At 43.6% G+C, this 143083-nt stretch overlaps 5 protein-coding genes across 13 annotated transcripts in view; 1 reads left to right on the top strand and 4 right to left on the bottom strand.

Annotated features, from left to right (window-relative positions):
• Positions 1–12140: 12140 nt before the first annotated feature.
• On the bottom strand, positions 12141–34931 carry wnt6b (wingless-type MMTV integration site family, member 6b). Its single transcript, XM_004566025.3, has 4 exons — positions 34174–34931; positions 24575–24795; positions 15662–15957; positions 12141–14536 (listed from the first exon to the last, which is right to left on the bottom strand). The coding sequence occupies exons 1-4, from the start codon at positions 34251–34253 to the stop codon at positions 14075–14077; spliced, it is 1059 nt and encodes a 352-aa protein (XP_004566082.1). The 5' UTR covers positions 34254–34931; the 3' UTR covers positions 12141–14074.
• A 14175-nt stretch (positions 34932–49106) lies between these two features.
• On the top strand, positions 49107–53091 carry LOC101474447 (FAST kinase domain-containing protein 3, mitochondrial). Its single transcript, XM_004566027.5, has 8 exons — positions 49107–49343; positions 49466–49653; positions 49755–49923; positions 50798–50883; positions 51048–51216; positions 52295–52364; positions 52552–52666; positions 52933–53091. Exons 1-8 carry the CDS (start codon positions 49265–49267, stop codon positions 53080–53082), a joined length of 1026 nt encoding a protein of 341 aa, XP_004566084.2. The 5' UTR covers positions 49107–49264; the 3' UTR covers positions 53083–53091.
• A 542-nt stretch (positions 53092–53633) lies between these two features.
• cfap65 (cilia and flagella associated protein 65) lies at positions 53634–67201 on the bottom strand. 5 transcript variants are annotated; one of them, XM_004566028.5, is made up of 35 exons: positions 67075–67201; positions 66860–66942; positions 65739–65926; positions 65560–65662; positions 65124–65290; positions 64789–64994; positions 64310–64446; positions 64002–64227; positions 63599–63867; positions 63335–63529; positions 63036–63247; positions 62766–62922; positions 62508–62627; positions 62131–62382; positions 61899–62038; positions 61673–61757; positions 61427–61573; positions 61097–61262; positions 60881–61009; positions 60553–60766; positions 60211–60339; positions 59961–60051; positions 59769–59854; positions 59576–59642; positions 59001–59111; positions 58720–58911; positions 57933–58091; positions 57688–57849; positions 55822–55938; positions 55020–55154; positions 54889–54939; positions 54579–54796; positions 54369–54485; positions 53884–54252; positions 53634–53773 (listed from the first exon to the last, which is right to left on the bottom strand). In XM_004566028.5, exons 2-35 carry the CDS (start codon positions 66938–66940, stop codon positions 53725–53727), a joined length of 5247 nt encoding a protein of 1748 aa, XP_004566085.3. In that variant the 5' UTR covers positions 66941–66942; positions 67075–67201; the 3' UTR covers positions 53634–53724. The 5 variants fall into 5 exon arrangements, with proteins under 5 accessions (XP_004566085.3, XP_076731494.1, XP_076731493.1 ...); XM_076875379.1 differs by having other exon boundaries at positions 63036–63244; positions 67152–67200; XM_076875378.1 differs by having other exon boundaries at positions 67152–67200.
• A 1044-nt stretch (positions 67202–68245) lies between these two features.
• LOC101487314 (uncharacterized) lies at positions 68246–70519 on the bottom strand. Its single transcript, XM_004566080.2, has 3 exons — positions 69850–70519; positions 68871–69031; positions 68246–68674 (listed from the first exon to the last, which is right to left on the bottom strand). Exons 1-3 carry the CDS (start codon positions 70313–70315, stop codon positions 68330–68332), a joined length of 972 nt encoding a protein of 323 aa, XP_004566137.2. The 5' UTR covers positions 70316–70519; the 3' UTR covers positions 68246–68329.
• Positions 70520–86697: 16178 nt separating this feature from the next.
• The window catches only part of myo1b (myosin IB), a 63128-nt gene continuing 6742 nt past the window's right edge, over positions 86698–143083 (bottom strand). The window contains exons 2-32 of one of the 5 annotated variants that reach the window (XM_012923231.4): positions 141503–141649; positions 130446–130561; positions 116679–116773; positions 114452–114556; positions 112950–112996; positions 111411–111474; positions 109766–109864; positions 108900–109003; positions 106610–106757; positions 105917–106035; positions 105309–105395; positions 105144–105209; positions 102575–102679; positions 100808–100870; positions 100260–100460; positions 99847–100073; positions 99411–99611; positions 97608–97701; positions 95458–95607; positions 95305–95373; positions 95124–95210; positions 94708–94794; positions 92095–92181; positions 91225–91311; positions 90415–90489; positions 90197–90331; positions 89987–90093; positions 89736–89868; positions 89203–89355; positions 88860–88990; positions 86698–88775 (exon numbers count right to left, since the gene is read on the bottom strand). In XM_012923231.4, coding sequence (XP_012778685.1) covers positions 88643–88775; positions 88860–88990; positions 89203–89355; positions 89736–89868; positions 89987–90093; positions 90197–90331; positions 90415–90489; positions 91225–91311; positions 92095–92181; positions 94708–94794; positions 95124–95210; positions 95305–95373; positions 95458–95607; positions 97608–97701; positions 99411–99611; positions 99847–100073; positions 100260–100460; positions 100808–100870; positions 102575–102679; positions 105144–105209; positions 105309–105395; positions 105917–106035; positions 106610–106757; positions 108900–109003; positions 109766–109864; positions 111411–111474; positions 112950–112996; positions 114452–114556; positions 116679–116773; positions 130446–130561; positions 141503–141628 — 3501 coding nt within the window. In that variant the 5' untranslated portion in view covers positions 141629–141649 and the 3' untranslated portion in view covers positions 86698–88642. The remainder of the gene's footprint in view (positions 88776–88859; positions 88991–89202; positions 89356–89735; positions 89869–89986; positions 90094–90196; positions 90332–90414; positions 90490–91224; positions 91312–92094; positions 92182–94707; positions 94795–95123; positions 95211–95304; positions 95374–95457; positions 95608–97607; positions 97702–99410; positions 99612–99846; positions 100074–100259; positions 100461–100807; positions 100871–102574; positions 102680–105143; positions 105210–105308; positions 105396–105916; positions 106036–106609; positions 106758–108899; positions 109004–109765; positions 109865–111410; positions 111475–112949; positions 112997–114451; positions 114557–116678; positions 116774–130445; positions 130562–141502; positions 141650–143083) is intronic. The other 4 variants (XM_076875385.1, XM_076875384.1, XM_004566030.5 and 1 more) reach the window with 4 other exon arrangements.

Below are 143083 nucleotides of genomic sequence, written 5' to 3' on the forward strand. Positions count from 1 at the left end.
ATAGAGATCCTTCTAGATAAGAAAACCGAAACACTTAGCCCGCGCCCTCTGAGGAGCGGTGCTGAGGATGAGGATGGGGGATGAAGAGGAAAGTCGCGCAAAACCGAAACTTTCTTTTGCGTTTGATTTAGTGGGTTGCTTAGATGATTGTGAAAGACGATGATGAATTTGATTAAGAAGTGGACAAAGAGGAAAAAAGAATGTTAAAGCTGAAGGTGTTTATGAGCTCTAAGGGAATATCCAAACCTCATGAATTATTTTTATTTATTTAAAAAAAACATTATTTATAATGAGATTTATAATCAGTCCCGTAACTTACCACTGACCCACTATTTCAAAAAATTAGTCCATGACTCATTTCAGACTCGTGGTTGAAGGGCTGCTCCACTGAGTCCACGTCCGTGAAATTACGCAGACATATTGAGAAAACAGTCCAACATTAAGGCAATAGTACCTGAGATATATTTAATAATAATAATGGATACTTTATTGATCCCCATGGGGAAATTACTTGTTTTTCTCTGCATTTGACCCATCCACTCAGTGAAGCAGTGGGCAGCCCACTAAGCAGGCGCCCGGGGAGCAGTGTGTAGGGACGGTACCTTGCTCAGGGGTACCTCAGGGTAGCCGTTAAGCGGATTCGAACCGCCGACCTTCCGATCATGGGGCGACCACTTTACCTACTGAGCTATCCCTGCCTAACAACCATGTATTTCCATGTATAAGCGCTGTGGGTAAAGCCCCACAAAGCCTACTGCACTTTCTATAATGCAACCAGCAGCATAATTGTTTCTAGCTATAAACTGAATGCACTTTGCTCCATATACAGGATGGAGGTGGCTTTCAGATCGAAAAGATTGAAGCAAAGCGCCTTAAATCTGCATTTTTCTGTTGACCAACAGGGGGCACCTCTTCTAGTTGCAAAAGGAAGTCGGATTTCTTAAAAGCCCGTGGAAAAACCACCCAGCTGTTCCCCTGATGTGTGGAACAGCTGGTGTAACAGTTACCTGATAGGTTTTAGGGTCTGGTGATGGTGATGGTCAGTGTCACTGTTTAGAACGGGTAGAATCTCGAGGTCAGTTCTTCAAACTCAGAAACCAGTAAAGTCACAACCACTCCTGCTGACGTCATCAGGGCGGACAGTTTTCTCAGAACCGAGGAAGGAGTTTTTTTCACGGACCATCTCAAGCATCCACGTGAAAACAGTCCAAGATGTAAGCTGGATGTTGGTTTGCAAAGTTTGGTAAATCTGAAGGTCCTTATGCATGAAAGCATGAAGAACTGAGGCGTTGTTAAACTTGCTGTCCAAACCTTGCCTGTGTGTCATGGACTTTAATCGTTCTGTTTAAACGACTATAAAGTTTAAGAAAAAGCTCCCTGGTTGATGAACACCACATGATATCGCTCATCTCAGTGCTTTATGAGCAGGCTAGAGTAAAGAATTAGAAACCACAAATAAAAAGGTTTTCCCCACCAGTGCAGTGAAGCAAGCATTCTGCCAGAACGGAGTAACCAAAGTAGTAAAACACTACACAAGTTTAGCGTTCAGACGCAATTAAGTTGCGATACACAAATTTAGAAGCTCAGGGAAACAATCCCACATCAAGTTTTCTTCCAGTGGGATTTATCACAGCACCCTGATCTGCAAGATTTGGCGGGGACGGCAACTTTGTGACTAATTATTTCAAGGCATCTAAGGAAAGCTGGATTGCTAATAGACTTGGTGGTTTTGGGTCTCTGACTTCAGCAGGATGTGTCGCATGCTGTCATCTGGAGCCCTTTGTGTCTCTGGCTCTCGTCATGACTGATAATAAAATTACTTTCTGAATCACAGTTCTTTATAAACATGACTGATACTTTACCCCCCTCTTTCCACTTGGAGAATCAAAAACAGCAGCACAGAGGGCCTCTTTTGTAACGCAGCGAGGCCGTCCTGTACGCCAACCTGCAAAAAGGTGTTTAAAGGGTTTTTCTGTGCTGTAAAACACGAACAGGAAACCAAACAAAAAGAGGAAAACAGAGGGAAAAAGATCACATGACGAAATTAATAAGACAAGAAACCAAAAGACATTAAATCAAAAATTAAATTTGTCAAGTAAATTTTTACTTCTGACTGACTAGAAATATTGAGCTCATTTAAGCTTAATCTCATATTCATGTTCAAACTGAATCTCACTGAAGAAGGACAAACTTTACCACAAATCTCTTTATTTAGAGCTACCGTGCAGAACATTGGCCATCGCATTCTGGCCTTTGCCAAACATTCTCACACAGTGAGACAGAGTCTGTCGACAGTGTGCAAAGTTTGTGTTATATGTAGTGACATGAAGAAGAGTAGCCCCATGGAGGGAGAGTAAGCCACAGCTGCTGAGTTTCTGAAAGAGCCAGTCGAAATGTTTTGATGCTCCAGCAACTTGGAGTTAATGTCATCCTCATGAATGGGCAAACAGCTTTAGTGTGAGGAGGGGCTAAACACACACATGCATGATGCTTTTTTGCTCGTAGACATGGATATTACACGTACTCTACATCAGTGTGGACAAGTGTGTTATTTAGTAACTCATCCAAAAGTGATTGTGTAATTATTCCCATTGTCAGAAGGCGGAGACAAAAACTTCCCACAGCAAATTTCAGCAGTAGTGTTTGTGAAATACGTCGGAGATGATAAGTTGGAGGCTTGTTTTTCAAAATATGGATACGGGTCCCAGCAGGAAACTTTGACACACGCATTGCATATTCATTTTGTGTGCACAAGTCACACGTATGTAAAAATGTACTTCAGACAGCATGCACATGCAGACTGGGCCTGTGCACGCGCACACACACACACACACACACACACACACACACACACACACACACACACACACACACACACACACACACACCTCTGTTTCCCTTTCCTCACCACTGTGAGTGTGTTTCTGCTTGCATTTATTAAAAATTATGTGGGAAACATTACAGAGCTCCTCTCACATTCTCAGACTCTTGTGTCTAGAGACCTAAAGACTTTATTTTTGTCAAGTCCACTTGCCAGCTTCCTAATTTTGTTTCTCAAGGCTTTTGTTTTAACACGATTTTCCCGTTACCCTTATTATTTTTATCTTGCACTGTTCACCCTAACTTGCTAGGCGACATGAAATACAAAACCACTGAAGGTTTAATTCAATAATAAACTAAAACACGGAGTTTTCCCAATAGCGCCTGTGTTCTTGTTGAGCTGCAGTGTCTGGTGCTGTTGAATCTTTATTGTCCTGCAGGGAGAGAAACGACTGAGCTAAGTTTTCCCAGCAGCGAGTGCCGTGTAAACACATAACGTCATATAGCACGTATGAATATGTAGTTTATGGTCTTGTCCAATCAAAAGCATTCATTTAGCACTATATTGAAATATACAGAAACATGAGATTGACATTTTTCCCTTTGTACTCCAGTTTGCGTATTTTAGCTTGATGTGTTGCTTCACACAGTTCAAAACTCAATTTGATGTGTGCCTGTCATTGCAGGCTCAACAGAAAGTATTTCCCTTCCAGAGGTCAGGTCTTCTCTGATTTTTATCTGTAATAAATGTTACATTTTTAAATTTACCCCAGTTGTGAAGTAAGACGTCCCAAACTGTTTTCCATATTCTGAAACGTGTGTGATGGACACAAAGGTTTAGATGGCAGATTTACATTTAAAATGATGATTGTTAGATATGCTGATGATTTGTCTCATTAGGGTTTAATTTAGATCATAATTAAGCTAAAATCACGCACCGACGTGTCAACAACACTCGTCATTATAACATAACTGACTTCAGAGGTTGAAAGTGCAGTTTAAATATGATTAGCAGAAAGGAAATGATCTGGGTTTTATATGCATTTAACTACTGAAAAACCTCTTCATATTATTATTATTCATATTAACAAATATTCTGTATGCTATATTCTTTTAGAGACCAAACTTATACCAGAAGAATCTGCTCAGAGCTCAAACAGGTCCAAGTTGCACAAAATGCTGATTTACTTTAGTTATTTTGCTTTTTATGGCAACATTTCACTCCTTATAACTGGATTTTGCAAAATGATGCAAAACATTGAAGTGCATTTAAATGACACAAAATGTGCTAAAAGCAGCAAACTGCTGATATGCACTTGCCTGATAATCACACGGGCAGGTTTTCTGCTGATTAATCAAAGCAGTAGTGGTGCTGGTGAGAGTTTTTCATGGATAAAGGTGAGCTCTGAAACTGTATCAGGTGGGAGCGGCGGCAATACTCTCACTTAACTCTGGGCAAGAAAGCAAGCAATGAAAAAAAGTGTTGAAGTTGCTGTTTTTATGTGGATAAAAATTTCTTTTCGTTTATCTGCAAAGTTCGTCTGCACCGCTCCCCTCGTGCTTGGTTGAAAACCTCGGTAACTTTGGTCTGATTACGTCTCTGACACTTGTAAAGTCAAAGGTTGAAGCGTTGTGTCTTTACCTCAGAGCCTATCACGCGGTGCAGTGATGGACGTTCCTTAGTTTGAGCTCCCCCGGTGTTGTTTTTTACTGCAGTGACCTTTTGAAGATGAACTTCACCGCTGCAGACATTGCAGAGTGGATGTCCTGGTTACCTTCACTGAGTCAAAAGTCACACACGTGACACAAATAAAATAAAAGGTAGTTTAGCCTGATCTGATTGATGATAGAAGCTCAGGTATAATTACAACATTCAGTAATTTAAAGATAGCTCGTGGCTATTTTGCTAAATCCCTCATCATCTCTCTGCCTCTTGGCTTTTCTGTACCTCACTCTTTACCTCAGCACATGGGGTAATGACACTCTGACTGCACACTGTGCATGTGCAGTTTATTAACCAACATAAGTTATGTTTGTCACACCCTCGCTCTCAGTGTCTCTCTGAGAAGGGAGTTCAGGCAAAGTTCACATTTCTTTGAGAGTTTTGGACCGAATTGACGAAAATGAGCAAAGCAGAGGAGAGCGGCGGAGCAGAGGTTAGTCAATTACAAGGCTCAGCTCTAGTAACAAACTTCTAACAAGCAAATTCTTGGCTCTGCGCTCATGTGTGTGTTTTTGGGTTTTTGTGTTTTTGAAGACGTGCAGGAGACAGAATGAGAGGAGAAAAATAGCGTGGGTACTTGCGAGACTGTCAATAACCAAGAGTTTGTATGTTTTTGCATGCAGGCAGGATTCGACGAATACTGCGAAGAAAGCAGCAACTGTGCAATTACATCAAGCTCGGACAAATGACAGGGCTTCCAATTAAACCATCTGCGTTTGAGATCAATAGCATATGATTCGAGGCATGTTTTGAAAAACAGAAAGCTAAAAATAAGAGGAGTGAAAAAGGACATGTATGCAAGCGTTACTGTGTCCCACTCACGTCTCTTTATTTTTCCCAAACGCCTGGCGCAGTCACAATCACCACTTTCCTACAAAACAAGCAAACATTATCTTATGGTCTCTGTACCTGAGGCCAGCTTCAGCAGTTGGGATTGGACCACTCCTGTGGTGGGTGGATCCAAGTTTCTTGTTTGGACTGAGCTGCCGTGGGCTCTGCCACCTGTTCCCCCAGGTAGTACCCTGGTATTCCTGCCTCAGGTAAGGTTGCTGCATATAGATTTTGGTCTTTGTGAGGCTCATTAGTGTCAAACTTGATCCAGCCTCTCGTGCAGGAGACGTTGTCTCCAACAACAAACCCTTCCTCCAAGATGGTGATCCATGGAGGGGGACAAGGTAGAGAGATTGTGCCTCTCAGAAGGCTTCGGCTGACCTCAGTATCCCCCCTGCCTGGGAAGGGGGATTGTTCCTCCCACGACCCTGATGAGCAGTAGAAATTATTATGTTTGCTTTTTCACGTCATCAGAGCTGAAACAAATGTGTTTTTATTGCTGTAAGGTATTGTAGCTGTGTTGCAATCGCATGCTGAGGCCACAGTGTGATTCCAATCAATAAATCCTTCTTTTCGGAGAACAAAAATATCCTCAGGTAGTGAGAACTGCCGTTATTTTGGATGACCCTAATGACTCGCAGAATGTACAGTGAACACATGCTGCAGAAGAGATAAGTCTTCACTTAGGCTCCTTTAACAAAACAGGCACCAGAGTGAGAGGTTAAACTTGACTTTTTCCCCCCGGTGAAGGAAAAAGAAAATATTTTGGGGGTGTATTTTTTGGGAAATGGAGAGAATGAAAGAGTCATGTTTTCTTTAACTCTTAACACACACTCTTCCCCTTTTGTTTCCACCTTTAAAGCTTTGAGGTTATTCGCAGCTCGACAGTGAAGATTTTTACAAACCTTCATTAAATCTGCATAAAATGTGCGTAAAGGAAACTATTTAAGGTTTTACTATGTTAAACCTTTTTTCGTCATTTGATATCGTTGCTGTTTCGTGTCCTTGCATTTATACCATTATACCCTTTCTCCAGCCAGCATGCAAAAATCGTTTTTTCTTCCATCCTTTTTATGTCTGTTTTATATCTTTGGACTACAATTTAAAACTTGGAAACTCTGAATAAAGTTTCTGGTTAGAATTATCTTGCTCTGTAAATACACTGATCATTTTCTGGAAGTTTTATAAGAATTTTCAGGAAATAGAAAAGTAACAAAAATAATGACAGCATTAGAAAAATGTACACTTTAAACTACAACGGGTATTTTAAAGTTTTCACTGTTTGTCTGTGTTTTGTGAACCAGGATTTAGTGTTCTGTTCAAAACACATTTAACACAAATGCCAGATGTGTCAAATATGATTCAAATTAAAACACGTATATGCAAATGAAGGTCAGAAGGTTCAAAAACACACAAAAAACCAAACAAACAAAAGGATTTTTCTAGCAATAATTTCATGATTCAGGCTTTGAAGGGTTAAATTCTCCAGTGGTCACAATGATGGGTTTGAAACCAGTCCACAATCTCTCTAAAACCTCATTCCTCTTTAACTTTCTCTTTCTTCATCGCAAACAACCCAGTGATGTTCAGAAAGGATGCTTTCATGGAATTTTAGCGACTATCTGAAGCTGAAATCGCTAGCTCTGCAAACCCCTCGAAAAGAACACTCAACGAGAATTTGCCACCATAAAATCAAATTTGAAAATCTGCTTCAGCCAAAGAAAGAACATGTTTTGTTTCTTAGTATGAAACCAAGGAGCTGAGCATGGACAGCAGAGGCAACACACCTACAAATGCTGCAGAGCACATACGCACACAGTCACACACACTCACCAAATCTTTTGTGCTCAGAGAAATCAGACGTGCTTGTTTTGTTTTACTGCCTCGTTTACCCCTGGGTATCCCTAATTTTTCACGTTTGCATGCCATTGTTGTCTCACGACGTTTTTGTCTGTGTGTGTGTGTGTGTCTGTGCTCATGTATGTGCTTTAGTGTGAGTGTATGCAAAGTAGCAGTTGCAACAGGTCCAACAGTATATGCACAAAGTTTCAGAGCTCCAGAGCAAAAATGCAGTATAACTGTCTTCACTTTCTCACACACAATCCAAAACAAATGTCCACACTGAGAGAAATAAGGGGCTGATTGATCTAAACGTGCATGGATTACAAGTTATGGCCATTTATTGTTTTAAACCTTTGCTTTAAATTTGGTGAATCTATGTTGTGCTTGATTATAGTTCCATTTTCACTGTTTTAATTTACTCTATTTTTTAAATTGTTATTATCATTATCATTGCCATCAGTGCTCTGATGACGTCTGTCAAGACAGACGAGATGGAGTGAGCAAGAGGACCAACTTTCCAACGAATCAACTTTCTGCTCCAAGTGCGCCATCTAGTGTTCAAACACCAAAATGAATAAATCCGTTCAGAGTGTTTAGTTTTCCTGATTTCCTCAGTCCTGCTGTGCTGCATGACAGACACACTAAACCTTAGTAAAAGTGCACGATGCTGCACAAACACTAAGCTGGAGACGGCGGATGTCTCGGGACATTGTTGCTCGTTCATCTCCCTCATTAGACAAATGGAAAGGATTCTGTGTATGCTGATCACAATATGCCAATATACATGTCTGAGCACATTGCTAACCTGCTTCCCATCAAGGCATTTCATGACTTTTGTTGTACAAACAGCCGTGTTTATTGTCTCTGTCCTGGGAGAAAGCGTCCTGCCTGGTCTTCACACAGGAACCGACTCTGAGCCAAAGCAGTCGGAGCAGACACCAGGCCCCTTCTGTCTCCCACCAACTTCTGGCAGCCATGTTTTCACAACCCAAGATAACAGAGAAGAAGGAGAAGACACGGGGCAGAGAGACGGTAACAGAGTTTGATAAATGGCACACATGCAAGCAGGAGAGCGAGTGTGTGAGAGATGAAGAGCGAGAGAGACGGAGAGAGGAAGCAACAGAGATGCGGGACAGATGTAGGGAGATTTAGGGGAGTGGGTGGTGAAGGAGCGAGATGAGCAAAAGATACATTGCGAGGTCATCTTAATGTTTATCCACCCACTACAATGATGTGGGTCAATGAGTGTTTCTCAAGAAAGAAAGTGTTGTTTTAGGGTGTTGCAATGATAGCAGGTTCCTTGAGAAAAGCACACATAATTTCTCATATAGTATATTTTTCAAGGAGTATAGGGCCATTTTGCCAAAATACTTTTTTTAAAGAGCGAGAGAGAAACCACTCTAGCAGAGCTTTATCTGCAAAGCAATTTATTTTTAACACAGCACTCCAGTCACTTCACGTTCAGGAACAACCCTGAGCAAGATTACTCACGTCACGCGCTCTCGATGTGTTTAACTGTACGGTAAATGCCGTTGAGGAATCCCCAGGCGAGCTTTACCTAAAAGGTGAGTAAGTGATGTGCACAAAATGGACTATTAAATCTCTGAGCACTGGCAGCCAAGTTGGGTGGGCTGTGGGACTTAGGCATCACCTCCAGGGCCTGCATTAACTCATAAAGATCACTGTCTCTCCCAAACACACCGAGACTGTGTGTGCAGATTTGTGCATTTTGAAAGCACGATGAATGCTGTGCGTATACATACAGGTTTCGTGAGCTCAGTTTGCTTTAAGTATGTTTCTCTGTTTCTCCCACTCCTGTAATTATGGTCGTTGGTATCAGATGAAACCCCACACAGAGCCGATCTCTGGATGTGCCCTTTGCATAAGCAACATCTTGCTGCTAGATTGATGGAGGACCGGAGGAGAGTTCACACAAATGGAGGAGAATTATAGTGTCGAGTTACCTCCAAGTTCTTTTTCTGTGTCGCTTTCTTACTTTTGTTATCTTGTTTCAGTCTCTCCTTTCCCTTCTTTTTTTCCTCTGTTCATTAATTTTCCCTCGCTCATCGCTCATTTCTCTACAGTGGCCCACTCATTTTGCATTTCTATGTAATCTCACGCCTCCAAATATCTGTTTTACTGCAAGTAAACGCTCATTTTGTGCGCTAAATGTACGGCAAATAAGAGCAGCAGACCACCAAGACTCCACTGTAGCAGATAAGCAATGACAGGACACTATTTATCTGAGTGATGTATGGGAATGACTGTCTGCAGAGTAACACTGTCAATCCATGAACAGTGGCAGCCCTTCATTAATGCTTTGTGTGTGTCTGTAAGCACTTAGCATCAACAAAACTCGTTCCCGTGAGGGACGATGTTGCAATCTGAAGGCACTGTTTCATTCAAAGGGTCACATGGAAAAATACACCCGTTCTAACCTGGCTACGCACCCGTGCAGACACGCGCAAATGGACACACGCGCTGACGAAGACAGACGCATGCAGCCACATGCGCACAGATGTCGACAGGCAACTTTATTTATACCAATGCTCCAATAAATCTACCTGCTCATCTGTCTATTTTCTCTGGCTTTGGCTGCTCTGCTCTGAACGCCAGCGCAGGTTTAATGCAGGAGGACGAGAGGGCAGAGCAGTGTGTAGGGGACAGGAGCAGAGACGAGCGCCCCATGGCATTTTCTTCCTCTTGGCTTACCTTTCCATTTCTTAAACGCAACTTCTGGCGCGAGTTTTTTGCACCACCAAATTCCTGGAAAATATGAACTTGTGTCAACTTGTACAGCTCAAACTAATACAGGCCCACTTTTCTTTCTTTCTTTTTTTGGCCTCCTTGTCATCTAATTTCTACAGAATAAATGCCCCCAAATGATATATACCTCCTCTTTATGAGTACCACAGAGAATCCTACACAAAGGGTCAGGTTTAGTGAATCACTGAGGTTAAAACCTAACTTGAACTCATGCTGATGTAAAAACAGAGCTCGTAAAAGTCTGATAAACAAGGTGACAGACACCCAAAGCAGTGACATTAGTGAGTATAAATCCCAGGTTTGTGCTGCTCCTCACAAAATCTAGTGTTCAGAGTGATAGACTGGGTCCAAATAACACACTTACATCACTGTAGAAGTAAAACATCAGTGAAATCTATTTTATTGTGTGGAAATACTGAAACTAAAAAGTATCATCATAGTTTAAATAACAATTTGTCCAACTACATACAAAGTAACTTAATTATCAAAAGGAATGATAATGTATCTGGTTTTGAACGGTGTCTTCGATGTCAGTCACGAGCCACTTGAATCTCTTTAGGCATTTATGTTTAATGAAGCTGCAGTGTAACATCCAAGTATGCAACCATTTCTCCTGAATACAAAGACGAGGAGCAGATGGAAATAAAAAGCAATATCGGACAAAACTCATTTAAATAAATGACCAATGAACGAAGAAGCTTTGCTGGTTAAAGACGGGCTGAATTATGTTACAGTGACATCGCTGAAATGTTTTTAAAGATTTGCGTTCCCACCAAACCTGATTGGAAAGTGTTAAAAAGCTGAAGAAGGGGGAAATTCCAGAGGTGTGGACTCGAGTCACATGACTTGGACTCGAGTCAGACTCGAGTCATTAATTTTATGACTTTAGACTTGACTTGAAAAAATGTTGTAAGACTTGTGACTTGACTTGGACTTTTACACCAATGACTTGGGACTTGAATTGGACTTGAACCGGTTTACTTGAAAAGACTTGATATTTTACCCCAAATATAAAATTTAACATGCATATTATATAGAGATTGAAAATGTGACGTCATTCAGGGGTAAAACCGCAAAGGATTCTGGGAACTCGTGGCAAGAGGTACTAGCGCACGCAGGCTTTCAATTGAAATCACAGCGATAAAAAAGAAACACAAAAATGTCAAGAAGCTGTTGTATTATTAACTGCAATAGCCGGTCGCATGACAGCCACGGAAAGCCGACGGGTAAAGAGATCGGTTGTTATCGGATTACGTCGTTGAAGAGAAATTGTTCGAGCCATGTTTCCGAAGTAACAAAGACGCGACGGGTGGCCTGGATTGCAGCCATTCAAAGACCAAATATAACGTCCCAGAACACTCCAGCTCACAGGTTAGTCTGCTCCAAGCATTTCCACAAAGGCAAATCTTCTGTTGTAGTTAATGCGTCATTTTCATAACATAATTAGTGATATAGGTTACAAGCAAGTCTGGCGCTGAACAGAAATTGTCGCGCTATGCTCCTTTATTTATTGTGCATAAATAGTGAATTGTCCTGACACAATATTGCGTTTCGCTTCTGTTATTATGGTACATTGACAAAAACATATACTTTTATTCACAGGATAAAACAGGGTTTTTGTATCACTAATTGCCCAGTACGATTACAGCATACAGTATTATTGTCACTGCTACATTTCTGTAACGCGTACCAGAAATTATTTCCACTGCTAATTAATTACCGTTGAGCTTAAAGGTCCTATTAATAAACGGTTAACGATTGTGTATTTATGAAGACGATTTGTGAGACTGGTAAACTTATGATACGTACGATGGTCTTTCGTTCTACACGGTGCGTTTCAAGGTCCTGCACCCATCCGTCGGTAAACTGTACCTGGACTTGTTGCAGTGACCTGAAGTTACTATGTCGTGCCAAACTGCATCCAAGAATAACATGCAGCTTATCTCAGAACTGTCGGTGAAAATTATTCTTGGAGCTAGGTTTAATTGAGCTGCATTTTAAAGAGGTGCAATTTCACAATTTGTGTATATTTTCTAAGTTCACTATTTTGTCATGTGTTGAGAAAAACACAGATTTAAAAATTACATGGTCTAATATTTACATTTAGCATAACTGCAACATGCTTTTTTTCGTTTTTTTTTTTTTTTTTTAAAGACTCGAAAGGACTTGAAATTCAAAATTTCAGACTTGTGACTTGACTCGGACTTTTACACCAGTGACTTGAGACTCGACTCTGACTTGCCTGACATTACTTGAGACTTGACTTGAGACTTGAGGATAAAGACTTGAGACTTACTTGAGACTTGCAAAACAATGACTTGGTCCCACCTCTGGGAAATTCTCAAAAAACACCACTAGTGATAAGATGCAGCCTCCTCATCACTGCCGTGCTCTGGCTCCGTTCACACAAAAACACTAAGGACTGCTGTGACAGCTGTTATCATGACCTTAAGTGGTTAACATCAACTACAAAATGGACTTACAGAATAACCATCGGTTAGGTTATAAAAGTCTGTCACACAGCAGACGATAAAAGTGACGAGGAAGCATCCAGATGTGAGCCACGGTGCGCCGCTAAAACCAGCTGACTCTAAATTATAAATGCGTACCTACATGAAACCTCGCGCAAACACAAAAACCTGAACAGCACAAACTGAAGCAATGTTGTGTTATAGTTCAGTATACTTGCTGTGCACTGCCAGATATACAAAAGTGTAAATTAGATGATACAATAAGTTTATGGGTATTTCTGCTGAAGAGGAACAAAGCAACAAAAAAAGACCTCGTCTGTGTCGCTCAGAGACAGACTGTCCAGGAGTGGTGTGCTTTCAGTAAGCAGCATACTGCAGTTTAACAGACAGCAACAAGATATATACACTGAAGGATATGGTGATAACTGGCCAACCTACACAAACACAATAATGCACACCTTCTCTCACACACACGCACGCACACAGGCACTTACAGTATCAAATAAAAGCTAACATCCATAGTGCATCATTATTATTATTATTATTAGCCCTGTATATCATAATATATAAACAAAATGCATCATATACATTTTTTTGATAACAAAAAAATGTCATGAAAAAAAAAGGTTTCTATTTTGGTTCAGGAGAAACAGCCGACTGCAGGTTTGATTGCCAAGCTGATGAGGACGTCCGCGGCAGCTGCTGCATCCAAAGTGCTTCTGAGAGACAGACGGAAGCAAGTAGTCATCATATCTTTATATAAATAAGAGTCTCTGCTGGCAAGCCAAGTCCGCACCTGCAAAGCATGGTGTTAACAGCATCTTTGCAACTATAACAACGGTTTACAGTTTCCCTTTTTTACATTTTTCATGTAGTAGCAGAACAACAGGTCAAGACCAGCATCGTTTTGTTTTCTCACTATGTTGATTCGCTGCAGTTACAATAACTGAGACACAGTTTTTGGTAAATGCAAACTCAAGAATATGATTACACTTGTTAAGACGGAATATATATGAAAGATGGGTGTAGCCACCAAAACCATCCCCATTGGCATGTTCATATGGGGGTGATTTGCCACGTCCTGCTTTACTGTCAGTTTTACCTGAAATGAGCCCATCGTTTACAAACTGGTTGAAGAAGACTTGAAAACAGCAACCGAGGCTATAAAGTCATTACGTATTGGGGAGTTGCTCCCTGCTGGGTTTTGGAATTAAAGCAGGTTTAAGGCACTTTTGCATTTACTTCACTCTTTAGATCCAGAGGCTACGTCCATCTTTTATGTCAAGTCTATGAGCATTACACCGTTAGATAACAGTACGTCTATGAGCACTGGAATGGAATATGGGCCATAGTGAGGTCCTTAATCTTCTTACTACCCTGCAGAATATCGTGGAATAAAAGCAACGTCTCCTATTAAGCAATGTTGTTGAACTGCAGGTGGAAGGAGGATATGGCATTGTTTCCATTGTTTCCATTGTTTCAACTTCTGACTGAGCTTGATAACCATAAACTCGAGATCCTCTGCATCTTTCACGCTATCCAAACTAAAGCAAGAACTTCAAAAAGTAACAAAAGTAGTTGTAATTAACAAAGTAATTTGACTACTTTAAACTTTAGTTCGTCAGTGACAGAGACTAAGCTCTTTTCGAACCATGCACTTTTTGCACTGGACGACACAACACCAGTGGAAACGGCATAAGCAGTTCTCCTCAAACACCACCGTCTCCTCCCGGAAGCCTCGCTCGCAGCACAACAAATCACAGCCGCTAATGTCCATGGCCGTGCTGTTGCATATACGCCCCTTTGTTCCCAGCGAACCTGTTTTTCGATTTGCGAGGCAGAAATCCGGAGACTCGTCCGAGTAGATCAGATCCTGCTTGTCCGGAGGTTTGATGTTCTGGCCCACAGGGATCAGGGTCTTCCCGTCATTGCCGCCCATCACCTTCGAGGCGCCGTTGAATCGCTCCAGCAGGCGGTCGCCCACTTCACGGAAATGCGGCATCTTTTTCCAGCACGTGCGCAGCGTGCACGAGCCTGACAGTCCGTGGCATTTGCACTCAGTCCTCATGTAGAGCTTTACTGCCTAAAGGGGGGAAAAGGGAGGTGAAAGAGGGCAGACAGGTGAAAAAGAGAGGAGAGGGTTTATCAAGCAGAAAGAAGGACAAAAACAGTTAACTTGTACCCTGAAGTGAAGCCGAGCTGCTTATGACAAATGACTAATTCGCCTAAGAAGAATTTATTATTGTGTTTTCATGATATATGACAGACAAAGGCCCTGGATCACACACACACACACACACACACACACACACACACACACACACACACACACACACTGATAGATAGGTAAGATAAAAGCAGACGCTATTCAGAAGGAATTTAACTCCCCAGCCCCCCTCTCCCTCCACGTTGCCTCTGGCCTTCCTACATCTAACAAGCCTTGACAACAGATCATTCACTTATAATGCACATAATTAACCCATCACACACACACACACACACACACACACACACACAAATGTGTATAAAAGTAGACATGCATTCATGCACATAAACAGACATTTGGGCGCATCGCAGCACGCTTATTTCTCAACCTCTGGGAATTTGTGTGCAAGTTTCTTCCTATGTTCAAACAGTTTGTTCACTAATGCTACAATTGGACTGCATCCCAAAAACCCTCCTCTCTTCCTCTCTACCTGCCGCTGACCCCAACTAAAGTGAACTTTATAATTCGGTGTTGCTTGTGCATCTTTTAACAATTCTGCAACGAACTCAAACAGCGACAACGGCGCACAAGGAAATGCGATCCTGAAGATTTGCCAGTGTTCTTCTTATAAACAAACACCAAACTAAACTTGCTCCTTCATCTTCCAGTAGCGCGGTAAGACCATCATGGTGGTAATTCACAACACAGAGGAACTTTTAACTTCTACAGTGGCAGTAGAAAGGCTGCCTCCGAGGCTCAAAAACAAAGCGCCGGGCACGTTCTTGTTTTTTTTGTTTCAGAAACCCGATTCTTGTTAGAATATCAGCTTACGGCACGACACAAATATGGCTGGAGGCCGCGGCTTTCTCTTTTCGCATGTTAGTGGAATGGAAAGAAGCATTCCAATGGACAACCGACACCTTTGTCGAACTTTATCAGCAGGTGAAACATGCATTCTTACTACATTTGAACAGGATACAGAAACTTTGTGAAACTGCTTACCAGTCTGCCAGCTTCATTATTGTGCAGGTCGACGAGCGTCCTGATGTCACTCTTGCCTTTCCTCCTCTTGGCATCCATAAACTGCTTTGACTTTTCATAACCAAACTCCACATCATCTCCGCAGCCCCCCCACTCCCACTTGACCCCGTCCCCAGAGGAGGACGGCTTCGGAGGCGGTCTGTTCCTGGTGGCCTCACAGCCGCACTGCAGGAGGTCTCCCATACTGCAGGCCTGCGTCACAGAGTGGGTCACACCGGCGGCTGTGATGGCATAAACAAAAGCTGTCTCCCGGATATCTACAGGAACAGGTACAAGCAAAAGAGGGGGTTCGGTTACTGAGTCTGCATGCAGCATTACAAAAGTGCTCACAAAGAGTAATTCCACAGATATCTGATGACTTTTACCAGCGTTTGAAGGAATTCATAGTAATGAACTTATACAGCCCCACTGCAAACATGTAAAATACAGGATTGTATAAATATACGCCATACACATTTTCTATTCTAAATCTTCTGGATGTGAGTTTTAGATTTAATACAGGCGACATCGATGTCCTTATAGAACCTTGGCATCAAGCATTACAGCTCCTGCCTCATCATTTTCTACTGCAATGGGACAGTTCTCCTCATCTCCAGTCCCCGTTTCGCGAGATCTTCCCCAGGGGACAATTCTCTGTGCCGTTTCGATCTCATTCACACTACACTGCCAAAAGTATTCTCTCGTCTGCCTTCACACGCATATGAAGCTGAGCGACATCACATTCTTAATCCACAGGGTTTAATGTGATGTCGGCCCACCCTTTGCAGCTATAACAGCGTCAGCTTTTCTGGGAAGGCTTTCCACAATTTAGGAGTGTGTTAATGGGAATTTTTGACCGTCCTTCCAGAAATGCATTCATGTCTTTATGGACTTTGTGCACTGGTGTTCCCACAAAGTTGGGAACACCAAACACCCCCCCACCAAACACAGGGCAGTCAGACAAGTACTGTTCTCCTGGCAATCACCAAACCCACACTCTGCCAGATGCTGATTTGTCACTCCAGAGAACATGTCTCTGCTCCTCTGGAGTCCAGTGGTGGCGTGCTTTCCACCACAGCATATGACGCTTTGCATTGTAAGGTTTGGATGAAGCTTGTGAGCCCGTTCCACGAAGCTTCACCGTTCTCGAGTTAATCTGAAGGCCACGCGAAGTTTGGAGGTCTGTAGCGACTGACTCTGCTGAAAGTTGGTGACCTCTGAATACCGAGTGTTCATATATGGGTGATGCTCCGTAAATACAGAGCTGATTTTGCTGATGGGTCGTAACAAAATCTCAAATCTTATGTCTCTCATGTAAAATGCTGGATGTCATAAAACTTCATCTGGCTCCACAAACCTGACTGGAAACCTGGTGTCCAACTTCTTTGATTCTGATTGTTGCTCAAACCTCAGCTGACAGACTTGCAACAACTGAGACTTCAAAAGCCTTACATACATGTAAAATATGTGCATGAAGCTCTTCTGGTGGGATGAGTTTAGTTTTTAAGTCCAACTGTCCAAAGTTGGGATTCACAACATTTGGACACATATTTTTCATTAAGTGGTCAGTATCGCTCCACAGTCAGCTGCAGGACAATAAAACAACAAGCATCCCTCCACATCTGTCTCTGCATCCCATCAGTCGATATCTCAGCCCCAGGGAACAGGATAAGAGCGCTTCTCTCTCAGTCCTGCTCGATTACGACAACTGAAGCGTCGCTGGCTTTGTGGTGCTGAGGACGGCTATTTCTCTCTCAGGCCAACATAATCGTACACACAAGCTCTCACACGCCACAGCTGCTGGTTTATTTCGAGTGCATGGCTTAACGCTGCTGGTTAAAGCCGTGCTCAACTACAACTGCAAATCGATCGTCTGTCTCCCCGCGGGTGCTTCAGCATTTCTGCCACCCACAGATCAGCGTGTCTTTATCCGGGGTTAGAGCAGCTATTGTCCATCACCTGACAGAAAAAGAGCAGCTATAAAAAATTGCTGAGAGCTAATGCACGTGAACACTGCTCTTATTCTTACTTTAAATTGAACGTTTGTTGCAGAACAAACTGGAATAAAAAAAGATTTGTGTGTTTGCCCTTTTTTTTTATGGCGAGCAATAACAACACACTGATGCTGCTACCATGTGCTGTGCAGCCAAAGCCCATACAGGGCTTGAATGATTGGCCTTCTGAATGTCGATCTTCAGGATAGAAGAACAAAACCAAACATTTACAGTTTAACACGTTAGCAAGTAATATTATCATAAGTTAATAACGACACGCGTGTGTATGTGATATTTACTATTTTAATGTTAACAAATGCTAGCTGATGGGGACTAAACCACAACTGAGCACCTGCTGCTTGAGCAAAGAGGTTTATTTAGACCTCACGAGCTGCATCGCCAAAAACAACGGTGTTGCCCTCTGACCTGAACATAAGTATAAGAAGCACAAGAATGATAAGAAACTTTCTTCAGGTTTAGAATAAGACAGACAAAAGATACTGCTGTACTGTTGTGTGAAAACATCAAAGCTTCCACTCTGTGCAGTCGTGCATGACTCAGTAAGTTGTGGAACCACATTAGTCTCTTTAAGCTGTTTGCAGACATTTGTTTATGCACAGCTCTCTGAAGGATTTCATCACAGCATTTCCATCAGGTCGAGGTCCCGAGTACCAGTATGCCCAGTGTGCCCAGTGCCCGAGCACCTTGCAAATACTGAGTATGAGTTTTTTGCCAGATGTGGTGCTGTGCATTATCTGGCGAAGTCTTGTCGTTTGTTCAGATGCAGTTTTGCAATCCTGCACCGTGCTGCCATGTTCATTTTAGAGAGAAGACGCTTTCTTCTGACTATCCTCCCATGCAAGCCATACTTTTTCATTTTTCCTAAGAGTGCTGTCATGAACTTTAACATTAAACATGCTAAATAAAGCCTGTAGAACCTCTCAGCTGTAGCTCTTGGTTTTCTGCAGTTCTGTGACAGACTGTGACGTTGTTGGGACACACACGTACGAATGCTCCAGATGTACAGAGGTGGCCACACTTGCTGATCATCAAGAGTTAATCAAATTTACATTTAATTAGAAGCACCTGGCTGTACTTACCTTCTCAATTCTTATGGAGGCAGTAAGGTGTTCTTAGTTTATCACAGGACTGCACACATGTGTGTGAGGTTGTTAAGTGTGCAGGGATAAAAAAATATGATAACATTTGTAGGAAGATGTGTTTTAAATAGTGTAAGGCCTGCTGAGGATAAACTAAACGAAAAAACATCTAAAAATAACCTCTGAAGAGAATAAAACACAACAGTTTCACAGGTTTGAGGGAAAAATCTTATTTTAACCACTGTGTGCTGAGTTTACATGAAGCAAAAGCATTTTTATTTCTAGGAGCTGGAAGGCAGCGGCTGTGCAGTCACCACTATCAACACTGCCAGCTCTATATCGCATGATTCACTGAATGGGATTCATTAGGAATGGTAACACACACACACACACACTCTGGTACAAATGCTGCATGTCCCGTCTCACATATCTAATCCTCAGATTTACTGAGCTGGTTCCAACATTTTACACAGCAGCTCTTCACGACACAGAAGACGAGCAGACTATTGTGAAATGTTAAATGCTTCAAACGGCATAAAACAATATTTTTCACACACAAACTTTTACGAGTGTGCCTGCACTGGAGACATCTCTGGGTGTCTTACAGCTGGTATTGATATCAAGGCTCGCTGGGGTGTGCAGGTTTTGTCGCACGCCACCCAGTCTGTTTATATGTGTGTGTGTGTGTGTGTGTGTGTGTGTGTGTGTGTGTGTGTGTGTGTGTGTGTGTTACAACTTAAGCAGACCACACCTTTTTGTTCCTACCATTCGGCAGAAGGTTATAACTGCAAACGTACTCAAATTAAAATGTGTCATCTCCAAAGCATCCCTCCAACTATTTAGAAACACATGTGTGAAACAGCAGCACTTAAATCATTAGTACAATATGGTGATAGCAACATGTGCTGTGTCCAAACAAGCCGAGAGGCCATCCAGATGTCACCAACTGTGCTTGCAAAGCACGACGCTGAGCAGAGGAAATCTCCACGGCAAAAACTGAACATGAAAAGTGTTGTTTGACATGTTTTTCACACATTTCAGTTTTGAGGGCATCAACTAGCACAAGGCAAAAATATCCTCTCTGTAAAAATGGGCCGACAGCATACACGAGGGGGGAAAGCAGAAGGCTTAAAGAAGAGGGAGAAAACGAAGGGAGAGGAGGAAAGAAGCTATCAAAAATTTGATGATTTGAGGCACCCTGATTCACATTTTCCTCGCAGACATGAATTCCAAACAAATTCCCTGCCACGCTGGGTGTCTGGGCCTGTCTACGTCTGCTTCGATTTCAAAAAAGTCCTTCTGCAGGATCTACAACATATTATTTTAATCGCTTTTTCATCTTTTAGAGGTCATCGTCTAAACGTGATCAGGGACGTCAAGCAAAGCTTAAAAAGGATTACGGCACAGAGGATCCACGCTATAGGAAAACGTTTGTTTAGGTGAACTGTGGTCATATCGAGTGAGTTTCAAAATGTAAGATCAAAACTTGCTCATAAAAGAAAATCTCTGTCAGAATTTACCCATGAAGTGATTCATACTTTTTAAAAACAAGGAACACCCAGATGGGACAGTTTGAGGAGAGGTGGGGAACTCCTGATATAATCACATATGCTGTGTGGAAATTAACTGTATCTATAAATCCAAACACATATCAGAAGAGACGGGTTGTATGTTGGGGCTGGACTTCAGCAGTTCTCACTCTCACAGGAGGTCAGAAGGCTACATGCTTGTTTCAGGCCCCTCTTCTGTGGAACCAGATCCCATCCTGGATCCAGGAGACAGACACTATCTCTACTTTTAAGGCTTCAAACTTTCCTTTTTGCTAAAGCGTATAGTTAGAGCTGGATCAGGTGACCCTGAATCCTCCCTTAGCTACACTGTGATAGGTGTAGGCTGCTGGGGGATTCCCATGAGGCACTGGGTGTTTCCTCTTCACTCACCTCTCTGCATTGAATCATTAGTTATTATTAATCTCTGGCTCTCTTCCACAGCGTGTCTTAATATCCACGCCCATGCACACAGTGTCAGTTTAAAGGCTCATTAATGTTAAAAACACTGACAGGAAAATAAAACATCCTGAAACCCGTGTGTCAATCAATCAGCACAGAATCTGAATCATATCTGTGAGTCAGCCTGAGAGCATCATTAGTGAGAAGGTCTCAACGTTTTTGACATGATTGACGATCGGCTTAATTAACGTGAAGCCCCAAAGCAAGAGGCCTTGGTTCGTAACACAGGACAGAATTTCACACACAACTCTGCACACACAATTTGGAATATCTCCTATGTGATTACAGCATCACTGTATGGGGGCTGGCTCGCACTGGGAGCCATGCTGGCTCCATGGTCTGTATGTTTTCGAACACAGAGAGGATAATAAAGACTGATGTCAAGAAAGCAGAAGTCTTTGTTTGGGAGATAAGTGTATGTAAGATGTTTATGGCCCAAGAAGAAAACAATCTGATGCACATGCAAAATGAGCCACTGGGACACATCCACACTGTCAACTATCACGTGCTCAAATTTGGCAACGACTCTCATTTTAACACATTTTACCAGTCCTACCATTGCTCAGTGCTGCTCCAGAATCCCTTTTTTCCCACAGACAGTGTTTGTTGTGCTTCCTTTGTCTGTATTCTGTACAAACCCTGTGAAGCTGAGCGTTAGCAGCAGTCCACAGTCCATGTCCATACTGTGGGGAAATGCAGAGCGATTCCCCACAATTACAGGAGCCGATACCTCACAATTTCTATAAAAATAACTCAAACTAAATCCAGTTTAATCTCCAAGCCTTAAAATGGGCAAAGATCTAGACACAACTTGTGAACCAGTCTGTGGTACTTTCCCAGTTTGTTTGTTTTTGGCAGGGTTTATCTCATGCACCCACAGGTTTCTCAAAGCCCACGTCAAGAACTGCTGACGATGCCAGGACACAATTTCTTTCCGTCTTTTTTAAGACAACGTGCCTCTTGTTGTGTTAAAAGATGGTTTTTGTACCCAAGCAGCAAACAAACATTTACATTTAACGTACGCAGGGAGGTGAGGTAGTAAACGTTGTGTTCACTTGTCTTCCAAACCAGAAAACAGGCCCGTCTTCTAGTCCTGTCTAAATTTAGACACTAAAAGCCTTCTGGTTAGGTTTTGCAACAGGTGTTCTGAGTTAAAATTCAGCGTTTCACAGCATTAACAGCATGCTGCAAGGCAACCTTTTCCCATCTGCAAAAAGCTTTTCCTTCACAGGGACCTGAGACCCCGCAGAGCACATCTGCCTGTGATCGTATGATGCCGATTTCCCATGTTGACTGACTTGTAATGAAATTAATCAGAGCGCCCTGCACGTGATACAAAAAAGGTGGCCAATTTATTAAAATACACAGTTCTTGACCGAGCTTCAGTCTGTGATGAGACGGGAGTGAGGACACGTTGGCCCTTGTGTCAACGTGTTCACTCATTCAGACGTCTCGCACTAAAGTTTTGAAATGGCAGTGTTTCAGTAATGTTGTGAAATCCGCTAAAACCCCTGTTATATAAACACACAAACACACACACACACTAAGTTTTCACCTTCAGCGTTTCTCTTCCATCTGCTGTCTTGACGCAAATCAAAAACTAAACATTTGCACCATGGATCCTTGTATATGCGTTTTCTTTCCATACACCGAGACGAACTGAGTAATAGTTTTCATCATTATATGCACACACACACACACACACACACGCATGTTCTGCACAGTTATTAATACAAAATAATTCAAAGCTCTTATTCCACCGACTGCAGCTACAGTCGTTCCTTGTTTCCTCAGAGAGTCGTGTTGACGTACAGCAGCGATGCAGCTCAAGATAAATCCTTTTCACAAACACAGCAAGAAATACACAAATGCCATCACGCAGGTCTTTAAACTGCTCTTAGGCTGTTTGCTAAACAGGATTCGAAGCCTGTTTAACTCAGTCAGTAAAACACCTTTCCACTGTACACGTGAAAAAGCACACAGATGGATGAAACGTGATTGGTAAGAATCATTAGGATTGGGAGAAAACTCACAGTACTGAACAGTGCCCAGCGAGTCGGCTGCTGGAGTAACCGTAGGTAAAACAAAAGTAGCAAAAATAAGCGAATAAAGCAAATAGAAACACGATGCCTGCGGTGAATCGATGAGTTGGCTGCCACAAACACAGCAGCAGAGAGTGACACAAAATGAGACGAGCAATCAAAGGAGTCGAGGCAGCTTCCCTTTTCAAACCTACGCACGGCGTAGCTGTGCTGCTGTCGCACGTGACCTGACAGAAATCGTGCAAAACGCAGCCTTCGTTTTTCTGCAAATAAAAACTGTCATGAAAGTGTCTCTGTAAGAGTGTGTTGTTGCAGAACTGTAGAGGTCAATGAGGTTAAGCAAACCACTTACAGCCAGAGAACATTAAATATGAAGGCACTTTTATTTTGACATGTAGTGCTACTAGTCTATGATAAACAGCCATTAAGAGCAGATCCAGGTAATTGTGGACAAAGGCTTTAAAGCAGCGGAGCACTTTGGCCTCCCTTATAGACAGCCAGGAATTCATGATTAATTGCTAGTCTGTCTCCTACTGGTAGATTCTTGCCCTTTTCCCTCTTCTCTCCCTTCCTCTCTCCTTCTCTCTTTTTCTCCTTTCTTTCTCTGTCCAACAAGACTGGTGTCATAAATTCATATATGGAAAACAAAATCAGTCTTTGGTCCACCTTCATTACAGAAAAATGGCTTTTCTGATGTCACACTGTTATTGAGCTGTAGAGCTTAACAAGAGAAGGCATTGAGAGCATTATTGCATCTATAATTATAAGTTATTAAAGTTAAAAGAAACATAAACTTCTCCATAAACTTCAGTTTCGCAGGTCTTCTGTGTTGATTGTAGGGGTGAGTAAACATATCTGACACATCTAATGGGTATTTGAAATCTCTCAGCCGCATAATATGTTAGTTATTTTGATTTTGTCTCAGCTGAAAGGAACAAAAATGCCTCCTGATGCAAAAACTTATTGTGTTTACCTTCATTTAGATGGGACGCACTTCTTACTGTCAGGCCACATGAAATCAAAAGTGCTCCAAAAGGGAAACTTATTGGATTTTAATGGCAATCGTGCAGTTCTAGTATGTTACTATCTAGAATTATGACACATCAGAGCCAAACTTCATTTTGCACATCTTCCCCCACTGAGGCAGAAATGAGTTTAATGAAATGTTTGGCACGTTGTGTTTCCTTTGCTGTAAATTAATAATACGTGTGCCTTGTTTGTTAACTAAACACAAAGATAAAGGTCCTCTGTAATGCAAGTCAACGGAGAGACAAGAAACTCTCTATGAATCTAATCAGACAAGAGAAAAAACCAACACAGTAATTGCAGAAGACCCAGCAGTGACCCTGCGTCAGTTATATTACAGACTTCAAAGAGTTGGAGGAAGATGTTAGGAGATCTTAGGAAAGATGTTAAGAGAAAGGGCATTCTTAGCTGATCATTTCAGGCATGCCCAATCTGATGAAGAGGAGAGTCAGTCAAGTGTGAATACGTCTCCTCAGACATACAACAGCTGCCCTTGTTTGTTCGAGTGCCATCAGGCAGGCTTCTGACCTCAACTTGATGCAAGGACAGCGGCTATAATCGTAACCCCGCGAAGACACGACAGCTTCAAATTGAATTTTGGCTTGTAGCGCCAGGTAGACATGAGAATGATTTAAATCTTCTTATTTAACTCGCAGCACTACTTCCAACTATTCCTTCAAGACTGCATGCATTTTACTAAGAAGAGGCAGACGAAGTCACTCACCTTGTTGAAGTATTTTCCCAAAGTATTTGTGGTGGCTGGTGCAGTTCCACCTGCGGTACCTGAACTGGTACTGGCACTCCCGGACGCCCAGCCTGGCTCCTTTGGCCACCTCGTTGATGATCTCGGGCTGAGTCTGGCACAGCTCAGCCTGTTTCCCCGCCAGGCGCTTTGCCTTCCTGCAAATGCTGTTGGGGTCCATGACCAGTGGACTGCCCACCGCCCTGTTTGAACAATGTTAGACAAGAAGAAGAAGAATGGTTTCTAAGCAGCGTTATGACAACAGAGAGTTCACACGGCTTATCTTGTCACTCGGGAAACTCTGCAATCATCAGTCGAAGAAGGTTTTTCTTTGGCTCCTCTACCCACCACATCTCAGCCATGTGACAATGTGCTTCTTGAATCAGCATGTGGGAGACAACAGCATAGTTTCCCAGAGGAATCCTGACTCTGATGTCAGATTGGCAAGTTTAGATTCTGTTATTGGACTGCGCTCGGAGGAACTGTGCGGTCCTCAAAAAGTTGGAAGTCATGTAGTTGGACGGCTTTTTACAGTTGATTTTGATGCTGCTTAAGTTGATTTTGGTAAAGCAGACGGCAGTCTTTCTAGATTTCCTAACGATACAGCCTCTCTGTAGATTTTAGAGACGTTAAGAGCTTTGCTGCTTAAACCACACAGAGTCCTCAAAGCAGCGCTCCTTCAGGGAATCTGCACATATTATATTACAGAAAAGAAGAAGAAAAAATGTTTAAATGTGAGGGAAAATAAATCAAGCTCGCTTCATGAAGTTTAAATATTTAAAACATTAATATGTATATACATATTTCTTGCATTTGATGAATACAACTGTGATCGTCCTGAGCAGCTTTGACAGATTAGTGTATATAACACAGATAAATAGTTTATTCTAACTCTTAATGGGAAAGGGGGAATTGGCTCTGCCACGTGGAATCACTGCCAGCATTTGTGGACACTTCAGTGTCACTACAGGGAAAGTGACTTCATGAGAGGACTTTATTTCCACTCTTTGCTTTTCTCATCTCTGCCTGCTGCCAGTTTATCCTATGTAGAACACCTACTCCATGTCTGCTCTGCATCTTTTTGTCCCTGGATGCCAGCAGATGTGATTCATAAGTTGAGGTTTTACAATTAAATAGGGAGGGAAGGAGAAAGCGAGGGCGAGGAAAAGGCCAACCCATAGTTTTCATTCAGCCTCGTTCCTGTTAATAGCACCTCCTGATATCATTCTTCTGCCTTGAGAGTTTGCTTTAAGAAGCAGAACAAACACTCGCCAATTCTCTCCGCTGGCGGTCTGATACCCAGCACAGGCTCCTGCGGTCGTTCCTGCATGTTTTTGTCTATTTTTAGACTGATATAATAATTTAGATGGCAGGCCAACATGTCAGCGGACGACAGAATTAAGTATCTTTCACACATAAGAAAGCTCGTGTTAGCCTCTTTGCTGAAAGAGGCGATCGTGGCTCAAGAGTTGGGAGTTCGCCTTGTAATTGGAAGGTTGCCGGTTCGAGCCCCGGCTCGGACAGTCTCGGTCTTTGTGTCCTTGGGCAAGACACTTCACCCGTTGCCTACTGGTGGTGGTCAGAGGGCCCGGTGGCGCCAGTGTCCGGCAGCCTCGCCTCTGTCAGTGCTCCCCAGGACGGCTGTGGCTACAATGTAGCTGCCATCACCAGTGTGTGAATGATGACTGGATGTGTAAAGCGCTTTGGGGTCCTTTGGGACTAGTAAGGCACTATACAAACACAGGCCATTTAACCTTTAATATGGTACCACCGGGACTTTGTTATGTTACAATAGCAGAAGAACACATTTGTAAAGCACCTAATCCCGAATAATCATCCATTATACAGAGAGCACAATGGGAAAAAGCCGAATGTCATGTTATATGCTGAAAGTGCACTGGCATCTCCACACACAACTGTGGGACACCCACTCTTCCATTTCTTCTGTGGTTACTTCTGTGTGTTGAAAACACTGCTATGGAAACAATGCTGTATTTTCATTACAGGTGTTCTGTGTAAACAGTGTAGCTGTGAGGCTACAATGAGTGTTTGTGTGGTGATCCCACAGATAATTGAAACATACAGACAGTGTGTAGGTGTTAATTACCAGGTACAGGTAAAATACTTAGCAACATACACTCCCTCCCAAAAACCACTTATTATCTACCCACTGCCACCGGGGAGCATGTGTGAGAGAGCGAGGAAGAGATAAATGTCACATTTATGTCTATGCATGCAGGTGTACGTCTTTGCAGTCTGTCTGGGCTGTGAGAAAGGCAAGACGCTCGTTGGTGCGTATGTCTGCAAGAGGGCTCATCACGTGCACGCGGCCCGCTCTGTCAGCAGCTCGCAAAAACCAGGGTGGCTTTTATAATGGGAGACCCGTAAAACTAGTGAATGCACTCGAGTTTTATTCCGACTTCTGTCCACGGCATTCGAAAAATCCACAGACAGCTGGAGCCTCACAAACAAATATATAGATAGATATCGGGAGAGAGAGCCAGAGAGGCTAAAAAGGAAACTATTAAAGGATAAATTTGGCACCAGGATCCCTTGTTCACTACTACATATTACTCCACCTGACACTACTCCATGCACATGCTGACTTTATGAAATGCAATCATGTTATTTCCTTGCCTCCCTGTTCAAAAGGGCACAACACAGGTTTTTCACTTCACACCTTCTGTGATGCATTCAGAGTTTTGCTCTCGGGATGAACATAGCATTTAAGACATCAGCGTAACTTTGTGCTGAGCATTGGGGGGGGGGGGTCAAGATCTCTGTCTAAATAAATAAATAAATCTCGGTAAATTCCCAGATGATTAAACATGCAACTATTTTGCTGGTAATACCTGAAATGAGTAAAGAAATAATGCAAGATAATTCATCATTTTATTGGCTGGTTGGGTTTGATTATTGGGGGGTCATAACCCCCCTAACTCTCCTGAAAATTACACCCCTGGTTTAAGAAAGCATCTTGTCTTTTGTTCTCTCTTTGTGCTGCTGCTCACAGCGGACCTACACAGATAAGCGGCTTATTCCCACGAGGCAATCTGCTTTGTATTTGTATTTATACTTGTACAGTATACATACAGTGAAAAAGCCCCATTATTCCCGGCTGTCGAAGGCGAGCACACTGTCCCATCTGTCCAGTATCATCTCCGCAGGTTGAATCCTGAGTTTTCTTTGATTAACCACGTTTTTTTAAAAACTGAGATCAATGTCACAGAGACCTGGTTATTGCCAGATCTGTTGCAAAAAAAATCACTTAAATCGAGGCTGTCCAACAAAATGAAGGGGGCCAAAAGATCACAAATAACAGCAAGTAAGTAATGCAAAGTCTAAGCCTTTGGGACTCCAGCGAATCACAGTGAGAGCCAACGTTCACACATGGAGACAACTTGGAACTGTGCTGAAACTTCCCAGGATTACAGTCGAACACGGTGGTGGTTGTGTGATGGTTTGAGGCTCCTTTGCTGCTTCAGGACCTGGACCACATGAATTCTGCTCTCTACCAGAAAATCCTGAAGGAGAATGTCCGACCATCAGTTCATGACATGAAGGTTAAGCGGACTATTGCAGCAAGTCCAAAATGAAGGTTTTCAAAGTGTGGACTTAAATCAGACTTAGTTGACCTTAAACAGGCGCTCGTGCTGGAAAAGCCTCCAATGTGTCTGAATTAAAACTATTCAGTAAAGCAGAGTGGGACAAAGCTCCTCCACAACAGAAAGACTCATCACCAGCACATCACAAACAGCTGGAGATTTTGCTGACAAGGCAAAAGCATTTATTAAGATTAGGAAGCAACTACTGTTTCACACAGAGCGGGTAGGTTTGGACAGGTTCTTTCCCTTAATAAAAACTGTGTTTGCTCTTCTTCTTTTTGCTTAATATAAACATTTATTTAAAGATTCAAAACATGCGACAAATTTGACAAAAAAAGTAGTCAGGAGGCTACATATATGTGTGTGTGTGGCTTTAACACCTGTGAGCTCGGGCTTTGACTGCTCTCTAAATGGTCCGTTTGACATTTTTCTGCTTATGCATCCATTTATCAAAGAGATACGTCACCATGGGCATCTCAGGCAAACAGCTCTGGCTGTGAACCTTCTGTTTGCCAGAGGCAGCCAATCAGAAGAAATTTGCCTTCGAGAGAGGCTGGCCTTAAATGGGAGCGAACAGCTTTTTATAGAGAGCAAATGAACACTGAGTGGCAGCACGAAAGCCCAGTGTGAGATAAATATGGATTATTTTGACAGCAAAGCTCCCAAACGGAGCTGGACATGAGAGATAAAGTTCCCCTTTAAGGTTGTGACACGCAACACAGTGCCGTCTTCAGCTGCATAACAATTGTTATGGTATACGTTAATATAATTATAATAATTAGCTAGCTCTCGACGAGCAGAAACAAGCCCCGGCATGACCTAAATAGAGAGTCATTACAAAGTAAACTTAATTAAACTCAGAGCTTTTGCAAGTTTTAACAATTAGGAGCGATATCGACATAAATGGATACATCAAAGCACGATCGTGCAACGCTGGGACACAGTAGGAAGAAATCATGCCTGAATTTTGGCTGCACATCGGTTGGGTAACGTGGGTTCATCAGACTCAGAAGTTTAGACAAAGGGCACGAGGAGAGTGGGAATGATGGAAGTGAGGTGAACTCAGGTGGAAGAGCACATTGCTGCAGATATACCCAAAAATGGGGTGCATTAATTCAATGATGGGATCAACGTGCTGTAAGTGCCCGGCATTCTTGCCCTTGTTTGGAGACTGAAACATTATAGTGTGCATCAGTGTGAGGAAGGGGAGACTCTGGACTCGCTTTACCGTGGATCCAAAAAGTGCGGATTTCAGGTGCAAAAAAAAAAGCAGGGAAAAAATGTTTGTAATGTCACGAAAAATGCTGATGATCCACGCAGGTGCACTTACAGTGCAGACACAGATAAAAGCTTGCATACACGTCCAAGTAGGAACTTCAAAGCCGGGCAAGTAATCAGATCCTCTTCATGCAAAGTGCCACTGTTCTTCAGTCAGTCATTTATGATACAGCTCCTGAGCAGATAACCCAGTGCAAAACACTGAGAGGGAAGTTCAGTCATTGATCGTATCAGCAGCTTTGAGGAAACACTGTCTCGCATGAACAGTTCTTCTTGAAGATAAAGAGCCGGGCACAGGCAGAGGAACGCGGCAGACGGAGATAAAACAAGGCTGAGAATCACAAGTACTTGAATCAAAGGCACTGATAGGAAAACGATCACTGCTATGACAAATATTCAGCTGCTCCAATCATGAGCTAAACATCTACAGTTTGTCTGCAGATTCTTTCTTTGTACTCTTTATTAAAAAATAGGTGTCAGGCATGATCAAAGGTCTTGGACTGATAGTTTTTCACAATGGCAATAATTATATAATAACCATATTATTTTTAGGTCACAAAGGGATTCAACACTGGCACTCATAGAGACCTCATATCTCATTAAAGATCTCACGCCACCGTGGAGCTGTGGGCCTTTCTCTTTTTTCCACTCCACCCATGAATGAGTGAATTTCATCCCCCTTAATCCCTCAAGTATGCTGCAGATGAATACAGTCACGACAAGCGCTAGTCTGAGACGCCGGAGCAAACGAGACAAAGGGAAAGGGTCGGCAGGAGTGTGAAAATGGAAACAAGATGCTGGGCTTCGTTAGAAAACAAAAAGGAAACCGTTCACATGTGATGTAAATGTGTGCAAATTCAAACATGCTGTTCCCAAACTAAATTTCAAAACGAGCTCCTGGTTCTCGGCTTCGCTGTTTCTCGGTCCTCTCAGCCTGAACGTGTCGATCGCTTTCAAACACGCTCGATCCTGCTGACACGCTGCCGTGAAACGAGCCTGAAACGGTGACATTTGCTGCCATAAAAAGTTTCAGCACTCATAATGGAAGCAAAGGCAATTAAATGTGACCAGCAGGAAACCAACAACGCCGCGCTAATGTCACGAGAAAAACATTATTCTGGTTTAACAACCGTGGCACACCCAGTGACAATTAACAGATACATTTCTGAGTCAAAATATGGACATATTCACATGACTGCATGAAAGAGCTCAACAGCACTCATGGAACATGGAAGGCAGATCCTGTTTGTGTGTCGCAGGCGTGATGACACATAAAATAAAGCTTTAGAGCAACTAAACTGTCTCTTTCCTTTTAAGAATAACGTGCACCACCAAGCTGTGGTTGCCATAGTGACATCTGTCTATAAACTAAGCCAATGTGTGAAGATGTTTCTGCCATTTCAGATTCAGATTTTTAGATCAGATCAGTTATTCACGTCTCAAAGTTTAAGATGAGAGAAACAGCCTCGGCACATACTTCTACCATTTGATTGAAATGCAGGCAGCAGATTAAACGTCTGTAAAAGGTTTCGAAGGGTTTGCACAAGCGGTTTTTAAGAACAGGCTGACGGGAATCGAACCCGCGTTCTTATCCGACACCTAAATGTGAAAGGCATCAAAGTAAATAACAGCGCCTGCTAACATCAGCACGGTATTAGTTGGTATCACTCCTGCACATGTGGCTTTGTGTGCAGGTATCACCTGATTAAATCATCATAGTTGCGCAGATCACACACAAGAATGTTCGCAGATAAAATAGTCCACATTCAGATGGGGTATTGTCATTTCCCGGACTGTTACCCAGGAAACCTGCGTCTGTGTCCCATCTTGGACTACTAGTCTTACTCTTTTCTTTTTGAGTTTTTATTTAGATGTTTGTTTAGGCACTAAAAGTGCTCAGCTTGGTTAATTATGTCGGACGAATCTGTCTGTGAAGGTAGTCTTTCTTCATTTTTGTCTTTGGAGGTGTTGTTTGCCTGATTTGAGCATTAACCAAGGAAGCGATGGCGCGTAATGAGTTCTTCATCTTCAAAGGTATTCTACCTGTTTTTTAAGGAGGTCCTAACATGTGCCACCGAGGCTTAATTCGCTCCTCTTCCTCGATTCTTGGATATTTAGACATTTCTTAGACAGTCGTTCTCCTCTGCTCTGCATTCTTCTGACATTATAATATACCGCTGGCCTGAATGTCTACCAAAATATATGCTGAAACACACTAACACACACATAAACAATTTGATGTCAGTTCTCTGTTGCACATAAAGCCAAACCCACATCGTCATTTAATGTTTATCTTACCCCATCTGCCTGGTGCTGATTACACGTTTAGCTTTCAGCCCAGGACAAGATAAGATCTGTTATAATGAAACTCTCTCGTGCTGATGATGGCAGTGCTCACTATACATTTTGTGCGAGTGTGTGTTTGTTTGCGTGCATATGAGCGCGTATACATATATATATAGTCACCATAATGTGTGACTGAATAAGTGTGTCTGTATATCTTGGAGTGCATGCAGTGCTGACACACACACATGCAGTATGCGTGTGTGTGTGTGCACCTGTGGCACGCTCTGCGCAGGCCGTCCGCCGATTCAGGACTGTGGCGCACAACAAAGCTGGCCCTGCTCAGCACTGCAGTCAAAACTAGCATAAGAGAGCAAAGACATTCCTGACTGGTGTCTGAGTCTCTGAGCTTTGCTCTCTGCTCTCAGGCCAAATGATTAGAGCGCTTTAATCAGCAGAGGCACTGAAAGGACAGCTATCTCCCAGCATTTCATCTCGCTCACTCTTCGTCTCTCACTGCAGCTCTCGCTTTTCCTTCATCAACAACCTATCTGCGTGATAGGCATTTTCCTTCAAAAGACAAGTACGGCAAAAGACATAAGGAGACAGAGACATTCAGAAGGAGACCGAGAAAGAGAGACGTACGATGGTATGAACAGCATCTTTCAACAGAGAGAATCATTGTCCTGGCAGACAGGAGAGCAATCCACAGGTGTGGTTTCACTGCTCCACAGTTGGCCACACTGTGTGCGTTTCTGTGTATGTGCTGGTGCATATATGCCCACTCATTTATGTGTGTGAGCAAGTGTGTAAGTGAGCTAGAGAGCGAGTGAGAGAAGATGACAGCGTATGTCAGTGGGGATAAAAAGGAAGTAGCTGATTTCTTCGCACTGATTCTCTTCTTCTGCAGTCTTATTTAAAACAAATGTCCCACACTGCCAGCCAAACAGTGACATCAACATCACAGATAACAGCACAGCTCTGTGTCAGGAATCTTTCGCTTACTGATTTGCATTGAGATGAGCAGATTTAGCCCAAATAAAGCGATGAATTCACGGCGACGAAACAGACTGCTGACCCTGTACGGACATTGTTTTTCTCTCTTTCCTTCCACAGCTGGGTACCAGCACAGCTCAGCAAAAGATCAGCACTTTTCTGGCTGGCATTCACTTTGCTGGCTAAATAATAAACACTGTGTTTTGGCCCAACAGCAACACTTGGCCTAAAAAAGGACCTCTGTCTCTTATATTAAAGTCTGGTAAAGGAAAACTGTGATGTGGTGGTAATGAAGATGTATACGCATTATTGTTATTAACCTGCATTAATGGCGTGAGCTGATGTCAAATTACTGTTTAACACATTAGTTATTATAGTAAAAAGAAAAACACCTTGTACTGGATGTAAAATACCAGTAACACTTGAACCCATTCTCTCTTCTCCCCCTTATTTTTGCTCACTTTCACAATCTGTAACAGATACAGTGCAGCCTGTGGATAGACAAGCAGAGACTCTTATGTTTTATTAACAAAGAGAACTCGAGTTAATTCAAACTATCGTCACAGATTACCTCCACAAACCTATTTTTCTACAGTAAGATGGAAAAATGGCAAAGTGGAGGAGCTCTATCTACCAGTCATGCAAGGACATAAACTCACACAGCTTCCATGACACTACATCCCACACTGACCTTGACTGGGCTGTGAATGAACAGTGGGAGGATTCAAGTGGAAAAAAATCACAAAGCTGCACATTCAAACACTACAAAAGTGTGTGTGTGTGAGAGAGAGAGACGGAGAGAGAGTTTGATTCCTATTGAAACAGTAAGACAGACCCTCACCAAGAGAAAATATTTTATCAGCTGATCTGCTGTCTGTCTCTCTGTCTGTCTGTCCAACTGTCACACACCTTGTGGAGCTGAGCCTATAGGGATTTTTTTATGATGACATATCCACTGAGCCCAGAGGGCCACCTGACATTCCTCCCTCTGAACTCTCACTCACAGACACACACACACACACACACACACACACACACACACACACACACACACACACACATACCACACACACCATCAACACCACATCCACCGATCTCCCTGTCCTCTCTATCGCTGCAGACAATGAAATGCACACACCTCCCTCACCTCCCTGTCTTCTCTTCAGGTTTAGTCTCTCACTCTGGGAGCACCTTAGATTGTTCTTGAGCATTCTTAGATTCGGGTAGTTTGCTGGGAAATGTGCTAATCATTAATCACTTATTAATGTTATGCTACTGCGCATATATATTTATATATATATGCGTGTTTATTTAGATTTCAAATAAATAGAAAAACCGCGATTACGCAGAAATCACACGAAGCTTTGGGTTGACGGGAGACAGACAGCGAAAAACACGTGGTAGTAAATGCAAACTCACCACCACAGTCCGATGATATTGACCGGACAAAGCGAGATAAAGAACAGAGCCAGCTGGATCCGCGAGAGACGAGCCGTCATGTTGAAATCCTCAAAGAGACTCCCCACCAAAGTTTCGAGTGACGATCTCAGCCAGCACCGAGTTATTTCTTAAATACATAGGAAGTCCCTGCTTGCTGTCTGCGGCTGGAGTCGGTGCAGGCGCGCTTACAGACTGTCAAGAAGAGCGCAAAAATTCAACTGCTCGTCGGCCGTGCGCATCTTAATGCGCAACAAAGTTGGTCAAGAGGCTACTGGAGAGATGTCCGCTTTCAAAGGTGTGGTTAACCTCTGCATTGTCGTTTTGCCCCATCTGTCGCAGCACGTTACATGCTTCCAGGGCGGACCGAGGACGAATCCCGAAAACACTCAAGTCTTATCTGACTGCGAAACAGCGCGTGAAAAAGCTCCACTCGTGAGGATCTTCGGCTCTGACTCATTTTACTTAAAACAAAAAAAAACTGTCATATCAGAGTCAGAGAGGAAGAGGAGCGCTTACACATGTCTAACAGTTCACGTCTTCAGGCGCGGAGCCCCGCTGGCCCCACTCTGCTCGCCCTCAAATGACGCCCGGATGAAGTTTCGGTAATTCTCGGTGCTCACCGGCTGCAGGTAGAGGCGTCTCTGCCGCGACGGCTGTCAGTGTGGGCTCTTTGGATGATGAAGGCAGCAAAAATGCTCTCCCACCTTAGCGTGACGTCGCTCGGGGCGAAGCGAAATCCTCTGTCACTCAGAAAGGAGAGAGAACGAAACTGCAATTAGTTTTAGGAGGAAACGCGCACGCGCACAGAGGGGGGCTGACACGAGCCCGCAGTGTTTACGGTCACCCGAAATCAGAGCTGAGGGGATCACGGGGTGACGTCAGCACAGGTGCGATGGCACTGCTTTGATGCTTGTGCCAAAAGGTTATACGCGTTAAATTCACACTTTCATATTTAAGAATCGTTTAAAGCAAAGACTTTAAAAACGAAACACATGTCGCACGTTGGAAGTTATTTTTAATATTGTGTATATTTGTAGGTACTTGCATGTGTGATCACCTATCTGGCCAAGGGCATATCCATTGAAATTCAACACCACTGTGCTGCCCTCACACCTGACTTTGTTCCACTGCAGTGATGCAATCAGTCACAAGTTAAACACGGACTAAATCAACCTGACACGTACCTCTGTCCTTCCACAGACCATAACCCACACTCTCAATGCCACCACGGACGCTACTCAAGCAGCTGCGCGTTGGATTGTAACAATAACCCAAATTCATATTTTACTCATAATGTTACGACCGCAGTCTGCAAACGAGTCTGGCTCAAAGGGGCAAAAATAGTGGAAACTTTGCAAGTGCTGTAAAGCTTCGACTACAACACACATCAGAACACATCAGTGCATTTCATTTGCGTTTATATTGCACACCGTCCTTTGTGGAATTTATTCCTCATTTTCCTCAAAATTTCAATCTGACGTGATTTTTTCTTCTAAAAAAGGAATAAAAACAGAATGAACGTTCAAATTCATCAGAAGTAATTTTATATGATTTTCCACACAGTCTCAGTGTGCGAACACTGCTGAAAATGTAATCTTAGAGGGACTCATCACCCACATTTGAAGCCGTTTAAACTGCTAAAACTGTGCTGATGTGCAAGTGATGTACAGATGCGGTTTTGCTTTGATATTAAATGTTTTAATGATTACAGGTCCAAATGCAAAAGCCCAGAAACTGCATTTACGCTTTGCTAGAATTTAGTATTCATCTATAAATATGAAAAGCTGCACAAAATCAGAGCCCATCAACACGTTATTAATTAAAAGATCAGATGGATTAACTCACAATAGATAAGTTTCACTGTGACTGTTTTAATATTCTTAATGTTCACACAGCAAACATCTGGAAATGCAGAATGAACATTGCACACATTTGTTCTGCAGCAGTTTTAGTCATGCTCCCTTTCTCTTTGTAGTTATTTAATAATAGTCGGCAATGGAAATAGACATTTAATAACACATTAAGAAATTTGCACTGGCTTCTGTCCGATGAAGAAAATTAAACGAGAAAGTTGTCTAGTAAATACAGCTCCAGTTGATTTTTGACTCATATTGATTGGGTTCAGACGCTGTTGCCGGTTCATACTGTAATCCCATCACTGATGGAGAGAGAGAGAGCAGATGAAGATGGATTCCTCAAAACTGTAGATGCCCAAAGTGGGTCAGAAATGTCTCTCGGGTTCCTTCAGCAGTAGACTGTCCTCCCAATAACTTTGGCTGAGATTGTGCCAAAATCTGTCAGGTGCAATTTAGTGATGGTGAAGATTTTCATGCTTATGGCTTCCAAGTGATGACCTCAAGCTGGTCATTCCCTCTGCCGCTTTATAGTCAGAGTGGGTTATTGATTACGTGCACGATCAGATCAGTGCAACCTGGGTTCAGTTTGCTTCAGCGATGAACCTTTGTGATTCTCCTTTCCAGACAGCGCTGTTATTGTCAGACATGATGCATTGCATCAAAAATTCAGATCTGTGATAACAGCTCTGATATTCTGATAACTCACAGTAAAGCTGCACCAGTATGTTTGCAGGCTACTGGTCTACAACAGTCTGTTTCTCCACGGTGGATCAAACCATCGTGTCTGTGAAGCCATTCTGAGGTAACAGGCAGACACTTCAAACTTATTCCGCTGGGTTGACAGTTCATATGACGTGATAGTGATTTGCAGTGGAAAAAGCAAGTTGGTACAAACAGCAGCGCAGCAAACCAGTGTGAAGAATACCTTAGGGCAATATTAGATTAGCAGGAACTTAGTGTTAATTTGATTCAGCCTTCTTGCACAGCTAATGATGTTTTTCTAACTGTTGAGACAATGTTCAAAACGGACTTTGTTGACTGATCCGTTCAGCTTCTGTCTCACATCCTGGCCTCGCTCGGCCTGATGTTATCCGTGTTTTCTGGCATCCACAACTCCTCAGAAGTGATATGTTGGCACCTCTAACTGTTTAAACTTGTTACTTACACAAAGAAAAGAGTTGAATGCATCTAACCAAAGCAACAGTATTTTTTCATTGCTTTATTGTAACTGAAAGGTGTCTGCGTGACAAACGTATACGGATTGCAGAAAGTTTTGTTTATCATTAGCTGAGCTGTAAGGCTTCGTGTCTCCATTGCCTCGTTCCTCTCGGTTGTGGAGCTCACATAACACATAGTCACGCTGAAGCAGATAATTGGCCTCCAGTGGCAGGAACAGAACATGGTGTGATGTTTTAGCAGACAGAGCTGTGCTGCGTGGAGAGTGCTGCATTGATATGCCGGCTGGAACCAACCACAACAAAATTAGAAAGTTATGAAAATTGAGTTATCTCTCAATGATCTATAAATAACTGCAGCATAGTTGCGAGCATAAGCATGCCAATTGAACTGTGCTTTATACTGGGTGTTATCTCACCCACCTTACACACTCTCTCTGCCCCACTTTCTCTCTCATCTTGCCCCTCGCTCTGCTGGATAAGTGTGTTTTGTTAGGGAGGGCTGATTCTTCATACTTGGCTGAGGCTTTATGGACAATAAAGATCTGATTTCAAAGTCCAGCAGGGTGTTGGGCCTGGGGTCTTGGCTCAGCTTTAGCTGCCTGCTGGGAGGAGACACTGCACAGCCCCCAACCAGATGGCCTTCAGCCCACATACAGTAGATTCATATTGTACATGATGTGTAGCATTGACACGTCTGTCTCTTTTAACCGCTACGGGCTCGGCCAAAGCCCTCTGACCTCCTTGAAGTGACCTCTAGTGACCTTGTTTGAATAATTTGTGGTATTTTGAAGTTCTGTGTTTCACCCCTTACAGATGTGCATATAGAGTTGACATGGAAAACGGGTCATTTCAGCAGAACTACAGTTCAGCGAAACCAATGTTTTAACCTAAAATAGAGTGAAGTCATGTGACTGCCTGCTCAATATTTAATCCGTCCAACAACATGTAAGCTTTGGCAGACACTGGATAACAGGGATTTCTGGTGACTAGGCTACCGATGTTTCTCTTATCTCTGCTTGTTAGTTTTACAGCAAGGGTTCGGCACAAAGACACTTACACAGATGCTCACCAACAGAGTCGACGCTGCTCTCTAGTTTGAGTCGACTCTGCTCTCCGTCTTTCCTCGGGCTGGCATCATCTCAGTAGTTCACTCCCTGTTTCATCTTAATCACATAGCTCAGTATGGAGATATGCGACATGTCCTTCCAGCATGTATTATACATCTGTAGGGACTTAGATCAGTGTTACAATGGAGAACGCCCTGATAGATACAGGAGCTTCACTAAAAGCTGCCAGCAGTGCATTTTTTAGTCATTACATTAAACTTATAACATGAGTTTTGTTGTACAAGATATTTTGCAGTTGGGGAACAACCGAGTGGCAGAGTGGAGGCAGGCATTTACTGGTGACACGATGGGCGTCTGACTCAGCGTCGTAGGCCAAACGTCTTTAGGTGTCCCGATGCTTCCTCTGTTGACCCCAAACTCCAACACTGTGCGTTGTTATTTCACCGCACATCACACTGATACATATGAACAGCTGGAACAAAACTAATCTAATAGGTCTGATCTTTGAATAGCTGTTCAAAGATCAGACCTATTAGATTAGTTTTGTTCAACAGCCGGCTCTGATTCATCTAAATATTCGTTAAATTTACGTTTCATTTCAACGACTCCCTGGAGATTACATGAGAAACAAACAGCAGTTACAACCGTTGTTGCCATAGTAAACTTTGAGGAAGTTCAAGCTACAACTGTTGTCCAGAATGAAAGTTTCCTCCAGTGTACGGCTCGGATGCTCCCACAGCACTATGAGACTGTACTGAGCAAGTATTATCATGCTTACATGCTAACTGGCTTAAACTTTGCAAACATCGTACTTGCTAAACATCACAGCAGCTTTGCCTGCGTGGGTGTTTGACTCGTCTCTGTGCTGGATGCCTCGTGCACGGACTCGTAGATGTTTGTGACTGGGTTGCTGTGTCGTATTATTGTGTCCTACAAGGATCATCAGAACAGAAACAATGCTAAATGGAAAAGTGTGTGCATCGAGCTGTGTTTTCCCCTGTGGTCTGTCATCAATTGAAGTAAAAGAACATTGGTCTCGATTATGAAGTGTTCCCTCCCACCCTTCTCCACCTAGGACAAGCTAACAGGCCTAACCCCTGCCCTGCCACACCTCTCATGCACATGCTACACACACATTCCCCCTCTGACACTGCTTTCATTTGGGCGTGAAATAGATTCCTACTGTCTGCCAGAATGCACCACCTATCTCTGGATGTGATTCTTTTTTTCCTTCCCTTTTTTCCTTTCTGTGTGCCACACGTGTACCCTTTTGTTTTTCCAGAGAAAAATACCTTGCTCACAAAGCTCGTCCCCAGAAACACATTCCCGGGTGATTATGACCGAAAAATGATTTGAAATCCCACAGGGACTAATATTTTATTTGACAACGAGAATTAGGTCTAAATAAGAAACACATGATGGTCCTAACCTTTTTAAAACAAACCACAGTCATCCCTGGAATCCCCAGGAGAAAGGCATGTTCATGAAATTCCTTCATAACTGGCACACACACACACACACACACACACACTGAAAGTGTGAGAGAGATTGTAGTATAAAATATTAATACCTCCTGCTGCCACATGATTTTACATGTCCAGGAGCAGAAAGTCTGTTTTCAGAGAGGAAAGAACTGAAGTTATGCAAAATGTTCTTGTTAGAGCAAGTAATGAAAGTAAACCCTGTCTACGATCAGTCAACAAAAGCTGTATAATTTAGTGTTTGCCAAGTGTCAGCTCCGTAACTCTGTCATAATTTGACACATTATTTGGATCATAACAGTTTGCAGACACTTGGATCTCCCAGCTATCTGGAAGAATCATCTATAAATCTGCAGAACTGATGGTGATGGGTTTGACTTGTGGTTCGAGTAAGCAGGTAATGACCTTTTCTAATCAGACACTAAATCACCTTCAGCCTGCTACTCACAGACATTTCAAAGACGCTAACGAGGCTAAAGCCATCCAGAGCCGGCAGCCTCGGTATGAGCAATCAAAGCAGTTATAGCATTTACAAGTGAAAACAGGGTTGATGTCCTTTTATCTGGTGAAGTTATACAAATACTGGAGAATGATGCCAAGTGGTGGAGGGCTTTCGCTTTGGTGGCCTCAGAATCTCATCTCTGATTTTTGCGGATGATGTGGTTCTGTTGGCTTCATCGGGTGAGGGCCTCCAGCTCGCACTGGAACGGTTCGCAGCCGAGTGTGAAGCAGCGGGAATGAGGATCAGCACCTCCAAATCTGAGGCCATGGTTCTCAGCCGGAAAAGGGTGGAGTGCCCACTCCGGGTCGGGGATGAGTTCCTGCCCCAAGTGGAGGAGTTCAAGTATCTCGGGGTCTTGTTCGCGAGTGATGGGAGAAGGGAGCCGGAGATCGACAGACGGATTGGGGCTGCAGCTGCAGTAATGCGGACGCTGCACCGGTCCGTCGTGGTGAAGAGGGAGCTGAGTGTAAAAGCGAAGCTCTCAATTTACCGGTCGATCTACGTCCCTACCCTCACCTATGGCCACGAGCTGTGGGTAGTGACCGAAAGAACGAGATCGCGGATACAAGCGGCAGAAATGAGCTTCCTCCGAAGGGTGGCTGGCCTCTCCCTTAGAGATAGGGTGAGAAGTTCGGCCATCCGGGAGGGGCTCAGAGTAGAGCAGCTGCTGCTCCACATCGAAAGGAGCCAGCTGAGGTGGTTCGGGCATCTGACAAGGATGCCCCCTGGGCGCCTCCTGGGTGAGGTGTTCCAGGCATGTCCCACCGGGAGGAGGCCCCGGGGCAGACCCAGGACACGCTGGAGAGATTATATCTCTCGGCTGGCCTGGGAACGCCTTGGTGTTCCCCCGGATAAGCTGGAGGAGGTGGCTGGGGAGAGGGAGGTCTGGGCCTCTTTGCTTAGGCTGCTGCCCCCGCGACCCGGCCCCGGACAAAGCGGATGAAAATGGATGGATGGATGGATGGATGGATGGAGAATGATGCAAGTAATTTAAATGACTTTTGTTTAAATAGAAATTGCTGCACCTGCTTTGGTTTGATGATGACACAGTTTTATTCTCTGCTCAGAATAAAACTTGGTTCTATCACAAACTCACTCCACAGGAAGCATCGGGATTCGGTATTTTGCACGTGGGCTGCAGGAATCGAACCACTGACCTTCTGACCAGTAGATGAACACTTGTCCTCCAGATGCCTCCACAGAGTCCTGAGGGAGGAGGACTGCCTCATGATGATGACTTTACTTTGAAAGTCTAAGGAGACTAGATTTTATTTTGGTAGGCTTGTGGCTGAATTAATCCACCTTTAGGAAGCCAGATGTGAGCTTTCGTCATCTGCGGTTCACTATGTTCCTCAGTCGTGCAGGATGACAGCGTTATCCTGCACCTTACCACCCATACAGCGCTGTACACATTCAGACCACCGCACATTGTCAGGATTATGTCACAGCTGCCCTGAACTAACATTTCATTTTCAGTTTCTGTAGGTTTTAATCCACCGGTTTGCTCAACCTTTTTAATCAGTTATTGTTATTAATTTTTAAACAAGCATCTCACAAAAAGCTGAAGAAAAAGTAAAACATGTTTATTTTTAGACTAAGATTACACTTGTTTAATTGACATTTAGTAGCTTGATTGTTTTCAGACTTCTCAACAAAATCCAGGTATAATTAATAAAAATAGACTTTTTATTTTTCCCAAAATACTTTTGTTTTCTTGTTTTTATGGTCTGATAAATTTGTCCAACAGCTAAAGTGATCTTTTTAATCTATTTTTACATCTCAAAGTACTTTAATCCCCAGAAATGGGCCTCTGAATGTATTATAATAAATTCCATGCAGCTGATTATAGATATGAAGAACTACTAAACTTTCCTAATTTGCTGGAGGATAACCATTTGGACTGTGTTCTTTTTAATCCAATAACAGCAGAACTCCGGTAAGACTGGGAGAGAGTATATGCTCTCCAAATGCGTCACATCCATTTGTGAGTAATGATAACATCATTGCTGAACTTTGATTATTAGATTAGATTTGGTCAACACATTGAGGGATTCTATTCCCATACAATGTGCATTTGTGGGTACACGGATGGAGCAGATGAATGTGTGTGGTGGCATGTGGTCCCACTGCGTGAACACGGTTTTAGAAGTTTCCAACACTTTTGGCAGTTTCACTCTGAAGCACAAGGACGTTTCTGTCTCTGAATCTTTAACGCAGTCATTGGTTGTAAGATTGTGGTTTATATGATGAAATGAGTTGGATCACCGGCGTCTCCTCCTCCAGATATTTTGCTGCTGCTGTTGCAAAGACGACCTACAGTTTAGTTTTTTCATCAAGATTTTCATAAGAAATAAAAACTTTTCGAATGTGAATTCAGTCTTTCACTTTTTTACAAAACACGACAAACACAGAGAGTCTCAGTGACTGTTCACTGTGATTCATCAGCATTACTGGCAGAACAGTAACTTTATTATAGCAGATCTTATCTGCTCTGCCCTCCTCACCATTTGAAAGCTCCGGGTCTTCTGGCTCTTTCTTCTTCGTCCAGCTCGTGTCCACAGGGCCTGTGGTATTGCTGCCTGTTTGCAAAGAGATAGAAGGACCAGCCAGATGGGTTTTACTCCCTCTCACACACACACGCACGCACACACGCACACATACACACACATACACACGCATGCGCGCACACATACACACACACACACACACACACACACACACACACACAGATTGCCTTGAAGATAGAGACACAAATGATTTTTTGTTCTGCCTTATTAAACCACTCACAAACTTTTTCTTAAGACGCACATCCTCATGTTGAACTTCTCAAACAGATCAGATGTCAGAAAAAAAAATACACTAACAAGAAAATTAACAACAATTTGTTGCAAATATTATTACAAGTTCAGAAATGCAGAGACTTTCAGTTTAATTCATGCTCTAATTTCTGGCACAGCATATGCTGCTGTGTGACTGAACGAAACTCTCCACACAAACTCAGACTTTGGGGTCCGTTTCTTTGTGCATGGTGCCATCTTGTGGAGACAAGAGTCAGCAGCAGGGTTAATTCGGTCTGTTTGGTCTCATTGTCATCGTTCTGACCCCTCACAGACTCACAGACCGGACAGACAGCGCGCCCCTGATGATGTTTAAAAGTCGTCAAAGCGCAAGTGGAGCTTTTCAGATAAACTGCAAAAATAAATTTCCCTCGTACGGTCCCGGTAATTTTTCTTATAAAGATGATGAAGCCTTATTTCTGTACCATTATTTAATTCCAGAGGGTTTTGAGTTGGGTTTTTGTGCCCTTGTTGACTTGTTTAAATGTGTTAAGGTTTCTTTAAGCAAACAGTATTGTTAAAGTTCTTCATCATGACTGAGCCAAGTGTCCTCTTTTTTGGAAATCAAACTATGGTCACCCTAGTAAAGGCCACTGTTGTAAAAAAAACACCCGGGTATCTGAGCCTAATAACACTTTATTTGTTAAATCTCTCTGGGTAAAATAACAGTAATATTTCCCCAAGATGATCATCAGACAGCTTCCACTGTTTAGCTCTGCATTAGCACGCTACACAGTGCGTGTTATACCTGTGCGTCAGCGAATAGAAACACAACTGTATGAATCGTGCTCCGGGAGAAACTGAACTTATGACGTCATCTTAGACCGACCCACGCATCCTGACCTAAAGCAAACAGCTGACTCTGTTTGCTGGATGATCCAAATCACCTGCAGCAGCCAGAGTCCTCACACCTACACAGACATGTGACCACAGTACTGCAGTAGGGGAGACCGGAGATAGTTGTAACATTTTTGACATTTGTCTGTAGCTTGGAGATCTTTTAAGGTAGTGGATTCAAAATGTAATGCAAAGTATTTACATGTCTCTGCTATTAAATAGTGCAGCTATTTTCTCTGCAGCACAATTACCCATTGCATGGTATGGTCTCAAACACAAAGAGTGAAATGGTACAATTAACCCCATAGTCTGGGTTAGTTGTAACATACCCCGGGGTGAGATGTAACACAATGAAATAAGGGTACTGACAAAATCTTAAGATGTAATCTATTTTATTCAACACCTGAATGCACTTATAAACATTTATGTAGCTATTTGTGTGTTTGTGAGTGTGTGTAGGAGTGTGTGACAGAGTGCAGAAATATAGATTTTGAACATACTGTAACAAAAACTTTTCACCAACTGAATTTTTCAATAATTTTGGTTGGCCTTCATTGAGTCTTCATTGGCTCAGTGGGGATTATAACCGACAACTCTTGCCACATTTGAACATAATAATTAACCTGAAAAAATGTAGCTGTGCACCAGCTTCATCAAATGAACTGTATGTGTTTCTGTCAAGTTTTTAATCACCATCAGAATCACAGTGGTGACAGATGTATGGCTGTCCTGGAGTGCAGGCCTCATGCGCCCACAGTGCACAGGTCAGGCACTTAACCCAAGCTTCTTTTGGCTTTGAGTTATTGAAGTTTTCCATGCACACAATACAGAAATTCTCAGCAGCATCTGAGGAATCTGTGTTGTCCTGTTCAGTGTTATTCATTTTCTGATTTTTCTTTCGTGATGTGGAAAGCTTGGATTGTTTTAGGTTTGTGGGAGTGGATTTGCCTTGTTTCTGGCACAGCCTCTTCTTTGGAAAACTTATTTTCCTGCTTCTCTGGTCTGCTTCAAGGGCCATCTTAACTGGTGTATCAGTGAGTATTGCTGTTTGTTTCCTTTTTCTTCCCGTTGAAGGGGTTTTTCTAGGTCCAGCTTTTGGTAAGGGTCGCACATCTTCTGGGTTAAAGCCCAAGGAGGTCTGTGGGTTTTCATCACAGCCTGATGAGGGAGCAGCTTGGAGGTCAGTTGGGAGACTGGAGATGTGAGCATCTGGAGGAGTGGTCATGTCGTCAGCTGTAGGACTGGTGAGATGAGCAGCAATAGGAGCGGACTGTTGGTCAGCTGGAGAAATGTCCATATGGACTGCTGGAGAAGGACGATCTGTGACCTGTGATGGAGCAAAGTCACTGTCCTCAAATATGTTTGGATTGTATGGCCAAATTCCACAGCACTGGAATCCAGCCTGTATATTCTTTGGTGTAGCTGCTGCTGGAAGTGCCGTCCTGACAAGACCTGGTATTTCATATATTGTTATGGTCTTTCCTGGATTCATTCTCATCCAGGAATCACTTGCACTGTTCACCATCTTTTTCAGTGGGCCATAAACACTCCTGTCAAGTGGTTGGAGTTTGTGACTGCAGTGAGGGGGAAATGTGAGCATCACAATTCCATTGCTCTTGCAGAAGTCAATGGCTGCAATTGACAGGTGTGAACTGTGGTTATCCATGAGAAGAATCACTTTTTTTTCATTGCTGACCTTGGTGTGGTTTGCAAAGTGCTTTAAAAAGATGAGGAACTCTGTTTCTTGCATCCATCCTGACTTATTTCCACTGCCAATACTTCCTACTGGCCCATCTCTGACAAAGTGGTCTGCATAACGTATGCGTGGGAACACAAACATTGGAGGAATTGTGTTGCCAATGGCATTAACTGCACATGCAAGGGTGACCAGTGAACCTCTCTCTGCCGATGTCATTGCACCAACTTGTTTAGTGCCACGTTTTGCAATCACTCTGTCTGGGTTTTGCACAGTTGTTATGCCAGTCTCATCAATATGTCATTTGCTGTTAAGGTGTGTCTCTTTAGCACTTCATCAAATTTTTTGAAAAACATTGCTACATTGTGTTGATTAAAACTGGTGGCCCGTGCCAGACTTGTAGCCTCAGCACTTCTAATGGACAAAGTTGGGTTTCGTTTCATGTAGGCTGAGAACCAGTCTGGTCCAGCCCTTGAGAATTTGTCCCATGACTTTGGATATTTGCATCCATGTTTCACTGCAAGCTGATATGCCAGTTCTTTTACCTGTAATTTTAATCACGAAATATGTTAGTATTTCTGATATACTATATTTTAAATTGCTACCATTACAAATTTCTAACTTTCCCTTGTCTTATCCTTTATTGCTTCCTATCTGCTTACCTCACGTGGACATAGTCCATAAAATGCATCTGCAGCTCTCATCAGGTATTCTGTTAATTCCTTCTCTTGTTCATCAGTGAAGATCTTCTTTCCACTATGGTATCCTACACGTGGGAGTTCCATTGATCCCTGCTCTTCCACCTTCTTCCTCTCTTTACAAAATCGGTGCAAAGTGACATGGCAAATGCCATACAATTTTGCCACAGATCTGGTGGACTTTCCCTGATTTCTAACATCATTTGATGCTCTCTCCAAAATACTGAGAGGCACCCCTCGGTCAGTCTGTCTTTTCCATGACCTAGGCATACTGTAATTCAAAGAAAACAAAAAAATATGAGTTAAAGTAATAGTGGGGTAAGTTGTAACATTTGCATGGTTGTTACAACTAACCCAGGCTGTTGCTGTTACAACTGACCCAGACTCCTATAGCCACGATCTAGCTCGCATTACAGCTAACACCTAAAACATTAGCACTAAAGACATGCACAGAATATATCCCCATAGACATACAAATAACATAATTTAAGTTTGATGAGTTTAACTGCAAAGCAGTTAGTGCTATTAGAAAATGAAATAAAGTCAAAAAACTTACTTTTTGGCATACAAATTAGTTTCTTTCTTCTAAAATTGTCTGTGTTTGTCGAAGGGTGCTGATTTTTCACCAGTGATAGAAGAACTGAATTGCGCATGTACAGAGTGAATCACATGATTTGAAACTTAGCCCTGATTGGAGAAATTAGAAGTGTTACAACTGACCCACGTTACAACCATCCCCGGTCTCCCCTACTGAAGTCACTTCTTTGGCTCCCAGCTCGACGCACAATTACTTTTAAAATCCTTCTGTTAGGTCGTAAAGCTCTAAGTGGTTTGGCTTCCAGCACCTCGCTAACTTGCTCAGTGTCTATAGCCCAGTCACACCTCTCCGGTCATCAGCTGGGGACCTCTTAACTGACCCCAGAATTAGATCTGTGTCCTGGGGGCGCTTTCACCCTGGCCCTGAACGCTGCTCTGACCTGAGGTCATAATTGTGTGTGTGTGTGTGTGTGTGTGTTCCTTTATGCTGACTGTGATAAAATTGCCATAATTTCGAACAATAAGTAACATGTATCAAAGGCTTTGGGCCAAAGTCAGTTATTTTAAGCATTTTCTAAATTAGAAATAATTCAAGATGTCAGAGGAACTAAGAGTCTGAGACCAGAATCTCACATTTTATTCACCCCGTGAATTTAAGTGAATTTGTCATTTTCTTTAAGACTGTGAAGAATTTCAGTCAGTAAGACCTTTTAACGGATCTCAGACTTCAAAAAACGTTTATAGGAAACAACACTAACAAGTGCTTCCAAGCAGACACAGATTTGTTGGTCAGTTGTTAAATATCAGAATAAAATCTTCTGACAGGTTGGGACGTGTCCACGGGTAGACGGCCAGCCACAGCTCATGAATTTCCCGTGGGAGGACGTCCCCCGCCAGATTTCCACTAACCCGGCGATATGAGTATGTACCGTGCAGTCAGCGTGCAGTACATGGTGTGACTACGGTGTGGCAGCACATGCAAAGACATGGCACCTTACACAACCTCATTACCAAACACTGAAGGGGAGTTCTGTAACATGCAGCAGGAGCAGCCTGTGGTCCTGACTGACGGTATGTAATCAGCAATCAGACAGAAAGCAGGAGGGATTTCGTTTCTGTAGCACGTCTCACAGCAGAGTGAACACATTTTATGACTCTTTGAAAACTTTTAACTTTGCTGTTTTTTCTGCAGTCGCTCTGAGAGTTTGCGCTGATGTTTTTCCCGTCAGTAGATTCGCCCGTCAGGTCAATAATGACTTTGTGTTGAGTGTCGAAGTTGTCATCTGTACTGACAGAGGGGTTTCTTTGGTTTTCTGACTCAGGATCTTTCGGGGGGAAATGAAGTCCTTGATGTGCCTCTTGGCCTCTGTCAGGGCGGCCTCACCTTTTCCTCTAAATTGTGGTTCAGTGCGAAAACGCACAAGTGTGGAGTTTGGCAGCAACACAGCGCGATGTCTCCAAATTACGCGCGGCACAGACTTGAAACTGATGAGCGAAGCTGCGGTTCCACTACTGAGGAAAAGAGATACTGGACCGAGCTGGGACCGGACTGGAAGACGCACAGCACCTCAAAAGGCACCAGGAGCAGCCCTCTCTCCGTACATCCCATATACCAAACCACAGAGTAAAGCAGCTGCTCTCTTCGATATTCAGTCTCTGTTTGAAGAGGATGTCATCGCTGAACTGTGCTCCAGGCTGCAAGCTTTCCCCCGCAGTGACAGGGCAGAGGGGCTGGCCTCTTTACTTGGAGCATGTGTTGAGTTTGGCCTGGAAGCCCACAGCCCTCCAGTCCTCACACTGATGAATGAGTGCCTGGAGCTGCTCTCCAACAGGGACATCGGGGTGGCACAACTCTGCCGCCTGGGTGAGGTGGTGTGCGCCCTGGAAGGCCGCCGGTCACGCGTGCTGACAGAGGTGTTGGACTGTGTGTGCGCTGCTGTGGAGGAGGATGTCGTCTCTCCCAGTGAGGCTGTCATGGTCTACTCCCTGCTGACGCGGTTTTGTGAGCCTGCCAGCCAGCAGCAGACCCGAATCCTGTCTGCTTTGCACACAGACACACGAAGGCTGGTCCACCGGCTGAAAGCCGGTCAAGTCAGTGATATTCTGCAGTCCTTGTTGAAGTTACAGCAGACACAGATAGACACAGCAGCAGCATCGTCCTTGATTGTCTTTGATTCGTGATGACAAACCAGCTGTCACTTAAACATCCACAAATTTTAATCTCTGTCATTTAAGAACCACAATAATAATAATAATATTTAATGCTTTTACACGAAGTAACGTGAGAACATATAATACTTGTTTCACAGGCTGTTTCCCTGGTGCTGAGGCTGAGTCACAGGGCATCGCGGGTCTTTAAAGCTTTTCGTGATGATGAAATCATGAAGGTACTCACTGCTTTAATGACTCTGGAACAGCATGATGGAGAGCTCGTGGCGGCTATGGAGAAACACTTGCCAGGTGTGTTTTTTATAGTTTTATTATACACTTAAGTCAGTGCGTCTGTGACTGTTCTGATCAGATTTCACTATTTGTGTATTAAAAAATAAAAGACCAGAAAATAAGTTTTCATTCTGTCTCAGGGAGGCTGGAGAAGTGCGATCCAGAGCTGATCGGTGCCATCGTGGAGTATTGTGTGCAGATGAGGTGCCGTTCTGAGCCACTCTTTGAGGCTGTGGCTGAAAACTTTGTACGCCACGCTGAGAACCACACCACCCTTCAGATAGCCAAACAAATTGTTGCGATGGGGAGGCTCAACTACCTGCCACAGGTGAAGGTTTTCTCATATTCTCAGAGTTTATAAACAGATCATATGTTTTGCATATTTATTACAAATCTGCTGTAATGTGTCACTGCTCTGTTCCTCATCAGTGCTCCAGCCAGATGTTTAAGAAGCTGGAGAGCATCTTGTCAGAGAGGTTTTCACAGTTCCAGCCTCGCTCGCTGGTTGACGTGATGCACGCCTGCATCCACCTGGAACGCTTCCCTCTCAACTACATGACCAAAGTATTCAGCCCACACTTTCTACAGAAGCTGCAAGGTACGCGCCGGGCTTTTATTTCAGACTGTGAAAAGCAGGAGGAGAGGAAAAAGTCTGTCACTGTTCATTTTTGGGTGTTTCCATATTTCCTGTCTGAGAGGGATGATGTCTGTTATTTGCTGCTTAAACACTCTGGCTGAGAAACACTCTTCTGTTTCCTTAATCTAACATTTTCACTTGTTGCTGTCACTTTATTTTAGTGCAGAAGTATCTGTTAGGTGTCAGCTATGGTAAATGGTCTGTATTTGTATAGCGCTTTACTTGGTCCTAAGGACCCCAAAGCTATACACAATCATCCACCCATTCACACACTGGTGATGGCAGCTACAGTGTAGCCACAGCCGGCCTGGGGCGCACTGACAGAGGCGAGGCTGCCGGACACTGGCGCCACCAGTAGGCGGTAGGTGAAGTGTCTTGCCCAAGGACACAACGACCAAGACTGTCGGAGCCGGGGCTCGAACCGGCAACCTTCCGATTACAAGACGAACGCCCAACTCTTGAGCCACGATCGCCCCCAGCACCGTGGTGTGATGGTTACACCGTCAGCTCACAGAGTTTGTATGTTCTCACCGTGTCTGTGGAGTTTCTGCTCTCCGGCTTCCTCCCACAGTCTGAACCACCTGATGCTTGTTAGGTTCATTCTAAATTGGCTGTAGGTGTAAATGGTTCATGCACGCTGGGATAGGCTCCAGCCCAGCTTTGAATCAGACAAGTGGAAGAAAATGGATGGATCTTAGTTTCTCTGCTAGCTGTCAAAAAATAGAAAACAACTTCTTTACAGTACAAGAATATATTGCACATATAACTGCATGGACTTTGTATTTACCCACAAGGCTACGCGGTGTCTCTGATGTAAGCTCTCTGTGTCCTGCAGCACAGGGGGAGCCACTGGACAAAAACACACTGGGGCAGCTGACACAGCTCCACCTCTCCACCATGTTAGAGTGCACATACTACTGGGTAAGAATCTGTGAACAGGGTTATAATTTTTCATACTGTAAACACGAGTTCTGACTGTCAGAGGTGAATTATAACCACAACGCTCTCATTTAACTCGAAAACAAAAAGAAGGCGTTGGCTCCTCGATAACAGGAGTGATTCGTCTTTACTGCTCTCCTCGCCAGGGTCCCAGACTGCCCTTCTTTCTTCACGTGAAGAGGTTTTCCTCAGCAGGCCAGGCCTTTGAGACACCAATGGAACGTCTTTTATACAAACAGGTCAAAGGTCCTCTAGCACAGCTGCTGGGGGGCACATTTTACTCCACCAGAATGATTCATGGTGGATACACTATAGGTAAGCTACAACAGGACACGTGACACATCATCACAGTACCTGCAGCTCAGGTATTTGACTTTCATGCTTATTACACGCTCACTGGACATTTTGTTAGGTACAGTCTGGGTTGGCCCCCTCGTGCTGGAAAGTTTCCTCAGAGATTTTGGTCACCATGTGAGCACCACACAGCTGCTGAACATTTAGCTGCACGTCCTTGATGCCAATCTGCCAATCTGTCACATCCCAAAGGCTCTCTGTGAGACTGGAGGCCTTTTTAGTAAAGTGAACTCATCATCGTGTCTGAGATGATTTGAGCTTTGTATCCTGTATCCTGCTGGAAGCAGCCATGAGGAGATAGTACACTGTGGTCATAAATGGATGGACAAGGTCAGCAACAATGCTCGGCTAAGCTGTGGCATTTAAACGATGTTCAGTTGGTACTTAAACACACCCCACACCACTACACCGCCACCAGCAGGCTGAACAGTTGATAAAAGGCAGGACGGATCTATGCTTTCATGTTCTTTACTCAAATTTCTGGATGTTGTAGCAGAAACTCAACAAACTCAGCCCTGTGTTTCTCACAGGAGAGGCCCTCAGTCTGGTCTCCTGGTGCTGAAGCCCATCAGCTTCCAGGTTTCACAGAGATGATCACCTTGGTTGGAATGAGTGGTTATTTGAGTTAGTTATGCCTTCCTGTAAACCAGGAGCAGTCGTGTTATTCTCCCCTGATATCAATAAAACATATTTACGCAGAGACCTGCTCCGCCCTCCTCCGCCCTCCTCTATTTCAAACCTCCCTCTGTAAACACTAGAGATGAGAAAATGTATAATAGAAAATACTCAGAGCAGCACGTCTGCCCCCAGCAACATAACACCTCCAAAGCTCCTTGGCTCACCTTTCTTTCTCATTCTGATGCTCAGTTTGAACTTCAGCAGTTGTCCGTAAGCCTGAAAGCACTGAGGTGCTACCATGTGATTGGCTGATTAGATATGTGAGATAAGAGCTGTAGCCCGTGAGTGTATTACCTGCGTGCTGGGATAGATCGTGTTGTGACGAGAAGTTCGTTTTTTCCATTTCTTCCTTTTTGTTAAGATGTGGAGATTTGCCTGGATGAGAGTGGATTTGTTCTGCCTCCGTCTCAGTGGGATCACACTTACAAGAGGTAAGAACTGATCTGGCTCTGAGCGTTTCAACAAATTTCCAATAAATTGTAAGAAAATGTGCCTCCAACCTGTGAGGCTTAAACATGCTTTAGATTTTGAATCAGCTGAAAATGTGAAGCCCTGTTTTGTTTAAAACGACAATTAAGTGAGTAATTAAGCTTTTCTTCATGTGTTGTGCGCGTGTAGAGTTGTGTTGTGTTTGGATGATCCAAACCGTTTCTGCACCAACACACGACACCTGCTGGGGAAGGAAGTCACAAAGAGACGACACCTGCAGAGGATGGGCGTGGAGCTGGTGGAGGTAAGTGTGAAAAACCCCAGAAGATACTCGTGAAACTGAACCGGATAGAAAATGTAAGAGTTTTGTTTTGTGGTTAGAAGTTTCTTCTTTGTAAACTGAGAGGACCAACTTAAACTTAATGCTATTGTTGCTCATTGAAATGAACTGTTAAATTCTCTTTTTGGCATGTTAACATCATATCTTTAAAGTTTTATATTTATTGTGTTGGTCAAAAATGTCAAAGCTGATCTGTATTTATTTTCTTCCTCGTCTCGTCGCTCTAACAGATCCCTTACTTTGAGTTTGAGAAACTGCAAACTGAAGAGGAACAGATCCAGTATCTTCACGACAAGATCTTTCCTGCTGTATCCAAGTTTAACAATCAAGCAGCGAACCAGTTAAACCAAAAATCCACAGTGAGACAAACCAGCTTGTAATGTGCTCGGGGTACCAACGATACCAAGAGGCCAAAACCTGAGGATCGTGAACACAACAGCTGAATTTGCTGGCAGTCTGTTTGCAAGGATGGACAGACTGACGGGGAGTACTCTGTAATCTGTTACTCTCATACATCCGGACACGGTGTCAGAATGTTGGATTAGAGGATTTATTCCAAAAATGTTTCTTTACTGTTCTCATATAACAAACTTTTACCTGAACTTAAATTATACACATCCCTTCCATTAAAAGATTTTCTCAAACATTGTTAGAACCTATAAGTAATATTTGAGATGCTGTGGGGCGTCTGCTGCCAGCTGGGGTAGGGTAATAATTCCCTTTATTGCCAGCTTTTCTTGGTAATATGTATATTTAAAGCTATTTTCTATTCTGCTATTAATTTATTGTTGAAAATTATATTTTCTATTTATGTGAGTAATAGTAAGAGAAATATTAAATGGCGCTCGGTACGGCTCTAACCTTCGTCCTTAGCTTCTGTGTGTTATTTTGACTTTTTATAGGGAAGAACAAGAATGCCTCACAGACTGAAGATGATCGAGATTTCAGAATAAAATTCACACGAGATGTAAATAATACACAACTGTTGACGACACATGTAGTTGTTCAGCATCTCATTCGTGTCAGAGGTGAGTTTTCTCCTCCCCGGTCGGGGGTTTGGGCGTCCTCCTCCTAATGGAGCAAACAATGCGTCAAATAATTAGAGTCCATTTCTGACTCGTGCAACAAACTAAAGAAAGAGGAAACGCTGCGAAGGCTAATGTGAGTGTGTCTGTACTCACCTGGTACTAACAGGTGGCAAGATATTAGAGCGGGGGCACGCCGTGAGGACGAGCTCTCCTCTGACAGCTTCCATCATCAGGTTCTGGAGGGTGTTCATCAAAACAAGTTCACTCATGAAAGCAGACACATGTTCGCGTGTGTGGGGCGTGTTTCCTGAGCACCCTGCACTCTCCTCGCTGCCCACTGCCCTGCTCAGAGCCCGAGTCTGCGGCCTGGCGGGGGGAGAAGAGCTGGGACACAAACACTGACAGGAGGAGGATGGAAACGATGATCTGTCAGGAGAGGACGATCCCGCGGGCCGGTAGGTGTCGGGCTTGGAGGCCGAAGAAATCAGACGCTGGATGAAGGCGGAGTCATCGAGTATGTCGCTGAAATACGAAGAACATGCATGATTGATTTTCAGTGTTGTCATCTTAAATATCACCGATCTATAAATTAGAATAAATGCATAAGACAGGCTGTCTACTCTACACGTGGGCGGTACCGTAGCAGACAGCTGAGTATGTGGAAGAGGATCTCTTTGTCGGGGCTGTGTGCTGGAGCAGGAAGCCCAGTAGAGACGGTGGGTTCAGGATGATGCATCTGAACTGACTGAAGGCTTCTAATAACAGCAGGAGAAATGACATGTCATCGCTCCAGCATCTACAGTTAAGCTCAGGGATGAAGGACTGAACATATTCTGTATCTGATTTACCTATAATGCTTATTAAAGTAATCAGGACAGTTCTTTAGGTACTCTATAAGGTCATGGGAGTGTGCTGTGACCCTGAGATACAGCAGAGCAGGTCTGGGGGGGTCGGGGCGCCTCCATACTTTTGCTATCTGTCGCTGTTCCCGCAGCTCGGCCGTTCTTAGCTTAGTGCCTGCACTGGCTGCTTCATACACACCACTGGCACAGATGGGAGGAAGGGTCTAGAGTGGAAAGAGAACGTGAAGTCAGAATAAAAGCTTCATGTTCTTTTATAGTCTCGTAATTATTTTAATAATAAAATCACAGAGACCACCTTATATTTTCTGAGTGGCGGACCTTTTCTTACAGGAACTGCTGGGAGTGTCTGTGACGAGACAAGGAGTGAAATACTTTTGATTTCTACATGATTTTAAAAAATGTAATAATTAGTCTTTGAAGTCAGACCTCGTCGATCAGAACTCTTTGGCTCTCTGTGATGTTTTTGTCCGTGATTATAAATTCGTTTTTTTGTCTTTCTCTTTCTTCTTCCCAGCGCTGCAAAGCATCGTTATACCGAGTACGTTCAGCTTCCAGAGTAACCTAGAGAAGAGAGGAAAAGGACGCAACAATTCAAGGAAATGAGAAAAATAATAACAAAAAACTTGATTTATGACACAAGACAGAAGATGAACAAGGATAAAATGTTTTTAAAACATTTCTTTTAGGTAAAACTGAGCTGCATAAAACAAGACTGGATGTCTGAAGTGAGATGTTTAATCCTGCTGAGGTGCTTTCAAAAAGGACCCTGAGGTTTTTACCATATTAACTTTACAGACAGGAGCTCTGTTGTTGTACTTATTTTAGCTGCAGTAAGTTCTATTCCATCCAGCATCAAAGCAGGCAAAGCTTTGAGTTTACGAATGTCAGTGGGGTTAAAAGAAAATAGAGCTGCGTGTCGTCTGCATAACGTGCCTGCAGGTGACACGTGGCAGGGGTAACATGTATAAAGGAAGGAGGAGAGGTCCAAGCACAGAACCCTGAGAAGATGCATCTGACCCTGCGTGGGTAAGGTGGCCTGTGACTTTCCTAGGGCAACAGTAAGCATTGCTGCAAACAACGATAATGCACCACACCACACTGCAGTTTCTGCACAGAAATGGTTTGTGGAACATGACAAAGACCTCATTGTACTGACTCAGTGGTGTGAACTGGGCCTTTGTGCCACCTGTAACAAAACCTAAACTTTACGATGATGCGTCTGTGTTACCTGACAGACGACATCCAGCTGATGAACTGTGGGGTAATCAGTAGAAGTGAAGGTGAGGACACAAAGGGCACACTCCCCCGGACGAAGACGACCTCGGTCTGGGTGGATCTGCACAACCTGACACAGCACATCAACGCTCATCAACGTGAGAAAGAGAATAAAATAATGGCTTGTACAACAATGAATACAGTGGGGCAAAAAAGTATTTAGTCAGCCACCGATTGTGCAAGTTCCCCCACCTAAAATGATGACAGAGGTCAGTAATTTGCACCAGAGGTACACTTCAACTGTGAGAGACAGAATGTGAAAAAAAATCCATGAATCCACATGGTAGGATTTGTAAAGAATTTATTCGTAAATCAGGGTGGAAAATAAGTATTTGGTCACCTCAAACAAGGAAAATCTCTGGCTCTCACAGACCTGTAACGTCTTCTGTAAGAAGCTTTTCTGTCCCCCACTCGTTACCTGTATGAATGGCACCTGTTTGAACTCATCATCTGTATAAAAGACACCTGTCCACAGCCTCAAACAGTCAGACTCCAAACTCCGCCATGGCCAAGACCAAAGAGCTTTCGAAGGACACCAGGAAAAGTATTGTAGACCTGCACCAGACTGGGAAGAGTGAATCTACAATAGGCAAGCAGCTTGGTGTGAAAAAATCAACTGTGGGAGCAATCATCAGAAAATGGAAGACATACAAGACCACTGATAATCTCCCTCGATCTGGGGCTCCACGCAAGATCTCATCCCGTGGGGTCAAAATGATCATGAGAACGGTGAGCAAAGATCCCAGAACCACACGGGGGGACCTGGTGAATGACCTGCAGAGAGCTGGGACCAAAGTAACAAAGGTCACCATCAGTAACACACTACAACGGCAGGGAATCAAATCCCGCAGTGCCAGACGTGTTCCTGCTGAAGCCAGTGCATGTCCAGGCCCGTCTGAAGTTTGCCAGAGAGCACATGGATGATACAGCAGAGGATTGGGAGAATGTCATGTGGTCAGATGAAACCAAAGTAGAACTTTTTGGTATAAACTCAACTCGTCGTGTTTGGAGGAAGAAGAATACTGAGTTGCATCCCAAGAACACCATACCTACTGTGAAGCATGGGGGTGGAAACATCATGCTATGGGGCTGTTCTTCTGCCAAGGGGACAGGATGACTGATCCGTGTTAAGGACAGAATGAATGGGGCCATGTATCGTGAGATTTTGAGCCAAAACCTCCTTCCATCAGTGAGAACTTTGAAGATGAAACGAGGCTGGGTCTTCCAACATGACAATGATCCAAAACACACCGCCCGGGCAACAAAGGAGTGGCTCCGTAAGAAGCATTTGAAAGTCCTGGAGTGGCCTAGCCAGTCTCCAGACCTCAACCCCATAGAAAATCTGTGGCGGGAGTTGAAAGTCCGTGTTGCTCGGCGACAGCCCCAAAACATCACTGCTCTCGAGAAGATCTGCATGGAGGAATGGGCCAAAATACCAGCTACTGTGTGTGCAAACCTGGTAAAGACCTATAGTAAACGTTTGACCTCTGTTATTGCCAACAAAGGTTATGTTACAAAGTATTGAGTTGTATTTTTGTTATTGACCAAATACTTATTTTCCACCCTGATTTACGAATAAATTCTTTACAAATCCTACCATGTGGATTCATGGATTTTTTTTTCACATTCTGTCTCTCACAGTTGAAGTGTACCTCTGGTGCAAATTACTGACCTCTGTCATCATTTTAGGTGGGGGAACTTGCACAGTCGGTGGCTGACTAAATACTTTTTTGCCCCACTGTACAAGCCGTGTTTGTGTGATCCGTGACAGTCAAACAGAGCCACACAAAGAGGGCGGATCTATGTTCTTTTTGGCTACCTTTGCACCTTCCTCTTCCTGCTGGTTGGTGTGTTGGGGCAGGTCCCATTCATAGTGGGCGGTGTCTGCGCAAGACACGTTGGTGAGGAAGAAGATTCTCGAAGACTGTGAGCACACAGGGATGTCACCTAGAAAGATGCTGTCCTCAGACAGGAACAACACCTGCATAAAGCAAACATGTTAGAATTCAATGAAAATAATATTTGAATGATACACAAAAAAGATTCAAATGAACGTAGTCTCACCTGTCCCGGGAATGGCACCCTCGTAACACTGGGTACAAAAGCTTGACAGTCACTGCTGTTACAGTGGTTTGAGGAGTCTTGTGTAAGGCTGCTAAGCCCACGTCCCTCAAACCTCACGACCGCTGAGTCACTACCTCCGATGTGGATAGGAACATCTACCTGGGGATACAGAAACGACAGAGTGTGTTTATCGTTACTGATCTGTTATCTTTCTAATTCCTCTTGATTTCTAAATGATTATTACCTAAATGATAACAATGCCAGCTGGTGAAGTACAAAACACAATTCAAACCCAGTTCCAAAAAAGACAAAATGTAAATAAAAACAGAATCTCATAAACTCTAAATAAATAAATACATACATGTATATATGCAAACCAATAAATTCTGCTTTTATTTACATTTTTAACCTCCTAGGACCTGTGTCCACATACGTGGACATCACATTTTGGGTTATTTAGACCAAAATACTCAATTCTGCTCTACAAGGGCCTGATATCCACTTACGAGGACATTATACTGCTACTGTTCTATCAAAGTTTTAAACTAATATCCTCATATGTGGCTCTGATTTTTCATAAAAACAAAAATAAGGTAAAAAACATCTGGTAATTCTTTGTTTTTACATTCATCGGGCCCCAATCGCCCCAAATATCAAAGAGAAATTAAAAATGCTGCCGTGGAAGAGTTCGGGTCTTAGGAGGTTAAACAGCATCCCAACTTCTCTGGAATCGGGTTGTGTAAATATCCTGACGACAGGGTAAGATGTGCAGAGTATGATGTCGTACGTGATACGTCTTCGCCTCCAACGGTGAGAAGATCCATTCCAGCTTTGCAGTTTTCCCTGGAGGAATTTCTCCTTGTGGATTGAGGCAGCGCAGCACTGGATGGTCAAAGTTGTCAGCTTGAAGCTGTGACAACACAGCTGTGTCCACTTCATAGCACACTGGCACTGCCCCACCATTGTGTAATTCATACACCTGCGTGGTAAACAAACAATCACAAATCTTTTCGTTCCAAGCGTTGGGCTGTAAACATCCTCTCGCTGCACACACTTGCAGAGACACACCTGCTTTGGAGGACTGCAGTCTCCAATAGTTACGGAGGTGAAGAAGTGTTGGTGGGAGTCAAAGTGGAGATGTGGCTGATCCCTCTCTACCGTCGCCCCCTGAAAGTTCAGCTGCACACAGAATACATGAAATGGACACAAAGACAATGAAAACAATCGAATGCAGCGAATGTGCTGATGTTAAAAGAAAGTACATCATCCCTTAAAATGTGAACTGTCACATGAATAAGTTAAAAATGTTTCTTACAGAATGCCGAGTGCTTGCTCGTAGGGGGTTGTTTGATTGTTGGGTTTTCTCCGTATAACTGTGGGGTCTTTATTTTTCAAAATAAAGTGCCATGAAGCGACTGCTGTTGCAATTTGGTGCTATATAAATAAAACTGGATTCTTTGACTTCATAAATATCTGTTTGTCATGCCCCTCATTCATTAATCTGACATAGCATCACAAAAAAAGGTCAAAAATGTAAAAGGAGCACAAAGCTAGCTTACCTTTGACACTACCAAAACTGTCAGGTGACTTATTTTTACTGCACTGTCAGACCTGCGTAAATATAAAGTTTTTAAAAGCCTCACCAAGATTTCTCTGCCATATGAGAGCTTGAACACAACAGGAAAGTGATCCGTCCCAACAAAGACGTGACTGTGAACGACAACGTTTTGAATGTTTTGGTATCAGTTTATTAGTTCATTGGTTAATAAATTAATTTGCTTCAGATTTTAGTCAGTGTGTAATGATTATGGGACATGTGCAGTCATGATCTCTGACCTGTAGCTGAAGTGTACTGCCCTCTTCTGGCCCGGGAGCAAAGTTCCAGCGCGAGGTGAAACACTGAACAATTGGTTGTCCTGAACCTGTGAAAAACATGAAACATTACTTTTGTTTTTATCTCTGTCTTATCATAATATTGATATTTTTTCTTGCAAAATGGAATAAACAAAAGATACAAAAAAGTAAGACCTTCATTTGGGACAGCTCTGTGTTACTGAACTCTCCCATCACTGCCCAGTACTCCAACTCTATCTGTTGATCCTCTGGAAACAAGAAGGCCCTAATATCAAAGAAGAAGACAACTATCAGCAGATGGTAGAATTTACCTTCAAACCATCACATACGCTCTACTTTCAACAACAAAAATGAAAAATGACAGGGTGCATAGAGCAGACTGGTCTGTAATAATAGTATACTTTATGGCATGATATTTACATACCAGTGTACAGGAATACACCCAGGGTTGTGAAGCATCAACATAAGGTCTGAAGGATCTGAATCAACAGGAGCCGAACCAAAGTTGAAATCCAGCATGGTTTTGGTGAAGATGGAAGGACTTGTGTGCAGTCTAGAGACAGATGGAGACAACAGGGTGGTGCGCACCACACCCAGACACTGCAGGTTTAAAATGACTGTTTGTCGTTCAGGAAATACAAACTGTTCTACAACAAATACAAAATAATTCAAGTACAAAAAATTACCATAAATACCAAAAAACTTTAATTATTCCAGGGTTACGTTTCTGTTTTGTTTAGTTTTTTTGCTTTTTTCAGATGCTGACCTGTGCCTGGTGGGAGTCTGAAAGGTCAGTTCTTCAGAGGACGGGTTGGACAGCAGCTGGTCGTTGAGACAGTCCAGTGAGAAGAGTTTCCATATGTGTGTCTTGCTGAGTCTACCCACACAGCCACAGCTCCACGCATCCATCGCCTGCAGGGTGGGAAACACACCCCTAGCTCGCACTTCACAAAGCGCTTGGGGAGATGACATCACACATCCTGGAGAGAGAGAGAGACAGGGAGAGCAGGATAAAACAGGCAGTGTTGCTTAATAATGACTTGGAGTTAAATTGCAGTAAACATTTAAGCGTATGGAGTGTGTATGTGTTCTACCACTGGCATTCAGAGTTGTATATGTGATGGTCCAGAGGTACTCGGCTTGCCTGTTCGGTCTGATTGTGGATCGGACCACCATGGTGGAGTGAGAGGCAACAGTTCCCCTCTCCAAGTCCAGCTGTAGGGCTAAAAGGACACAGATTCAGTCTCACTAGTAGAATCAAAAAGTACAGAGTGCAGATGAACGTATACGTGTATCACAAAACAAGATACCACTTGGCTGAGCTGCAGAGTCAGAGTGATGTTCATCATCCAGAAGTATCTGCTGCACAGAGAGGCCGAAGGAGACTGGACAGGGGCTCTTGTTTACTACAGGAATCTCAACAGTTCGACAGCTTCCAACCAAAGTCTCTCCCACATCAAGGATGGATTTCTCTGCCTGGGAAGGAAGGCACCTCTAAAGATCTGCTGCTGTTCCAAAGCTACAGGAAATGATTGCTTGAATTTTCTTGCAATATTTGTCTACGGTTATGACTGACTCACAAAAAACAAAAACAAGCATGTGTACATATTGAAATCACTCAAACACATGAATAGTTCCACCTCTATCCAGCCCCTGGATCCCACTCCCTCCACTACAAGGGTGAGGTGTGACTTGATGGATCCATGTGACTGGACAGGCCAGTAGGTTAGAGTAGGTTCTAGTGTGTATGCGTTCTCTGCCAGCGGACTGAAGGTCCACGTCTGCATCTGTAGTAAAAATAAACAAATTAAACAGCTTTTTTTCCACAGTTCCACAGTTACTGTCTACATAAATGTGCAGTGTGCACTCCTCTCTCAGTCTCTCACACAGCACTCATTGGGATGCAGTTCACCAGCATCTGGTTTGACAGAGATAAGCTCCTGGTCTGGCTCTGGAATGCTCCACTGGAATCTATCATGAAAGGAAATCAGAGAAAGCCAGCTGTAGACAAGATGAATGATCCTGAGGTAAGTCCAGACTACAAAAAATACACTGAAAAATGTCGGAAAACACGACCAGAATAAGAGCGCAGAAACAAATCAGGCAGCCAACCTCACTGGCAACAGGCTTCGGTTCCTGATGTGATGGGTGCGCTGGGCCTGCGAGCCCACTGCTGTTGGCTGGAAATATAAAGTGCTGCCTCCTTCCAGAGACACACACAGCTTTTCCACCACACTGACAACTGTCAGTTCCTGAAGAAGAAAGAGACATTAACAGACAGTAAAATAAAAATAACGTAAAAACGTGAGTGACTGTTGACTGACGCTCTCGTGCAGGGCCGCACCTTTGTGAGTTTAGATGCATTGAGCTGCAGGTGTAATTTAAACCCCTGGTCAGAACTATCCTCTGCTGGCACTGCTCTGAGGGACAGGATCTGGTGATCTCCTGGCTGGATCAAACCACAGCTTGGAACTACAAACGCCGATTCTGCCAGGGCAGGGTTTGAGCTGCGCTCCAAACAGAAAGTGAGCGGCCAGTCTCCAACATTGTGAAGCAGGACTGTCCGATAGGAAATGACACTGAGGGCTGGAAACACCTAGTAGAACAAAATCATTCAGCAAGCTCCAGATGTTGTTTCTAAGAAGGAATATTTGATTTATTATCTTAAAGATTTTCCTCATGAGTTGGGATTTGAAGAAAGTGCATCTTTTTTGTTCTTACCACGTGAGGGGGATTTACGGAGCAGCGTGGAGTGAAGTGTTCTTTGCCTGGCTGAAAGGAGTGGCCAATGACTCTGATGGTCACACACCAAGGCGGACACACACCTGTGTCTGGACTGTGCTGCAGAGTCCAAAGACGCATGATTGACAGCATAGGTTTGAAAGCATGTGACTGTTTAAGACCAGGTTATACTAAGTCAAAAAAGCACCGCTGCCTGTTGTAATGCACAGTTTACTGCAGTGTATAAAATAATAATACCTTATCGTATGCAAAGCACTCAAGTTGTGCTCCGTGCAGAGTATTGAGCTGCTTGGGCGCGTACGTCACTCTGAACAAGGTGGACTTAAGTGGAGCCAAGTCACAAGATGATGGAGCGATGGAGAATGGAGACTCTTGGGCGGCAGTCCAAACGAGACTTGAAGGGAAATACATGAAATATAAGCATCAGCGGTCAGAAATTAAAGGTAGATTTCAGACAGAAAAACAAAAACATCAAAAGAAGCCACGCTGCAGGACACGAAGACGTACCTGAGTTTCCTCCTGGTGTGGTTTGTGATAGAGACCGACTGCGTAAAAGCAGATGAAGGAGATGAAGAGGATGTATGCTTGTGATTAAACAGCAGTTCAGTCGGGGCCACAGATACACGTAGCAATGGCAATGAAGATTTCAAACAGAGAGGATCCGTGTGCCCCAAGCAGGCCCGGTAAAAGTCTTCCACGGCGGTGGCTGACATGAACTGCTGTAAATGACACAGACAACGAGTCAGAGAGGCAAGTCTAAGCCTTCGCTGAAATTTAAATACAGAAATGTGAAAATGGAAGCATACCCCCTCCACAGGGGAGTGCAGCCCTTTCTGGTCAGACTCTATTTTATGACCTCCCCGCAGGGCTGCCGGGGCATGTGGTGAATTCTGTCTGCAGTCCTGCTGAAGCGTGTGCAGAACCAAGTGTTCAGGTTTTAGTATGGCAGGTTTCTGGTGCCCTGAGTGGCAGGTACCAATCAGGTCAAGAAACACCGGCTCCTAAAAGAGACATTATGTAAGCACATAGGTAGAAATGCTTGTCTCCGTGCCGTGTTTAACATGTCCTACCCCGTCCAGTACGAGACATGCCACTCTCCTGTAGTGTGCATTAGGCTGTGTGGGCCTGTAGGCTGCCTTCACTCTGGTGTGACTATGTGGGAGAACAGCGCCACTTGCTGGTAGGATACTAAACACACTGTTCCCACTACAGTCAATATCCCACTGGTAGAAAGCCTCAGCAGTGGAAGCATTAACGAGCTCCACCGTCCGTACAACTGATCCTCCTGCTTCAACACATTCAAAATCCACCACAGAGGAAGACAAGGCAACTTTGGGACCTGCAAAAGGAGATTATCTGGGTTATAAACTATCTTCCTTTTATTATTTGAAAATACAACTTTCTTGGGAGTGTACATGTGCTTTACTAAAGCTACAGAGAAACTGAGTTTTCCTTCATGTCTGGGCCTCTTACCAATACAATGCCCAGAGAGTTTGAGCAGACTTTCACTGAGCGTGCCTTTGCAGTTTAGAGACAAGTACTCCACTGAAACAGTATCCACCACAGCAGGGGAGTAAGTGACTGAAACCCGCCGTGATCCACCAGGAGCCACCCTACCACGGGTGGCATCACAGCTGAACTCTGATCCAAACGAGGGCACCCCACCAGGCAGCCGTGACAGAGAAAAAGACGCCGTTACCTGCAGGAAAGGATGCAAAGATGTGTGGGAGAAGGCTTCGAGCGTGAACTTTTGCACTTACGTGTCTATGTGCACCACCCACCGGAGACGGGTTAAAAATGTCAAAGTGTTTCTGCAAACTCTTGCCAACAGCAACAGGACCAAAGTCCACCAGTGGGCCACCATTATCTTCTCCCCCTTTGCTGCTGGGATTTTTCACCAGTAGATGTGGATATTTAGCTTAAAAAAGCAAGATAAAAAGTCGCAGGTAAAACAGATGCTTGAAAGACCGATGTGTCAGCTTTTGACTATTTGAAGTAGATCTAAAAATACCTAGAGTGGAATTTTACAGGGAAAACAGTATTTAGGCTAACTTTCTATTCCTCCTTTTGTATTTTACGTTCATCGTGTGATGTTGCAAACGTTATCTTTATGGGAGTGGGCCAAGCCCATCATTTTATATTTTGGTCATGACGTACAAGTAAACGAGACAGTGAGGAGGCTGACAGTTATGACAGTTTCTCACGCTAACCCTTACCCACTGACACTGTGGTCAGATCTTTGGTTTGCTAGTTACAGTACCTAGTCCCTGTAGGAGGACAGTGCAGCTGCTCTCGAGCTTGCCCTCCTCTCCAAACCTGCAGAGAGCCTGCTGCTGGTACACCAGTGCCTCCTGTGGCCGGAAGACCACTGTGGTGTGACACTCCTGACCGGGTTTCAACAGGCCCTGCTCTGGACGGAGCTGGAATGGTGCAGGACACTCCCACTGGAAGTACGTATGGAGTTTACTACAGGATTAAATAAAAAAGAGGCGATTAAAGTAAAATAAAAGCAAGCGTTCTATTTTCTATTTCCTCCCAACATAGAAAACACACATACAGGTTAAATGAAATACACACAGAGACATAACCGTGTACCTGGCATTTTTTAATGGGAAATCAGTGTGTGTGGAGTGTTCAACAGCACAGAGCGGGAGCATCACAGACTCAGGAACCTCCAGGGTGTGAGAGGGAACGACGGCACGGAGGCATACATGAAAGCTGCCTTCTTTCCCTTGAAATTCAATGCTGTCCTCATACTCACACTGTCTCAGACACACGCAGCAGTACACAAGCAGAAGACTTCAAAGCACAGAGTGAGCTGCTGTATTTAAATAGTTTATCATCTACTCAGGATTTTATTGAAACAGTTAAATTACTTTTATATTTACCTGCTCTCTATACATCAGTTTGTATCATGTAAGGTTACTGACTACAGAGATACTGCTGCATAAGCATGAAAGCACTAGTACATTTCATATTTCAAAATCAGTGAAGATCAAGTAGTATTCTGTCTGATTTTGACATGTGTTACCCTTTGAAGAGGTTTAAAGGTGACTTGTATGGAGAAGGAAGTCCCGGGGCTGATGACAGCTATGTGAGGAGCCAAGGTGGAGAAAATCTTGGACACAGGAGGCCTGTGAAGGGAAGCGAGGGACGTGTTATCTGCAGGGATAAAACAAAGCTTAGCTTTGCACAGAGCAGATTAAACACCTTATGTGTAGCTTCTTTAGTTTGTTGTGGACGTTCTTTAACACTAATGTCTTGGTAAATTCTCTGCCCAGGTCCCAGTCCTCCCAGGCCAGCTCTGGTCTCGTTTCCACTCCAAAGAAGCAGTTTCTTTGGCTTGGTGCTCGTCGCTGACACTTCCCAACCCTCTGCCTGTGGGGAATCCCTGGATCCTGGCAGGTTTGGTGTTACAGGAGATGTGAGTTTTGGAAAAACACAAAAAACAAAACATTTATTCCAAATTCAAAACAATCTTTAACATTTATAGTGGACCTGAAACAGTCATACAGCAATGTCTCTTTGAGAAAAGGCAACTATATCTTCAAAATGATACATTTTTGTACAAACTTTACATTGACCAATAGGAATGGATGAAGTCATTCAGTGAACATTTTTTGCACACAGTATATTTCAATTAAAGATTTGGCTTGATAAGAACAAATTATGATTAATGATGTTAGTTGTAAATGGATTAAATACAAATATAAAGATCCAGATAGATGGTGTTGATACAGAAAAAGACATTATAGATAGTTAGAAAGGACACGTTAAATATATTCTTCCTTCAGTGTCAACAAGCAGCACTAAACAAAGCAGAGCAGGATTTCACATCACTCCATGTTCACCTTATTTAAGCTATTGTTCAAAGGTCTGGGACAATAACAACTTTTGCAACAAACATAAATTTAACCAAAAAGAAGTATAAAGATATGATCTTCATCAGATAGGAGAGGAAGATGTTGAATTTTAGTCAGTGTTTCTGTTTTTAGCTGCTACTTGCTTTGCTGCGTGGAGCACAATTATGGAGTTGTGAAAACAAGATAATACGGGAATAATTTGTATTTTATGTAGCGTACGTATTATGTGTAGTTAGAAATGTGTTCACTGCTGTTATTGCGGTTTAAATCAACAGGGAAGCTGGATAAATAAACACTGATAACTTTGTGACATTGTAGAGTTTTTACTGGATTATTTTCTGTATACTGTTTACATTATTGACATAAAGTAAACTAAACTAAACAAACACAGTTTCGTAAATGTGAGCACAGCACAGGGTTATTCTCACAGATCTCAAACAGGAAAAAAACAATGATGCCAAACTTTACTTTGATATCGTTGCCAGTGACGGAGGCCTCCCGTGGAGCGGCAGACACCAGCGGGTCAGGACCCCGAGTCTCCGCTAACATGGCTGTAAAGGAAGAAGACGCTTAGTCCTCGACACAGAAGGAAACACGGGGAATGGTAACGTAGCTCTTTCCCGTTTAAGACACATTTTACGGTCAGTAACACGAACTGGTTGGTGGCTAAAAAACAACCTCACCTTACCGACACGCGGAGCAAACTCTTCAACTACTTTTTATTTGCCTCAAAATTGAAGACGAAGAAGAAAGAACACACCGGGAACACCGGGAACAGACATGGGTCAGCGTTGTTGCGTTGTCGTTTCCATAGCAACAAGCCTCCAGAAGAAATTACGGCGACTGATAAGGGTCATTTGCAAACTGCTACGTGAGGACGTAACCAGAGTGGTGACGCTGTGACGTAGTTTTACGGTATGTAAATACGCGGATGCAGAGATATGTTAGGTTATAGCAGGTAATCATCCTTTAAATGGTTCAGCCACACTGTGTCTACTTTATTAAATTATAGAACTTTAATTATAATTCATAATCCAAAGTTTCTCATTTTTTTTCAACAAACTTGAAAACACATGAATTTAAGGTAATTTCGAAAATTTTATTAACAAGCAAACAAAAACTCTGACACTGCATTGCAAAAAAAAGAAATATATTAAATTCTATAACTGTTAAATTATATATTTTTTACAGAGTACAAGGGGGATGAGAAGGCAAACTTGAAAAGCAAGGCATGCAGATATTTCACTGAGTCCATGGCTTTAACTAAATACAAGCATTTCCAAGAAACTAAAACAAAGGGAAAGCATTCAATATCATAAAACAAACTAAATTCCTAAAAGGAAATACAGTAGCAACACAACAGTGTGCCTGTTATGTGTTTATAATGCCCTGAAACATCAGCTGAGTTCACGTAAATCATGTATTGTAACGGACCAGGAAACCTGGATAATATTACCATCCACACTGACACCATTAGTTTTATTTTATGTCTGTCTCATTGTCTACTACCTTCTATGAAAGTGCCATTATCACTCATTCATGTAGTTTAATTGCATGCGCGTACAAAGATAAATGTGTTTATTGCAGGTGGCAGGACAGGGAAGTGGGCTTTAAGTCATAAAGATAAATTCAAAAAGTCTGAATTATTTGTTGATTTTAAAGTCATAACTCATGGATGGATAGCTGGCTATTAAAGCATTAAATGTTCAGGTACATAACAATTGAACAGTTCTGATTTCATGTAATATTAATAACAGACTGAGATGTTTGGAGTTGGTTTAGCACTATGATCCAGGCTGTTAAAAAACAAACTAACCAAGCAAAACTTTTAACAAAACGTTGTTTTCATTCCACCGTCTTCGTGCACAGGATTGCAATGGCATTACTATTTTAATAATAATGAGCATAAGAAGACATATAATAAAAACATGGACGAGTTTATGATGGGAAAGCCCCAGTTTTTGTTCCTGGGCCTCCCTCCTCAGTCTCCTCCTCTGAGTAAGAGTTGTAGTTTGCCATTTCTCCTCCTGAATGCCTCGTGAACCCAACAGAGCCAAAGGAACTTTCTCTCAGCTCTTTTATCTGCTCTTTCTCATCCTCGTGTTCCCCTGCTATCTCCTCCTCATCCTCTAGGCTCAAGGTGCGAGAGCCACCGTGACGTTTGATACTCTTCAAATCCATCCCGCTTCTTTCTCTGTCCGCGAGGCTGCTTGGAGTTACTTGTTCCCTAGTTTTGCGACTTCTCTTCCACTTCATCCGCCTGTTCTGGAACCAGATCTTAACCTGGAAATGGCAGGAATCATCACAGTTTGGACTATTTAGTAATGTAGCTGGCTGAACTGAGAATAAATGAAGTTGGTATATGAAATGCTGACAAGAATGTAGTAAAAATCAAACACCAGGGAGCTGTTAATGTTACACACAAAAAATAGCCATTGTTGGCTTATATGGTCATTCACTAACTTTGTCAGCGTCTAACCTGAGTCTCTGTTAGCATGAGCGAGGTGGCCACTTCAAACCGTTTAGGCCTGGATAGGTACTTGTTGAGCTTGAACTGGTTTTCCAGTTCCAGCAGCTGCTGACTGGTGAAAGCTGTTCTGGGCCTCCGACACTTCCCCAACAAACCTGTCTGAGATGGTGCTGAGGAGAAACCAGACAAATTATTTATGACATATCAATGATATTAATTTGTCTCTGCAAGTGGAAATATTTCACTTGTTATGACTGGTAGGCCTGTAAGGAAGCAAATCATATGGCGGCCTACACAAAGGTAATCTATAAATGGGATTAAGGAGGAAAGGAAATATTACAAAATCCCAAATCCTGGTTTCTCATTGCTGCCACGGCCGACCTGTGTCACAGTGTTTCTGTCAGTTAACAGTTATTGCTTTGATGGAGGGTCATGATAACAGGATTGCTGCAGAGGAGTAATAAACCATCACAGGGGTCCATTACCTTAATGAAAACACTATAAGTGTGATCAGTTGACTGAGGTCTGTATCAGGTGTTACCTTTACCATAAACAGTGCATGTTATTTGTATGACATAAATCGTCCTCAAACTACAGCTTCTCAATGTCAAAGCACTTTCAATACGAACACACAGGTAATAGTGATCTTTACAATAAACGATCTCAGAGAAAAACACATGCAGCTGTGCACCAAACAATCAATAACTAAAGAAAAAATATAGAATCAATTTATGAAGTGCTTTATTGTTCTACATAAATTAACACACTGGCCAAATACGTGATCAACAAAGAAACACTGCAACTATTAAATTATTATTTAAATGTTAATACCAAGCAGAAGAATGTTATAACAAGTTTTATTAAATATTCAAAAACTTTGATCCAAAAATTAAGATGTTGAAAAATTCTTACCATGTACGAAAATAACAATGATAAAGTTTATAGGCGAGAAAAATGCAAATCTGTGGAAACAAACACGCAAACTCACCGTTATACTCTCTGAGTCTGGGCATCATTATCCCGGCTCTGATCCAAGGCTCCAGTGGGAGCGTCCCGGTGACCCCCTTCAGCTGCTCCGGATACGGATGGACCAGCTGCGTGAAGCCGGGGTACATGAAGGCGGTGTGCTGGCCTCCGAGGGCCGCCACGGGATACACAGAGCTCGGGTGCATTCCGATGAGACCCACCTGATGCAGGGCAGGGAATGCCGACTGGGACAGGTTGAAGAGATGAGACTTGGAGAGGACTTCAGACTGCGCCGGAGACGAGTTTGAGGAGTTTGGATGAGGGGAGGAGGGCGTCTCTGAGCCGCCGGTCGACAGCGGGCTGTCTCCGGGGCTCCTGCTGTGATACAGCCCGGGGGACGCACTGTCCGTGTCCGTCCTCTGGTCCACGTCGTGCGCCAGCAGCGCATCAATTCGAAAGTTTTTGGATTTCTCCATGTTGGCTGTCATTCTGACTCGAGATGTGTCCTCTGAACAGTTGATGTTATTTCGTGTGAAGCGTTTTTGTTGTTTTTAAAACCCGAACCTAAACTTCAATAATGAAATAAACTCTTCTGATGAACTTTCGATGTTTCCCTAAGGTCTTGATACACGGGTTAAGCTTGTCATTCCCACTCACGGAAGAAATGCCTTTTTTCTGACCCACTGCACGAACTCTGCGTGTAAAAAACACTTCACCGCTCCGACAGTGAGCGCAAAAATTACTCGAACCCAAGCGCACGACAAAGTCTGCTTTGTTGTGATTGGCCAGAGCTCTGCAGAAGCACAGGGGCAGGAACTCACAAACTCTTAATTGATCTCGTCCTTCTTATGCATACAACTAGGTCACAGAAATGGCTTCCTGTAAGCCCCTGTTAGAACCATTTACGCGTCAATAAATCTCAAAGCAGAAAAGATTAACCTGTGTAGGAGAACTTTGTAAAAAGGAAAGAAAGATTAATAATGTGAACAACTTCTTCCTTAAATGTCTGCGTCCTCTATCTTTAACCCTGTTTCAGGTGAAGTCGAGGTGTAGTTTTCTCACACAACCTCTTACACACTCATTATATTACACATCCAACATGTGTGAGGTGCAAACACTCTTGACGACTATATTGCCTTAATTGCTGTAATCTTACTTAGAGTTATGACAAAAATTAATCATTTTACAGCTAACTCTTGATTAAACTTTATAGCCTGCTAAGGTTGACAGAAACCCAACTGTTCTTATCAGCAGCCGCTTCCATGATTATCGTCATCACCACACTACAGAGCACATAAAAGGGCAGTAAACTGAGAGAAAGCAAACTTTTCTTTGTTTTCCCCTCCTGTAGATTAGAACCACACCGGCAAAGTAGACACAGGTGACAAAAAACACGTAGTAGTTGGCATTTATTCTTCAATTATACACACGGTGCATGCAACCAAGATTTGGAAAGGGAAGACAGTTTTCTTCTTCGTCTATTGCATGCAGTAGTATATTTTATATATTAATGTGCACAAAAGAGGACGGCATGTAAGTAGTTATAGTTTTCCAGGAGATCTTCCCTTCAACCTAAACTGATTCCTACGTGTCGCAGACAAACAGACAGACAATATCTTAATTAGAGGCTGAAACTGAGCAATTAAGCGTCGCTTAAAGGGTTCAGCCTTCATCTATATAGACTATTTTCCACAGTCACCAGGTGTGATTTCCTGCTGGACTTTACAGGATTGATAAGAGACAGTCATTGACCTGGGAAAACAAACTGTTCTCATGTCCAAGACAAATACACCAACACCTGCTGAACTGAGCACACAGCATTTAAGAGAAACAGCCTACGTGTTTAAAGTAAAAGTTGCATGTGTGTGCTGGAACGTTACATATGCATATATATATTTGAGTAAATCATCAGCCGCCTCCTTTGACTGGAAGAGCTGTGCGTATAGTAGGAGTTAATGTTGTGTAATTATTATAACTTACATCACTGATCAAATATTAAAGCATGGGCACAGCAAGGTGTCTTATCCATGGCTAATGCACCCATCAGCGTGCTGCACAAAACTGTGCATGAACAGGAAGAGTCCACAAAGCAGCGTACATGTTCATCATATATTCTATAACATTTATTATGTATCCTGTTTTAACAAGAGCAAGCAATTTGATTGCAAATTCTTGGGTATTTGTTATAAAGTAAATGCTTTATGTTATAGCATGGGCGACTCGTTCTCGGTGTCTTTGATGGTCAGATACATCACTGTGATGTTGGACAGATCCAAGGCTGTAAAAACCGACTGTAAAATAATTACCACCCTGTGATCTCTTCTCCGGGCATTAGATAAGGCAGAGCGAGGATATAGCTCACCATTAAATACAGTCTGTCTAACATTTCTTGATGGCCAAGCATAAATATCATAACCTTTGAGATAAGGTTCTGTAGGCTGATGACATTGATATTTAAAATTTAACACCAAATAGAAACAGCGTGTTTGGTAATATATTAGAATTGTGATTTATGGTCATTAGACTGCCATTTTAATCATCCTTAAAAAAGTCTTTGTTTTCATATAACATCTGTGCATAGATGGTTTCTGTTCATTGCACAGCAGAGATGGCCTGTTATAAGATATCGTTCTACATCTGTTTTTGTTAAACGGAGACATTATTCATCAACCACATTCACTCATCTTCAGCTATAACAGCGGAAATCAGGAGTGAGGGTTTTAAGTGGGCTGCAAACTTTTTGTCGTTGTTCAGTTTTCAGATACGTGTTGTTAGAAGACATGACTGAAATTTAAGAGTTAACACAGGACGTCGGTTCAGGGGGGAGAAGAGTTTTTAAGGTGAAAGGCTGTGATGTAGGCTTTTGGGTTGTCTTCATTACATTTAAGGAGGAATGTGTTCTCTCCTGGCAAAAAAGTTGTCCTTCTTGGTCCAATTTAACACAAAAGAAACTGAAGGAAAGAAGCAGAGCAGATGTTTATTCTTTCAGAAGGATGGCTGCTCTTCCATTCATGTTAAAATCCTTGATTTAAATTAAATGATTTACAATTTAATGCATTTTATTTAACCTCCCTTTCTTGTTGTCTTTCTATCATGCACACACACACACTGGTCTGACAAGAGCAACAATGCAGATCACAGAGTTATAATGGATAAGAGCAAGCCACAGAATAGAAAAACAAGCCAGCCCATCGCTCCCCTCTACCCTCAGCTGTAAAAGAAGCGTTTATGTCGCCTCTTTTCATACACAAATGTAAAGAAGGTGGGCGATTCTGTCAGACCTCTATAGTTAAATGGCAAAAAGGTTACCCCATTCTTGAAGTGCAGAGGCAGAGCCGATTTTATTTCACTTATTTTATGCCAAGAACCTGTTTGTTAAACGGGGTCTAGTGCAGCAGTGAACCTCTAATAGAATTTGTGCAATTTAAAAAAATAATAATTTCCACCCACATTTGGCTACAATGTGGGTGGAAATTATGCACATCATCTCGTGACTCTCATGACTTTGCAAAGGACAGACTCTGTGCAGGCTTCTGTGGGTATTTTCCAATAGTTGACACTAATGATTGCTGCAAGGTAGCGCCTGAGAGTTCAGCAGCATGTTCCCATCATCAACACCACGCAACCAAGGAAAGATACGGGCGTCAGACAGGGATTAACACGCCACGCATTTTAGTAAAGTAAGACATGACAGTGTATCCCAGGAGACTTTGGGTTGAGAAGAAAATTCCCCCAAATTCCCAACAGATAGAATATAATAAAGCCTGTTGTTCCCCAGCTGTCTGCGCCCTATTGTGGAATCTAGTCCAAAATCTGCTTTTGGATTCTATTGTATCTTTTGTCGTACCCTCGTTTTGCTCCGATTGGCCTAATGGACCGCAGGGGAATGGAACACTTCCTAGTTGAGCAGCGGTGGGTGTTCGGGGTTGCAAGGTTCAACATTGTTCAAAATGAGTTGATTAATGACAGCCTTCAAAACTCAGACCGGGAGATAATGAGGAGGACAAGAGGGAGGGATGGAGGAGGAGGAGAGGGAAAGGAGGCGAGGCGGAGAGCTGAGATTGGATGATTATTACTTAGCACAGTTAAGGGTGAGATGACAGTACAATGACAATGAGGCTTCAGGGTAGAAGTGGAGGAAGAGAGGAGGCACATAGCTAATTACTCCTAAACAGAGGTCTGTGAATGATAGGAGGAGACAGACACACGTAGAGCTGGTTAGCACACAAAGACAGGGGCAGTGACTGGGCCGCAAAGGAGTGGCTGGAGAGAGTAGTTAAACATCTGTTGCTCTGTGGGACACCCAGTCTGCTCCTCAGAGCGAGGATCTCAAAGCGCTCATCGCACACATGTTCCTCAGCACGACAATGTTCCTCAGCACGACAACCACTCTTATACAAAACTGCTATTTTTGCACCAGTGCTGTCAATATTTGTTCACATAAAGCATTAAGGGAACACCAGAATCATTATAAATCATGCTTTAGGGAACATGAACTTCCAGTTCCTGAGATATTTTAGCCATAAACATAGTGACAGATCAACACAGACATAAAAGTAAACTTTTATCGAATCAAAATAGCAATCTCCTCTTTTATATGTTTGCTTGAATATGACATGAACAGACATCTGCTCTTCTTGTCCGCTCTTACCTGCATTTTTCTATAACTAATAATCGTTCTTTCCACAGCTGAGACAGTTCAATTAGCCTTGTGATCCACAGACACTCCCACCAATCCATGTTTGTGGCATTTAATCAGTGGCATGCGTGTGTGTGTGTGTTAGGGTGAGTGGTAGGTTAAGAAGGAAACACATAATTCTTTGTAGTAACCTTGTGTGACACTGTCACATCAGTTTTATTTTGTTCCCCTTCTCCTCTGGTTGCTTTAGTACCTGACACGCTGAGATGAAACATGCCTTTATTGTTGAGTGAGGCAGATTAAATAAAAAAGGCCAGAGGGAGAAGCTTGTAACTCTGGGAATGAGTTTAGGTTGCAGATTTAGAATATTGCATCGCTGGCTGCTGTGGGGGTGTTGCATTCTTATCAAAGCGCATCCTGAAGTGACCTACATGATGATATATGGGCTGAAAACAATCTGAATAAATGAAGAAACGCTGGAATCTCAGCCTGTTTCATACTGAAGACACGGAGCAGCCTTCATGTTTTTCTATCGCTTTTATTTTGCAAATATTCTGCACACATCCTCCTCTTAATTTAAACCATGGGCTTTAAATGTCTAAATATAAACTCCATAGGGAAATATGAATTTCAGTGTAAAATGATTATTTCATTTATTAATGAGGGAAAAAACAGTTGTCCAAACCTACCTGACCCTGCGTGGAAAAAGTAACTGTCCCATAGACCTAAAAACTGTTACTACTACTCTTAACTAATTTAAGATCCTGCCAATCTGATTTAAGCCACTCCACAGCAATCGCAGACCATCACTCTACCGAGTATTTTCAATCATGCAGTTCTTTAGATGTTGTTTTGGGCTCTTCTGGATGAGTCACTGATGCACTTTTGGAGTAATTGGGATTGTCTGGCCACGCAGGGAAGTGTCACCATCGTTTAAAGTTTCCTCCATGTGTGGATAACGGCTCTCACCGTGGTTCACTGCAGTCCACTTCCAGACTCTTCCAGACACTAAACCAAGGCACAATGTACATTTCAATTCCTTTAATTTTAAATATGTTTATATTGTCTATCCTGTAAAATAGTCAGATATCTATTCATATTAATGTACAGAATTCACCTGCTTGCTGCTACTACTGCACATTCACCCAGTGTATATACTATATATATATATATATATATATATATATATATATATATATATATATATATATATATATATATATAATGTTCTTCCTCTACACCCCCCCCCCAATTTTTGCACATGTCGAGGAGCGTGTCAGGCTACATTTCACTGTGTGTTATACTTGTATAACTATGCATGTGACAAATGATAAAGAACCTTGAACCTTGACCTTGAAGTCCCAAAACCTTAGAAAAGGATTCTTAGCCTTTCCAGACTGATACATGTCAGCAACATGCCTCCAAATTAATTTCTGTCACTACATGCCAGATACATGAGTGCTCTGGGTTTAAACAGCATTAAACAGTATTTTTATAAGCAACTCTTCATCATTGTCTTCTTTGCTCATGATTATTCCATGATGCTCTCGGCATATTTTTCCAAACTCATTCAGTAACAGCTCCACATACATAATGCCAAACGTCTGGCTCTAAAGACACTCGGGAGTATTTAGGAAAATAATGAGATCTGTGTCCCCATCACTTTATTTTATTGATGTTATTTTAGTTTTATCGTGTACTTTAGCTAAACACTCAGTTTATAGCAATGAGACAATGAACAATGATGTGACTGAATCTGCTCAAAAAACATTAATTTAATATACAACCTCTTTACTGAAAGGTGCGATTAAAAATGGCAGCCAGTTCTGGTTTAATAGCAGATGACGCCTGGTTGTCGTGCAGGAATCTCCAGCCTGGGACGGGTTAAAGGATGAAGTTGTGTTTCAGAAGGTTTCCAAGCGTTAAAAAGAGAAAAACCTTTGGTTTAACTGGTCATTTAGGACTGACGGGCTTAGAGGAGGGGCTGCCACTGCTTGATGCATGTCGTGCCACGCTGAGGAAGAGGTCTCATTTTCCTCACTGATCCTTTTGCTTATGTGTTATGTCTTCTGTCATTATTGTTCCCCCCAACCTTCTGCTCCTCACTTTGTCTTCTTTTTCCACACTTTTTGCCAATTTTTGTTCATCTAACGGCAGTCTGAACAAATGCGTTAGTTACAGTAATATGCAATTTAAAAAGCAAGCGTTAAAATCATCAGTACCATTGGGGGCCATAATGTCTTGATTAAGAGTCATTATCCTTCCAATTTTGCTCTAAACAGCTTCTAAGCACCAATCAGGAAACTCAGTTTTAACTGCCTTTTCACCCTCCACGAGACAGTTTATACTATGATTATACTGGTGCAGTGTGTGAATGTGTGCGTGAATGGGTGGATGACTGGATATGTAAAGCGCTTTGGGGTCCTTAGGGACTAGTAAGGCGCTATATAAATACAGGCCATTTACCATTTACCATGAAGAGCAAATATTTCATCGTAGTCCTTGAAGCAGCCTGGGGCCTTTTTGAAATTTAAGGAAAATGTCACAGGATCAACCTGATGTAGTAACCGGACGCAGTAAGCTGCTGGGAAGATGGATAGCTGCCAAAACTGTGCTCTACTGCACTAAAATGTATAAATTCACAGCCTTTGCATGTTACAAATAATTTATATTCACTGAGGCAGATACACTCACATACATGCCTGCTAGTTTCTGAGCTACCTGTCGTCCTGCCTAATGTCTGTAAATGAGCACCTAACGATGTGTGTGAAGCTATTTGCTTATCTATATCATTGTCGCAGCTGCTTGTGTTCACACGCAATCTATGTGAAGATCATTAAAAGACACAGATGCACACACAAACACGCCAACTTTTGCTTGCACAGGGAACAGGATGTGTTATCACTTGCATGAACTTGTAATGCAATGCAAGTAGGGTTGCCAACTCCCTGAAAAATAAATAAGGGACACCTCGTGGCCAGGGCCGGGCGACCCAGTTCACCCTTCCCAGTGTGGTGAATTTTGTAGTTTTTTTTTTTTGTGTGTGAAATTATTTTTTAACCATTTGACTTGAATTTGATTTAAGCAGATGCATATTCTTTGTGATATGACCATATAGGAAACAAATGATCATTTAGCCATTTATTTTTAGCTCAAAATGACAACATTAACACAGTAAAACAGGTCTCTTTCTTAAACAGAAGCCTGTCATGCTTAACTTTTGAGAATATAAGTAAATCTTTCTTTAAAAGAACTCTGTCCTGCTTAACTTAAAATTATATAAATTAATAGAAAACAATAGAAAAATATTTTTGTAACAGTGCACATATAGTGCATTTAGTACAACTGGCTTCAGTTGAGGTATTATTTCAGCTTTTCTAATGCTAATCAACTGCTCCTGTTTGTAAACCCACTTGTTCCCATGATTACGCATCATAACTCATCATCATTATTAAAATATGTATTACTTTTATGTATTAGTGATCTATTTGTTGCAATCATCCATCCTTGCAGTTGTTTATTACACAAAATAAATTTATATTATCACACTTCTGGCCACATAGCGCTGATATTCACTGCACATGTCCACACCGGTGTGTGAATGTGTGCGTGAATGGGTGGATGACTGGATATGTAAAGCGCTTTGGGGTCCTTAAGGACTAGTAAAGCGCTATATAAATACAGGCCAATACAGGCCATATTAACCTTAACCAGAGGGTTTAAAAAAAAACAACCAGTGTTTACATACCATATCTGCTTCTGCCGTGGCCTGGTGGACAAAAAATTGGTTAAGGGTTCCCCGAGCTTTCACGCCCCTCATGTTCTTCATGTGCCCACCATTAGAAGCATGCCTATGGAAAAAGTGCGCCGGCACACAGTGCAGTGCGCTTTATAGGTGTTACCATGCATTTTCCCAGCCAGGTGTTTTCCTTTTCCCATTCCTCCCAGTACTTTTGCAGCCTTTTTTTCTTTCTCTGAAGGGAACAAACATTGCTGCTCTAATGCTGGGCTTACACTGTGCAATTTTTGGCCCATTTTGAGACGATTTTTGAGTCGTGCGACCGATTTGGTGATCGGCCCGATTTTGGCCTTCATCGTGCATCGTTTAGTATACGTGGGGTAACGAGAAGCGGCTGTGGTGACACAGCCGCTCACACTGCTCACGCGCAAACACGTAAACGTCGGTGAAAAAGACGGAGCAGCACGGCTGTGCAGCGTGTGATCTGGACACAAGCGATGGAGGAACAACTTGTAGAACTTTGGAAAGCTCATCCGAGCCTTTTCGATGTGGCATCACAAAATTATCACGACCACAACAACCGTGAAAATAGTTGGATTTACACTGCTGCTCAATCACAGCTGCCTGATCAATGTTTTTCATTAGCAATTTAGCAAAGTTGATGGTGGTGGTGTGTCTGTGTGAGTGAAAGACAGAGAGAGCGAGCGACAGATTTTCTGTTATAACCTTCATTTTATGGAGGCACAGTGTGAGCACTCAGGTCGCATCAGAGCATCGGGCCGTATAGTGTGAGACCTGCATCGTGACCTACCAACTTCTAACCCCTGTGAGTCAATCGTGCAGTTTGAGCAGGAGCTGAATAACGTGACTGAAAAAATCGCACAGTGTCTGCCCAGCTTTAGGTGTACTGTCGTCCGAGACTTGCACCGCAGTGTCGGGGTTTGTTTCCCTGTTGGCCATGCTTCTTGTTGTGGTCATCTGTTGTCTTCCGGTATTTTCTCCGTAAGCGACCTTTCCTCGACCAATGAGATGAGCGGTAATCTGAATTGTCATACTCAAATTGTCATAAGTGTACTGTCAGCTCATTGGTCACAAAGCAGGAGAGGGGCTGGGAATTATGTTTTCAAACAAAGCGTTAATTCCATTAACATTTATAGACTACTTTTGATTCTCACTGTATTACGGGACAAAGTGCGTCCCTTATTAGCTCAATACGGGACGTGTGCTTTTGTTTCTAAATACGGGACGATTCCGTTTTTTAAGGGACGGTTGGCAACCCTAAATGCAAGCGACTCTGTGTGGCAGAAAGTGAGCTCAAGCCCTTTCTCATGCTAAGCTAATGGAGAAGTTATAAGGATATTAAGATTGGTTGGTCAGTCTAGCACTTACATTTTGAAACTATTATTAGCTGGATTGCAGCTGGATTTGTGGTACATTCACATTCACTGCATATCCATCTGGTCTGTAAGTCTGACATCATCAGTCATTTCAGGGTCCAAACGCCGCTTCAGGTCCCAAAGTCAAACGAACACTGTGGCATCATTGAGAGTCACAAACGGTCTAAATTCTTTCATCTGTAATAATGATCAGCATTGCTGCTTTACCAGGTAAACAATAAAGTTTAACATCCATGAAAACAGACTTTATGAAGTTTAACTGAGTTAGAAGTTAGCAGGAAGTTAGCTCGCTAGCTTGATATAGCATGATACCTAAACATGATATAGCATGTTCTGACTGAGAGATTTCTGAAAAATTCAAACGTACAGCTCTGCTATCACTTCCAACATAAATGAAGACAGAAAACTAAACAGCAGTGGCGTTTGTAGGGTTATTGAAGTTGGGCTAGCTGGTATATAATGATGTGCTACGTGATCGCTAGCGACACAGCTATGTTAGCATAGCATAAACAGTGAAGCTGGAGGATGAACGCTAACTTTTTTCCACTCGATAAAAGTTAATGAGAGGGTTCCCGATGGTTAGGCACAAATGCAATCGCATGGCAGGATGCTGTAAACTTCAGTCAGGAGAACAACTGAGATAATCCATCCACAATACGAGGTTAGTCATTCATATACTGCTGCATGGGCTGTAGCTACATCGTAAGGGTTTAAAAACTGAGCTTTAAAATGAACAGTGGTAATAAAAACCCAGACAGGCCGACAGTGATCACTGACTGTTTTTAGGGGCTTGTTCAGATTAAATAGAACAAGATACAAAACATGTTAAAAACACAACAGCCTTGTAGTTTGGAGCAGGAAGCAGGGTTTATCACATCATCATTTAACAACTGGATAGTGTCCGGAGAATTCTACCTTTGATTTTGGGCCACTAGCAGACTGTGAGAATCATTACTTTTCCAATGAAATGAAGTATCTCTACAATATAAATACATTATTTTATGTTAACTTCCCATGTATCACCATTGTTTAAGTCAATTATGACTGATAGGCTGTAGTTCCCAGAGGAAAAAATTCACAAACATTGGCAGGTTAGCCTAGTTATCATTAGCATTTTAGCATGGTGCAGATACAACACAGTTTTAGTTAAAAGCCATGAATATTTGAATAAAGTCAAACTTTTATCAAACAGACACTTTAACTTAGTGGCTGCATTCAGCACATAAATGTGTCATTTTATAATCTGAAAGAAATGATTACTACTCGCGCAGATACCCACAGATGGTGGAGCAGAAGCTAGTTTCCACCCCCGGATCCATTCTTGTCTATAATGGCTACAAATTGATGAAGCCATTGAGTGTGCTGGTGACTCAAGGGTGAGTGGGGACAGAGTCTCCACCACCCAGTAGCACTCATTAATCAGATCTGGTCCATCCCCAGTCCCTCCCTTCAGACTGCCTGACACGCTGCCAGAGGCAGTAATGTGATACTTTGTGTCTGTCCCTGTCGGTGGGTGTCCGTCCTCGTCTGCCTTTAGCACAACCTCATATTCTTGTCACTGGGTCTCTACTTCCTGTTCATGCCACCATCAGCCCCTGCAAAGTAAGTTCATCATACATTGAATTATTCTTTATATTGATGGTTATATGGACGTTATATTGATGGTTATAAAAAGAAAAAGAAGAACATCAGTAAATGAACTCCAAAACTAGCTATCGGACTTAAGGTAAAGAGAAATGACTTTCCCCTGTCTGTTTCTGGTCTTCAGGGCTGCTTTTATTTAAATCACAGTATCGATTTATGCCAAAATAAATCACCAAGCTGGCGACCAATATGTTGACATCTACATCCTAAACTCAATAATGAAATCAGCCTTGACGCGTTGACAACTCAATAGTGTCAATATGGTGAACCAACTTCACACACAGGCTAATTTACGCCCACTGCCTTGAAAAAACAAAAACCCCACAACCAAACAAAATCATAACAATCGTTTAATGGGAAAAACAAACATTTCAATGATGACATTTCTGAAAATTGTAATCATACAAGGTGCTAATCTAATCGTGTTTGATATTATGTCTTTGATGCTATCCTAATTGAGTTACAGCCAGAAGGTCACAATATGACGACAGCTCGTGGTCCTGCGATACAGAACGAGGATTATTTATGACGATTTCATCTCCGATGATATGCTACATTAAATTAATGGATCAACAAAAAGGTTGGAAGAAGGAGGAATGGAGGAGGGGTGTTGCATATTGAACTTAGAAATTCTTTGGATCAACTTTGATCTTATTGGCACTTTGCAGCAGTAAATTTAAGACCTGGTAATTGTTCCAGGAGCATAAAAATGGCTGCCTGGTTGATTTGAGTCTGCTTGGTCGTTCTTTGGCTAAATCTGCAGTCACTGTTTGTAGATCTGAAGGAGTAGTCCAGTGTTTCTCATGGGGAAGCTGGTTAAGCATCCCAGTATGAAAATCTTGTTCAAGGAATGCAAAATGACATATTTTAATTTGTAGTTGTTATTGTTTGGTGATGTCTCACAGTAGAACCTTTTAAAACATCCTAAAATAACTGAATACATAATTGGCTTTATGACGATATTATATGTGAAATATGACTATAAGCGTTTAAATGATGGATAAAGTAGGATGTTAAATAAAGGTAAGTATAAAGTACAGTCACAAATCACATCACATATTACGAGTCCTTATATAATTATTTTACTTACGCTGTCTTTGACTTCCCATGACATTTAACTAATTCCAGTGTTTACATTTTATATTTATATTCAAGAAACTACAAGAGATGGCTGCATGGATAAATGGCTGCATGATGAGGTTATTTCCACCTTTGAAATACTACCTTTATAGTGGGACCTTAGTAAACGGGTTGAATAATAAAATAACAATATACATTACAATATACATTTAATTTTACATTTTCCATGTGAGTCCCCTTGTCCTCAAGACCTGTGCCCCCCAGCTGTGTGGGGTCTTTCATAAACTGTTTATGCTGAGTCTGAGTCTGCAGAGGGTCCCGGTGATGTGGAAGACATCATGCCTCGTCCCTGTACCAAAGACGCCTCGTCCCAGTGGCCCCCAGGATTACAGGCCCGTGGCACTGACCTCCCACATCATGAAGACCCTGGAAAGGCTCATCCTGGACCAGCTGCGACCCATAGTAAGACCACATCTGGATCCCCTTCAGTTCGCTTATCAGCCTCGTCTCGGAACAGAGGACGCCATCATCTACCTGCTCAATCGTGTCTACACCCATCTGGACCAGCCGGCGAGCACTGTGAGGGTCATGTTTTTTGACTTTTCCAGTGCTTTCAACACCATCAGGCCGACCCTCCTGGGTGATAAGTTAGCAGCGATGCAGGTGGATGCTTCTCTGGTGTCCTGGATTGTTGATTACCTGACAGGAAGACCACAATATGTACGTCTCCCACAGTGTGTGTCTGACAAGGTGATCAGCAACACAGGGGCACCACAGGGGACTGTCCTCTCCCCCTTCCTCTTCACCCTCTACACCACAGACTTCAGCCACTGCACAGAGACCTGCCATCTTCAGAAGTTTTCTGATGACTCTGCGGTGGTTGGATGCATCAGCAGGGATGATGAGACAGAGTACCGGGCTGTGGTCGACTCCTTTGTCACGTGGTGTGAGCAGAATCATCTGCAGCTCAACGTGGCAAAGACCAAGGAACTGATCGTGGACTTCAGGAAGACCAGGAAACACTTGACCCCTGTTTCAATCCAGGGGGTCAGTGTTGACATTGTGGAGGACTATAAATACCTTTGAGTACACATTGACAATAAACTGGACTGGGCTAAAAACACCACAGCACTTTACAGGAAGGGCCAGAGTCGTCTCTATTTTTTGAGGCGACTGAGGTCCTTCAACATCTGCCAGAAAATGCTGAGGATTTTCTATGAGTCTGTTGTGGCCAGTGCGATCCTCTATGCTGTTGCATGCTGGGGGAGCAGGCTGAGGGTCGCAGATGCCAACAGACTTAATAAACTGATCCGTAAGGCCAGCAATGTTGTGGGGATGGAGCTGGACTCCCTCAAGGTGGTGTCGGAGAGGCGGATGCTGTCCAAGATAAAGACAATGTTGGATAACACCTCCCACCCACTCCATGACATGCTGGTCAGTCACAGGAGCTCGTTCAGTGAGAGACTGAGATTACCGAAAAGCACCACTGAACGACACAGGAAATCATTCCTGCCTGTGGCTCCCTGTACAACGCATCCACTTAACACACTGTTTGCTGCTACAACTACACATGTTTCTTTTCCAACTATTTATTTATAAGTGACTTATGTATGTATGTATGTATATATATATATGTATATATTGTACTATTCTTAGTTAGTGTATTGTCTGTCTTGTCTTAATGTTGGTTTAAAATGGAGCACTGTAACAAAAAATAATTTCCCCCAGGGATCAATAAAGTATTCTGATTCTGATTCTGATGTATGGAAGGAGAACCGGCCATGCAGGAAACCCTTCACAAAGAAAAATTGATGGCGCTCATTAAACTATGACCTGCATGTTTTATCTGCCTGTAGCTAATAATCTGTGTTTGTGTCGTTAATTCATGTAATAATAATAATAATAATAAAATAAATAAACAGTGAGACAAGTCTCAGTCATAAGAGCTTATATTTTAAGCTAAACCTTTTTGAATACGTTTGGTGCCTCAGCCTAATCAAACATAGAAAATAAAAGCAAAAACAATCAAAGGATAATTATTTGTTCTTTAAAACAAGCATTACACACATCATCTATGAATCATTTACTAATCAGTAAGCATTATTAGTTATGATTTTACTGCTGTGTAACTATTAACTGAAGGTTCATTATCAATTCTCTATTTATTAATTATGGTCATTATGTCGTGTTGCGAGTTACCTCATGTATGAGGTCCACCTTAAATGACATGGTCACTTCAAAAAGTCTCGAAGATTCAAAAACTTTCTTTGCTTTCAACTTGTAAATGTTAAATCGGTAGAAACCAGTGAGAGATCTACAAGAGAGGTTAGCTTTGGCTTCAGTCGGTGGCTTTGACTGCCCCCTAGTGTCTTTACCAAACAGCTGCACAGCTCCAGTTGGAGGCAGAGATGTTTCAGCTGTCAGTGCCAGACTGAGAAGAAGCTGTGAACAAACCAAGCTGATATATTTAAGAGTCAGCTCTCTACACGTGAAAGAAATCTGTGCCACAAATGCAACAGAAAAGAGGACAAGGCATCATCAGCGCCGTCAACATTGTTCAAGGCTCCCGTTTATCTCGACTGCTGCCAGGTGAGCTCTATCTTAGCATCAGGACTCAGACCATGTTTTAGACGCTTTCTCCTCATGCAGTGCAATGAGTGGTTATTCTGTATGAGAGAGCAACACATCTCAGACCAGTACCAGACAAGAAGGACTTCTCCCACAGGACAAGATGTGTGTGTGAGACGAGTATGTACCTTTAAACACATCTGATCATGAGGTGGTTACACTCTTAGCACACTTAGCAAGCATGTAGTGTTGCACACAAAAAGCAGAATGATGATGCAGCAAGAACCTGTGCAGGAGTGAGTCAGGTTTATAACACATTACACTTGCATTTTTTATTTAATGCCAGCAGCATTGCAGCTGCCACTGCAGCTCTTTTTAAGCATGATGTGCCATGTAGATCCCAATGTCAGCATCTTATTTACCCGCTTCCCAGTCAGTGCACAGCATATGACAATGAAGGGTTAAGTGGATGAAAACTGAGATTTGTATTTGATGAATGTAAGCAACATAATAAAACCTTTTCCAACTGTTAATCCAATCAGTGCTGGGAATGTGGTGTACGTCTACCCTTAATCAAATGATGCGAGTCTAATGACTCATGGACCTTTAGCATATTGCCAAGAAACAAAAAACAGGACGTCAGTTTTTGTGTCTGCACAGGTTTATACAGTAGACTTAATTGTGTTATTTACTGCCAGCAGCATTAGAGCTGCCACTGGATCCCTGCCACCGCGATCAGACATCAGGTTTGCTAATGAGTCCTGCACAGTTTGCGTCATTAAAGGTGGATAAAGTAAAGTTATTTAAGTATTTCTCTCCTTTCAGTGAGCAAAACCGAAGCGTTACTCTGTTGATTACAGAGAAGTCTGTGAGGACATCAGCATTTTTTCATAAAAACTTACAAATAAAATCAGACATTCGAATTTATGTTATTATGGATTCATGAATCAGTGAAAATCTATAACTCACCATTCATTTTCTGCCTGCACGTCACAGCTTTCATGGTTATGTCACCTTAGAACCACAGGATGTCGCTAGAGACTATCATAATTTGCTTGTACACACCGATTGCCCCAATATGGTTCCCACCAGTGAACAATTTTGCCTTTATATAAAAATAACGAAGGAGGGTCCCACATTTCCCCACCTGTGCACCGTTTCTGACAAAATCAGCGAACGTACAGAATCCACCGGAGAAACCGGTCAGACCTGCTCAGTGTTCAACAGCTTCAGGTTCTGCAGGAGATGGGATCGTGCACTGGCCAATTCCTCCGAGATCTCACTCAGGGTTGAATATTCAGTGGGAGGCTGGGACTCCGCCTTCGTTTCCCAGCCTGCAGAGTGGTGGGAACCGGGTACTAGGCAGCCCAAAATGGTATGCTATTTTTACCACTGTGTTCAATCTGAGGGCTGCTCTCTAGAGACCTGTTGCCGGCAGTTCTCCCAAAGCCGCGGAATTTAACCCTAGGACAGCTCTCCCCAGATGTGATGGAAAACATCTGGCCAGCTGCTTGACTACAAGGCTTGGCCATCCAGCCTCAGTGCTACTAACCCCCCTAAACACTCGTATACCAAGATAAAGCCCAGTTGATACTGATGATAAACAGCAACCAAGGCCCTTTAAAGGAATGTGAGACTTAATAGTGTGATGTACGGATGACTGAAAGCTGCCTGCACGTGGTACGTTATATATAAAAAAGCCTTTTTTGATTTGAAGTATTAACCATATACTGGTTTCGATAATAAAGGCAAGTATCTTTGAAAATAACTGGATACAGAAATAATGCAAAGAGTGTCCCAGAATAACATTTATTAATTACTGACTTTTATTTAATTTAAAAAAAGATTACTTGTAAATGTTACATTGAGTTCTACTGAAGCATTTCCATGATCTGTCTCTTAGCACAGGTTAACATTAGGCACACAATAATGCAGACATCATTTTGCATTTCTAGCAACTGTTCAAATACAAAACAGCGATTCAGAGAGAGAGAGAGTGGGGAGGAAGAACCCTAAAACTGCACTGAAAGCAGCGTAGCCAGGAAAATACATCAAAACTGGAATTCAGCCCATCTGTTCCCACGTGAGGGTCAACGGCTGATTTCTCAGGTGCCTGTGTCGTGCGTTACATTAAAGAAAACACAAAATCAATTTTCATGTACAGACCACGATACCCTGGATTGCAAAAGCCATCAAGAGCTAATTTATGTCATTCCCTCGCACATTCACCGAAAGTACAAAACGCCCCACCAGAAAAATCAGACAAATAGTCAACGTGCCTGAAAATATAGAGCTCTCGCTTCTTGACACGCAAATGTTCCCCGTGTATAAATGACTGAATACCAGATTTTTTTTAAATAAGACTTCTATAAAGTTGTAAAAAACCCAAATTTGCCCGTTCTTTGATTCATCAAGGATCTGTAGTCACTTAATATTTGGCCTTTCCTAAAAAAAACAACAAAAAAACATATTAGGAGCGAGTGGGCGGAGCACAACACCGACTCAAACTTCAGTGGCAGAAACAGCAATTTTACAAATACAGCAATTAAAATAAAGATACTAAACTGCCCTTTGTCCGAGTCGGGGCCACGGCCTTCAAAGCTTATGTACAGCTTATGGCACAGGAAGGGCAACTGCTATGGGTCCTCACTGCTGTTTTACCAGAGAGGGAATAATTGAGACAAAACGTTTTACTTATTGCACGAAAAATATTCAGTTCAAGGGTTTGCGTCACAGAAAGCTTTGGATGAGGGGAATGAATCCTTTGTCCTTTGGTCGGGCATCTTTCTGTTTTGGTCAGTCCCACATGATGCTCAGGGGGCTTCTTTTAATTTATATATGGAAATCTGTGATATGAGTGCAGGAAGTCTCTACAGAACAAAGCCTGAGAATCAATGCACACTGCAGTGTGTTGAGAAATGGCAAGTTATCACATGTGCAGCCTCATCAAAACATACAGTGGCACTGCAGGTCAACACTGCCCGTTCGGAAAGGTTTTTGACCCTTTGAATTGCTCGACATGAACGGGAACAACGTTTGTGTTTGTACGCCGACACGTGACAAGTCACAGGACCTGTTCAATGGCACATAGAATGGATACGAATGGGGTTTTACAATAAATCAAGCACATTACATTTGACTTTGCAGCTGTCCACCTTTTTTCTGAGAAAGAAAATATAGAAAATAATACAACATACAATCAAATACATTTTCAGGTCATCCTCTTTTTGTTATGCGGAGGTGAAAGCAAGTGCAGTATTCACGTTCATCAGAGAACAAAATCCGACAGGCTGACCCCAAAAGCCATCTTTTTAAAGCTAAAGCTGCTCAAACGCAGACGAGTCGAGATCTGTGGAGCTCGTCACAAACGTCTCTAATTTACCATACAGGCAGAACAATCATTGTCAACGTCACCATTGGTATACAGAAGTCTGTTGTGCACTAACAAGATTTGCACCAGCGTCAACTCTTCGCGTCAGGTTCACAAAACACCAGTGAGACATTTTAATAATTTTCTGTGGCATGCAACCCAGATTAGGGCTTTCTATGCCAAACAAACAATGTGGTTACATCTGTACCTGTGCCTTAGAAACTTTGATAAGAACAAAAAGCCAAATAACTGCACATTTTTGGGCTCAGAGGGGAAACTGGTGTGACGGCTTTTGAGTCCAGAGTTTTGGGGGAGGGTGATGGTTTGATGTTTAGTCGCCGCCAGACTGAGCGCTCAACGACAGCAGTGGAGACTTCACTATGGCGATGTGGGTACCGACACCTCCAGCAGGCGGTTGTTCTTGCGCTTGCAGGATATGCTGTTGCCGTTCTTCGGGCTGCTCTGGATGAACTTCACGCATACTTTGTCCTGCTTAAACTGCACCAGGAACCTGCCACACAGAAAACATGGGCAACGTCACAAAACATCGACGGCGCCGAAGAAATATCACCTTTCTCAGTGCGACTGCTCTTACTCATCCGAGATGTCAACTTTAAGTTTCTCCCGGTCTGCGGCGGTCGCCCCGATGCGATGGAGCTTGGTGATGATTTCAATAAGGTGCTCACTGCTGAGCAAGAAATCTCCTTTGACAGCTGAAGCCGAACCCTGCAGTAGAAGAAAGTCACATATTAAGATCTTTTAATAAACTTTGGTGTCTCGTCTGGCCTTACAGTAATCGTCCGTCACTTGGAGACATTTTTATTCGCTTCCCGCCGAGCTAAATGAGAAGCTCACTCCCTGAATGACTTTGGCTTCAACAAGCCAGAGCACAGCGGCTTCATAATTCTACTCAACTACACAATCGTGTCTCTTCTCACCTCTTTGAGTTTGAGAGCAAAGAAGCCGTCTTTCTGCGTGCTGACCGACACGCTAGTGACGTCTGGCAGAGGAATGCTGGCCTTCACCTGGCCCGTTTTCTGGTCAGCCAGGACAAAGTTCTTCTTGGTCAGCAGGAAGATCCGTGGCGTTCCCTGCAAACGTGCAAGCTAACATTTTAGCCCTCTATCATTCCCCCTCTACATGTTTTCTTTCAATGCATTTTTAAATGCTTGTGAGCTCCAAGCTCTGAGCTACAACATAGCAGACCTGTGCAGAAATGTCTGATGTCTGCTGGAAGAAAAACGCTGTCAGTTGTTATGATGTCAAAAAACATCAGCTCACCGTGTAAAGTGTTGAAATATACATCAAAACAACAAACGGCGGCTCTGCTTCACTGTGGAAAATTGCAGAAAATCTCTAAACACACAAGGTCGCTGTGTAATCACACTTCCTGTTTTAGGTTTTCCAGTTTGCATACAAACTAAATGGACTGTAAATACTGTGGTGTGTGCGCGTGTGTGTGTTTTCTGACCTTGCCATTCGCCCTGTTAATCTTGTTGACCACGTCGGCCAGCAGGACCTTCTCGTCCACAGCACTGTTGAGTTTCTGATATTTGGGGTTCTTGCTGATCTCCAGGTAATCTCCTTTGAAAGGCTGACTCACACTGACACACAATACAGGAAAACAAGACTCCGCTTTACCTTGATCATGTGACTACACGTTGCTTTTATCTTGCTATAAAATAAAATAAAGGGCACTTGATGGCAGTGATGTTCAGCTACCTGTTTGGGTAGAGAGCCTTTTTATCCTTGAAGATCTCACTTGCTTCCAGCTTCTCCTCATACACTGCCTTCTTCTCCTCGGTGAACTGGTCCCTGTATTTCTTGCACTAAACAAGAGACAAATTCATTCAGTTACATTCTGATGTATATGCAGTTATTATAAACATGGTTCTTTAATGTGGCTGAATGTGGTCGGTTTTTGTGACCGACCCTCCAGTGATGGAAGATTTTCCGGAGCTCGGTGTGGACTCCATCCAGGAAGCCGTACGGCCTGGCCGGCCACTTTCTGTCTATGGGGGACATGGAAGGCATGCTGCTCTTCAAGCCCAGGAAGTATTTCTGTATCTGGACACACAGACAAGAAAATCATCTTTGGTTTCTTAATATCATGTTAAACTTGAACATTAAAAACAAAAAGTCCAACTTACAATTCGCTGGATGGTAAAGTCGTAGATCTTTTTGCCGGCATTTGCCCTGAAGAACTTCCTGTACTCTCTGCGGACCTATAACGGCACCAAAAGATCAGATGAAATCAATGAACTCAGTTGGTTCTTAAATCTTATCTGTGTGTGTATTTGGAAAGAGAAGGAGGCACACCGACAGCAGGATGACAGTGCAACACAAACAGCACACTGAAAAAAAACATCTGACGTTTGGTTAGTGACAAACAACTGCAGTCTGCTGGACGTTGACATTTACTTTACTTGAAAGGATGTGATGGTTACAACAAGCAGTCTGACCATAAGTCTACAAACTGAGGTGGAAATGGGTGCACTGTGATGCACGAGGTGATGAAAAATAAAAAAACAATATTAGGACTGCAATAAATGGTGTATGGACAAGTTTACTTCAACAACCAGCAACAGGGACAAGGACACACACCTAGAGAGAAAGAGAGAAACTCTGCTGGATAGAAAAAAAGTGCTCGTTCATGGGTTAGTGTGACAGATGCAGAGAAAAGAAGATACGAGTCAGACGCCGCTGCGTGACATCTGCAACATTAAAAGCCTCAAAGGAGGAAAGAAAGGTCCAATCCTCAATCATCCATTTAAAATGGATTTTTCTTAACTACTTGTCTTATATACATTGCATTTAAAAAAAATTACAAAATGCAAGAAGTGTCACGAGGACAGCGCCTGGATAATGACAGAGAAGATCCCTGAGGAGGATGAGGAAAGTCAGGGGTGTCGAGTAGGTGGCAGACTTGTTGATGGCTGCGCCGTGGGGCTGGGAGGTACCTTGAGTCCCTGCCAGTAGGCCCAAATCAAAGCGACAGCGTGCTTACGCCTGGCCTCTTCCTTCAGTCTCCTGAGCTCCCTGCGAGCCTGTTCGGGGGTGGGAGGGAAGAGACAGAGAGTAGGAACAAATGAAGCAGGAGAAGATGAGAGGGAGAGGAGGTAGACACCGTTTTGCCTGAGGCCAGAAACATCAAATGCGCACACACACACTGCACACAAGCACAGTGTGATCACTGAGAGACTGTAAAATTACAGCTCTGCTTCTCCAGCCTCCAGAAACCAATATGGAAGTGTGGGTCATGGGAGCATTTATCTGGGGAACTTCTGGAAGGCAAACAGAGCTGGTGCTTTGACAACTTTGAGTGCAAAAGGAGAAAACAAAAAGTCACATCTCAGGCGGTCAGAGGATCCAAACTCATCCTTCTAAAAAACAGCACAGCAATGCAAAAACTACACATGCACCAGCTACACAGGAAGTCATGCAGAGGCAGCAGGCAGCATGCGGTGTGAAGCATGGACCTCGGAGGAAGAAGCTGAAAACAATGCCAGGATAGGACATCAGTCCCTGATGTGATGTATGGAGACTGGACGCCTACGTTTCACTGACTAGTACTCACAGTGGAAAAATGACAGCACTGCAAAGGCAGGTTCAGATGAAAATAACCATTCTGGTCACATGGGTGAGACTGCTGTGCTTTAGCAGCCAGCAGTCCACCTCTGAGAGACTCCATAATAAGATGTCTTACATACAACTTAAGTGTTTGGAAAGAGTCGAGCAGATGGACACGTTATGGACGAGGTGGGAGTGGGATTGATGGAGGGCGGCAAGTCAGAGTCACGGCAAATCAAGTCAACAGGCTTCCCAAATACCTTGGTGCCCTGCCAGCCAGCCCAAATGACCGATACGGCATGTTTATTCCTCGCCTCCTCCTTCAGCTGACGCAGCTCTCTCCGGGCCTAATGAGAAGCGGTGGCAGTTGTGGGTGAAGTTAATTTCAGTGGCAATCAAAACACAATTGTCCGAAAACAGGGGACAGCAGAGGCGACACAGCAGGGGCAAAAAGGCGGATAAACAAAGACGAACAACAAGAAAACGTGCGAACGAGGAGACTCTCCCCACAATGAGGCTGTGTGTGGTCAGCTTTAAAAGAATATCGTATGAAATGATGCAAAATAAAGTCCAGCAAGAAAGTTCAATTATCTTCAGCGTCAAAGGTGCAAACTAACAAAGAGCCAGAACCACAGTTTAGATTTAAGACACTAAAGTCTTAATGCTTTGAGCCTGGCTGTAATTTAGTCTAATAACAACCTCCAAGAATATTCGATATAACAGAGATTGTTACATTCTGACAGGATAATGGTTTCCTGCATGCCAGCAGAATCAGGCTGAGCTTTAAGAGCTTCCTGCTGCACATCATCACATCGATTAATAAGAAGCTTCTTGACTTTAACCAGAGTAAAAACCACAATCATAATCAGATGTGTGGCAACATGTACATTTCTTACTTCCAGCATATGTTTGCAGCATATGCTGGAAGTAATTTTAGATCGCAGCAGAGGTGTGGCACACTGGACAGAAAGTGTAAAACACCTGAGCCGCACGTCGCAGCCACGATCGGCACCGTTTACGACGCCGGATTAAGCGTGTTAGTTGGGGAAGTCGAGATAATCCCACATTTAACCCTTGTGTGGTGTTCATATTTTTGTTACTCAGCCAGTGTTCATGGGTCTGCTGGACCCGCTAGAGTTTTGGCTTTCCAAATTAACACTATCAAACAATTTTATGTTAAATTACTCAACAGATGTTTACTTCATCCCAATTACAAACCATATGAACAGTAAACATGGTTAATTTTTTCCCTTTACCTTTGTTAGATCACATTTATGAATGAATGTGCTTCTCGTTTTTTCTTTGTTTTTTTTTTATAAAATGTTATAAAAAAAAAAATAAATCAGTTGTAATCAAGTGGAGTGAGTGTAAAGACACAACACATTTACACGTGAAGCAATATGTTTCACAACTAAATGGGATCAGCTGCTCATCAATGGTGACATTAGGCCCAGGGTTGTAAAACAGGGGGAGGCGGTGCACACACTTATCCCACACTGTCCTTATGGCAGCTAGCTTGTCTCACTGCCGTCGAGCTGGTCTGTCGTCTCGGTTATCAAATCGGATAATCCTGGAAATTTTGTGGAAGTTTTCCAGAGACATTGATGCACGGAAAGGTTCTTGCCGGTTTCTGCATCCCACAGGGATTCTGTCGATTCCCCTTTGGACCTGAAAACTCCTGCAAGGATAAGAACCCCAAAGTAGGCCTTTGGGGTTCTTAGATGAATTTGGTCCATCTCCTTCCACCTCTCTCCAAAAACACACCTTCTAGATTACTGCAATCCAGAATAATTTTCTGGATGGAATCTGGGATGAAAAGCTCAAATGAAGACTTGATGTCCTGCACATGAGTAACTGCCAGCTGTGTTGGCCCTGGCTTATCACAGTAACAGCTCTGCAGGGTGGCTCATTTCTTGGGCAAGAAGACCATTCAATTTCACCAGTTATTGACATCCATATTTCTTCACTTCTGGTGGGCTTGTTCTGGTCCTGGAGCTGGCAGCAGATGGGGTACTCGTCTTCGTTTTGTTACTAAATGGTGCTCAACCTCATCCTCTTCTTCAAAGTCACTGTCAGACTCTGAATTTTCAGAAATGTGAAATATTCTGAAACCTCTTTGTCAACATCATCATCAGAAGCCCCTCTCTCTTCCAAAATCAATCAGATGGCCCTCGCAGCAGATAATCTTTTGCCATCTTGATCAGTTGTGATAAAGAACCACACTGGCAAAGTCTTATTTATAGTATTATGCCCCTAATTTGCAGGTGGGACAGGGTATGAGAAAATAAAATTTGGATCTCTCAAGAAAGAGGGTAAAATGTGTGAGATGTCAGAGCAGACGGTGTTGGTAGTTGAATTTTCAACAATGTTGCAACTTTGTGTGGAGCAGGAGGGGAAGAAAACACCATCAGCAGCACCAGAAAGGAGGAGGACAGAGTGTGGGAACACAGGACCTGCACTTTCAACACTTTTACTAGACCTGGGTCCAGTGGACCCGAACACCTTGTATGTAATGTAAATGCGTGGGGGGAGGTACAGTATGAGGTCACTGAAAATTTGTTCGGATTTATGTTCTTCACAGAAAATAAGCCAAAGCCAATGAATTTCAGGTTGAAAAAATAATTAATTGTTTTTCTTTTGAGAAAAACTGAAAACGGGTCTCACAGACCCGAACACCATACAAGGGTTAAGAGCCACACAACAGAAAACGGGAAGAAATGAACAGTCGGGCTCGTTAATCTGGCCGAGGTTCATTCAGCAGGGCTGCTACTCTATCAGGCAGTTTCGTGGTGAGAATAGCATAGGATGGGACAAGACGTGATGAACAGGGATGGCAGCTGGGACAGCAACACACTATCGCTGGGTGGAAATACCTTGGTTCCCTGCCAGTAAGCCCAAATTACTGTCACAGCATGTTTATTCCGCACTTCCTGTTTCAGACGTCTCAGCTCCAGCCGTGCCTGGTGGATGTGGTGGGCGTTCGGTAAGACAAGTTAAAGATGTGAGGAGGAGAAAAAAAAATCGAGACGGGAAAGTTGAAAAAGGAGCAGGGGAGAAAAGATAAGTGGGAGCTGTGTGATCAGCACAAGAAGCAGGATTAAAGGAAAACAGCAGCAATAACATTAAAGGACAGGTTTGTTAAAGAACAGCCGTCTTGCAATACTGTGGAGCCTTTAGGCAAGAACACAGCGAACAATAAAAAACCAAAGAGTTTGAAGCGTTCAGGAGCAGGCTTCTCCTGCAGAAGCCATCAAGGTACAGCAAACACCTCGCTCTTTGATATCCGTACCTGGGTGCCGTGCCAGAACGCTGCGATGGTGGTCACTGCCTCCTCGCATCTCTTCTGATGTTTCAGCTCTCGCAGAAGTTTGCGGGCCTGGTGGAAACATGCAGACACTTTCATTTTCTTCCACACGACAGCTGATACACTTTTTTCAATGAACAGAGTGAATTCAAAGACAGATGCACACCTGCCAGCCTCTGGTGTACGACTGAACCATGGTGGTAGCACTCTTGATGTTCCGGTACTTCTTTTGTTGCTGTGAGATGGAAAAGTGTCATTATGCATCGGTGAGTATGGTTTTTAATCCGCTTTGTATTTTGGTGTAATTAAAGGGTCTCACAGCGTAGCGGCGGTACCAAGCTGCCACCACTATCTGGCTCTTCTTCATCAACAGGAAGTGCGTGCGGCACTTCCAGCCTCTGTAGATCTTCTGAATGAGTGTGGCAAGGTCCTGGAGACACTGCTTTCTCTTCTCCTCCAAGAAAAAGAGCTGCAGGAAGAGGAGAAAATTAAGAGCTCCAGACAAGAGCACCTGGGAAACTGTGTGAACGCTGGATGTTATCAACATCATCAAATTATCTGCAGGAAGGTAAAATGTCAGGGAAAGTCAGTTTACTCTGAGGGGAAAAGGTTACGAGTTGGACTTTTTTTTGGGGGGGGGGGGGGTTCTAAACTGAGGAAGCACCAATTTCTCAATGACAAGAACAAAGTGCAGGTGGGAGAAAAAGTTTACTGCTCCAGGAAGACAATAAAACGGACCTTTTGATAATCGACTTATTCTCAAGGATGAGACCGCATCAGTTATTGCACTGGTGTGAGGAATAGGGCTGCCACAAACGATTATTTTGATAGTCGGCTAGTCAGCGATTACTTTTGCGATTAGTCGACTAATCAGATCATCATCCATTGGACGTAAACCATACAGCTTATTGCACCAGCAGCATCTGCTCTTATATAACTATCATTAGCTTACAGCTTTAAGTGTTTAAGGTCTGTGCTAACTAAAAATAAAGACAAGATGATAGTTTATTAAATTTTAATGACATTTGGAGATTGTTTCGGTGAAGTTTAATAAACTCCTTGCTATCTAAAATATAACAGGACACCGGAGTAAATTCTGGAGCATCTCACACTTCTGATAATCAGCTGTCTGCTTGAGGTTTATTCAACTGTGTAAAAACTATAACTTTAATCTCAGCCAAACCGATTTACTCAGGAACAAATAAAACACTGAAAAAAGCCAAACAACATTTTTAAGTTATCTAAGTGACTCATATATCATGTTTAACCTGAGTAGTGAAAGACGGCGGTGGGTTTGAAAATGATCTGCCGGGAGTCCGGTGTTCTCACGGCGCTAGTGACCTAGCCCCCGCCTAGCTATCGAGCTAGTGGGTAACAGACGTCTCCGAAAACATCGGAGCGCTTTTGAAAATATGCGGTGTCTTGATAAACTGAGCAGATATTTGAGGTTTACACAGCTACATTCTCGCCTGAAAATATGTTAAACGTTTATTTTGTGACCCAGAAAGAATAATAAGAGTAACATTAAAACTAACTAGCTGCCGCCATTGTTGGAAACGGAGCAGGGCCGCGCTATGAATTCTGGGACACAGTTTCTTCTTCTTCGGGGTTTAACGGCAGCTGGCATCATGAACATGCAGTGCTGCCATCTTCTGTTTCAGTCCGTTATTACACTCTTAAATCCTGCTACTTATTCCTGCGTCTTTTGGGATCTTACAAAGCTTCAAACGACGCGTCGACTATTAAATCAGTCGTCGACGATTTTGATAGTCGACGTAATCGTGACTAGTCGACTAATCGTGGCAGCCCTAGTGAGGAAGTCACTGCTTTACCTTCAGGAACACTGGGCCTGTCGATATAACGCCACATATGGAAGTTTCTGGGTTTGTTCATATATCCACAGAGCTTGACTGATACCTACGTCGCGACTATTCTATTTTCTGTATAGATAAAAAAATGGTGTCAGTTAAGCTAAAGGTGTGACTGCAGTGATTAAGGAGCAGAATAAATATGCTCGAACTCTGTTTCAGTGATTTTGAAGCTGTAGATATGTAAAGCAGATAAGCTGATCAGATAGAAAAAGCAATTATGGAAAAATTCTCCCAGTGTGAGATCATGTTATTCCAGGCTCTGTTTGGCCTTTTGCTGGTGGGGGAGAAAGTCCATCCAAACGCTGCAGGCCCGAGCAGCTGAAGAGTCTGCAAGCGCAGAGGAAAGAAGCCTGTTTCCCATGTTATATGGGACAGCTAAATGAAACCATGTGTTCTCAGAGTGGTGGTTACAAGCTAATTGTTGAAGTGGGGGCTCCAAGCAAAGCCCACCCTGCTTTACAAACATGTAGCTGTGAGAAAGCAAGGCAGCTGAGCACACCGGCTTCAACCATTCGACTCCAAAACAGCCCAATCTGCAGGAATACTGAGCAGCTGTCCAAAAAATAAATGCTTCGCCAGGTTAGAGAGTGGATTTTACCGTTCTTGGGTTTCTGATGAAGATCTTGGAGCGGCCATAAGAGATCTCTTCTGTTGGAATCTGGAGGTCGGCCATCAGCACCTCCACTCCTTCCCTGTGGGAAGTCAGAAAAGTCAAGAGGGTCCTACACTACACGAGCGCAGATATATACAGTTTTCACAGGATTGCAGTGCAGTCCCAACCTTACTGCTTCCATAGGAATTAAGAGGATAAGTCGCAGGCGTGCGCTGCTAATCAAACGCACTTGATTAAAATAACAACTCTTTAAAATCAGGTTGTGTCAGTTCGAGCTTTCAGGTGTGTGTCAACAAAATCTTCCTAGGAGTGGACGTTCCAGCAAGTTCACCCCGGGGTCAGGTTGTGCAATGCTCAGAGAAAAGGCTTTGCAGGCCTCAGCATGCTAACCTGGGAAGTTCATCACAGTACAATTAGAAAGAGACTGAACAAGTATGGCTTGTTTGGAACGACAGCCTCTTCTTTTTTTAAATAAAGAAAAAACAGGGCAGCACAGCTCATGTTTGCAAAGGTTCAACCTGTGCCGTCTGAACAGGGGAGCCGTTTAAAGTCCAGACGTCAACGTGATGGGAGCTGCGCGTGAATAAACACCTGCAAACATCTGTTCCTCAACGTTTTCATTCAGAAGTAAACACGCTTCTTAGATCAGAGGTTAAATGTCTTAAAAAGTTAAGGTGTAGTCGTCTCGTGTTTAGGATCTTAAGACTACTGTGACCTGCACAGACAAAGGTGAGCGGGCCAAAATTACACCACAACAATGTGAGACTGATGAAAACCACACAGAAAACAATTGCACATGATGCTGAATCATGGGGTGTACTTAGTTTTTCACCTGACAGAAACAGCAGAAGGATTCGGATTCATGGAATAACAGAAGAGAGCGCCGAGGATGGAGTTTGAGAAATGATGGAAACCATGATGAAAGCAACAGCCAGAGAAATATGTCAGGAGACTAAGAAGAAAACTAAAACCACACAAAGATGATACAAAGATGCTGAAACATCAGGAGCCAGATGTGTGAGACGGCAGATAGGAATCAGTGACTTCACCAGCAGAGAGGACGAAACCTGCAAGTCTGGCCGAGTCGAGGAGACAGATAAGGAGGGAACGTCTGGGCATGTTGTGGTTCCGAAACATAAGGTTTCATTTCCTTCAAACAAAGCTCGCTGTGACGACACGCACCTAAAACATCTCTGTTGACACACTGCTTTTATATAACATGACCGAACCAGCCAAACCTTTTTACCCTGGAATCACTCACGTCTTTAGTTAACTTGCATGTGAATCCATGCATATGCACACAGTGGGGACAGGAATGCATGAAAACAGCTGGGAAAAAAGGAGGGAACCAGTTTCCTTATCCTTAGATCTACACATACCAAACTCAGCCAAAAGTGTTGCTTTATAGCTCAGAGTTTTAGACCACATATTTAAATATACAGATCATATGGTCTGCTGGGTAAACTGCTGTCAAGCTCCCCTAATTATTTTCCCTTTTGCCTCTTTCTGTGTCATCCGAGTACTTTCTAGCAACGGCTGCTTCGCATTCACACAGCCACACCTGGGAGTGGACCGCTCTAGCCACAGTCTATTAGTGCTGGTCACACACTCTCCACTGGGAGCAGAGTCAAGTTTAGTGCCTTAGCTAAAGACACCTGGGAGCATTTCTCATTTTCCACTGAAAACTTGAAGGGATTTGCTCTGGCAAGCTTCCAGGGCCAAGACCTCTTTTCCCCCCTAATCAACTATTCCCTAATGTCACCACTTCAGGGTATAAACAACAATTACCTTGCAGGCCCCTTCCAATGCGGCCAGGTCCTTTTGCAGAGCATTTTGTAGCGCTCCAAGCAGGGCTCGTAGGGCTGGCGGAAGGCATAGCCTGCTCGTCGCACACGGACGTTCTCCATCAGGCCCAGGTAGCGCACCTGATGGCGGACCAGAGAGTCGGTGAAGATGTGGGATGCCTTCTTATCATTGGGCTTGATGCAGCTGGAAAGCAAAAATTAAGTTGCAGATATTAGGCTGGTGCGTAGAGCCGGCTGCAGTAACAGCAGCAGCTCTTAAGTGCGCTTTTTATAGATTAATAGACCGTGCTAGACGGTGAGAGTAACAGCAGGCCGGCTGTACTCTCTGGACTATTTGAAAATGATTTCAAAGCAAACTTTGAGAGAATCACAAACAGCACAAACTGCTCTTTCTGTGTAATCGATATGATCAGATTTACCGGATGTAGTTTGGGTTCTTGGTCTGCAGGTTCCTCATCAGCGTGCCCACTGAAGCTCTGAACTGGAATCCAGCAGTTAGTGGTCTCTTCAGGTTGACTTTGGCTGGGTTGCCTTCAGGAAACAGCTGTTTGATGAGGCTGTGGTTGGCTTTGTACATGGCCTGTGACAGGTCCCGGTACAGAAGGTCATTGTTCTTATCCACAAAGCCCTCCACACGATACAGCACCTGGATACACAGAGGGAAGTGAGCCATTCACAAAAAGGTATTTTCATACACAAGTTGAACAAAGTGGTTACTTCTTTTTACACTTTGATTTTATCCTATGCAAAAATTCATAATATTATATTATTAATTTGTTAACATGTCTTTTTTAACATATCCGTCAGCTGTTATTGTTGCTGCCTCGGGTACCTTGCCGGCGTAGTGCTGGATGCGGAAGCAGTTGTGCGGCAGGCTGTGGTCGTTGAGGAACTTTGAGTTCTTGTTCAGCCGACTCTCAAAGTGCTGGTGGTCCGCACAGATGGTGTTCAGTTTGTCCAGGAAGGTCTCATCAGTGACCGTCCCCGGCCTCAGACACTCCTCGTCCAGCATGGCCAAGATGCCGTTTTGATTCTGGCACAAACAAAAGGAGGTTTAGGGTCAAACTTCTGAAGGGTTCAATGTAGAAACGTATTATTCTGTCATGGCTCATGTGTTTCACAGTGCTGAACAATCTGTTCACAACAGCTCGGATAATCATCTCATTTTGCTAAGACAACGTCAGACTTAAAATCAGCTTTAATGATGAACTGCTTTTCAATAACAACACCGATCATGAGGTTACACAGGAGGTTTACGCCACCTCTGGAGTCACAGAGCGGGAGAAATCATCCAGATTTAACCAAAATTAGCGTTTCTCAGTTATTCCAGAGAAACAAGTGTGGAGAACATGAAAAGCCAAGAACAGACACAGGACTTACGTTCTCAATCAGGTCACAGATGATGGCATTGTTGAAATATTCAATGTTGGTCCACTCGATGCCCTGTAACAAATGCATAAGCAGAGGTATACAGACATTTGTGTACATTTTAGAGACTGATGTACGCTGCATGTGGGAGAGCTCAGCACAGCACGTGCATTTTCAGCGTGCACCTCATCTATCACCTTTACCAAGTATTCATGTGCTGCAATTACAGAGACACATGTTGCAGCACTTAATATTTACATGGGCGTAATGAGAACAAATGCTCCGGGAAGGAAAAAACAAAGAGACTTGGGTTGGTCACAGATCTTGTTTCTTTCATCTTGAACTCGAGTGCGTTTATTGAAAATGATTTAATCAGGATAAACCGATGCGTTTCCATCAGTTCTGAAGACATAATTGTCCTCGGTGCTTTGATGTTATGTCCTACAGGCTCCGTCTGCCTCACGTCGAGGCCAGAGTCCCTTTGGAGACTCAAAGGAGGAACACTTTCAATCTTGCCCTCTCAGAAAGGTTCACTGGGCCTTGAAAATTTTTTTTAGCAGCCATCAACTTCATAGCTACTAACGGCTTGGTAACCTAGGTCGGGGTAAGCAACTGGACAGATATTTTGGAGGGGGGAGGGGCGGATGCACAGGAGGCATAGCTTAAACTGACGGGTGGCCGGCCGCATTCCTGATTGGTAATCCTCCCTTCTTGCTCCAGCACTGCGGTATTTTCCCATGCAGTATACTGGAGAGAGGCCAGGAGTGGAATATCATTGGTGGTGGTGTTAGTAGGGAAGTGGCGTGGGGGTCACTACTGCTGCACTCATACACAGAGCTCGGAAAACAAACAGAGCCTAAAGGCCCGCAGCGGGGAGTGTTTACTCTCGCCGGAGCGGAAGACCATTTCCGTCCCCAAGAATCCACAGAGGGAAGACGTGAAGGGAATAAATGAAGAGGGTTTTCATGACAGAGACACACGTGAAGTAATAATGCGTCTGGTCAAAGGGCGAGGCTTGTAGAGCTTAAACAGATGAGCGCCGAGCGCCAAGCCGCCAGCGCAACAAAGGTGTGCAGAGCGCCAACACGTAGAGTGATGCAGATTCTGCACAGCTGTAGGCCTGCACAGCACAGCTCGCTCTCGCTCTGCAGGCCTACTTGTTGTTCCTAGAGTATTTAAAAGTAGAATGGGAGGCAGAGCCTTCAGTTTTCAGGCCCCTCTTCTGTGGAACCAGCTTCCAGTTTGGATTCAGGAGACAGACACTATCTCTACTTTCAAGATTAGGCTTCAAACTTTCCTTTTTGCTAAAGCATATAGTTAGGGCTGGACCAGGTGACCCTGAATCCTCCCTTAGTTATGCTGCAATAGACGTAGGCTGCTGGGGATTCCCATGATGCACTGAGGTTTTCCTTTCCAGTCACCTTTCTCTCTCACTATGTGTTCACAGACCTCTCTGCATTTAATTATTTGTTATTAATAATCTTTGGCTGTCTCTCTTTTCTTCTACAGCATGTCTTTATCCTGTCTTCCTTCTCTCACCCCAACCAGTCGCAGCAGATGGCCCCACCCCTCCCTGAGCCTGGTGCTGCTGGAGGTTTCTTCCTGTTAAAAGGGAGTTTTTCCTTCCCACTGTCGCCAAAGTGCTTGCTCATAGGGGGTCATATGATTGTTGGGTTTTTCTCTGTATCTATGAAGCGCCTTGAGGTGACTTTTGTTGTGATTTGGCGCTATATAAATAAAATTGAATTGAATCCCAGAGTTCACCATTCACACGCTCACCTCTCTGACATACTCTTCCTGCTCCTCACGCAGGGTCAGCTCGATGAAGATCTGCTGCAGTTTCTCGTTGCAGTAGTTGATGATGAACTGCTCAAAGCTGTTGTCCTGTGGGTGTAGCACCAGGAGGAGAAAAACAGTCAGACTTCTGTTAATGTGTTGGTTCATCTGCATTTCAGAGAATTCCTGCCACTAACGGTCTGCTGAGTGGCTTAATAACAGGTTAGAAGAAGGTAGGACAGGTGGACCATCGACATATCCGGATATCCAACATCCAGCTGTTTGTAAGTACTACACTTCAGGAATCTACGTCTGAAGGATCATCTCATCTTTCATTGTATTAAAAGCTTATCTGTCAAATCTGCTTCAGCTTCTTCTTCTCTTGGCTAACTGAGACTCATCCTTCATATCCATTTCCACTGGATTTGTCTGTTCAATTCACTTTTCCAAGATAATTTCCTGTTGTGTTTTATTAAAAAGTACGGTTGCACCTGCGCATCCTGAAAGTGAATTCATATCCTCAACAGCTGCACAGCTGCTTTTAGAAAACGAAGAGTAAAGCATGACTGTAACCCAGCATCACTTGATGTCGCTGCACGCACTGACACTTACCGTACCTCTGAAATGACACCAGTGATAATAAGTTTGAACAGCAGCTCGCTCCTTCTGAGGATTTGCTAACTCATTTTCCGACTGAGCACACACCTAATCAATCTGGACGTTGAACAATGGATACCAGGAAGGTTGTAATAATACCAGATAATGACAAATTCTTATCAGAACACGTTCCTGTGAACTGTCTTGGATTAGATTTCATTAAACATTGATGGAGCGTTGACTATATAACAGCCTCGACCACTTTTAATCCCCACAGCATTCACTTATTATTGTCGTCAATCATGACGGTGTTTAGTGGTGAGTCATGCTTCTTGGCACACTGGGTTAGGTTAACATTTATTGCTACGGTTAGAGGTTCAAAGACAGTTTAGTCCAACAGCTCGGAGAAGAGGACAAACCGAGGTTCTCAGTGACCAGGAAATAGGATCCACACGTACAAGTGGAGCAGTTTTTAAAACAATTTCCTTTTACTGAGAAACGAAAAGGTTGTCCACACACACACACACACACACACACACACACACACACACACACGTACGTCGGCTCCAAAGTGGCAGCAGATGCGTGGCTGAAACATGTAAAAGAAACCAAAACTATTTTATCTACAGTCAATGTTTTTATGACAAGTGGTTAATATTCATTCAAGGACATAATAAAAATGCCTTCATGTTCACAGACTTTCATCAATGGTTCCACGTTTGAATAATAAACATTTAGCCAAGATGAACAATGTTCCTCTGAAGCTCAGTAACTGACATGTTGACCATGTTATTTTGTTTAAACTAAAATTTAACACACGATCGTTTTATGATGCTTTTAATATGCTGCGAGCTAAAGTTGGTACGGTCTGTGTCAAATATCAGCATGATATAAATAAAGTAAATACATTTTCATCTCTCCAAAATAACGATCCATTTTTAAACTAATCACTTTCTGTTATCCTGTTTAAAAACTGGAGCCAAATAAAGACTCAGCAATCAGCTTTCAGTCTTATTGAAACACCTGATCGTTCTAAGAAAGCATTTAATTCTACACTCATTAATATTAATAATAGAAACACCTGTTAGTGCAACAAGCAATAAGGCCGAGAGCTTCACATTCTTCACATAACTGTTATACATGTAGGCTTCACTGCAGGCCTGTTGCATTAGAGTGCATTGCTGTTAAGTGTACTGACTGAACTGACTTAAGCAGACTGTGACTTTGGCTTGTCCAGCCTCCTGTCAGCCGCGTGGCTCTGCTGCACACGAGGAGCCCTGAATCGTCCTTAACGGGGAGGTGAATTAAGGAGTTTAGATCACAGCATGCTCGCGGCCACAGCAAACAGGTGCAGGTGTTACTTACTCCATTCTGGTGACCCAGACACAACAACAACGAGAGGAGAGGAAGGACTCGAGAGTGAGTGGGGTGAACGAGCAGGGATAGGAGCAAGACATGATCGGGGGGCATCGTGCATCACAACAAAGAAACTTTTAAAGCCGTCATTCTGTTCAAACTCTGTCACATGTTTACATGCACTGCTGTCTATGTGGCGTTTGGTGCATTACTTTGTATACAGTTAGCATAAATGGAGCCTGTTCTACGTCTCGCTGTAATATGTGATGTTAATGCTGAGAATCAGAATCACCTTTGATTGTGTAACAACAGCATGAATACGACGTGCAGAGTGTGCAAAGGCTATTTTCCTGCTGTGAAATGCAGACTTTGAGAATTGAAACCACTTTTCCACAAAAATAATTTCAACTCCAGGAGCAACAACAAAAACTGAACTAATCTGATCTCAGTGTGGTTTTATCAGCTCTGCCGACAGGCTCCACACAGGTACCAAAACATGCACACAAACAGCCGAGGGCAAAATTCTTTTCCTTGTAATAAAAATGTTTGGATGGTCCGACTGTGTCCTTGTGGCCTGTCAGGATAAAAAAAGGCTGGTCTGAGCTGCTATTTGTCTCACCTCAAATATCTCAAAGCCGTAGATGTCCAGGACGCCCATGACCTTGTGCCGAGCTTTAGTTTGTGCCTGCAGGGACACAATATTGGTACCATTAGGAATAAAGTACAGCAGTGGAGTTTTGTCAGTCTAAATAAATAAATTAAAAAGATGCCTGACATCGCTTACTTGTATGCTTTCATTGATTCTGGTAACCAGCCAGCTAAACAAGCGACTGTAGAGATTTTTGGCAAGGGCATCTCGGGCATAGTAGGCCTGTGAATGAAGACACTGTTAATGATGAAGCGACAATAAAGCGAACCAGCAGAATCGGCAACGATTCATTTTATTACATATCTGCAGAATTTAACTAAACTTGTTCCTTAAAAAAAGCTATCGTGGCTACACTGATTCAAAGGAAACAGAGCAGCGGCCATACATGAGCAGAAATATGAGGATTATAAAGTCAGGCTAATAAACCCTTTCCTCGTCTGTTCTGGGCACACAGGGCCCATGTTTGCAGCATTAATGTTATATGAAGAGTCTGAATGAACCCACTAACCTCGAAAATATGACCTACATTTGAATTTCCAGGAGGAATACTGCACATGTATAATGCAGACGTTGTCATGTAGAAGTGGCACAGAGTCGGCAGCCAGTAAAGCAAGTCAACGGGAAGAAATGGCCCTTTGGTGTGTGTGTGTGTGTGTGTGTGTGTGTGTGTGTGTGTGTGTGTGTGTGTGTGTGCGTGCGTGCGTGTAATAAGCAGGTGAAAGAGATGCCAGTCTGCCTCTGACCTGGGCCACATTCAGCGTCGTGGAGACTTTCTCCATTTTAGCCTCCACTGTGCGGTAGCTGAACGCCCTCTCCAGCACCGACTGCTCGATCCCCAGCAGCTCACACATCTCCTTCAAATCTGCAAAGTAGCCACAGAAAACGGATTAAGACACGCAGAAAATGCTTTTGCAGACATCAGGTCTCATCTTGTGATGGTTCTTATTCTACATTTGATTCGAATCAGAGGGTAACGTCATAAGGAAGCTGTAAGGAGGAAGAATCAACCCTCGTAACCTCCTCAGCGTTTGGGTTTTATTCCCGACAATGAGGTGTTCCCACCGGCAGAGTCGAGGGAAAAGCAAAAACAGAGGACTCATCTGAATAACACGTTGCAGCTGATTATTAACAATGCAGTCTTTGATTCAAATGTGGGAAAAAAAGAGGAAAGCACGGTTGTCCAAGACTCACTGAGGGAAAAATGCAAATGAATGATTTCCCTAAAAACAGCAGCTGTGAGGGTGAAACTCTTGTCACGCAAATCATAACACAAATATTGTTTGAGGACAACAAGCTGCCAACAGGGGACCAGGCCCAGTGAGCAGTGGGTCAAAAGGGTTAAATGAAAGGAGAAAATATTCACAATAACTCCTGTGAATAAAAAAACAAAACAGTGTAAAATATGTCCGATGAAGGCGCAGCAGCACCAAGCCCACCATTTTTGTCTTTGACGCGGCTCTCGTCGGTGCCGTTGCAGCGCGACTCTGGCTTGAACTCTATGTTGCCAAGCTTCAGCACAGCTGCCACCAGCTCCAGCACCGACTGCACCTCGTCCTCCATGAAGCCCACGATCTGCATGGCGTTCTGGAAGAGGGCGAGAAGAGGGAAAAGACAGAAACAACGTCACTAAGGCACCGACGTTCCTGCAACTTGGTGCAGAGGGGAACACCTACAAACATCACACAGAACATCCTGACAGCTGACAGGTAAAGTGAATCGCACTGATTATATCTTCATCATGGCCTCTGTTAGCAGGCGGGAGGTGTCAGAGAGGGGGAACATTTTGTCCTTAAAGTTGATGTTAGAAGCAGGAATCGTTTTCAAGCGTAAGGATTTGGGAGCGTTTGATAGAACTGGGTCAGCTCCTGTGGGGTGTTCCTGATCTGCAGGGGTCAGTGATCCAAGGTAGCTGAACCAGTGATGGGCTCATGGGTGGCCAAGACTCCCTTATGGTCAGCCTTTACTCCCACAGCAGCTCTTCAGTCCAACAGATGAGCTCAAATTGCAGAAAACGTTCGTGCTGGTTCTGATAGAAAGGTGAGAAAACACAGAGCATCACAGGTTGCTGTGTGTGGAGCTGCAGACCTGACAGGGTCTCCATGCTGTCTGCTGCTGAAAGCACCAACACTGGACATGTGGCCATCAGATCTGGACCACAGAGCGATGGAAGAAGGTGGGCTGGTCTGATGAAGCACGTGGATGGCTGGGTGGTTGTTCCCCAGGTAAGTGATGAACATCTGGTACATCAGGATGCATTATGGGAAGAAGGCCAGCCAGCAGGGGCAGTGTAACACTTTGAGCAATGTTCTGCTGGGAAACCTTGTGTCCTGCGTCCATGTGGATGTTACTTTGACACGTACCATCTACCTAAGCATTGTTGCACATCATCTACACCCTTTCGTGGGAACAGTGCTCCCTGATGGCTGTGGCCTCTTCAGCAGGATAATGTGCCACAAGTCAGAAATGGTTCAGGAATGGTTTGAGCACAACAGCCAGTTTGAGGAGTTGACTTGACCTCCAAATTCCCCAGATCTCAATCCAGTCGAGCCATGTGCTGGACCCACACGTGGAGGCCCCACCTCACAGCATACAGGACTTACAGGACCTACATCTGGGTCCAGATACAACACACCTTCAGGGGCGGAGTCCATACTTCGATGAGTCAGGAGGACCAACACAATAGGTGCTGATAATGTTGTGTATATCACTGCTCTGTGATCAGTGCTCTCACAATGAGTTTATTAAAAAGACACATCTAGTCTTCTCACTGGTTTGTGGAATCCACTCAAACTTGTACACACTGTATATATATAAAGCAAAATCCTATCAAACATATCAGCACAAGCTATCATAACACCTGAAATCATGAATTTGAATATTTAAATCTCTTTAACGGAATCCCGGTCCATCATATTACAGTCAACCTTCCTCTTCCTGGATCACAGACACAGAGCAGTGAACGGTGACGACCGATGATGGAGAATTCATGAATCGCAAACATTTAATCAAACATCAACAAATAAACATTTAAGAAAAGAAAGCTCCGTGTGGCGGCGTCATTGTGTGGAGGGAATGTCGTCTCGTGCTTCCTGTGGAGAAACGCAGCTGCAGCAGGAACAGCGTTAAAAACTCTGTGGGAGTCGATGAGAAGCAGGATGTGAGGAGGGGGAATGAGTACAGTAGAGAGTGACAGAGCAGGCTGTAGGGGCTTATACAGTAGCTGAGCAAAGCATGCTGAAACAGGCCTAATGACACAGCACAGGAGATAGCAGAGCGCTTCTCCCAGACACAACATCCTCTGTGTTACCATCAATAAGGCTGAGAAGACGCACAAAGACAAAATAGCACATATTTGTGCAGAGCTTCAATAAGAGGAAACTCTTTTCTCCCGTGGCTTTCTCTGTTTTTGGAGTTTTTCCTGTGTTTAATCAATACAAACCAGTCTTTAATCCACCGTCAAGATCAAAGTTCACCTGGTTTTGCAACAGGTGGGAGGGCCGCTGGCGTGAAGTGTTGACACAGCCAGCAATACTGACGCCAAAGCACGTTTGTTCGTTTGTTCTGCCGTGGAGATAGCAGGGCAATCAGACCGCCTCCTCGCTCTGCCGCGCCACACCGAGTTAACAGAAATCCCGCAGAGAGGAAAGTCTGTGCCAAACGTCACGAGGGTGAGGCGCAGCGTCGGGCTCCACCAGTCATACGGACACACGTATGCGCTCTACTCACTCTGACTGTCCTGAAGTTAGCCGCATCGTCCAGTCCGCTGACCGCAGCAGAGTCCAGGCTCAGGTAGTTGTACTTGCTAAAGTCCCGGTCCAGCTTTAGCTTCCCTGTGACACACAAACCATGTGGTTGTCATTTAGACTCATGCAGCGTAACTACACTCCTGCCAGCTGCCCCATAAAATCCAGCACAGCTCTGTGAGCCGATAGAAGATGCTGAATTCAATTCCCGTTTAAAGAAACACAACTGATGGTGTTGCCTTAGAAATTTTAGAAAAATGTGTCTAAGCCCTGGGGTATTGCCCTCCTTCAGTTCTGACACGGTGTATTCAAACACTGAGCTGCTGCTGTGAACATCATGCTGGAAGATCAGATTGCCCTCTTTAAAGGCCTCCCTGTCATTTAGTAGAGAAATCCTCTTCTGGGTGCATGTGTCAGATTTCATTCATAGCAGTATTAACAACAGCTAGAGCCTCAGTGATGTGTGCGCTCTGGGGTCAATGACCATTATATTGTTCTCCTTTGTGAAGAACATTAAACAATGGCCCCTCGCAGCAGAAACGCAAACAGAGCGAGTGGGTTTCACTCTCTTTGTTCTCGTGGTGTTTATTAGGCAGGAAGGACGACTTATTAATGCGTTAGCCATGTGTTCATGCAGCTGCATGGGGGGATTGGCACATTTAGTATACACACGGTAAACGTAACAGTAAGCAGAACATCAGGCCTATTTTTTTAATTCATACTGCGAGCATCCAGAGACGTGCACATTCTGAGGTCTTTCTCCTGATTCTCAAAGTGGCATTGATCCCGGCAGCTCTACGTTCCTGTCCAGGTCACCATTCGACCAGCTTTTCCAGCAGTTTTACTCACTGAGCGTGTCGTCTGAGGCTCCAGACAGAAGCTGATAAAAGACGTGGAAGTTCCTCTCGCCTCTCGGCTGCTTCACCACACGTGACTTCTCGAGCAGATCTAAAAAAAGAAAGAAAGAAAAAACAAAAGGAAACAATGACACACAAAGACGAACCAGAAGCCTGCACAGGAAATCCTTCTGCTGCCACTCTCAGGTGCCCCCAGCAGTAAATATCGAGCCGAGCCTCAGGAATTAAAGCTGCCCGGTCTGTATTTATAGAGCTCGACTGGGATCCTCGTCCAGCGATGGTTTTTTCAGTCTCCAAGGTGACCAAACCAATATTGGTAATTATCTCTGTGTGCAAACACCACAGGAAGAAACCCCACGAACGATATCAGACGTCAGCCCTTTCTCCGGGGCTGGAACCGAGTGCACCTGATTAAAGAGGGACCATCATCCTCTCACCACATCAGGAGGAGTACGATTTAATTAAAGCCCGACTGTGCTGCTCAGCAACATCACCGGCTGAATAAGCATTCAATTTGTCTATTTTTAAAAAACAGCTTATTTTAGGAAACTTGAAGAGTTGGTGTTGTACTCAAGTGAAGAGTCTGGGGAACAAACTGACCACAGTGACCGGGACCAAAAATCAGAAGGAAATAAAAACGGCTTTTGGCGATTTTCAGCACTTAAGGCTGTTTAAACACCGACTCACAGATCTGTGGTCGTGGCTCCACTGCAAGCACCAAACTAGAGGTCGCTGCAGCCCCGGGGCTGTCGGGGTTAGCAGCGGATTGTGACACCCACCGGCCACGAATCACGTTAGTGGCTCCGTGAGAGCTTGCACATCAATAATACAACATCCACAACTGAGTGGCTGTCAGCAGCAATACAGAGCTGTGATTAAAGATACAGAGAGGACAAGACAAGCCACTGAAAACCAGTTCCTCCATCACAGACAGACACAGGGGCAGGGCAGCGAAGTGACCTGAGCACAGCCATGTCCAGCCACACTCAGTACTCAGCTTTACTTTGAAGAGAAGGAAGGATTCCACTTTCTGCTGCAAAGCCTCCTGAACAGCGTTTATTTAATGTTCCCTCAGCCTCAGATAAGCAAACACACATTCAAGCATCCGTGCGGGAACAATATTGTGTTATGTTGTGACTAAAGGCATGCCAAAAATGTCTCCCCACTATCATTACCAACGCTACTGAGAACTTCTCATAAATCATAACCAGCTATTCTCGGCCGTAGGAAGCAGCGAAGGTTCAGAGGAGGTTCGTCTAAAACATAATGAGCAGACAGGAATCCATCCAGGCCTGGAAGAGCAGCCGTGTAGCTAGCCAGCTCGGTCTGACCAAGTCACATGTCAGCAGCTGCTTCTCACAGACCATCTTTGTGTCTGACTGACTCAGGCGAGCAGACAGAGGTTCATTTGTGCCTCGGCTGTCAGCTTCCGTCTTTGTTTCTGTGACCTCTGCCGGGGAAGCCAGCTCAGACAAAACAATGTGAACAGAGGCGAGATCAAACCAAAACACTGCCAAGGAGCCGAGGGGGGAAAGACGAGGCTGGAATGACGGCGTTTTCGGAGGAATGTGATTTACAAATACTTAAAATATCAATCAGGGAAAAAAAAGAAGCTTTCTTTCCATTTTATTACTCACAGTTACTGATGACTCCGCCCAGGGGATCTCCTTTGAAGTCAAACTCAATGTCCATGTACTTTCCCTGAGGGTCAAAGAGCAGCAGTTAGATTTTATTGCCATTGTCTATTTTTAAAAACGTCGTATAGATTCAGTCGGTCGGAGAAGTGTAAGGACTCCGAGCACCTAAAGATAACAGGGAGGCGTGACCTCTTTTTAAAAAATGACATTCAGGCCTTTTTTCTGACTCTCTCTGAAACCTGGAAGTTGAGACAGAGAGTCCTGTGTTTGGGCTTTTTCCCTCCTCTGATGTATTAATAGCAGACAGCTCCTCTGAACAGGCCAAGCTCTGCTGGTAAATGGGTTTTAGCCAAACTCAATAAGCCTGCTGCACTCAGCAAAATGAAGAGCCAGCTTGACTTATAGTTTTCTGATCAACCGATGGCGCTCTGATGAGCTGATATCTGGTGAGCGGGCCTGAGGTTGCTGCGAAGGTTAGCTAAATATAAACAGATCAGGGTCATAATCCGTTATAACGCTCACCGCTACAACTGCATGTCCGTGCACCGGCACGTGCTGCCATCTAAAAGTAGGCGGATGATTAAAAACCGTGTGCACGGTGACACAAAAACTGGGACACGACAGGTAGGTTGGCAGTTCGCCTGCGAGCTGGCACACGCTGGGAGAATCGTTTTCTTTTACAATAATCGAGCGTCAGGCACAAGAAGGAGAACAAAGTTCAGTCCTGGGGGGCTGGGGTGTTACTGAAATAGACTTTTTTGGGATGGACTGCCAGCTGCTAAGATGAAGTGACTTTTTCTCTTTGAAGAAACTGCAGCTAACTAAACATTCATGTTAGAAACATTTAGAAATGAACAGCGATGGAAATCACAGGAGATCAGACGTCCCCAAAATACTGAACTGGGCAGTTTGAGGAAAACAAAGGCAATGTTACAACTGCAGTTACATTGTTACATTGTAACATTGAAATTGCTGTGTGTGTGTGTGTGTGTGTGTGTGTGTGTGTGTGTGTGTGTGTGTGACCAAAGCAGCTACTTAATCACCCTTATGACGCCAGACCTATGTTAGAGATAGGCATTAAATTTCTCCTGCTTTTCCAACAATCAGATTCAGAGAGATACGAGACGCAGAGGAACGGGCGGCGCAGTGTAGGTGAAAGGCCTCATCCTGCTCGCTTTATGTAAAGAGCATTTCCTGAGGCATGTGCACATGTACTATATCAAATGTGCAAAGCCTGCTCAGACTGAGGGGGCGTGTGGACCCGTCTACTGGGAAGATCCAGGGTCTCAGATTACATGGGAACACAGGGAGGACACCAAGAAATATCACCTGTATTTGAAAAAACATATTCACATGCATGATAGTCAAACTACCTCACATGCATGAAAACACGTTCTGGAGTAATGTTGCCATAAACACAAACAGTATAAGCACACAGGACATGCACACCAAGTATTCAAGAAACAAAAGCTTTCTGAAAAAGAATGTGTGTCACGAGATCATTTTTCCAAACCACAGAAGCTCGTCCTGCATACTTACAAATCTGGAAGAGTTGTCATTTCTTACAGTTTTGGCATTTCCAAAAGCTGAAGAGAGGAAAAAAAGAAAAATCAGACACAAATAATTAAACTAATGGATTCAGAAAGCTTTACAAATAATGCAAAGCTTGTGCAAATAACCTCAGAGTAAAGTTACCGCCGATGCATTGCAGAGAGGCCATTAAGAATATTCAAAACCTTCATAATGATCCCTAACCTCGTGCCCGAGTCCAGCTAGCTGTCAATCATACATGGCCTGGATGTCAAAGCCATTTGTACTGATGAGGCCCCATAATTCTGGGTGGATTAAGCAAAGCACCAGGGCTTTGCAGGCTTAGGGCGGGCTGAACCTTGATGTCACGCCACGTTCAAAAAGTGCTTCAATGCGGGCTCCTGCTTGTAAATAAACGTAACTAAAGGGTTCATTAAATATTCATTTTTGACACAAACAACTTTGTGTTTCGTGCACAATCAGGCCTTTCAGAACATCTCCCTGCTACGACCTTTCCATTGGCTTCACACCACATTTCTACATAAAGATGCCATTAACGTGTCACGCATCACAGCGCTATTAGCATAACTGCTTAATTGCTGATAACAGCTGATTAATGTGCATTTAAGTCGGCGGTTGCTGTGAATGTGTGGGCTGCTAGTCTGGCACAATGGCAGCCAGAGGGAGAGGAGGACGGGGAAGGAGAGGGCTGGAGGAAGATAAAGAGACGTAAATGAAAAGAAACCGAGGGCGACAAAGAACGAAACCAATGCGTATCGTGTCGCAGAGCGCGAGCGTGACGGATCCGTCGTGTTAAGCGTGACTCTGTTCCCTTTCCCCCTTCTCAGTGTTAGGGCAATTAGACTGACGTGAGCTAAACTCTTGCAGATGTGCGGGGTTTTCTGCAGCAACCCGGGCATACAGCTTCATCATTCATGGGCATTTCCTGTCCACTGCCCCCAATTAAAATACAGCTGTTTGTGTGCCAGAACTGAGCTGTGGGAATGAGTGTGTGTGTGTGTAGCGTCCCGTTTAGCTAAGAAAATAAAAAAGTGTATTATACAGTATTTATAAGATCCCTAAAGTTATTTTGCGGATGAGTTAACTTGCCTGTGATTACATTTCCGTGGTTATATAATCATCTGTGTTTACAGATTAGCTAAGCTAGCTAAAAGAAATGTTTTGTAGGTTGTGTGACTAACTGCCAGGAGCTTTGCATTTTTGTTTTGGTGTATTGTGCATTTGGAAATCAAGCCAAAATATCAAAGACCATCATTAAACGCTCTCATGCAGCGGTTTGCAGTGCATTTACAGTCGGGCTGCAAATATCCTGCACAGTCTTCTCGTTTCCTAAACGCCGAGTAAAGAAAGCTGCTTTTCTCAGCTGCACTTTGAAGATCTCTTGAATTAGAGCAGCTCTGGCAACCCCTCAACACACATCCACCCTCCAAACGTGAACTTCAGACAACCCAGCTCCTGAATTGGGACGCAGCTTGGGCATCTTCACTCACCCTCCAGCACGGGATTGGACTGCAGCAGCTGTTCCTTGACCTTATTCACCTCGTGGCCCTTCCCACACACCGCTGCCACATACGACATTACCAGCTTACTGGCCTCTGAAACACACACACAGATAAATATAATGTGATTCACATGACTGAGGGACAAGTGCAGAGATGTCGACCTGTTTCACCATCCCCTATAAAAATCCCCCTTACATCATCCCCCCCGACAGCCATCAGAGCAGGGTGTGGACCGTTCGTTAGGGTGCAGAGCAGAGGAGGAGGTCCCGTTATAAAGACTTGCTTTGTTAAATTACACGGTGACCAGAATTGCATCACATTATCATCATTCATACTATGATTACACTGAAAGCCAGGGGAAAGCACGGGAATAAAACTTTCTGTGGAGCTGAAAGTGATTTAAAAATGCTCCAGCACAGCGTGCTGCAACTAAGACACGTTTCCCCAAAAATAATTCTCTGCTTGGCTCAAAAAGCTACATGTCCTGTCTGAACAAGCGACAAGCCTCGTCGGACGACAGCTGGCATCAGGATCGTCTCTCCTGACCAGAGAGCGGACGGTGACCCAGAACCGGCGATGCGTGCGGCGTGCCAGGCAAGGACAGGAAAGACCTTCAGAGCAGTCGTCGGTACAGATTCCTGATTAGTCTGGCAAACAGCTCGGGACACGTACTTTTATCTAAACGTAGGAAAAAACTTTTCTGAGTTACAAGCTGAGGACTTTAATCCTCACGTTGTTATCTCTCAGGTTAGGAAAGTAAACGTACTCCGTCTGCAGACAATAAAAACTGTTATGTCTCCTGCACACTGAGATGGAATCTGATAATAATTTTGGTCACATCCCCTTTATAGAAGCCACAGTCAGAGAGAGCCTGAAAAAAGAAACCCCTATCACACTTTAATGTCAATGACCCATATCGATAGGGTTGGTTTTGATGGCCTCGTTTCACTGCAGAGCTTCGGGGCTGATGAGATTACCGAAATCCAAATTTATCTCCGACTTGGCTGCAGAAACTGCTCCTCGGAGTCGTTTTTTCTTTTCCCTCCAACAACCAGGAGAGGTTTGGAGTTGGAATAAAGCCTGGTGCATCCTACAGAACAGAACACGGCCGGTCTGACTGCACTGTGCCCCCCGTGGTGGACGCCACTGATGCATCACCGAGAAATAATCCTGGTTATGGATAATATATATTCCTACACAGTGCTGACAAAGGCTGCAGGCAAAGTTCTGCTGGGAAATCGGAGCTCCTGTCAGAGATCAGCATAGCAAGAGTTTGAAAGCAGGTTACACAAAGGAAATGTATTGATATGCTGGAACTTCTTAGCTTTATTAATAATGCAACTTGTTGCTTAAACATGTGGTGTTCAGTGTATTCAGATTTTTAGGGGGTGATGTAGGATGATGGAGAGGTCTGAAAAGCCCTCAAAAAATACGACAAATAAAGTACAGCTTTAGAAAAATGAAAACATAACAGTCTGAGGTCATTAAGGTTGTTTTGCACAGCCTTATAAATGCATGTACAGCTTACTCGGGCTGCTGCCACGTCTCACCGAGCCAGAACGTTCTTCGGGACAACGTTGGCCGTGCGAACAGGTCAGAGTTTGAACTTAAAGTATGAATGAATGTCTGCAGCTGCACTGAGCTGCAGCAGCACTCCCAGAGCCAACACGCAGTCAGATGCATACTGCTGTTACCTGTGACACAGCACAGGAAATACCATCCTCTTGTGTTTCTGTACAGTATGTGAAACTGCTCCAGAACATGGATACACCATCATAAAAACCACACAATATGGAAAAAAGCTTCAGTCTGATGGAAAGTCCAGCCTTTAAGTGTTCATAACAGTGTGAATGTGACTGACTGGCTCTGAATATACATAATTTCACAAATATGAGGAAACCACAGCCGTGTGTTTGCTGCTGTAATATGTCTACCGCCATGACTTTATGTGAGCAGAGTCATTATCTAGTTTCATGTCCCAACACGATGTTCTCAAAACAAAACTGACATCAGCTCCCTTTTATGGAGGATTACATCCCACAGCCCTTATCGGCTTCTTTACAAGTTATGACTACATTTAAAACAAAGAACCGCTGAGCACATGAAGTGTTAGACACTCTGTTAGAGCCTGATTGAAGGTGTTCGTTCAGTGTGGTGAGGTGATCCCGTTACCTGCTCTGAAGTTATGACACAACAAAAAAAACTGAGCATTTACCAGTTTTCCCAGCTCCGCTCTCCCCTGTGATGAGAATGCACTGGTCCTTGTCCTGGTCCCTCAGCGAGCGGTAGGCCTCGTCTGCCAAAGCGTAGCTGCAAAAGCACAAACCCGAAAGCCTCCACGTTACATTTGCACACAGCTAACTGCTGTTCACGTATATTCTCTGACATTTTGTGGGTGAGGGCAGTTAGAGGTCGTTCACACACGCTGCACGCTTATGTGCCAGGCTGCATGGCGTCTACACTAATCACCAGCACGTGGGATCACTGGCTTGGATCGGGACATCTTGGACATGCACAGACGTGCAGTGAGCTGCAGCTTTATTTGGCTGGCCTGTCCTCGGGATTTGGCTCTGACAAAACTTAATTATTAAAATGATGTCACAGCGACTCTGATTTGTTGTATATTTATACACATATTGAAACCTTTACATATAAAATGCATTTTTAGGAATCTGCCTGCTTTAATAAAACCTCGAGAGGTCCCCGAATAATGAAAGCAGTCTACGTGAAACCGACCTGGGTGGATAATTAATGATACAAAGGTTAAAAAAAAAACCTACGTCTTACATTCTGGGACAACAACACAAAGGAAAAGTGAAACTACAGTTTCGCCCCCACTCAGTTCCACAACAATACATTATTTGTTCTCTTAATGCAGGAAATCCCCTGTGATGGTCTGAGATCAGGGTGTGGATGTACGAGGGCCATATCGCAGTGACAGCTTTTTATCTCTTGTGGCAAAATGGTCTATAATTCTGACACGATATTCCCACAAAGACAGAGCGCTAAGGAGACGCCTGCGACAACAACTTTTTACAGCTTCCATTTGGCAAACAGTCGTTCACAGCGCGGCAAGAGCTGCGTCCAACTTTCTCCTCCAACAGGACACGAGACGGCAAATCAGCTGTTCCGGCCCGTACTTTGGCTTGATTCAGGAATTTGGTCCAAAGCAGTGTGTGTCTGTGTGTGTGTGTGTGTCTGTGTGTGTGTGTGTGTGTGCGTGCGTGCAGGAAAAGATAGAGTGGATTTGCAATATCGGATCATCTAAGACCTCCATTATGAGCTCCGGCAGGATTAAGTAAAGGCTGATGTATTGTGGGGGTGTCACTGGAAAGAAACTGGGATAACACAAATTTTGTCTTAAGCTCATTTCAAACAGACGACCTCGCTGCTCACGTGACCCCGAGAGTCCCCAAGATCTCTACAGATACAACAAGACTCTCTTAGTTCTGATAACATTGAAAGCATCAAGGTCTTAATCTCCCAGCTTTTCGAGTATCAAGCAAAGATCAACATCTTTAAGTTTTACATTTCACATTGAGTAAAGGGTAAACATAGCTCTAGGTCATTTTGGAGGAATGCTTCAGAAACAGCCTCTCCCCAGCGTCTAATTTGCTCTTATTCCTGCCTGGAGGGTGGGAACACTCGAAAAGTCCCAGGTCTCGGTAATATCCCAAATCAAGAATTTATATGCACAAAGTGCACCCGACGTGAACGCAGGGAGGAATGTGACATTCACGGATGCTGACACGCAGCACTACCATTGGGCACTGGGTCTGAACTCTGAACACTTGCTGAGGTTACATTTATTTGTAGAGGCAATGCTGTTGTCAGATTCAAGTACTCTGCACATCAAAATGAGCTCCAACCATCTGGCTTTAAAACCAGTTAAATTAGGTTCAAAGCGATTTCTAAAGGAAGTGTCATCATTCGAGTTTGTGCAAAGGCTGTCCGGCATCATTCTGTAATTCCTGCTCCAGCTTTCAGAAATCCACCAAGACGTGGAAAATGAAACTCCTGCCTAAATCTAATTTTGGGTGAAGCAGCGAATGCATTAGTGAGGCCGGGGCTGCACGGAGCCGAACTTTAAAGCGTGCAATCACACACTGAACTAAGACTGACCCCTGATTTGTAAAGAAGTTGATTGCTAGTAGGAAGCCATGACAGAGAGAGTGCCAGAGATAGACAGCCTAGTGAATGTATTCCAGACCACAATATGAAGTTAAAGCTCAGGCGGGCTAATGGAGCTCAAGGTTCTGCACCATCACACATTGATTTGGATCAGACCTCATTCGGCCCTGCTGCCAGGCCTCTCCTTTAACAGCCCCCAGTGCAGGCCCGCAAACAATCCATAAGGTAATGGGCTATACTAGGGCAGCATTTCTCCGACTGACAGGCTGGTGTGAGTAGTAAATATAATTGTGAACTAATATGAAGGAACCCAGAGAAACCATACCACACCAAAGAACAGGATTCCAGTTAAACTCCCATTCAGTCCATTTATTTACCCTGGAGTCCTGTAAATATGGCTAATAAATAATAACCCAGATGTGCTGTAGGCATCCAGGACAACAGTTTGCCAATTCAATTTCATTTATACAGCGTAAAATCACAACAACAGTCGCCTCACAGTGCTTTACTGTAGACCCTACAATAACACATACAGAGAAATACCCAGCACTTTGGCGACAGTGGGAAGGAAAAACTCCCTTTTAACAGGAAGAAACCTCCAGCAGAACCAGGCTCAGGGAGGGGCGGGGCCATCTGCTGCGATTGGTTGGGGAGAGAGAAGGAAGACAGGATAAAGACATGCTGTGGAAGAGAGACAGAGATTAATAACAAAAACACCCAGTGCATCATGGGAGTCCCTCAGCAGCCTACACCTATTGCAGCATAACTAAGGGAGGATTCAGGGTCACCTGGTCCAGCCCTAACTATATGCTTTAGCAAAAAGGAAAGTTTGAAGCCTAATCTTGAAAGTAGAGATAGTGTCTGTCTCCTGAATCCAAACTGGAAGCTGGTTCCACAGAAGAAGGGCCTGAAAACTGAAGGCTCTGCCTCCCATTCTACTTTTAAATACTCTAGGAACAACAAGTAGGCCTGCAGAGCGAGAGCGAAGTGCCATAGGGTGATATGGTACTACAAGGTCATTAAGATAAGATGGGGCCTGATTATTTAAGACCTTGTATGTGAGGAGCAGGATTTTGAATTCTGGATTTAACAGGAAGCCAAAACAGGTTTATAGATATAGTCATATCTGAAGGTTACACTTCGTCGTCCCGTGGATTTATTTCCACGCATCCTCCAGGTCAGAAACACTGAGTGTGAAATTAACCGTGAATGTTACGTTTTTGCAGGGAACTGAAACCAACTTCCAGCTAGCAGCATTATTTTTTTCTGTCCCCAAGTATAAGCCTCTAATTCAATCCCCACCCCCACAAGCTCTGATCACAGCCCACCCCCCTGCCCTCTCCTGTACAACCAATCCAACGGGGTTGCATGGACGAGACCTGCCACAGGACATTACGTCACTGCTGAAAACGGCAGCAGAGCACAGCAGATGTCTGCTTTGTGAAAACACTCCTGTTGCCTGACCTGATCCTGACAATGAGCAAACCATCACACAATTATCCCCCCCAGAGGAAGCCTGTGGGCCCGGGGGAAGGGGCGAGTGTACCAGGAGAGGGCAGGGGGCGTAAAATAGGAGAGTGGGGGTCTTTTGCCACGGACTTGTCCCAGTGAGAGACACACACACACACACACACACACTTGCTATTCATATTCGTAATTATAATATGAATAGAGGTCAGCAGAAACAAGCCACACCCAAACCTTCACAAGATTTGCATCTTAAAATTGAAGAAATAAAACATTTAATCACCAGTAATTTGTCTCAACTTACAGTTTGTGATAATAATTATTCTGTATTTTTATTAAATGGACAAAAAATAAATAAAAATGTGCATATTTACAAATAAGAGAGCAACATAAAGCTGGGAAATGAGTCTAAACAGCAATTAGAGTTGTGAAGTGATGAAGCATCAAGACCTTGAGAGAGAAAACAGAGAGTGAGGACTAAAAACCCCCCAGAGGCCTCCCTGATCAGTGTGTGGAGATGGGGGTTAGGCTGGGATCAGGCCTTGGGCTGTAAGCGCTGCTTGGCACCTCCCCTAGACATCTGCCTGCAGGCTGTAATTTGGACGTGCACGTGGCAGCGGTGAACACAAAGCCACACTGGCATGAGGTAAGCAGCAGAAAATAGTGCCTTCAGTTCTTTTACCACCAGCCTCTGGTAGCACAGGAGGTTGGTGACCTGAATTTCAAGGGTGGAGTACTTTGAGGAGAGACTGAACATACTTTAATGTCAGGATAGATGGTGATGAAGCTGTAATGTATGGCCTGGAGCCCACCCAGCTACTGGAAGATAAAAGGCTGTCCCCAATTAATGATCATCTTACTCAGGGGCTCTTAGCCGTGTCATCGTGCCGCCTTTTGCACATTTGCGAAGTCATTTTCCAAAAAATCGTTTCATATCTTGCCCTGCAGTGGTAGTTATTGTTACTCGTTTCCATGCATAGGAGGGGGCAGCACAGTAGCCTGTGATCTCAGCGTGACCTGGCTCCTCTACAGGAAATCCGCCGCGCTCCAAAGAAGAAGCCAAGGAAACAACTCTTTCCTGACGCTGTACGGCCAGGTGGAAGAGTGGGTGAGTGCTGCAAGAAACACAGGGACGCGCAAATTCAGTGGCACATGCTTGGAGAGTTTAACCTTGTGGTGTGGGTGGGCAAGAGAGCGGATACGCACATGCACACAAAAGATCTTGATCCTAACAGATGTGCACCATCTGCACACCAAGTAAAACAATGCTGTTCTGTAAAACAGGTGGTAAGGAAAAGATCAGCTCACAGGACGAGCATCTAACAAAGAAGAAGAATATGACTACTGTCTCATAATCAAAGGAGGATTCGAAATGTGCAGCGTGCAATAAGGAACACCTATAACTTACTAAATTGAAAGTTCATAGTTAAGCACAGCTGCCACAGCTCTATAATTTATTCAACACTAGGTCGTCTAAGACCTTGGCTAAATTGCTCATTGATACCATCCACCCATACATCAAACTTTGAAAGGATCTACAGCTTTAATTTATTTTACCACACAGCAATTTAGTGTTCCAGAGCCGAGGAAAACACCAGTCCGAGCTGTGTATGCGATCAGTGAGAAAGCAGGAAATCAGCAGGTTGAGCAAGGTAGCAAACATCCTCAAAGACGCATTCAAGCAAAGAATTTTATTAATCTCTGGCATCAGGCTTTTGTGAATATGCTTTAATACATATTTTTCATGCACACACACATATTCAAATCTATAATAAAAGGTTTGAATGGTGTCATGAGAATTTATGCAAAGGAAAATTTTAAGGAAAGCAAAAGAACCTTGAAAGTAACAATTGTGTAAAAGATGGCCACATGTGCCGAGCTGCAGACAGCATGATGGAAACAGCTTTTTATAGCTTCGAAAGCGCCGTCCAGTCAGGTTTGAGGACTTCCTCTCTTCAGGGCTCCTGGTCACTACAGGCTCAGAGGCCTTTAAATGCAAAACAAATCTCAGTATTTAAGTACGTGGCTGCTGGTACTGAGATAAACGTGTTCATTTATTTTGTTTCAGTGGGCGACAGACTAGGACTGCAGGTCGGCCGGTTTATCACAGAGACTCTTGCTACCTGGCCATGCTGTTGTAATAAAGGTAGAATACTAAGATAAGCAAGGCTGCTTTGAAAGCAACATTATCTGGACGGCAGCATATGCTGCAAAACTTGTTTATCATACAGCATATGTGCAAGTCGCTAATGTCGTGCCATCATGGACGCGGGCTTTTGAACCGGGAGCTGACAGCAGGCCAGATGTTCCCTCTCTTCTTCACCCAAAAGCTGCATTGTTGATGGTTTCCCAAAGTCATTTCAAATCTCGATTTGTTGGACACAACACGACAAAATTGCTTCTCTTGAGTCTGTGTGCTCTAATAACACGTCTACTTTGTTACTTGCTATGACGCCTCATTAAACCTTACATAATACACTGGTGTCAATCTCAATAATAAAATGTTCCTATTCATAGTCATTTGCTTAATATGCAACCTTTGTTCTCAATAAATTAATTCCAATGTCCAAGGTCTACAATCCATGCAAAAATCAAGCTTGGCCCTGATAATCATCCCTACATCTCTCCATGTAACGCCATCAGCTCGACCTTTGGGGCCTGGGGTCAGGCTCTTTGGGTCTGTCAAGTGTGACTGGCAGTAATAACTCACAGCTCACAGACAGATTTGGGCCACGTCCACACTAATGCGTTTTCGATTGAAAACTTTTTCTCCCGTCCACGCTGAGACGGCGTTTTCAAAACACTCTCAAAAGCGCATACATACATACATCGCAGTGTGGACAGCAAAAATGGAGACTTTCTAAAATGATGACACATGTTAGTCATGTGATGCAGTCATGTGACTAATTAAACAAATACAGCGGAGGGCGTTACACAGCAGCTGTTTTGTTTGACAGCTCTATTAAAGATTAATATCAGCCTGCACGCACTCCTGAGAGCTTTTCTTCAAATTCTTTAATTCTCACTCGCTTTTGCAACTTTGTACTTTTGTGTTACTCGCAGCAACAACTCCACCTCATTGTGAGTCCATTTAAAAAAACTCGCTGCTTTTCCTCCACATTTTGCTGCAACGTTTCAAAGAGCCGGAAAGTAAATAAGCGGCAGACGGAAATGAGGCAGGTCGAATCTTCTTGCGCTTCACGCATGCGCAGGACTGGAACGTAATGTTTTCAGCCGTTTCAAAGTGGACGCACAACTGTGTGAAAAAGACCGAAAACACTAGTGTGGACGCGGCGCGCTTTCGGAAGGAAACGCCGTTTTCAAATCTGTCCGGGCCTCTGTGGACGTAGCCTTAGAAATACGAGTCTATATAATGATGTACGTCGTTGTTATATCAAAATGTAAATAAATGATCTGCCTCATAATAACACATAAACCAGTTTGTTATTACTCTCAGTCTTAGTGAGATTATTATGTGTGACAGTTAATAAGACATCAGTTTGTGAGAGTTTACTTTGTGTGTTGTTCGGGGCAGATAATACTTACTGAGCACCTGCAAAAAATTAATTAAAGCATGCGGTGTGTGCTCGCTTCTATTGAGGCTCTTCAGCACACAATAATATAAATAAATCTTATTATTGTCGGAGATATAAGGTTGGACGCTGGAACAATATTGCACGCAGCTAATACGAGTCTTATCTATTTGCCTGCGTTTCGGTATGCCTCACATATTTTGTTATGCAAGCTGTGTACACAGATAAAAGCTGCACCCATTGTTCTGACTATGAATAGGCAGAGTTTACAATGGATTTGGACGCTGACACACAGAGCAAATCCATTTAAAAAATATATGCTCGCCGAAGCAATAACTATCAGCCGCAGCAGTGTTTAATCTGTATCGTGTTAAACTATTGGCAGGTAAACGTATCGTCTTTGAAGACGTGGAAAATCTAAAGCTTTCTAAATTAAACACTGACAGCAGGGTTTTTAGTCTCATGGCATCAAAAAGATGAAAACTGCTCATGTAGAATTACAGCACAAATCAAGAGTCAAAACCAGCACGATCATACTTAACACAGACACGTTTTTCATCTCACGGTTTGTACGTTCAGTAACAAGCAACAGGGGCCCAACGTGAGCAAGAAGCAGGATGTAAGGGACTGCTCTCCTCAGGGGCAACGGGAGGTTATTACCGTCATGACGTCCGAAAAATAATTCGTTTATTCTGCATTTATTAGCCATTTTTTCAGTTTCAACCTGATGGGCTGCTTAAGCTCTACAGGCTCCTAATCAGTGCGTGTACACTGTACTGCATTTTTCTAATGATATAAGCAGCCAGAGTACTGCCTGCATGCATGAATGCAGCAACTGATTAGAAATTCTTGCATTATCCAGTTGAACACATTTGCATTTTATTCTTGGGTTGATGAGGTGGGTGGAAAAAGGAACACACACACGTTTTCTATCGTCTCACCATTACGCCAACACACATGCTGGAGAGGACTCACGCTGCCCACCTGAGTCAAAGTGCCATTTCAACAAGTGCCCACTTAAATCCACCTACATGCAGGTTCTGAGGTGCAACTTACCAAGGCGTCCTTGAACACAGTATTATAACACCAGAACAGTCCATGTGACTCGTTTGTTACCCAACAGCTCGAGCTGTGCAAATATTCAATAATATGTACTGTGTCCTTATTTCATATAATTTATAACATGCATAAATCCACATATTGCCTTTTGGTTAGTGTTAGATAGCACAGGTGTGATATCATCCTGCAGTAAATGACTCTGAAGTCCACATCCAGTGAGTAAACTTTATTTTTTCCCAACCATATCTTGTTCAAAATAAATAAAATACTAGCAGAAGCTGAAAATTTCTGGATCAGAGTGAAAAAAGGAAGTGAAAGCTGAAATCTGTGAGAAGGATGAAACAGTTGTAAACTCGTGGAGAAGGGTTAACGCGTTATACGTAGTGTAATTAAACATTACATAGGGTCGCATTGAGAGATCTGATATATGACTGTTATCAGACAGGAAGTACAGTTAGTTTACACGTGATACCCAACCTTTGACCTCGAGAGCACAAGTCTTTCTATTAAAAGTGTAATAACAATGATTTATGTCACCCGTGCTTCTAACAGATGCTGCAGGTCCTTCACATTATGCTTAATATGACTGGACTAGGGCTGGGCCATATTATACCGTTCACGGTAATACCGGTATAATGTTAGGCAACGATAGGAAAATGAAATATCGCGATAGAATGGGAGTAAAACGCGCATGCGCAGTGCCTTTGTTTTCATACGCACATGGCCGATTGTTGAGTGAAACAGATGAACCAGAATTGGTTTGTAAAAATGGTGCAACTTCCGTGATGTGGAACTGGTTTGGTGTTTGTCCGTCAGATACACAACAAAGCACATTTTTTTGCAGAACATGCAAGCGGCCGTCGTTATTGTCATATTTGTCGGACTAAGATGCTCTTAAATCTGGGAGTAATCTGGGTCCTAAACTCCGTATGCTTCTGGTCAAACAACACTGCAGCATCACTGAGAAACTGTCTAAATTATTTCATCTTTAATAAAACGATCAGCATTGCTGCTTTACCAGGTGTAACTATAAAGTTTAACTTCCAGGCATCCATGAAAACAAAAGTTATTACATTTAACGGAGTTAGAAGTTAGCAGGAAGCTAGCGGAAGTTAGCTCGCTAGTTTCGCTAGTTACCTAAGCATGATATTGCATGTTCTGACTGAGAGATTTCTGAAAAAAATCAAACGTACAGCTCTGCTATCACTTCCAACATAAATGAAGACAGGAAACTAAACAGCAGTGACGTTTGTAGGGTTACTGAAGTTGGGCTAGCTGGTATATAATGATGTGCTACGTGATCGCTAGCGACACAGCTATGTTAGCATAACATAAACAGTGAAGCTGGAGGACGAACACTAACACTTTTCCACTTATAAAAGTTAACGTGAAGGTTCCTCATGGTTAGAGACAAATGCAATCGCATGGCAGGATACTGTAAACGGACCAAACTTCAGTCAGGAGAACAACTGAGATAATCCATCCACAATACCAGGTTAGTCATTAATATACTGCAACAACATGGGAATAGAACAGCTGCCAGAGAATTCAACATTAATGAATCAATGGTACAGAAGTGGAGGAAGCAAGAAGAATGAGTTTAATAAAGTTTGATTTATCTGACTGCTTTGTTTCGCTTAATGTGCCTTATAATCCCGTGCGCCTTATGGTCCGAAAAATGCGTACTGCACACTGCAGTTTAATGTTGCAAAGCACCTCTTTTTAACTTCAGTGGATATTATACATGGTTATGCTCAGGATATGTCAGCCCATTTCTACTGGAAATGCCTTTTGGTTAAACTTTCAGCAAGGAATTTGCATTTGCACTGTTACATTTTTATAAAGCTTTAATGTACATAAAAACCAGCTTCTTGTTTAAGTGAAAATAAATGGAAGGTTGTCTTTTTGCGCTAGTAATGTTGTGGAGTTGTATTTTGTCTCGCATCAATTATATCGTCGGTTATATCGTTATCGCAAATTTTCAAATATATATCGTGATAAATATTTTTGGCCATATCGCCCTGCTCTAGACTGGACCAGTGGGAAAATAATAATAATGAAGAGCAAAGCTCAAATCAAACAACTCTACTTGAAGTGTAATTCTATTCCTTTATTGTTTTGATTAACTTTTGAGCGCCTCATGCTGAGACAGATCTTAATACTGACGTCAAGACACAGACGTGACAGCTGGAAGTGCTGATGCACACCATGGTGATGAAGCTCTGTGGTCAGCGCTTCAGTCAAAACTTTATTAAACATTAGGAAAATGTGATCCTTGTCTTGACTGTCAGCACACAGTAATGGTGGCTTCAGAGAGGACACTGACTTTAATGTTAACTCCAAGCTTAAACACAACTGTAACCCGACTACGCTGATCCACGAGGTTTCACCTCATTACGCCCGACCTCGGCGCCCACATGTGGACTTCCGGACACGACAAGAACAGAGTTTGTTCAGTTTCCAAAGAGGTGTGTGCATATACACAGAAACGTATGCACACATGCAAACGCCTCAATCTGTGACTGGCTAAGTGGCAAGGGGCAGACAATACAGGACTGCAGGCCATCTGCATGCTGCTGCGCGTGAAGAAAGGCCACTGATTAGTTCATCTCTAATGGGCTGCCTGTGTTTTGAAAGGAGGAAAACACCTGCCAGTTAATCATTAGGTGCCTCATCTGGGCAGGGAGCATTTTACTTAATTGGACAGCAGACAGAAGAGCGGACAGATTCATGCAGACGGGTGTGGCCGTGCAGCTCCGCAGAACTACGAACGAAATCTCCATCCGGGCTTGCGTTCAGCCATTTTTATGAACAGAGAGGAAAAATGGAAAAAGCAAAAAAGACTTACAGTCCCCTAAACTTCAGTATTAAAAGGTGTTACGAGCCATCATGGGCAGAATTTACAGGCATACATATTCAAAAGCATCTCTGGATATTGTAAAATCTTCCAGAGCAATGTGCAGGTCGTGAATCAGACTGCAGGCTGCTCGATAACTGCTGCGCGGGTTCTCCTAAACTGATCAATATGTACTGCACGGCTCTCTGGCCTGGCATCAGCCACTGTTTATTCGTAATAATTATAATTAAGATGGGAGCTCAACAGTCAATTAGCCTACTTACAACATTACAGATAGGGGACCAGCTGCAGGTCTGCCTCCAGCTGATGTACACACATCACAATTTGTCTGGGGACCAAAGGAGCAGGTGCGAAATACGTTTCCACCTGCACGCCATCGATGTAACTTACTCTTACAGCAAACACACACCCGGTATACACACAGTGAGGCAACAACAACACAACAGCACTAACCAATAGTAACGAGTTTTACAAAATCCGTAATTGTCCTGAATCACCTGAAGTCGCACATCTTCCACCATCGCCCAAACGCACCAGCATCGAGGGAACTGCCATTTATACGCATCATTGTGTAACTGCAACAACTACTTCAGCATCAGCCATCGAGGAGCCAGAAGTGACCACGGCATGATGCCATCCATTTGTGTTTAATGCAGCTTCGTGCTTCTGGATCTTTGGGGCCTCCAAAGAACTGCGACCTTGTCTGCTGCAGCCTGTTCTGAGCTTCTGACTTTATACTGTATCAAGTGTCTAATGAGGATCAGAGATGAGAAGAGGACGATTATACAGCCCCCTGTAGTTAGCTTAATTAAAGCTCAACACTGAAGGACGTCAGACCCGCCCAGTCAGTGTGCTAATATTCCTGCAGAGGCTAAATGAGTTACCAAAAACAGGAACTTGTGTTTTAAAATTGGAAACGCTGCAGAGAACCAAGAGTCATCTTTAATCTAAAAATATTAGCCGGACACTCGGTTCTCTAGAGTCCATAAATATTGTGCATTCGAGAAGGAAAAACGAAACAAAGCAAATTATGATGCACGCTCATACTGGCTGATTTCTCCTGCTCCGCTCTGGCCTCGCCTGCACGGCTACATCACAGCAGAGTCCCGATCGACGCTTAAAAACAATAAATACAAAAACAACCCAGGAGCAGACTGAGTGGACGCGGCGTGCCGAGTGTGTCGTCAGCTCTTTAAAAACAAAAAGGCGACTCCTGTGACTGAGGATGATTTCCTTTGTGTTTGTGAAACACTGCTCTGCTTTGAATACCAGTCAAGTCAAATCTATTCAAATAACAACATTCAAATGAATTTGTAAACCACAGCTATCCAGCTGCAGCGAGCACGTTTTTCATCTTTTCTGTGTGTAAAAGGGGAAAAAACTAATGTCAGTATGGGAAACATTCAGCTGCAAGATGGAAAGAAGTGAACGAAGCCACACGCATCACATGACTCAAACTGACCTCCTGAGGTTTTAGTACATTTACATACATTTTGTAAAATTTCTGTCAAGTGCTGGTCGCCCGGGCGGACGCATGTGACCACACTGAGGGTTTAATATTACAGGAGATCGATGCTGTGCTGCAAAGCCGAGTCCAGATGGTCCGACTCGAGGATTAACATCAATTTATGAAGCATGTTGACATAACCTGCCTTTGAGCTCTTCTTAAAGAGTCTGTCCCATTAAAGAGGCCATGATCTTTAGTGAGCAATTATCCATACGTTGTATTATTCTTGCTCCCTCTGCAGGGATGCACGCTTTGATGCTTTTTGCAGAGCATGAAAAGAAAAGCTTGTAGCAGAGCCTGTTTCTGGGGCTTCTGCCTGCTGCATATCGCACATTTTTTAATTTACCATGAACCTTTTGACCTGTACAGAGTCGCAGGCTTCTATTCATTGTTCCAGTTTTCAAAGTTTCAGGAAGATGAGTTGAAACCATGCATTTTTCTCAAACATGCACGGCTGTCTTTTTACAGCAATGAACCCTTTCAGTTCATATTAGCAGTGCAAACGGTCTGCTGTTCAGCCCTGTGCGACGACCTAAATGATCCAGTGGAAATGCAGTTAAGAGATTATTTTGAAAATCTTGCACGCTGCCAAAAATCAGTGTTGTTGTTTGTAATGCTCTGATAATCATGCTGGCCATTTACATTTCTGGCTACTTTCACAGTTTGACCGTGAGACTCGCGGCTCTGATGATTTCCATCTTTAACATCCTTCAAAATAATGACAGAAGGATTCAGGGGAACGTTTATCATAAAGGGGTTGAACGGCAGTCAAAGTGGAATTCAATGATGAAAATGTTAAAGACAAAAATCGACAGCAGGATTTCTTGAGCCTCTTTGTGTGCGGTGAGAGGAGAGAGACGTGACAGGCACTGACCAGCGAACAGGAGGGGGGAAAGCAGCTTGAAACTGTGTCGTGTCGGCTCCGGCTGTAAAGTAAAGCCAAAGAGTTTGCTTTTGTCTGCAGGGAGTATGTCTGCTCTGGGATGAGAGCACTCTCGCTCCTCCAGTCGGAGTCTCTGAGGGCTTCTGCCGCAGCCCAGAGACACAGCGGGCTAATTGACGAGTGCCGAGCTTTGTTTTGTCTTGGCACAGTCGCAGCAGTGCTGACTTAATGTTGCCAGCGGACAGATGGCATGCCACGGCACTGAATGGCCAACACTCCCCATACACTAGTTAGGGTCCCTCTGATCTCAGCACCCCCACCTCCTCCATCCATCCCAATGCATTAGTCACTGGGTCCAAACCGATAATCTGCAAAGAGCTTCTCAATACCCCATCTTCAAGAGACAGATGACAGTTTCTTCTCACCACATCAAGGCTAACAAAGCCTCAAAAAAGTCCTTTTTCCAAACCAAATCTAACCTCACTCTCTTTAATTTACATTTATACGCTCGCCGGGTGTGAAGAGGACCTTAGAGCTGGACTCACATGTGTGGGCTTAATTCGTAGAAGTTCCTGTTGCGATACTCTTCTACTTTCTCTGGTGTGTAGATGGGCAGGGACCTGTAAGGGTTCATGGAGATCACCACGCTGCCAATGTATGTCTGAAGGGAGAAGGAGAGACAGAAAGCATTAGCACCAATCCACAGGTTACTTTCTCAGTCTGCACAGCTTAACGCCGCCGTGCAGACGGGCAGTCTCTGAATCAAAGGGACGGGAATTCTGCTAATGTCAGCGTTTCTCAGACAGGTATTCTTAATGAAAGCTCGTGATGTGTGAAGTAAAGCTGAAGACGTGTGAAAACAAGGAGAAAAACACGTTTGTGGGCTGAGCAGAGTCATTTAGCTTTAGTGCCCAACGCTGCCATACAAGACAAGCCTGGAACAGCTGCCGGGACAAAGTCCAGATGAGACAAACTTCCTGCTCTGATATTACAAAAACATCAGTCAGCTGATATCAAAGGAAAATGCAAGAACATCCAACCTCAGTCATTTTTATTAAATCAAAGAAAATCAGTGTTTTATATCAAATGGAACAAATTCATGTAACATCCAAACAAGTCCAACAAATCACACTCATCAGAAATGTCTCAAAGCGAACGCAACCGGCTATCATCTCCATCATCATCCTCCTACACGGCAAACAGAACCTTTCAAGCATCAACCTGAAACATTTTCTCTGCTCTCTATGGTAATGGCTGTTGCATAAGCCACTCTGACGAGAGCGGAGCACGGCCTTCCCTGTGGCAGCACCGCAGCCTCCCACTGCCTCTCGTTCAATAACACACCAGAGGCGGCACGAGTGCAGAGGATGTGCACAGAGGCAACGAGAGCTGCAAATGTAAACAAAAAGTCACGTGTTCTGAGCAAAAGCAGAACACGCGCGCACACAAAAAAGAGAAGCATTAAAAACCTGAAACTTTTTCCCCCACTCGGCCTTTTCAAGTCATTAAATAAATCACAACTTGAGAGGAGCTTCATGCTTCCTCGTGGTTCAGCTCACACATCAGAAGATGTACGAAGAGCTTTGAACTGATGGGACTAAAAGTTCCCATCACCCCACAGTGTCTGCTGTTTGTGTCCCGGGATGAACAGCAGGGCATCTGCTCCTACGTAGTTTCCTTTTTATAAATACTAAGACCTCGATGAAGCCAAAGACATTCACGCTCCTCAACATGAAGCTGTTATGGCCCTGTCCATAATCTGTTTTGGTGGCTGTTGTTGTCCGTTCCTTTAAGTCTTTGCAGGTCCCGGAGTGGATGAGCTGACGGCTGCTGATTGGTCCCCTGGCCATGTGATCTTCTTCAAATCCCTCACCAGCAGTTGTCCCGGGGCAGCCACTGACAGCAGCAGCAGACCTGACCCTGGCCTCCAAAACTTGAGACTTTTGTGCTTGTGCGGCTTCTCTGAGTTTTGTATATAGTGTGTATATTAGCTTTCATTGTACATAGCACATTGTAAATAGCACTGCAACAGAAGGGGTGAGCTGCCGTATTGTTTTTCCTTGCACTGTTTTCTCCTGTTTATTTCAGTTAGGGAGTTAGGTGTAGCGCTTGTCTTTTGTTTGATGTTTGATTTCACATAGGGTTTTAGATAGCACCTCCTCCTGACTCAGCTTGTTTTGTTTGTTATTTTGGCCTTTGTTCACCCTGGAGCTTCATTTTTTGCAGTGTAGATAATAAAACACGATTCACTAAGGCATTGGTTTTCCCTTTGTGTATGGTTTTGGGGACCAGGGCGGGGCAGTCTTTTCAAACTTATGTTGCGTTCCTGTTCCCCTAGACTGGGACGTAACATAAAGTGGGGGCTCGTCCTTTTTTTTTTTTTTTCTTTTGCCATCCTTTTTGCTCATTGTATTTTGTGGGTTGTCTGCAGTTTTTGGTTGGCAGTTTTCTTGTAGTGTTGGGGGTGAGTCACAATGACTTTTGATGTGGATGATTTTGCACTACAACCCACCGTGGATAAGTTGGATCGATGCACAAAGGCGGATTTGTTGTTGGTGGCAGATTTGTTTAATGTTAGTGTGCCTTTACATGCTAAAAAGGCAGAAATTAAGCAGTGCCTGACAGCTCAGCTGGTGGATAAGGGGGTATTTGCGGAGTCGAAACCTCGGCCGGTTGAGGCGACTGGAGGTTTGGTGGTGGATGCGGGAGCAGAAGCTGCTGCAACCATCCCAAAAGCTCCCAGTGGACGGGTGTCGCCAGGGGCGGAGGCTCCTGCTGCCATTCAGATCCCAAACGTTAGCCCAGCCGGACAATCAACAGGATTGGTTACGGAGGATCTTGGGCTCGCCCTTCGCCTGAAAGAGGTGGAGCTTGCGACTAAGTCCAAAGAAGTTGAGCTTATGCATCTCCGCATAAGGGCTATGGAGCTGGATCCTTCCCGACAGCGCAATGTTACCTCTACCCCAGTGAGTAAAATTGTGAATAAATCTTCTGATTCGTTCTCCTCTGACCAATTTGATGCAAGCAGGCAAATTGCTTTAGTGCCACCTTTTAGAGAAAGTGAGGTTGACTCTTACTTTAATGCCTTTGAACGCATCGCAACCACTTTGAAATGGCCCAAGGATGTGTGGAGTTTGTTGCTGCAGTGTAAATTGGTGGGGAAAGCACAGGAAGTGTGTGCGAGCTTGTCTATTGATGACAGCCTGGATTATGAAATTGTGAAATCCACTATTTTAAGGGCTTATGAGCTAGTTCCAGAGGCATATCGCCAGAGGTTTCGGTCGTGTGAAAAATCTGCCAACCAAACACATGTAGAGTTTGCCAGGGAGAAGACTCTCTTGTTTGATAAGTGGTTAGCTGCAAGTAAAGTGAAGGACTTTGCTCAGCTAAGAGAATTGGTCCTGCTGGAGGAATTCAAAACGTGTCTTCCAGAGAATGTTGTTGTATATATCAATGAGCAAAAGGTGGATTCGTTGTCTAAAGCTGCTGTTCTCGCAGATGAGTTTGTGTTGACCCATCGCGTTGCGTTTTCAGCTGTGCGCCGTGAATGTGCCCCGTTGTCGAAACCTGCGAGGAGTTTGAGGGTTTCTCCTAAGCGTCAAACGCGCCCTGATCCGGTCCCCATGACTGTCCGAGAATGCTTTTATTGCCATGATACTGGCCATCTCATTGCCAGTTGTCCGTCGCTCCGTCGCAAAGAGCAAACTCACACATGGAAAAAGCCAAAAAGCATTGGTTTTGTTCAATCGGTTGCTACTCCTAATCCCGTCAGTGATGAACCAGGAAATGACAGTCTTGACAGCAGTTACCGACCATTCATTTCACAAGGGTTCGCCTCACTGACTGGAATAGAGGAGGATCGCGTGCCGATTGTAATTTTGCGCGACACTGGGGCTGCCCAGTCTCTCATTTTGGAAAGCGCGTTGCCTTTCTCAAGTAACTCGTTTTGTGGTGCTGATGCTCTCGTGTGGGGAGTGAAAATGAGTGTGTTACGAGCTCCGCTGCACAGAGTCTTCCTACAATCGCCTCTCGTTTCGGGCCCGGTAACAGTTGGGGTGCGCGCTCGCTTGCCCGTGCAGGGGGTCACTATGATTCTGGGGAATGATCTAGCCAATGGGAAAGTTTTCCCGATCCCTGAAGTAATTGAAAACCCCGTCGATGATTTAGATTTTGTTTCCGAGTCTGCTGCTGACAGTCTGCCCTCTGTTTTTCCTGCCTGTGTTGTCACACGCGCCCACAAGCGTAAATATGGTGATGTTGACTTGTCTGACTCTTTTCTATGTTCTGAAGCTGTTCCTGAGAAAGCTGAAAAATGTGTGTCTGATAAACTGCTACCCGCTACACCTGACCTGTCTTTTGAGGTAAACAAAACAGATTTTATTCATGCGCAACAGAATGACCCGACTTTGGCCAAATGTTTACTTGCCGCAAATTCAAGTGATCAGAATCCCCGTGTCTACAGCATTGAAAATGATGTGTTAATGCGCAAATGGCATCCTCCCTCCTCTAGTGATCTTGGCTGGAACGTATTTCAACAAGCAGTTGTACCGCAAAATTTCCGACACCAAGTACTCAGCCTAGCACATGACAGTTTCTCTGGACATTTAGGAATTAGGAAGACCTACCTTCGTATTCTGCGTCACTTTTTCTGGCCAGGTTTGAAGACTGATGTGACCAAATATTGCCGCTCTTGCCACGTTTGCCAGGTCAGCGGAAAACCCAACCAGGTTATTCCTCCTGCTCCATTGCACCCAATCCCAGCCTTAGGCGAACCATTTGAGCACATAATCATCGACTGTGTAGGTCCGCTTCCAAAAACCAAGTCAGGACATCAGTACCTCTTGACTTTAATGTGCGCCGCCACACGCTTCCCCGAGGCTATTCCGTTACGCACTATCAAAGTCAAAGCCATTGTCAGAGCACTAGTAAACTTTTTCTCCCTTTTCGGTTTGCCTAAATCAGTTCAAACAGACCAAGGGTCTAACTTCATGTCCAAGATATTCGCTCAGGTCTTAAAATCGCTATCCATCAAGCATCAAAAATCCAGTGCATATCACCCCGAATCACAGGGTGCGCTTGAGCGTTTCCACCAGACTTTAAAAGCCATGATGAGGAAGTTCTGCCTCGAGTCAGGAAGAGAGTGGGACGAAGGTCTGCCACTTCTCCTTCTAGCGGTGAGGGAGAGTGTGCAGGAGTCCACGGGTTTCAGTCCCGCAGAGCTGGTGTTTGGACACACAGTGCGTGGTCCCCTGCGGCTGCTTAAAGAGAGATATCTGTCCGACACAGCTACCCCCGAGCAGAACGTATTAGATTACGTAAGTTGTTTTAGGGAGCGTCTGCATAAAGCATGCGAAATTGCACGCGAGGCTCTTTCCGCGTCTCAGGAAAAAATGAAAAGGAAATTCGACAAAAAGTCCGTGCAGAGAAAATTTGAAGTGGGTGACAAAGTGTTGACTCTCCTACCCGTTCCTGGATCCTCTCTCCAGGCAAAGTTCTGTGGGCCCTATACTGTCCAAGAGAAACTGAGTGACACAGATTATGTTATAGGTACCCCAGACCGTAGGAGAAAGCGTCGTGTGTGTCATGTTAATCTGATGAAGCCTTATTTTGTTCGTGATGCAGGTGTAAACTCCTCCTCATCCCCCGCTGCGCTGTCTGCCGTGTCGGTAGTTTTGCCAGCATCCCCGTCTCAGTATAGCCCAGAAAGTGATGGTTTAGCTTTCGTTTGTGCTGAGGGTTGCTCCCGACTCAGAAACTCTGAAATATTGGATAATTTGAAATCTCACCTAAAACATTTAGATGAGGCTGCCCAGGCCGATGTGTGTTCTCTGATCAATACTTACCCATCTCTGTTTGCTGACACTCCGTCTCGCACTACTGTCCTCGAACATGACATAGATGTAGGTGACCACCCTCCGATCAAACAACACGCTTATCGTGTGAACCCTACCAAACGTGCACTTTTTCAGCAAGAAGTTTCCTACTTGCTGGAAAATGGTCTTGCTGTCCCTAGTTCGAGTGCCTGGAGTTCCCCATGCCTTCTTGTGCCGAAGGAAGACAAAACTCCACGTTTTTGTAGTGATTTTCGAAAAGTGAACAGTGTGACCAAACCCGACTCCTACCCTCTTCCCCGCATGGAAGATTGTGTTGACAGGGTTGGCTCCGCAAAGTTTGTCACCAAACTGGACTTATTAAAGGGTTATTGGCAAGTTCCCCTCACTCCGCGTGCATCTGAAATTTCTGCTTTTGTCACTCCGGACCACTTCCTCCAATACACCGTCATGCCTTTTGGCCTTCGAAATGCCCCTGCCACATTCCAACGCCTTATGCACATTGTCTTAGGTGGTGTCACAAACTGTGAAGTGTACTTAGACGACATTGTAGCCTATTCAGAGACTTGGTCAGATCACCTTGGAACACTCACGGAGATTTTTGAAAGATTACAAGAGGCATCCCTTACCCTAAATCTTGCCAAATGTGACTTTGGTAAGGCCACTGTGACTTATCTAGGGAAGCAGGTGGGTCAGGGACAGGTGCGCCCCCTGCTGGCTAAAGTCCAGGCTATCCTAGATTTCCCTGTGCCTCGCACTAGACGTGAGCTTCGCCGGTTCCTTGGTATGGCCGGCTATTATCGTGGCTTCTGTAAGAATTTTGCAGATGTAGTTGCACCTCTCACCAGTCTCACAAGTGTGTCAAAACCATTTGTATGGTCCCCCACATGCCAGAATGCTTTTGAGTCTGCCAAAGCTCTCCTCTGCAGCACACCAGTACTTGCCGCTCCTGTTTTTTCACATCCGTTTAAACTTGAGGTGGATGCCAGCGCCAACGGTGCAGGTGCGGTACTGTTGCAGGAGGATAGGCAGGGTGTTGATCACCCAATTGGTTACTTTTCGAAAAAATTCAACTCCCACCAACAGAAATACAGCACCATTGAAAAAGAAGCCCTCTCTCTATTGCTTGCTCTACAGCATTTCGAGGTCTATGTCGGTTCCAGTTCAGCACCTGTCATTGTTTACACAGACCACAACCCCCTCGTGTTTTTGACCCGAATGCGAAATTCTAACCAAAGGCTCATGAGATGGTCCCTCTTAGTACAGGATTTCAATCTGGAGATCCATCACAAGAAAGGGACAGAGAATGTACTGGCAGATGCGCTGTCACGTGGTTTTCGGAACCCCTAAGCGCCAAACATCTTTAGGGGAGATGTTTGGTCTTGGGAAGGGGGGTGTTATGGCCCTGTCCATAATCTGTTTTGGTGGCTGTTGTTGTCCGTTCCTTTAAGTCTTTGCAGGTCCCGGAGTGGATGAGCTGACGGCTGCTGATTGGTCCCCTGGCCATGTGATCTTCTTCAAATCCCTCACCAGCAGTTGTCCCGGGGCAGCCACTGACAGCAGCAGCAGACCTGACCCTGGCCTCCAAAACTTGAGACTTTTGTGCTTGTGCGGCTTCTCTGAGTTTTGTATATAGTGTGTATATTAGCTTTCATTGTACATAGCACATTGTAAATAGCACTGCAACAGAAGGGGTGAGCTGCCGTATTGTTTTTCCTTGCACTGTTTTCTCCTGTTTATTTCAGTTAGGGAGTTAGGTGTAGCGCTTGTCTTTTGTTTGATGTTTGATTTCACATAGGGTTTTAGATAGCACCTCCTCCTGACTCAGCTTGTTTTGTTTGTTATTTTGGCCTTTGTTCACCCTGGAGCTTCATTTTTTGCAGTGTAGATAATAAAACACGATTCACTAAGGCATTGGTTTTCCCTTTGTGTATGGTTTTGGGGACCAGGGCGGGGCAGTCTTTTCAAACTTATGTTGCGTTCCTGTTCCCCTAGACTGGGACGTAACAGAAGCTTTGTTTCATTATTTTGGAAAACCTGAAAACCTTTTTTTGCAGCTGCACTTTGCTGGAGATGCTTTTTTACTTTCAGGCAACAGTTTGTTTCTTTAACGTCGTCACGCTGAAATCCTCAGTCAGCCTTCTGGAGACTGGGAGTCGTCATGTCCCCAACTATATCCCCTTAGCATAACACTCCCTCCTCCATTTCTACAAGTGGGAGTACTGGCCAACATACTGGACCTCCATCTCTTTCACATCTGACTGAACACGGCATGCTGCACATCCGGTTTCTTTTTGTGGGCTTTTGGAAAAGTTTTATCTTGTATGTTTGTGCCAAAGATCAAGCAAGATGTGATTCTTTTATGTTATGCAATGTCCTTCACACTGCATGAGCTGTCACAGAAACCGTGATTTCCTCTAACGACGCCTGTGCCGAGGCGGATTTTCAGAGCTCGATTGTGTGGGTAGCTCACCATCTGTAGCGTCTTTTCAGAAGGATGAAAAATGCAGCTCTGATTAGTGGGACAGCAGTTTGCTCTGTACCTCCTGATTACCGTCGTACCTGAGCCCGTGGTGATTTTCAGTTGGTAGCACATCTTCCTGCATCTTTTGATGTCTCTGACGATCCTTTTCAAAGCCGAGCTGCGATGCAGAAATGCAGAACGACGGAGGCCCGGCGTTCGCAGGTCAGGTTTATAACCACATCGATCCATTACGTAAACTGGAACTCGCAGGCTTTTTCAGATTCGTCTTAACGATCACGGGGTTTCTACTTTCTAGGCGTGGCTGTAGCTCAGGAGGCGATCGGAGGGTTGGTGGTTCGATCCCTGCTCCAATCTGCATGCCTGCATATTTTTTACATTTATATACTTTGGTGTTGTTCATGAGATGAAGAAAGTAGGATGTGTGCACAGTCAAGACACTGTATGAATTTCTTTATCAATAAATCCACACGCAAGGAAAAGACGCCATCACATCTAATCAAGTTATTGTGTATGAAAGTCTTCATGGTTCCTCTGAGCCACACAATAACAGGGACATTTTTCCAGTTACAGACGCATGATGTGCTGTCCCTCTGAAAGACAAAGCCATGTTTCTTCTGCTATGAGCTGTCATATGATAGTTTGGTGTGGGGGATGGGCCCGTTTGTAAGGAATGATGCCACATGAGGGAAAATACATTTGCAAGCAAGGACTGCACACCGCAGATTTATTGGGTAAGTACAGGTTTTAGTGCTTCTCCTGGTCATCGCTCTTGAGGTGCAGCTTTAGCAGATTTAGGGCTATGTGATTTACCTTTCCATAAACAGTCTATTTTTATTTGCATCTAATATTGCATATATGAAGTGGGTTTAACTACTGTAGCCACATCATTTAGGTAAGCACCACCAGTGTTGGTCAAGTTACTTGAAAAAAGTAATCAGTAACTAATTACTGATTACTTTCCCAAAAAAGTAATCCCGTTACTTTACTGATTACTTATTTTCAAAAGTAATTAATTACTTAGTTACTTTTTAAAAACACGATTTACACCCTGAGTAGGTGATAAAGTGATAGATCTTTCAGCCCAATTCTACTTTTTCTGCATAATCCATCATACAAAATGTAATCAAATGGAAAAGTCTCTTTTTAAAACTTGTTTTATTAGTTTTAATCTTTTAACTTTATGCATCAAGCAAACATTTAATTATATGCAACATTCTCTGACTGGAAGAAGTTAGTTTAACATTTAAACCTATTTTCTACACATTCCAGCACATAAAATAAAATATTTTGTGTGTTTACACTCAGTCTTTCAAATAGATGCAAGTAAAACACAGCAGAAAATAAATAAAGTCAAACACTCAGCGGTCCTGTTGCTCTATTTTCACCTGTAAAGCAGGAGTGGGGTAGGCGGAGGTTTACCCTGGTGCAGGTGTGCTGCGGTCAGTGGAAGAATCCGCGAGTTTCTCTGTGAGTTTCCCATTACGTCGTAGCTACTCGGTGCTTGTTGGAAGTTTAGGGGTTTTTTCGCTGTAAAAAGAAGTTTTCTTCCCACGCACAGCGGACACTAATGTTTTTGTCACTTTTTATGGAATCAAACTCAAAGTAAGGTCAGTACTTCCACGCTTTAAACGCTGCACGCTCATACTCTCTCTGCACTCGATATATGATCCATTGTTGATCTGCACACAGCTGTTGTCACGAACGTCGCACTCGCTTACGTCACTGTCATGAGACATTCTCGCAAAAAATCACGGTTTTAGTAACGCAGTAATGCAGCGTTCCTACGGGAAAGTAACGGTAATCTAATTACCGTTTTTGCAATAGTAATCCCTTACTTTACTCGTTACTTTAAAAAGTAATCAGATTACAGTAACGCGTTACTGCCCATCTCTGAGCACCACACAGGGAAAACCTGAGTTTATGGTTTCAAAATGTCACCACAAAGGCTTCATCTTCAGATCACAAAAATCACAGTAACTTTTTGAATCTAATTATTTTGCAGAAGAAGGACGATTAGTGGACAAAGCATTTAAAGGTTAGGGTGGCAGCGATATCTACTGAACTTTAACGGTTTCCAATCTTCACTTTTAGCTGAATTCTATTTTTTCTTCCTTGGAGTGTGAGAGGAATACATAACTCGAGATGTAACTCACTACTTTTCACATTAAGTAACTTAATGACAGCCGGTCATTCCTTTCTTCATTCATCTCAGGTTTGAGTTTCTCTTCATGGCTCTTTAGTTTTACAGCCAGCCAACTCAGGGATGTCCAACTCCAGGCCTCGAGGGCCGGTGTCCTGCAGGTTTTAGATGTGTCCTTGATCCAACACAGCTGATTTAAATGGCTAAATGACCTCCTCAACATGTCCTGAAGTTCTCCAGAGGCTGGTAATGAACTAATCGTGTGATTCAGGTGTGCTGACCCAGGGTGAGATCTAAAAGTTGCAGCACACCGGCCCTCGAGGCCTTGTTGCCCAGCCCTGAGCTAACTGCACTCATGGTGTCACAGCTCAGTGTTACACACAGGTAGTAAAATCCCATTTACTTTCAAAAAGTGCACAACATCTAATCAAAGTTGAACTAAGCGACGTCTCCTGGAAATACAATGTTAATGATGAATAGCAGAGGGAAGAAAACAAAGAAACAGCAACAGATCCTCAGCTTATCAGCGTGAGGCAGTACCGTGCATTTACCCAGGACGTCCTCACAGCTCCGTGTTCACAGTAACACTTTGGTGTTTGTATGCAGGGGAACGAATATGAAGAAAACAAACAAACAAACAAACAAAACAGGGAACTTCCAACTTCTTCACCACTGACAGAGCTGAAGAAGAGCATTGAGAATAACCAGACATATTCTTCACACTGAACATGGCCGCCATCCTACAAAGCAGAAGAATCGCTGCCACAACATAAAGCCCAGAACCAATTGTCTGATACGGTGGATACACTTCAACAATCCCCTTCTTCTACAGATAAGTCGTCAGCTAGACTGCCGGGCCTTCCTTCCTCCTAAGCTCTGGATTTCATGCCTCATTTGAGGGCACCGACTACATTCCTCCGTGATTTGATTTATTGATTGTATAGCCAACACTGAAATAAGTGAAGCATGGGAGGAACAATAGAGTTATGAAAAGTATCTGTGCATTTCCTAGGAGAAGCCTTCTGTAGCGTTCAGAGCGAGAGAGTGAAGCAGTGTTGTTGCTCTGCTACCGAGCCCGTCTTTTTCTTCACGTTATCTGAAGTCAGTGTTATTAAGCCTTGTTAATGTAGGAAGCAGCAGACTTACATAGATCTCACTGTGGTCAAAGCGCTTCTTCAGGTTGCCAAGGAAGGAGTCCTCAGAGAGGGGCTCCAGGAGGACCATGTCGCCGACCCCAATCATATTGTCTAGAAGTGACGTCTTCACCTCCATCTTGGCTGTAGTCGTCCCCCCCTGCAAGGATATAAGAAGGAAACATACATTAGAGACTCATTTAGAAAAAGGGGAAGGCTCTGGAGGAATCCTGGTGGGCCAAAGTGTGCATGAAGCACAGAACTGCATGTTTTATATGGAAGAAAAAGCACAGAATGCATCAGCCTTGTGTCTCCTATCAGATCCTTTTTTTGTCTTTGTGTGCATCACGTTCCAGCAAACTCGTCAGAGGCGTCCTCTCGTTAGAAAACAAACAGTCCTAAACTTAGCCAATGTAAATAAACTCAGTGCAGGGGTACACATGTGTGGAAGGCAAGAGTTTGCCTCCAGAGGCGGAGCGGGGCCTTTTGATTGGCTAATAGGTCTCCTTCTCCCCTGTGGCATGCGAGAATGTCCCATAGAAACTTACATAACTAAGCAACTTTGCCCCTGACTTGTGGGTGTCTGCTCAGCTGGAGTCTCCTCCTGTTTCGGGGTTTCGTACGAGTCCCATGAACTCCACTGGAGAATTGTACTTTTCTCCTGTGCTGCTTTGCTTGCTGTGATATAATATTCGGCTGGAAAAGAGTCCCGGCTGTGACAAAGACTGTGCTGCGGCTGGCAGTTTTCAGTCCAGTCTCCTTTGGGAGAGTAATCCCAACGCCATAGGGCTGGAGATAAAAGAGGGGCCTGGGATGCATTCAGGGCTTTGCTGCACCAAAAACCTAATGTCTGCTGTTGTGACAGACTGCCCACACAAGACCAATAGATGAGGCCATGCAGTCGTCTATTGTTCGCCGGTAGGACAGACGTCTCTTTCTGAATAGTCAGAACGGATCGTGCTCTGAAGCAAATGAAAATATGACAGGGGCATAATGCACTGTGATGTTTTAGACAGCATTGGGAATGAATGAACCGTCGTGGGTGGCAATCAGAAGCAGCCCGAAAACGAGGCGACGTCTGACACTCAAAACACAGAAACAATATCGTCGTGCCTCACGGACACAGACGCATCTTCAACCGTGGATCCGATACGTGACTGGAAACTGTTGGAGGTGCGGAAAAGGAAGGGGCGGATATTTCACCAAAAAAGGAAAAAAAGATTTTTCAGCTGTCAAACCGACTTTTAGCTGCAGCGTAAGAACAGCACGACTTTCTGGAAAAAACTGGAGACTTCTATTTCACTTTTTCCCTGGCTTGTGTTCCCCCGCAGGGCACACTATTATTGGCCCATAAAGAAGCTGCCCAGTTCTTAGCAGCAGGCAGGAGTCTGTTTCCAGCAGCACTCGCTCTCACACTCAGCACGGAGACAACTTCTAAAGACTGAAAAGAAAAAAAACGATGATGGATGAAAAATTATTTAGGAAACCAAGACATTTGAAATGCCTCTAATGATGTCATCAACCCCATCTCGGTTTAGCAGGCTCCAGTAAGGGGAGAAATATGTGATTACTTAAGTATATATATTTCATAAGT

Source organism: Maylandia zebra, linkage group LG16 (genome assembly GCF_041146795.1).
Source record: "Maylandia zebra isolate NMK-2024a linkage group LG16, Mzebra_GT3a, whole genome shotgun sequence".
NCBI classification, from domain to species: domain Eukaryota; kingdom Metazoa; phylum Chordata; class Actinopteri; order Cichliformes; family Cichlidae; genus Maylandia; species Maylandia zebra.

What these genes read in the sequence shown, in the direction of transcription:
- wnt6b (XM_004566025.3), bottom strand. Translation starts at nt 34,253, where the DNA reads ATGACGGCTCGTCTCTCGCGGATCCAGCTGGCTCTGTTCTTTATCTCG. An exon ending in TGGGAAAATACTTCAACAAG is followed by an intron (nt 15,958 to 24,574) that starts GTGAGTGACTTC and finishes CTGTTCCTGTAG; the next exon opens with ATATCCGGGAGACAGCTTTT. An exon ending in ATAATGAAGCTGGCAGACTG is followed by an intron (nt 14,537 to 15,661) that starts GTAAGCAGTTTC and finishes TCCCCCCTTTAG; the next exon opens with GCAGTAAAGCTCTACATGAG.
- cfap65 (XM_076875378.1), bottom strand. Translation starts at nt 67,173, where the DNA reads ATGTCTGTTCCCGGTGTTCCCG. An exon ending in TGCACTCCCCTGTGGAGGGG is followed by an intron (nt 63,248 to 63,334) that starts GTATGCTTCCAT and finishes TGTCATTTACAG; the next exon opens with CAGTTCATGTCAGCCACCGC. An exon ending in TGGAGGCGAAGACGTATCAC is followed by an intron (nt 58,092 to 58,719) that starts GTACGACATCAT and finishes CTGTATCCCCAG; the next exon opens with GTAGATGTTCCTATCCACAT.
- LOC101487314 (XM_004566080.2), bottom strand. Translation starts at nt 70,315, where the DNA reads ATGACAGCCAACATGGAGAAATCCAAAAACTTTCGAATTGATGCGCTG. An exon ending in CAGACTCAGAGAGTATAACG is followed by an intron (nt 69,032 to 69,849) that starts GTGAGTTTGCGT and finishes GTTTCTCCTCAG; the next exon opens with CACCATCTCAGACAGGTTTG. An exon ending in TCATGCTAACAGAGACTCAG is followed by an intron (nt 68,675 to 68,870) that starts GTTAGACGCTGA and finishes TGCCATTTCCAG; the next exon opens with GTTAAGATCTGGTTCCAGAA.
- LOC101474447 (XM_004566027.5), top strand. Translation starts at nt 49,265, where the DNA reads ATGAAGGTACTCACTGCTTTAATGACTCTGGAACAGCATGATGGAGAG. An exon ending in GGCTCAACTACCTGCCACAG is followed by an intron (nt 49,654 to 49,754) that starts GTGAAGGTTTTC and finishes GTTCCTCATCAG; the next exon opens with TGCTCCAGCCAGATGTTTAA. An exon ending in TGGGCGTGGAGCTGGTGGAG is followed by an intron (nt 52,667 to 52,932) that starts GTAAGTGTGAAA and finishes TCGCTCTAACAG; the next exon opens with ATCCCTTACTTTGAGTTTGA.